Here is a 138,720-nt window from a genome sequence, read left to right on the forward strand (position 1 = left end):
TCTCTTCGCGGCTCCTTCCGCTCCTTCAGTGGGGAAGGGGCGGGGGGCGGGGAGGGTGGTGGTGAGGGGCTCCAGACCCGGGCTGCCAAGCTGGCCCAGCTGCGGGGGGCGGGGGGGCGGCCAGAGGCGGCCTCCCGCCGGTACCCCGGTCTGTGGGTGAATGTAGCTGTGTGTTGCGGGACTGCATCACAACACTGTGAGTCATCCGGGCCCCCACCCCCCTCACCTCCCACGTCAGAGCGGGGCTGGGAGACACAGGAGGCGGGCTGGGAGGCAGGCAGCGGGCAGGCGTCGAGGGCTGGGGCTGGGGCAGCGATGCCCGGGGCGGGGGCAGGCAGGGAGGGGAGCCGGGGTGCTGGCGAGGAGGGCCCCGTGGCCAAGGAGACCGCCAGAGGCTGAGGTGGGGGGAGGACAGGGCTGGGCGAGGATGGAGTCCGCGGTACGGGTGGCGGGGCTGGACCAAAGGCGGAGAGGCTGAGAGCCGGGTGCAGAGTCAGGACCCACCGAGCGCACGGTCAAGATGCCACATTTCCCATTTCAGCTCTGATACTGACGCAGGGGAAAGCAAGCCATGTTAATGGTCACGGATAGCATGGAACGCCCCCAAGCTTGTACCAGGCGCTTCCAAGCCTCAAAGCCTCCGGTTCAATACCCCCGGAGTCACAGACCAAAAATGACCTCTGACAGGCAGGAACCTCTTATCAACTACTTCCAAATGAACTGTGCATCACGCACGGAGACACCCATGTTACGTAAGATTCTCTGCTTGGTTCTAAACTTTGAGGCAGGTCCTCTGGGAAACTCCTCTCTGCATCCCAGGACTGCAACGCCAAGCACAGAGCTTTGCCTACAGAAGATGCTCAAAAAACAGCAATTGAGTTGCATCTTCAGAGGTTGTCCAAGTGTGTCTGGCTTTGGTCTCGGAAGAGACCTGAGTTGGAATCCCAGCTCTGCCAATACACTTATCAGGAACCACTGGGCCAGTTACTGATAGCCTGTGTGCCCCTGTTTTCTCCTTCTGCTAAATGAAGCTAATGTTTACCACAGGGACATGTGAAGTAAAGTGAGATAATATGTAAACATCTTAAAAAAAAAAAAACCTGGCACGTGATAGGCAGCTAGTAAACAGAAGTTACTGGCATTTCAAAACAGTGTTCTCAACTTGAATACCCAGAGTGAATTTACTCTTAAATTCTGAGGCTCAAGAGGCACATGCCAAATTTGTGTCTTATGAAGAACTTAACATCTTTCATGCTATTTTTCTATCAGTTTCCAGTTATACTTCATGTGAGTCAAAATATTTCTCATAAAGTTTTGCCCTCTGCAAGTTGCTAAAGTGTGTGGACACAGAACATACCCTCTAAGGTAAAAGCTTAGATTTCTAACCGAGGTGAACGTTCGGAAAAAGTAGTTTTTCACAAGTAAAGGGGGGAGTGAAAAGTTAAGGTAGGGAAATGAGGTTAATGGGAGGCAACGCTAACTGGGTGTGACAAAGTGAAAGGAATTCTGAATATTTCATCAGGATACCTGGTAGTTCACTGGAGAACTAGTGAATGAATAACACACACCGTGAATGAATTAAAGAATTAAAGCAAACCATCCGAGAATATCCTTCAGTTTAAGGTAGATTCTGAAAACAAAGTCGGTATCTTGAGTGATGTTACCAGAGGTTTGGAATTGACAGGCAGCACTGAGTAGAGAAAGATGAGGGAAACATTCTCATCTGGACAGCAGATGAGGAAGGAAATGTAAGTGGAAGAGGAATTTGTTGAGGAAAATAGAAGGAAGTGTGAAAAAGGAAGGTGAGTAGTTTTTTAGGGCAAGCTTTGAACGTGTTTGAGCTGGTGGCTCAGAGGTTAAAGCATCTGCCTACAATACAGGAGACTGGGTTCGATCCCTCCGTTGGGAAGATCCCCTGGAGAAGGAAATGGCAACCCACTCCAGTACTCTTGCCTGGAGAATCCCATGGACAGAGGAGCCTGGTGGGCTGCAGTTCATGGGGTCGCAAAGTTGGACACGACTGAGCGACTTCACTTCACTTGAAAGTGTAGAAGCAAAAAATTAAATGAACTCAGGAAGAAAATGATCACGGATTTAGCTGGAGAGGAGAATGAAAAAGGCACGTGAGGGCAGTGTTACCTGAGGGTGGGGTGGAGAAGGGAGGAGTGCTTGGTGACAAAGACTGAAATGAAAGTGAGGAAAGAGTCTGCACAAGCACAGATGCTTTCAGTGTTGCACCCTGACCCTTTCTGTGTTTAAGAAGCAAAACGGAGAGCAGGCTCTAAAGGAGGGGGAGGGGTTTCTTCTCCCTAAATTCAGCTTGAGACTGGGACTTAGCTGGCGGTCCAGTGGTTAAAACGCCACATTCCCAAGGCAGGGAGAATGTGTTCTATCCCTGGTTGGGGAACTGTGTGGCATGGCCAAGGAAAATGAAAGAAATAGAAAAAACAATGATGACTTTAGATAATTGGGAGGAACGGCCTCAAGGGAGAGAATGTGGAGGCAAAGAAACAGATCTGGGAAGTGAACTGCATGTAAACAGGAGAGGATGAGCTCATAGAGAATTTTGCAAATGGAAGACTAGAACTGGATTCTTTTTGTGTGTGTGTGAAAGTCGCTCAGTCATGTCCAACTCATTGCAATCCATGGACTGTATAGTCCATGGAATTTTCTAGGCCAGAATACTGGAGTGGGTAGCCGTTCCCTTCTCCAGGGGATCTTCTCAACCCAGAGATTGAACCCGGGTCTCCCGCATTGCAGACGAATTCTTTACTAGCTGAGCCACAAGGGAAGCCCTAGAGCTGGGTTTTTGCAGAATGGTGAGCAATTAGAGGATGCCTGGTGGCTCACTGGAGAACTAATACCCGCAGGCTGAGTAAATTAAATAATTAAAACAAACCATCCGAGACAGACGGGCTTCCCAGGTGGTGCTTGTGGTAAACAACCACGATGTGGGTTCGATCCCTGGGTTGGGAAGATCCCTGAAGGAGGGCAAGGCGACCTACTGCAGTATTCTTGCCTGGAGAATTCCATGGACAGAGGGGCCTGGCGGGCTACCGTCCATAGAGTTGTAAAGAGTCAGACAGGACTTAAGCAGCTCCAAGAAAGAAACGTGAGAAGTGAGGATGGCACTCTTAGAAAGTGAAGGCTAAGGTGGGGCCAGCTGGTAAAAGGCAACCCAGAAAATCTTCCTAGGCTTTTCCACCCAGATTAACCATGTGAGCTGGACCAAAGAAACTATTCATCTTTAATGAACGGATGACAGTTACAGCGTGTCCTTCACAAGATTCTTGTGAGGATTAAACGGATTTATACCCTTAAAGCCCACAGAACACGATGTGGCATCTAGTACTCTGCATTCACTGTTACAATAACTGAACTCAAACTCCAAAATCTTGAGTTTGAATACTAGTTTGGGCAAATCCCTCCACCTGTCTTAGTCTCCTCTCTCACCTGAAATTTAATAAAGCTGACCTTACAGGTGGCTGTGAAAGAGGACACCTGAAAGGGCTTTGAAGAATGTAAAGGCCTCACTATAGTGTCCATCCTCAATCTACAATAAAGCCTTAGGAGCTCACATCCGATGCTTTCTACGTTACAGGCTTTGGGTTTAGTGCTTTATATGCATTATCCTATTCATGCTTCAAAACAACTTGAAGGTAAATTGTTATCCCTGTTATCCAGTTAAAAGCAAACAACAACTGGGTCTAAGCCTGTGATTTACCCAAAGTCACACAGCAAGCAAGTGGCAAAGAATATTCCCAAGTCCAAACGCATCAGAAGTGTATAAAGTGAAATTGAAGTCGCTCAGTCATGTCCAACTCTTGTGACCCCATGGACTGTAGCTCTCCAGGCTCCTCCGTCCATGGAATTCTCCAGGCCAGAATACAGGAGTGGGTAGCCTTCCCCTTCTCCAGGGGATCTTCCCGACCCGGGGATCGAACCCGGGTCTCCCACCTTGCAGAGATGCTTTACCGTCTGAACGTATAGATGCGGCCCAATCTGTTGCTTGCAGGGTGAATGACTGCCCTTGTATAACCATCATAGACTTGGGGAGGGAAAGAGTCCCCAGCAAAGCTCCCCGCCTAACAGGAGAGGGGTTGTTGAGTAATGACTACCTTGCAGAGTAACTGGAAGAAATCTATGTCTCATTCTCTCCCTTAAGTAAAATGCTCTGAAATGCTCTCCGGGGGTCAAACGCTGTGTCGGGACGGGGATGGCAGTCCAGTTAGCCTCTGATGAGCTGCTCGGCTCCCCTCTCGCTACCCCTAGGTCCCCTCGTATCCACGCAGGGCTCCGCGCCCGGCTTCCAGGCGACTGTGGGGCCCTTCCCGGGCCGCAGGTGAGCGGGAGCGACGGGGAGAGAGGCCGCAGCTGCGGCGCCTCCGCGGCCGTGTCCCCTCCGCGGCTGGTCCTCACCGCGCACGGAGGCGTAACCACCACGCCCCCTGCTTCCCTCCCCAGCTGCTTGACGAACAATGACGGCAGCCGCCCCGCCCGCCTTGGACGTCACGGTCAAACCCCACCCCCGGCCCTTGACTACAAGTCCCAGAGGGCCAAGCGGCGGCGAGAGCGCGACCGCTCGCGACAGCTCGGGTACAACTACATCTCCCAGGGGGCCTCGCGCGGCCGCGCCTTCCCCACTGCGCAAGTGCGGAAACGTTTGTTTCCGGCGTGGTCTCGGTGAGCGCGTCTGGCTTCTGGGCTTAGGTCCTGTGTTCTTGGTTTACAGGTTTGAGCTCGTGGCTGTACAGGTGAGGTAGTAAGTTCAGGATCGCAACCGCCGCCTCCTTAGAGCCTGCGCAGATTTCTGTGCCTGGGGAGGCTGGGACGAATGCTAGACCTGGATCTGCGATCTGCATCGGAGATAATTCTTTGCTGTTCCTCGGCGCTTTCTAATTTTTTCCTTTCCCTCCGACCATCCCGGTTAACCCCCAGAACAGCACTTTAGGGGAACTGTAAGCGCCTCCAGTTGACAGTGGAGGAAAAGGTTTAGACGAGCTAAGTGATTTGTTTAAAGACACTGCTAGTGGTTGCTGAACGGTTTCCTTGATGCTGTTTGCTTCTGAGTCCCAACTCGGTATTCTCTGCTCTGCCTCCAGATTGCTGACTCCCTTTTTTGTTGACCCAAGGGTTAGGGACTGGGCATCTGTAGCTTTTTCAAGTCTGGAGTACCCGAAAGCGTGGTAGTGATGAAGGGAGCAACAAAGGCGCTGTAACCAAGTCTGCGGGTATGTAGGTATCTTGTTTTCCGCCGACGTCTGAGTCAGTTACTCACTCGGTGTTTTTACAGAAGGTGCCTTTTGGTGTCAGGCTCTATTTTAGGTACTGGAGTTACGGGCAGCAAACAAAAATGCCCAACCCTTACCTTCTAGTGAGGGTGGATAGACAATAATCAGATATATAGTGGGTCAGGTGGTGATGAGAGATAAGGGGGGAGAATAAAGCAAAGTAAGGAGAAACATCCTCTGGAGGATTTTGAACCGAGTCCTAACTTCTGTTTAGATCTGATTTTGGCGTTCCAGACAAAAGCAGCCACACAGGAAAGATGGGAGAGGAGGCCAATGATGACAAGAAGCCAACAACTAAATTTGAACTGGAGCGGGAGACAGAGCTTCGCTTTGAGGTGGAGGCGTCGCAGTCAGTTCAGTTGGAGCTGCTGGCTGGCATGGCAGAAATCTTTGGCACAGAGCTGACCCGAAACAAGAAGTTCACCTTTGATGCTGGCGCCAAGGTGGCTGTCTTCACTTGGCACGGCTGTTCGCTGCAGCTCAGTGGGCGCACCGAAGTGGCTTACGTCTCCAAGGACACCCCAATGTTGCTTTATCTCAACACACATACGGCCCTGGAGCAGATGCGGAGGCAGGCCGAGAAGGAGGAGGAGCGGGGCCCCCGGGTGATGGTCGTGGGCCCCACGGACGTGGGCAAGTCCACCGTGTGCCGTCTGCTGCTCAACTACGCGGTGCGTCTGGGCCGCCGTCCCACGTACGTGGAGCTGGATGTGGGCCAGGGCTCTGTGTCCATCCCCGGCACGATGGGGGCCCTCTACATCGAGCGGCCGGCGGACGTTGAGGAGGGGTTCTCCATCCAGGCCCCGCTGGTGTACCACTTCGGCTCCACCACGCCCGGCACCAACATCAAGCTTTATAATAAGGTCGGAGCCCGGGGCAAGGCGGGGTGGAGGGAGGGGGCCTGCGTTTGCTGCTTGAAACTCTCTGTCCCCTCTCAGTGGCTGTCACTTCCACGGTGATGGGTTTTGGAAAAGACCGTTTCAAAAATAGTTCAATCTCAGATGGTTAAACGTCTCTAGGGACCTATTCTTAAGTAAGTCCTATTCTTCCCTGGTGGCTCAGACGGTAAAGCGTCTGCCTACAATGCGGGAGACCCGGGTTCAGTCCCTGGATTGGGAAGATGGGAAGATTCCCCTGGTGGAGGGCATGGCAACCCACTCCAGTACTCTCGCCTGGAGAATCCCATGCACGGAGGAAGCTGGCAGGCTACAGCCCATGGGGTCGCAAAATGTCGGACACGACTGAGCGACTTCACTTCACTTCACTCTTAAGTAATTTATTACATTTCAACTTGGGACATGAAACACCACTGCTATTAAGAATGTCCTTTTCCCTGAACCTGATACCACTAAGGCTCAGGAAGGATCGTGTGGCCGAGGGTTGGTTTTGTGCCTTTTCTGTCTCACCTGGGCCCTTTCTTCTGCAGATTACATCTCGTTTAGCCGATGTGTTCAACCAAAGGTGTGAAGTGAACCGCAGGGCCTCGGTGAGCGGCTGTGTCATTAACACCTGTGGCTGGGTCAAGGGCTCTGGTTACCAGGCCCTGGTCCACGCAGCCTCAGCCTTTGAGGTGGATGTCGTCGTGGTTCTGGATCAAGAACGGCTGTACAACGAGCTGAAGCGGGACCTGCCTCACTTCGTCCGCACGGTGCTGCTCCCCAAGTCGGGGGGTGTGGTGGAGCGCTCCAAGGACTTCCGGCGGGAATGCCGAGATGAGCGCATCCGTGAGTATTTCTATGGGTTCCGGGGCTGTTTTTATCCCCATGCCTTCAACGTCAAATTTTCAGATGTGAAAATCTACAAAGTCGGGGCACCCACCATCCCAGACTCCTGCCTGCCTCTGGGCATGTCTCAGGAGGACAATCAGCTCAAGCTGGTGCCTGTCACCCCCGGCCGAGATATGGTACACCACCTGCTGAGCGTCAGCACCGCCGAGGGCGCGGAGGAGAGCCTCTCGGAGACCAGCGTGGCAGGCTTCATTGTGGTGACCAGCGTGGACCTGGAGCACCAGGTGTTCACCGTCCTCTCCCCCGCCCCCCGCCCGCTGCCCAAGAACTTCCTGCTCATCATGGATATCCGGTTCATGGATCTTAAGTAGCGATCCGCAGGCAGCCTTGCTGCCTGGGGCCTGGAGGCCTTCTGGCCATCACCAAGGGCAGACGGGCTGAGGGAGGAGCACCTCCTGCGGCCAGGCTGCTCGGTAAATGGTGGACTACTGGAAAGCATATGTTCTACCTCTTAAAAACAGGTGGTGGCCACCTAACTCTTCCAGTTGTGAGCCAGAGGTTTCTTGGGTCCCCTAAGGCTCCACCAGAGAAGCCCCCTTTCTTTCACTGTACCACCATGTGGGCTCATTTGTCACCATTTTAGATTCTGCATATACTGCTTATCTCGTTTGTCTGGGATGAAAGAGTGAATTCAAAGGACTCCTCCCAATTAAGTTCATACTTGGAAAAAAAGAAAAAACTATTTTAATAAATATTTTTGCCATAGCACAGGAGTTGGTATAATTTTTTAAAGCTTGGGTTTTTTGCCCCCTCAGCATTATAGAAACATTATTGGAATGATTTATTACTGAATGCCTAGAGAAGAAGAAAGCCAAGAGCCCACCTGTGAGCTAAGCAGGTAAATGTTTATGATGGTTTCCTTTTCCTCTGCACTTGGGTAAATAGATCCTAAATCTGTCGTCAGTGATGGGTTTACTATGAGGAACTAAACAGGTGGTGGTAAACTTGGGGTGGGGTTTCAGATTTGATATTATCCAGAGGTAGCTCATTTTCTCTCAGCTACCGCTCTCTGCTCTCTTTCCTGTTGTCTGTTTAATTGCAATCAGATCCCAAGTCAAAAAGTAAATCTGAGCTTTCAGGTGATCAGCTGGAACAGCCCATTCTCTTTGATCTCTTGCAAATAATTGGTTTCTCTAGTTTGGACTTGTATTATTGAGTAAGTATCATGATGACCTTATCCATTGATTCTTTCCACAAATTTTTATCATGCACCTACTATGTGACAAGGACCTTTCTAGACGGGGACGAGCTGGACAGTCTTACAGAGCTTATAGTAAACATAAAAAGTGAGGTGCTGTGCAGAGAGGCTTAAGATCGGGCCATAGGAGGTGGAATGGCCAGGAGGCTTTTTAAATCAGGTGGTCAGGAAAGGCCTCTTTTGAATGGCTGTGTGCAATTGGGACAGAATCTTCCTGGTGGAGGAAGCAGTGCAAAACCCTAAGAAAGGAGCAAGATGAGTGTGTTGGATGAAGGGAAAGGCCAGCATGGTGGGAGTGATATAGCAAATCAAGGGGAGAGGGAAAAACTCAGGCCGAGGTGGGAGGCAGCAAAGACCAGATAGTGTAGGGCTTCTGTAATCCAAGAAGAGTGGGAAATGATGGAGAGGCATAAGAAGCTCCAATACTCTGGCCATCTGACGCGAAGAGCTGACTCACTGGAAAGACCTGATGCTGGGAAAGACTGAAGGAAAAGGAAGAAGAGGGTGGCAGAGGATGAGATGGCCAGATACCATCACCTACCCACTCACTCAATGGACATGAAATTGAGCGTACTCTTGGGAGATAGTCAAGGACAGAGGAGCCTGGTGTGCTGCAGTCCATGGGATTGTGAGACTCAGACACGACTTAGGGACTGAACAACAACAAGAACACGGACTGGGTAACTTAGAAACATCTGAAAATGGCCAGGTTTCCTAAGGCTGGACAGGCCAAATTCAAGGCACCCAGCATAGTCATGCTCTGCCAAGGGCTCTCTTTCTTCCAAGTTGCAGATGGCCTGCTTCAACTGTGTCCTCACAGAGTGAGAGGGGCGGGGAACTCTCTGGAGCCTTGTTTATAAAAGCACTAATCCCATTCATGAAGGTCTACATTCATGATCTAAGCATCTTTCAAAGGTTTCATCTAATATTGGGGATTTCGGCATAAGAACTGCGGGGGTGGGGGCCCCAAAATTCATACCATTGCAGGTGGTTGAACACAGGAATGGCATATTTTAATTTACATTGAAAAGATTACTGCTGGGCAGAAAATGGATTATAGAGGCAAGGAAAGAAGCAAGAACACAAGTTGGACTTTTGAGGTAGGGTCAGTGTGAGAATTAATGATTCAGAAGAGGGCAGCAGAGAGAGTTGAGTAGATTGCCTCGGGAGATTTTGGAGGTAAAATTGATAGGACTTGCTGATGGGAGTGGTAAGGAAAGGCACCTTTGGAATCAAAGGTGATACCCACATTTTTTACTTGAGCATCTAGATTGGATCTGAGATTGAGGAAACTTTGGGAGAGAGGATAAAAAAGTACAGATACTTTGAAAAAGTACTGATAAACTACACCAGGAAAAACTCTGAGGTATTACTTGACATACATAGCAAAGTAATTTATTTGAAGTTTGGTGGTCTGGATATCTCATTGTCTTCGTCTAGATTTTACTTCGCAATACTTTTCAGAAGTGGCTATCAATTTAAATCTTGTGTTCTATTAAACATCCTTTCCAGGAAATATCTTGCACAATTCTAAGGAAAATTGGAAAAGAAAATGGAATCTCTCTCTAAGCCTGGGATAGTGATTATGCCACTGTCAGTACTCATCCAGCTAAGAGCTTGGCATTCAGTAATCCGGTGTCCTAGGGGAGTTTAGTATATGTGATTGGTCAGTGGAATGTCCAATGCTTATTTCCATTTAGCACTGTCTAGCCAAGAGACAAAACAATTTATAGGTTCTTAGACTGTTGAAAGTGGGAAAAGGAAAATGCCTAATTTGTGAACTTGGAGAAATGAAGTCTTAAAAGTCCAAGAAAAAGGACTTCCCTGACAGTTCAGTGGTCAAGACTCCATTCTTCCAGTGCAGGGGGCACAGGCCCGATCCCTGACTGGGGAACCAGAATTCTGCAGGGTGTGCCAGGTAGCCAAAAAATAATAACAACAAACCCAAGAAAAATACAGATAAATGAACTTTTATCTTTCCCTAAGGAAACAAATTAAGCTGGTTTACAAATAGGAAAGCCTCTACAAATATTTTATCTCCAGTTATACCTTAACTTTACGTACCATAAGGTAGAAAGTTTAAAAAATTTTCATTTTTAAAAAGTACACACTCATTAAGAGAACTCTCCACTGTGCTGCAAGAAATGGTAGATGAAGCCTTTAGCCGGAATGAACGACAGCCTGTTAACGCATGCCATGCCAGAAAAGGAACTAGGCTAGACCTCAGAAGACAGAAGGCAGACCTTCTCCTCTCCCTTGCTGCTCAGCTTCTAAACATCAGAGCAGTTAAAGCGGCAACATGTGACACCAAAGCCGAGGACGGGCAGCAGGATTTAGAATCACACTTCACAGGTGAGAAACCTTGGCTTCGGAGAACTGGCTGGTGGAACCCTGTTTTTGAAAGACTATTATGTAACAGCCAGAGCAGAAATGGCCTTGAGCTAAATCGGGAGAGAACACGGGGCCTTGCTCTTGGGTTCACAGCTGTGTAGGACTAATTAGGGCAAACCCTGGCCATGAGATCTAGGCGGAAATGGCCAGCAGCTTGCCATGGACAGCGCCTTCTGGAGAACCTTTTCCTTCCTTTGGCCTGTATTTCCGGACTGCCCAAGGTTAGGCATGAGGTCGTCCAACCCCTGTGCTACAGAGAAACACTAAGGGAATTAAGCGAGGCCCAACCAGTCCATCCTAAAGATCAGTCCTGGGTGTTCTTTGGAAGGACTGATGCTGAAGCTGAAACTCCAATACTTTGGCCACCTGATGTGAAGAACTGACTCATTGGAAAAGACCCTGATGCTGGGAAAGATTGAGGGCAGGAGGAGAAGGGGACAACAGAGGATGAGATGGTTGGATGGCATCACCAACTCAATGGACACAGGTTTGGGTGGACTCTGGGAGTTGGTGATGGACAGGGAGGCCTGGAGTGCTGCTGTCCATGGGGTCACAGTGTCCCACGAGACTGAGAGACTGAACTGAACTGAGTTTCAGGTGTACAGCAAAGTAATTGAGTTATACATATACACATATCTCTGGTGGCTCAGATGGTAAAGAATGTGCCTGCAATGCGGGAGACCTGGGTTTGATTCTTGGGTCAGGAATATCCCCTGGAGAAGGAAAGGGCTTACTCACTCCAGTATTCTTGCCTGGAGAATTCCATGGACAGAGCAGCCTGGTGGGCTACAGTCCATGGGGTCGCAAAGAGTTGGACACGACTGAGTGAACGAACTGAACTGAAACTCTTACTCCAGGGGCCGAGGCTGCCTCCACGCGCACTTCCGGCGCCCCCTCCCACGGGTGGCCCTGGGGCCCCAAGGCTGTTGCCCGCTCTCCTCTCTCTTCTTCCCGGGTCTTTGGCTGGAACTTCGCCCTTCTTAATAGCTCAGCTGGTGAAGAATCCGCCTGCGATGCACGAGACCCCGGTTCGATTCCTGGGTCTGAAGAGCCGTTGGAGAAGGGATAGGCTACCCACTCCAGTATTCTTGGGTTTCTCTGGTGGCTTAGCTGGTAAAGAATCCCTGGGAGTCCTGGGTTCGATCCCTGGGAGGGGAAGATCCCCCGGGGAAGGGAACGGCTGCCCACTCCAGTATTCTGGCCTGGAGAATCCCATGGACAGGGGAGCCTGGAGGGTCCATGGGGGTCACAAAGAGTCAGACACGACTGAGTGACTAACACTCACTCACTCGTCCTCTAAACTGACTCTTCCAGTCGGGGCAGACCCTCCAGGCAGAAGCGACAGCCCCGGCCTTGCCATCATCCTGCACCTCTGCTGGTACCGGGGATCTCGCGGACTGGCTACGGCGACATCAAGATTGTTTTAAATAAAGTTTTCTCCATCAAAAAGGGGCGGGGTGGCCGGGTTGGCCAATGCACAGAGGGGCTGAAAGAGGAAGACGCCGGGGCCCGAGGGTGATTGGTTACCTCAGAAGCCTGTCTGGCTGGTACCACAGTTATGTGGGGGGGGGGGGGGGTTGGCGACTTCGGGAAGGTAGCGGCTTGTTCTTGAGAACTTTCAGCAGACACATATAACTATATTTTGCTTCTGAGGCTTTCTGCGTCTATACAGGAGGGGCGGAAAGTGGGACGCAGGAAAGCGGGAACTACTCGCCCGGCCACTCCCCCATTCCTGACTCCCGCGCAGTACGCCCACCCTCCACGGGCGGTCGCCGGCGGAGCCCGACGGCCCTGCGCGCGCGCGCGCTCGTGTGTTCTCGCGTGGCGCGGCGCTCCGCTCCCGCAGCCAATCAGGCCGCGAGGTCGCCGCGGTCGCCGGGGTGAGCGCGCACGCCCTAGGGCGGCGTGGGGGGTGGGGGCCGCACGGTGAATGGGGGCGCGCGCGGCGGCGTGAGCCGCATGAATGAGAGAAACGCGCCCCGCGCGAGACGCAACGCGCGCCCCCGGCGCCAGGAGCCAATGGGAGCGCAGGGAGGGCGGGCCACCCGGCCCTGAGGGCAACGGCCGCGCGCCGGCTGGAAGGCGAGCGTCGCGGGGCGGGCGCGCGCGTCGCGGGGCGGGCGCGGAGCGTGCGGGGGCCGCGCGCTGCCTCTCAGAGGCCGGACGGCACTGCCGGGAGGCGGCGGCGGCGGCGGCGACGCGGGGCCGGCCGCGGGTGAGTGCCGGGGCCGCTGGCCCCTGCGGAAGCGGAAGTGCGGGGTCCGGGGGTGGGAGGGGAGCGTGACCTCTGGGGAAGGGGTGCCGAGGAGGGGCGGCGGTGGGAGTCCCGGCTCCGTGTCCGGGCCGGGTCCTCCGGCCGCGGCTGGACCTTCGGGCCCCGGAGAAGGGCGACCGGCCGAGGCCGGGGCTCCGCTCAGGGCCGGGTCGGGAGGGGACCCCGGCCCCCGCGGGCCCCCTCAGCCCCGGGGGCCCCTGCGGCCGCCGACCCGGCCCTCTCGGTGTGGGCCGGCCCTGCCCCGGACGGCGACCCTCGGCGCCCCGGCCCCGGGATGGGGACTGGGCGCCGCGCTCTCCCTGCGGCTCGAGTCCGTCGCCCCGCTCTGCCGACCCTTGTTCTGGCCCAAGCCTCATCCTGTTACCTGTCCCCTCGCATCCGCCCGCTTCCATCCCTACCCCCACCAGCCTGGAGCTCCCTGCTTCCAGTACTTTGCACTTTTCACAAGTGGGAGCTCCACTGCGCTGGCCATTATTTTGCCTATAGGAATCCCGTGGGGCAGGAAGGTTGAAAGTGTTTCACCTTCCTGGCCAAATGGAGACGTCGAAATGAGAAGTAAAAGTTCTGGAAGGAGGTGTGGGATCAGATATAAGTTATTCTCTAGACAGCGTCTCCGCCTTGGCGTTTTCGCTTCTTGGTTAATGCCATCTTGTCTAGGTTGACCTTATATTCGCCTCCCTTATTATTATTATTTTTTAATCCCAGGATCCCTTTGTACAATATTAAGTCTCTTCAGAGTAGTCATTATAACCTAGTCGTTAAAACCCACCTAATACTTGCAAGATTTGTATTGCCACGTACCTTGCTACCTCGGTTTATAACGATCACACCCATATTAAACCGCTGACTGTTCAGCGGGTGTCTTGACATGTGGATTATTCCACATGTACTGATAACTTTGTCTTCGGATTTACAGTGTTACACTATTATGCCGCTTCATCTTCACAAGCAGGACCTGGCGCTGTCAGTCTTGCGTCCTGTCCATCCTCCCCTTTAAGGAGGTGCTTGTGTGAAAGCTCCCCTGAAGCCTTGAAGCAGCAGTGTGCGTGGTCGCCTTCCGTAGCGCACTCCGCGCCTGGCGGTGTCCCACACGCGCTTGTCCGCCTTGGTTGTACTGGTGCGGGTCCAGACTGCTGGTTCTGCTGAACCACACGCGCCCTGCAGCCTCATCTCGTTACTCGCAGAACGTCCTTCTGCTCTGGCCTGGTGCGTCTATAGTAGCCCCAGTGCCTCCTCAGGTTTTGTCTTGTCGCTTCTAATATATATCCTCTAAATATCTCAGGCTGATCATTTTTGTTTCCCAGTACTGTCCTCCCCAAATGGCCTGGCCTTTTATGACTCTGAATTACTTTGGCAATATTAGCCCATGTGACTTTTTTCCTGTCAGAAAAATATAATCTGAAATAACATATGGTATCTAAATGATATCCTACCCTAGATAAAATACAAGCAGTGCAGTTTTCCATCTTCCCTAATCTTGGAGGCTTTGAGGGAGAAGTTTAATAGTACTGTCTGCAAACTAAGAATTTGCTCCTCACTGTTAACAAAGTTACCGAGGCCTAAATTCAGAAAGTTTGGCTTTGATTCCTGCAGTAATCAGTCTATTCTGATAATGCTGTGTGGCCCTCTAAAACTACATTTTGTGTGTGAGAGAGAGAGAGCACGAGCGCATCTTGAAGGAAGATTTGTCTCCCATGCCATGGAAAGGAGGAAGTGATCGATTCCAGGGTGCATTCATATTTCACTATTCAAAACTTCTGATATTTTCATCTCTGTCTTTGGTATTAGGGAGATACCACACCTCTTGGATGGGAAGAAAAAAAACAAACCTTAAGTAAAATGTTTGGTCTGCAGATTCCAAGTTGTCTTTAGCGGAGAGGTAGTGTAGTAGATGAGAAAGGTAGGAAGGGTTTGCTTTGGCAGAGGGGCCCTGAGAACTGTGAGTTCTGAACCTGACTAGTTAGTAGATGGCTGCAGGTGTTCTCTAACCTTCAGTTTTATGGAGTGGGATAAGGAACTGTGTCATCAGATAATGTGAGTTAAGTGCTTTGACATCACTGGATGAAAAGCATCCCATACAATGCAAAGTGTTATTTTGCTGCTACCATCAACAGAAATAATTGCTATTCTTAACCGTATCAGGGAAGGTGGAGTCCCTTAACTTCCTATTAGGCCAGTACAGTAGCAGCAAACTGTTGACTTGGGAAGAGAAAGACCAGCCCCTCTGGTTGACTCAGTTTCTCTTAGAGGGCATCTCACCTTTCAGTGCAGGGACATTTCTTATCCAGGTCTTTTCATGAGTTATTTCAGAAGACCAGAAGTTCAGCTTTCGCCTCTTAGGGTTGGAACTAGAAAGCGTGGAATGATAAGAGCGAGAGAGATGTGTGCAGAAAGGAAATGGGACTTACCTGTCCTGATTTAGTCCTACTTTTTTCATTGTAGCAATAAGTGTTCTCTTTGTTCAAAGGGAAATCTCTTTTCTAGGACTGCCCTTCTCTGCTGTGCCTCTGTTTGTTTTCAGATTTTGATATTCTTGGTATTTGTTACTGGCCATCGGTATCAGGCGGAGAAGGCAATGGCACCCCACTTCAGTACTCTTGCCTGGAAAATCCCATGGACGGAGGAGCCTGGTAGGGTGCAGTCCATGGGGTCGCTAAGAGTTGGACACTACCGAGTGACTTCACTTTCACTTTTCACTGTCATGCATTGGAGAAGGAAATGGCAACCCACTCCAGTGTTCTTGCCTGGAGAATCCCAGGGACGGGGGCCCTGGTGGGGTCGCACAGAGTCGGGCGCGACTGAAGCGCCTTGGCAGCAGCAGTGGTGTCAGGTGGGACGGGCCCCATCTGTATTGAGAGCTCGTTCTCTGATGATCTTAGGCCAGGTGAAGCCATGTTTTTCTTCAAAATGAAGAGCACTTGAAGAGGGAAGAATTCTGAGCCCACTGCCCTCCCAGTTCAGAGTCCTTCCCACATACACATAGTGAAGTAGAAAATCATCTTTCAGAGGGCACATTTTAATAGAATACCTTATGGGGTGTTAGCCTCAGTGTTCCTAAGAAATGCCGTGAAAAAATTTCTCTTATCAAGGTATGTCTTTTTCTCCAGGTGAGGCACCGTAACCCCGTTGAACTCTGTATCGAGAAAGCCCAAGGTTAAAGAAGATCAGAGACACTGACCAACCTGGAGACAGGGGCCTCTTGGGGATTTTGCTGTCATCCACAGTGACCTTTCAAAAGTATCATCAAGTGGAATTGATTTTCTTCATTTTATTTTGCTTATTGGAAAGAACATGGCTTCGGGAATTTTGTGTCTCCGTTCAGTTTTGCATGAGCTCTAGCAGGAAGCGGAGCCCTTGAAGGGTTTGGGAGTAACAAGGAGAGACTGAAGACGGACAAGCTTGCGCTCGTTCACACTCTCGGCTCTGTTTTCCCTCCCCCCTTCAAAAAAAAGGATTTACAACTCAACCTTGTAACAGCTGCTGCCCAGCTTTAGCCATCAAGAGAAAGTAAATAAAATTAAACCGCGACTGCCGGACGACAAGCCCTGAAGTCAAGGTGTGGGAGTGGTGGCGTTGAGAAAACTGCCTGAGAGGGACAGGACTGCAGTGACGTCGGTTTCTCTTTAAAGCCGGGAGGGGCCCCAGGTCCCTTCTTGGATTAAAAGAGAAACACAGGGCACCCCTCTCTCGGGTGCCGCTCACCCTCCAGTGGGAGTGAGGTGGTCGTGGTGTCTCCTCCGAAGACATTTTCCTCGAGAGGTGTTCTGTGCTCCCCGCCTCCTCCCCTCTCCCCTTCAGAGGACCTGCCTCCCTCCGTGCGCTGCGCCCGGCTTGTCCAGCTGCCCGGGTTCTCTCCCTGCAGCCGTCTGCATGCGTGCGGCCTCCTGTGTGTCTGCGGTTTTTAAACTGTGCCGCTTGTGTTTCTTAATCGCTCCTTCTGCCTTGTTCTGGGGAGGTGGTTATTCATCATCTGGAGTCACCTTTCCCCCTCCCATGTGCTTTCCTTCCTTGGAGATCTCTTGACCTTTGGTTTTATTTGGGAGGGGGAAGGGTGGTGATTCTAAGTTTTCTGTGTCCCTGGTTTCCTTCGGTCCTCTGCTCTCTGTGGCCACCCTCGTCCCGTTTTCTGGTCTGTTCTGCCGCTGTGTGGGCCTGTGCTATGCGGCAGGGCAGATCTCCCAGCAGAGCTCCAACATGCCCGCAGAGTCTGCAAAGAGATTCAAACCCAGCAAGTATGTTCCCGTCTCAGCAGCCGCCATCTTCTTAGTGGGAGCCACAACCCTCTTCTTTGCCTTTACGTGAGTTTCCTCCCAGCAGTGGTGTGGGGAGGGGCGGGGAGGGGGTATGTTTCCTCTTGAGTTGGGCTCCTTACTGGCAATGCCCAGTGACTGAGAGAGTCCGAGGTCTGATACAGGTAAAGGAAACCCAGAGGGGTGGTAAGAAGTGGTGAGGCCAGGCCCACCTCCCTGCTCGGTCCTCTGCCTTCCCCGCCTCCCTTCCTCTGGAATCACAGATGTCTTCCTCTTTCCCTACCCATATTCATCGTTAGACGATTCTGAACTAGAAAGAGGTGGGAGGGAGTGACCGGAGAGGATGAAGCAGCCTCGGCAGTCAGTTCTGTGAGGGAACTGGACTCGACGGAAGGTTCGTCAAGTAGTCTTGGCTTTTCCCCAGGTTCACTGAGGCTCAGGTTTGCCATTGTGGGGACTCAGAGTCCTGGAGAATCTCAGGCCTGATTTAGAAGGTCTGCCACTGAGATGGTTTTGGCCTTTAGTGTTGCTCAGGTGGTTTCCGTGGTGGTGGTGGTGGTGTGGGTGTGGTTTTAACTGCTGTGTGACGTGCAAGATGGTTCCCTGGCCAGGGATCGAACCCAGGCCCCACGGTGCAGGCACTGAGTCCTCGGCCCTCAGCCCCCGGGGAAGCCCTGGCTTTCCTTGTGTTCTTAAGGGCCGAAGCTGGAGAAGTGAAGGCCGCTGGGAAAGAGCAGGTCTCGTTTAAGAAGAGAGGCCTAGGAGGCTTCCTTTACTTGGGCTCCTGCTGAAGGGGATGGCAGGCGGGTTTCCCCTTCCATGGTCCTTTAGGAAAGCAGTTGGCGTTGAAAGACTTTGCACTTGGGTATTCAGCCTTTGTTCATCTGCTTGTTCCTGGAGGGCATCTGAATGGTGTGTCTTCGTTCTTTCCCTGTTACTTCAGCTGTCGACTACCTGGCAGGCATCTCTGCTTCACCTGTTCATGGTCTAACGTGCACCAGGCTTCTGAGCCTTAAACTGTTGAGTCATTGAGTTAGTGTTCTAGTTGTAGCTCTTGGAGCAATCAGAGCATGCTAGGTTTTCTGAAGGGTTGACTCTGCTGTGATTCAGGCTCAAACCTAATTGTGGGGTGCTGGTTAGAGCCAGTGTGAGGTGGCTGGCAAGAAGAAGATGCATTGGAGTGATCTGGAATAAAAGCAGTTTGGACTCACTGAAGGGTGACTGAAGCGGGCAGTTACTGTTATGGGGAGAAAGTAGAACAGAAATTAAGTCTGTGATAAGAGGGAAGGAACCACCTCCTTCCAAATAGAGCTTCTGACGCCGAAAGGAATTCTCCAAAGGGGGTTGTTTGGCCGAAAGAGTAATAATGCAGGAGTAGGGTAAATGCAGTGGTTTTCTCTTCGGTCTTTAAACCAGGGAAGGGTGAACCTGTTACTAAGGTATGAGCATCATCCCGCCTCCCACCTCACCCTCGGAGGAGCAGACAGGTCACAGATTCTCTGGGCCCGGCTCTTCGGCCTGAGCACACCTGTGGAGTCCCTCAGGGGTTCGACCCCGCCTTCCAAAAAGGAGGACTGAGTCTCCGGTGTCAGGCTTGTTTTGGTCTCTGCTGTTAGGACCACCGCGTGGAGTCGGCGTTTTAACCGAGGGACGAGATCTTAGTATCTTGGTTGGAATTGTGGTGCTGTCAGGAGGGACAGGTTCAAGACTAATCTGACACCTTTCGACCCGCCTCATGGGAGAGGGAGTGTTTTCCTTTAAGAGGCAAAGCCTTTGGGAAGTGAAGAAACTGGGGACTGGCTCTGTGGTTTCTCTTTCAACCTATCCATTCCTGAGTTGGGGCGAGCAGAATCCTCGAATCCTCGGTCTTAATTTGCTCCTCTGGAGCCATTGAAGTGTTTGGCTGGTTCTACCAGTTTTGCCACTAAGAGTTGTCCTGACATAGGCATTTTCTCAACTGATAGTTGAAGCTGTTTAACCTACTTTCCTGTTGCCTGGTGCCAGAAAAGTCAGGGCCCCTCCTTACTACCTGCACTCTCAGCTCTAGGAGAAAGAGTTTTGGAGGACAGGCTTGACTCTTACTTGCGTTGTCGCCTCTAACCCGAAGTGAGAAGCGCGTTAGGACTTCACTCGAGTTCCCCCGGCAGGCTCCGGGACGCGGGTCTGGCTGGCCTTTGCGCTCCGGGTTCGCCCCGCCCGCTTCGTGAATGGGATGGACGCCCCGTGTGTCTCATGCCCCTGGCGCTTGCGGCCTCTGCAGTGCTCTTCACCTCTGCATCTGACCGTCGCAGCACCTGTGCAAGCAGGTGCCTGGCTCGAGGTAGCACTCCTCTCCTGAACCTCCCTGTCCCTTCTGAGGTTCAGTGCTCCTTTTAAAACCATATGCGGCCTCGAAAAGACTGCTATTAGATAGGCTGGAGGAAGGCCCTTCTGGAACCAGCCCCTGCTGCACCTCGAGTCGGCCCCTGCTGCCACCCCGCTCCCCTCCCCAGGCTGCCGCTGTCTGTCCTCACGTCAGGGCAGGCCCCAGGTGAGAGCTCCTCTGGGGCCTACAGGCCTGGGAGGAGGAGGACGGGCCCTCTCGATTGGCAGGTGTAGTTCGTGGAGAACTAGGCGCGGTTCACCCTCCGTGTTTCTTTGTCAAGCAGGGAAAGCTGAGCAGAAATTAGCAGTTGGGTGTGGTCAGCAAGACGTGATGTTCTGCTCCAGAGGAGCTCGCCTGGAACTGCTGAGGTCTCCCCTGTGACCTCTCATTTACAGCCTTTGTCCAGCACTGAAGCCAAGCAGGGGCTGTCGGGGACCCTGTGGCTCTTCACTCTTTCCACTGTTTGGGAAGTCAGGGGCCTGCTAAAGGAACCTCCCGGGCCCGGTTAGGTGATAGACCTTGCATTTAAGGTCACGGGCCTGGACCCCACCTGGCTTCGCTGAGTCTCCTTTTGTGATGGGCAGCGGGCAATTCCAGGGGAGAGGAATTAGCCCTGTGTGGGGAAGCTGGCTCTGGTAAAGTCGGTTAGCTGTTGCGGGCCTCTGTCTTCTCTGTATAATGAGGAAGTTGACCTAGAGAGTTTATTTAAGCAACATGCCCTTGTTTTTTTTTCCCCCCACTGAGCTCTTCTGTGGAACCCAGTATATAAAGTGTAAGGGTAGGACTGCTCTGGATCAAGAGAGGCTGGCGCATAGAGGCCCAGACCCTGGGTATCTCCTCTTTGCCTTCCTGGGGACCCCGAGACCTCCTTGGGGCTCCTAGCAATACCATTAGAAATAAGTCCCTGAATCGTATCCTCTGAAGTCTCCTTGAGCTGTGGTGTTATGTCAGCTGGTGTCCGAGGTGTCTGTTTCTAAAACCGGTGGGGCGGGCATGGGGGTAAAGTCTGGGCTGCAAGTCATCCTCTGCAGGAAGGGAAGTCAGGGTTGTCCAGAAACCCGTGCTGGTCCTACCAAGGCCCCAGCTGAGGAGGAGCTTCCGCCTTTCCCGTCTCTGCGTCTCGCCCCTCCAGCGTCTCACCCACTGAGCTGGGCAACCTCGGTGACTCTCCCTCTGGGTTTCTTTTTCATGACTGCAGAGGTGCTGGCACCTGATTTGAGTGGGAGCAGCCACGTGATCTAGGGCATTAATTGAGCAGTGGCGGTTCTTTTCCTTCCCACGTTGTTTTCTCATCCAGGAATACGTGCCCAAGTCCTGCACCTTGTACTGGGCTGCTTGGCAGTCTGCAGAAGACAGGACAAACCCAGTTTCATGAGAACTTTACCCTCCTAGAAGGGAAGGGGTCTTGAGGATCCCCCGGGGCAAGAAGTGGGCTGTTCTTTCTAGGCTTGCCTCATCACCAAGGAACACTCCACTTACGCTTGGAGTAGGTGCTAGGCATGGCAGGAATGCGTAGACCTGTGCTTTAGGAGCAAATACCTCTGTTGTGTTCTTGAGTTTGATACCTCAGACCGAGGAAGTGCAGTTAGGGAGGGAGGCGGGGCTGGAATGATAATTGATGATGATGGAGACGGTTAATAATGTTTTTTTTGTTTGCTGCTTCTATCTTGTGAATGCTCATATTAAGCCAGCTAGTTTAGGGAATTGTAAGCTCTTCTCAGACACTGCCTCTTTCATTCTCAGGTCTGTGTGATGTAGCTGACGCAACAAGCTTGCAGTTTCCTGTCAATCACCTAAGGCTACACTAGCAAAGCATGGGTGAAGACAGGACTGAAATCCAAAGCCCCTTGCCTCCTACTCTAGCGTTCTCACCAGGAATTTAGTTACGTATATAGACTAGGAAGAGTCAGGGCTGGGGAGCAGGTCTTCAGTGCTGTGAGTATTGAAACCCACTCTCCCAGTTTTGGAGAAGGAAATGGCAACCCACTCTAGTATTCTTGGCTGGAGAATCCCAGGGACGGAGGAGCCTGGTGGGCTGCTGTCTATGGGGTCGCACAGAGTTGGATACGACTGAAGTGACTTAGCAGCAGCAGCAGCAGCAGCTTCCAGCTTTATTTGGCCTTGGAAACAGGAGTGCTGCAGCGGCGGGCAGAAGAACCTGTTCTCCCCGGGGTGGTGTAGGTCTGGGAGACTCACCCGTGAGTCAGCCAGCCTTCTGAGCGACGCCACTCCCTGCGCTCGGAGCTCTGTGATTACCGCCGTCGGCGGAGGACGAGCCCCAACAGCTCCTCAGCTCAGGTCTCACCTCCTCCCATCAAAGGCAGCAGATTGAGACAGGCCACTTGAGGAGGTCACCTAGGAATCTAGCAAAGTACTGTAGCAACGGCAAGCCCCTCCTGGAGCCAGGCAGAATATGGGGTATGGCAGGAGCAGGCCCTGCTCTCAAGGCCTCTCCTTGGTGGGAGGATCCTGACTTGGAGTGCTCAGGTTGGAAGCAGTAGTCTTTGATTTGAATCTAGGAGCAAGGCTCCCCCATGCCGTGGAGTTATTTGCATCCTTTCTAGATACTTGCCACAGTGGGGATCGGCTTTATTTTGGAACTTTTATTTTTTATTTTGGAACAGACATGGGAACTTGATTCTAGAGTCATACACTTCAGCTGGGAGGGGTTGATATGCAGACGGTTGTAAGGGGTGAAGTCCTTTACCTAGGGGCTGGTGGTTGGCAGGCTGTCCTCGGAAAGCAGCGACTCGCCCCGTTCGCGTCTGTGTGCACCAGTCGTTTCGCTCAGATGAGGGACCCTTACTGTTCCCAAAGCTCCAGAGGCCACAGAAGCCAGTTCTAGGAATGAGACTTCTAAATCACAGAGACCTCGGTGTTCTAAGGAGTTAATTCCTTTTTCCCTTCTAATTATCTTCCCAGGCTGTAGGAGTCAAGTGAGTCACCCTTTCTCCTCTTCCCTGGGCGGAAATTGAAGTGACAGCTCAGAAGCAGGGAGGGGCTCTGACCTGGATGACTGGTTTTCAGTTTCTCTACCCCCCTCCGAGGAGCCTAGGAGGTCATGCTTTGGGTGGGGCTGTGTGAAGACTCTGCCTTCTTGCTTGTGTTCCACCCCAAACCCTGCCAAGGTGTGGGGTCAACTTTTTTGAATCAGCCCCCAGAGGAAGAGGCTTCCTAGGAGACTTTGGCAGAATAAAAGGAGAGCTGTGGCTGGGGGTCTGTTTTCCTTGACGTCACTGCCCTCGCTGTAGCTTCATGGCTTTGTGTCCCAAGTAGGTACTGGCCCAGCAAGAGGCAGAGTTAACTGATGGTTGCTATCTAAGCAAGCCTGGCCATCGTGAATGTTCACTTCAGCCTTTTTCTGATGGCTGGCTAAATGGGATTTGGATCGATAGACGGTGGTGGTAGAGGCCTGTGAGGCACTCTGTGGCATCGGCTTGCCCTCTTGCCATCGGTTTGCTGTTGTGTTGTTGAGTTGCTCTTAATAGCTGGCTAAATGGACTTGGGACCAGTAGACGGTGGTGGCAGAGGCTCGTGAGGCGCTCTGTGGCATCAGCTTGGCCTCTCATCATCGGTTTGCTGTCGTGTTGTTGAGTTGCTCAGTTGCATCCGAGTCTTTTGCAGCCTTGTGGGCTGCGGCCCGCCAGGCCCCTCTGTCCATGGGATTTCCCCAGGCAAGCATCCTGGAGTGGTTTGCCGTGTCCTTCTCCAGCGGATGTTGCCAGCCAGGGATCGAGCCCGCGTCTCCTGTGTTCGCAGGTGGACTCTCTATTGCTGAGCCACCAGGGAAGACCTGTTGTCGGCTTACTCCTCACTGAGGAGCTCTGCTCGTTTGAGCTCAGGGCTGTGCTGCTGTTCGGATGGAGGCAGCTCCGCTCTCAGCAGGATCCAGGCCTGCCGTGGACCAAGTCTCCGGAGTCATTTGCTGTCTTGCTCTGCTCGCGCCTCTTTCTTTCCTTCAGCGAGCTCTCCCTCTCCTTCCGGCTGCGATGGGTGAAGGGAGACGGGGACAGATGCTGGCCTAATTCTGGAGATTAAGTTCTCAGCCACAGAGCAGATCAGGGTGTTCAGCCACTGTCTTGTAGTGGGAAGTTCTGAGCTGAGCCGGAAGAGAGGGTGTTGGATACCAGGGACCCCGCAGGCAGCTCATCAGCTGTTCTCCTGACACTTGCAGGAACCACCCTCGGGGAAAGGGAGAGCGGGCTGCATTCCTGAGGCTTCTGTCCTGACGGAGGGCCCGGCTCGCTCTTAGTGTCAAGGAGAAGTTCCCTAGAGCCCCTCGTGGTTTGAACCTGGACTACTCGATAACGTGTGGCCCGTTTCTTTTCCCTGCAGGATTTAGGGCCACTTTGGTCTGGTACCTTCTCTCTCTCTCTCTTTTCGCCTCCACTCTCTGCTTCATTTATTGATCTCAGGGTCTTGGTATCCTTCTTTATCTATGAGTGGTTTCCTTTTGTTTACCCTGAGAACTAGCCTCTAGTTGAATAAAATTCTAGAAAGTTTCTGATACATATTTGTGTCTATAATGGATCTGAAGGAACTCCGAGCAGTGGCAGTGATTTGGAGCCAGAGAGGCAGGTGGTGCTGCCTGCTCTGGGCCAGCGTGCGGGTCGGTGGGGCGTGGCTGGGGCCCAGGGGCCGCGGGCTGCCGAGGAGCAGGGCTGCAGCTGCTGGCGGGGACATTCTTAGTCCCTGCTCCTGGGCCTGGTTAAGAGGAGGTCAGGACAGAGGCCGTGACACGTGGGCGGCCCACAGGGTAGGGATGAATTTGAAGAACACAGACCTCAGTGCAGGGGCGTGCGAGTCTTGTACCTCGATCTAAAATGAGCATTTCCCTGGGGAACTGGACCCACTTGCTGGGGAGGACGAAGGTGATTTGGGACAGTGAGGGTGAGCCACACGAGATGTGCGTAGAGGTGTGGGGTGCGCACAGCTACGTCCTTTATGCGGCTGCTGCCCCGAGTGCCGAGGCAGCCCCTCACTCTGCTTGTTGTCTGTGCAGCTGCCCGGGGCTGAGCCTGTCCGTATCGCCTGCAGTGCCCGTCTACAATGCCGTGGTGTTTCTCTTTGTGCTGGCCAACTTCAGCATGGCCACCTTCATGGACCCAGGGGTCTTCCCTCGAGGTAAGAACTCCCTCTTCTCTCTCGGAACTACCTTTGAGAAAAATGAGTTTCCGCGTGCACGATTGTTCTGGGGCCTTCGGGGTCTTGCATTTTGGGATGCTCCTGTAGTTTAATGGTGAAAAGCACGTCAGGGTTTTATAACTTCTAGGCCTGTGATCCACTTTGGGTCAACTCTGGTGTTCAGTTACTCATTCAGCAGAAATTTATTTCAGGCGTATGGATTGGGCATTATTGCTAGCTTTGATAACATCTAAGGTACATCAGAGAGTAACACTGTGATACAACCTGTAACGGAAGCATGAACAAGGTTCTGTGGGACCTTGGAAAGGGTGCACTTACCCTGCCCAGGCAGATGGGGGAAATGCTGCTGGAGGTGGGGAGGGAAGACCTTACCAAGTGGAGGATGGGAGGGGAGGACACTCGGGCAGAGGAGGTAGCGGATGCTGAACTGTGGCCGGGAAACAGAAGCGGCGGGCGGAAGACAGCGCAGAGTCGGGCCAGGGCCCAGAGGCAAACTGGAGCCAAGGCTGGGTGGGAGGCTGCATGCTCCGCAGATCCCAGCGCTTCCTGTGGACAGCAAGAGGTCTCGAACTAGAGGAACCACAGGGTCAGACTTCCTTTCACAAAAGTAACTCTTATAAGAGCAAATAGATACCTTTCGGGAGCCTACTGCAGTAATGCAAACCAGGTGAGCTTGAATTCAAAGCTGGATTTACAGATAAGACCCAGGAGAATTCTTCACGACTAATCACTTACCAGGTGAGAGGGAGACGGTAAAGGAATTGTCTAGGGCGGTTCCACTGTCCCTAACTTGAAAGACAGGCTGGATGCTGATTTTTATGAACTAAGACCCAAGTTACGGGAACGTCGAGCAGTTTTGGAGGGAAGACAGAGCATCTTAGACACGTTGAATTTGGGATACTTAATGGATCGTTCTGGCTTCCCTCATAGCTCAGTTGGTAAAGAATCCACCTGCAGGGCAGGAGACCCCAGTTCGATTGCTGGGTCGGGAAGATCCCCTGGAGAAGGGAAAGGCTACCCACTACAGTATTCTGGCCTGGAGAATTCATGGACTGTATAGTCCATGGTATTGCAAAGAGTCAGACACGACTGAGCGACCTTCAGTTCCGTCCACTTCACTTCAGTGGAGCGCTCAGGTGCAGTTTACCCAGTGGCAACCGAGTAGTGAGGCTCGTGGCGGAGTCCTCAGCCACGCAGTTTGTCAGCAGCGGGAGTGAGGTTGTCTAGAGAAGGTAGGAGGAGGTTAGGAAAGAACGCGTGTCAGCCTGACCAGCCTTGATTGATAACGGGCAGAGCAGGAGAAGGAGCCACTGAGGAGGCTGAGCAAGAGAAGCAGGAGGAGAAGCCGCGCAAAGTGGGGCCAGGGCAGCTCAGGAGACAGCCGGCGGTGGGCGTTACCAGAGATGAAGCTCAGCAGCGCGGACACTCCGCGTTGCCCGCTGTCTCAGTAACTAAGAAATTAGTGGTCTTAATAAGAGTTGTTCGAGACGTGCCTGTTGTTCAGTAGTTAAGACTCTGCGTGTCCGCTGCAGGGGCACGGGGTCGGGCCCTGGTTGGGAAACCAAGATCGCAGAGCTTCCATGGCGTGGCCAAGAAGAACCCAGCGCACACCCAGGAATCTTTAGTTTTTGGTCCTTCTGTGCAGCTTGTGGGATCTTAGTTCCCTGACCAGGGATTGAACCCAAGCCCCAGCAGCAAAAGCGCCGAGCCCTGACCACTGAACCACCAGGGAATTCCCAACAAGAACCGTTTTAATCATGTGTTTACGTATGTGGGAGAGAGACAGTGAAGTTACCGAGACTGCAGTGGTCCGGAAGGCAGGGAATGGGACGTGAGGGAGCGGCGTCCGTGAGGATTAAGGCTTTTCTTTCAAGGAGTTGAGCAGAGAAGGCAGAAGGCGGGGTGTCCTGGGTGAGAAGGGAGAGCCTCGTTTGTTCGCGCTGCAGAAGGCGTTAGCGTGGTGGTAGCAGGAGGAGGTGGAGCCAGAGGAGAGAGAGGCTGAAGTTGAGGGAAGCGGGTAATTGAAGAGTGACCAGGAGGAGGAGCGGCTTCCCTCTCCTGGGGGAAGGGTGCTGCTCACAGAGCCGGGCTGCTTCTGGCACAGGAGGCGAGAGTGAGGCCCAGCATCGCTGGAGTAAGGTAGAAAGAGAAGTGGCTGCTGATGGCTGCTGCTACTGGCGTCTGACTTTCTCTCGCGTGTGCGGTTGCCTCGTGGAAGAGGCTGGGGCTGGGCAGCTGCAGCGCGGGGAGGTGTCTGAGACTCGCCACTCTCAAAGCCCATGTTGCCGTGCTCTGCGGCTGCTGTGTCAAAGGCGACCGTAGTAGGAGGCGCGTTGAGATCCTAGCGCCAAAGAAGGCTGCTGTACCAACGTTTAATGGCCATCTATCAAATACTTACTGACGATTATGGTCATTTGGGATTTTTTTTTTTAAGGTCCTTGCTTTCAAATAGCTCAGTCTAGAAGGGAAGATAGGGAAGACATTTACATAGACATATACGCCGGTGACTTTTAAGAGTAATCAAAAAACTGTAGAACTGTAAGAAGAGAAAGAGCTCACTTCTGATAGACGATGGTGTGGAAGAATCAGTTATTTCAAAATAAGTACTGTTTGAATTTTTTCCTTAAAAAACATAGAATTTTCATAATGTAGAAAGTGTAAAATAGATAGTGAAAGTCGCTCAGTCGTGTCCGACTCCGTGGAATTCTCCAGGCCAGAATACTGGAGTGGGTAGCCTTTCCCTTCTCCAGGGGAACTTCCTGACCCAGGGATCGAACCCAGGTCTCCTGCATTGCAGGCAGATTCTTTACCAGCTGAATCACCAGGGAAGCGCATAAAGTGGATAAATGGCACCTGTAATTTCACAGCTCAGGGATAACTACTGTTATATTGTCATATATTTTCTTTCAGTCAATATTTTGAAGACTTAACACATGTAATGTTTATACATACCATACACCTGTAGCACATATATGCCTATCTATTTTTGTTTTCCAAATGGGATCTTTTAGATTGTACAGTTCTTTACCTTGTCCTTTTTCACTCAGTTACATTGTTAGCATTTCCCTTAGTCAGTAAATTCGGAATGTTAATAATTACTACACCATCACTTACTTAAGTTTTCCTTCCGACAGGTTTTTTTTTAGATTAATAATTTAAAGTAATGGAAATTGCTTACTATAGATGAAGGCAAATAATGTTTCAGTTTTGAAGTGGGGTGGTGAGTTTTTTATTTTAATAGTTGATTTACAGTGTTGCATTGCTTTGTGCTGTGTGAGTTTCTGATAGCTGAAAATTGAAAGGGTGTTCAGGGAAAGAGAGTGTCTGGAACCAAGAACAGTACTGACATGTATAGGGAATCAGGGGAAGACCTCTGACAAGGGGCTTTGTGCATGGAGAGAAGGTTCACACTAGTTCGTTTCACCCCCTTTGGATTTCTGTAGTTCAGTCGTGTACTTGTAAATATTGAACTGTTATGCAGACTCATTATATATGTACTTTGATATGTGAATCATCTATTTCTTTTGAAATATATTCATAATATGTAAACCAAGAATCCCAGCCTATCCATATCAGAGCTGCCTCAGTCATCCTCTTCCCCGCTTTTCCCAGCGTGGAATAAATTACTTCCTCATTTCCATGGTGGTGTGTATAGAGCTGATCACCACATTCCTTGAAGGCAGCGTCCCTGCGCCCGTCCCCAGGGCCTAGTACAGTTGCGGCACCGCCGTGTTTTCAGGAACGTTTCCTCTCTACAGCTGAAGAGGATGAAGACAAAGAAGACGACTTCCGGGCGCCGCTGTACAAAACCGTGGAGATCAAGGGCATCCAGGTGCGCATGAAATGGTGCGCCACCTGCCGCTTCTACCGGCCGCCCCGCTGTTCCCACTGCAGCGTCTGCGACAACTGCGTGGAGGTGAGCGCCGCGCGACGCCTCCCCCAGGCCATCGGCGGCCCGCCCGCGGCATCGGGGCGAGTCCTGCGGGCTCTGGGCCGAGGCCGGCTCCTGGGGCTGTTCTCGCTCTGCCAGAGTGCTGGCAGCCGTGTACGTGGAGAGGCGGCCTGTGCGTGTCCTGCTGCGGGCGGGACCCTGGGTGGGCAGGCGCAGGCCCTCCCACACCCAGCCAGGGCTCCGGCTCCGGCCCCGGCCCCGGCCCACCTCCTTGGCTACTGGCCCTGGCCCCGTGCTCTCTGTCTCCCACGTCATGCTGCTGCACTCAGGTTCTACAGCAGGGAGCTGCTGCGGGCCCACCATCCGGCACAGGGAGCTCTGCTCAGGGCCCTGTGTGCCCTCGGCGGGCAGGGCCCACACAAGGCGGCCCATGGCTATAGACGGCTGCTGCGCTCGCTGTACAGCAGGATGGTAAAGCGCCTATACTCAGATAAAAATTAAAAAATAAATGTGCAATTCTCAAATTAAAAACACACAAAACAAACTGTATAATTTCTCTTTCTGTCCTGCATTCCCTGTCTTTTATTTTTAACCCCTTTCCCAGTCCATTTTTACTTGGCTATAAGCAGTTGCCTACTAGATGTTTTTTCCAAAGGAAAATCTTAATGTATCCTCAAGCCTCTGACGTTTGTGCCTGTCAGAGCTCCTTGGTCACATAGGATAAACTGTGGGAGATGGCCTTGGCCTTTGATCAACCTCTGGAAGGTCTTTGTGACAGACTGCTGTGCTAAGTCACTTCAGTCCTTCCAATTCTGTGTGGCCCTTTGGACTGGAGCCTCCCAGGCTCCTCTGTCCGTGGGATGCTCCGGGCCAGAGCCCCGGCGCGGGCTGCTGTTTCTCCCTGCAGGGGGCCTTCCCCACCCAGGGGTGGAGCCCGTGTCTCTCGTGCCTGCTGCCTTGGCCGGCGGGCTCTGTGCTGTTCTCTCCCACCTGGGAGCCCTCCCGCGGCGATAGATAAGCCGCAGGAGCCTGTTGTTACGTCTTGCAACTAAGTGGTGAACGTGATCACACGTTGCTAACGCAGCAGCGTCGGGTTCTGTCTGCCGTGGCCCCAGCCTGCCCTGTCCGCCCGCAGGAGTTCGACCACCACTGCCCCTGGGTGAACAACTGCATCGGCCGCCGGAACTACCGCTACTTCTTCCTCTTCCTCCTCTCCCTGACGGCCCACATCACGGGTGTGTTTGGCTTCGGCCTGCTTTACGTGCTCTACCACATGGAGGAGCTCTCTGGGGTCCGCACGGCCGTCACGTATCCTTCAAGGCCTGTGGGTCGCCGGACTACTGGGGGTGGGGGGCGGCGGCAGGGAGAAGGCGGAGGCCCATGGCAGTGGGGGCGGGGCCGGGGGGTGGTCACAGGGACGGCGGCCTCGGTAGGGGCCGGGCAGGCCAGGCCCTGGGGCTCTGCTCTCCTTGACCGCTGGCTTCAGGATGGCCGTGATGTGTGTGGCTGGCTTGTTCTTCATCCCGGTCGCTGGCCTCACGGGGTTCCACGTGGTGCTGGTGGCCAGGGGACGCACCACCAATGAACAGGTAGGAGACGTGATGGGAAGGCGGGCTTGCGTCTCGGCCTTGGGATTAGCATATGCTTTTTGTGATGTGTCCACGTTCCTCATGTAAGCATGAGAACAGGCCACATCTGTTAATGAGCATTTACAGAATGTGTCCTCGGTACTGGACGATTTGGGCTCGGAGCCAGTAGAGACAGCGGCGACCTGGGCCAGCCCTCAGGAAGCTTGTGCTTATCTTCCTGCATGTGGTGATAGCTGATGTTGCTTGCTTGCTCTCAGTAGAGATCCCCACTTTACATGAAGCAGCTGATGTTCAGGGTCAGGTAGCTGCTGTGAGGTAGACCTAGAAATTGAACCGGTGGCCCTGACTAGAGTCCCATTCGCAGTCACCGCAAAGACGTGCTTCTCTGCGGCAGGGTTGCACGTTGCCCTTCTCATGTCTCCCAGTAGTGGGCGCGCAGTAGGCTGTCACTGGTGGTGTGTTGGCTTCTGGAGGTCACGGTCCCCTTGTCTGGCTGACCTGGTCCTTTTTCCTCTGTCCAGGTCACGGGTAAGTTCCGGGGAGGTGTGAACCCCTTCACCAATGGCTGCTGTAACAACGTCAGCCGTGTTCTCTGCAGCTCCCCAGCGCCCAGGTACAGCTGCCCCGTGCTCTGGTGCTCACCCTCAGTCACACACGTCCATCGTCTTTGGGTTGGCTTCGGTGTGGGGGGCTGCCTCTTAGGGCAGGCTCTCCTAGGATGGGAAGTGCTGAAGGGCCGACCTTCAGACCCTGAGAGTTCAGTGCGTTCTTCAGATGTACTCCCTTTGCGGAGGCAAGAATGAGGTTTACTCCAGAGCGCCTTGAGCTGGTTGTGTCTGCCCAGAGGCCTGGTCTTGCTGTTGGTCTTGTACTTCATAGAATTGGAGAAATCAGTTCAGTTCTGGTTTTTCCCCTGGCCTGCCAGGACTGTTTATGTATCTGTAAAAGTGCTTTCCACAGGGTAGGCAGCCAATAGATATTTTTAAATGACTGAATAAAAGCCCTCTTGCTCTTGACACTCAGGTATTTGGGGAGGCCAAAGAAAGAGAAGACAATTGTCATCAGACCGCCCTTCCTTCGGCCCGAAGTGTCAGATGGTCAGATAACCGTGAAGATCATGGACAACGGCATCCAGGGGGAGCTGAGGAGAACTAAGGTAGGGGTGCAGGGGGTAACGCCGGGCACCTCGGGGAGCGGGCACCTCGGGGAGCCGCCCCCACGGCAGAGGTGAAAGCTTGCTTTGTTTGAATCTCTTACCGTATTTATCACTTTCCGGTTTGTCTTGGAGTTACTTAAATACATACCTACTGTTCCCATTGCGTTTTCAGTTCATTAACAGTAGAAATTGAGTCCATTCCTTTGCAAGCCTTCCTAGGACTTAACCTAGAGCTTATGGATGGTGGGAGCTCAACAAGCAGCTGTTGGTGGAAATAAGGACAGAATGAAGCCCTTGTTGAGCAAAACGTCTCTCTCCAGCACCATCCCCAGAGTGCCTGGTTTCTCCTTTCCTAGTTGAGAAGCATGTGATGACGCCCCCCGCCCCTCTTCCCCCAGTTTCGTACTTCGAGTCGCCCTGACGCTCCCTTCTGCCTCATTTCTCCAGTCTAAAGGCAGCCTGGAGGTAACAGAAAGCCAGTCAGCAGATGCGGAACCGCCCCCACCTCCTAAGCCGGACCTGAGCCGTTACACGGGGCTACGGACACACCTCAGCTTGGCCACTAACGAGGGTGAGTGTGGCCGCAGGAGTGAGATCACTGCAGAGATGGCGCGGGCAAGGGCAGGGGTAGGCCGCTGCGTTGTGACTGAGAAAACCCAGCAAGCGGTGCTTGAACCACTTCTGCGGACAGCGGGAGAGGGGTCCCACTGAGCTTCGGCCGTGAGGGGCCGCCGCGCACGTGTGCCGTCAGCCTCTGGGCAGACCAGGGCACAAGCCAGGCGCGCTCTGTGCGCTCACTCAGTCTGAGTTCTGGGCTGGCTGAGTCTGTAGGCTTGGTTTCAGCAGACTCGTGGTTGTCCCTGGGCCTTCCCTTTTGCTCAGTGTATCTGACTACCTTGTCTCCGCTGTACTTTAAGCAGCTGCGGTCAAGTTAAGGGAGTGGCTTAGAAGGTGGTGCCCATGGGCCTCTTTTCCTGCAGAGAGCAGCCTCTTGGGCAAGGACAGCCCCCCCACACCCACCATGTACAAGTACCGGCCGGGCTACAGCAGCAGCAGCGCGTCAGCCGCCATGCCTCATTCGTCCAGCGCCAAGGTACTGAGCGCTCACTAGGAAGTAGGGCTGGAATGTAGGCCACCCGTTGTGGGAAAATGGGGACGGGTGTAGGGGAGGAAGCACCGAAAGGGAGAGAAGAGAAGCAAAGGCGGCTTGCTCCTTGTCGGCACTGGTGGTGCCGAGTCTCCTTGCTGCATGTCCTTCACCCCAGAGGGGTCCTTGTGGCCCCATCGATGAGGCCCTGAGGACAGCCTCAGCTGAGCTCAAAGCCCAGCTCTGCCGCTGCAGACGCTCCTTAGCCTGTCTGCGCCTCACTCCCTGCTGTTCCTAATCAGAGATGAGCCTCGGGGGTTAAAAATGGGAACGCAGGTGAACACTAAGCGTGTTGCTGGCGTGTGACACCCACCGATGTTGATGACTCCTTGGGCTCCGGGGCCTCGCGTCTGGCAGGAGGGGCAGCCACAGCCAGCTCTGCTTTCTCCCTCAGCTGAGTCGCGGGGACAGCCTGAAGGAACCGCCCTCCATCGCAGAGAGCAGCCGCCAGCCCAGCTACCGCTCGGAGCCGAGCCTGGAGCCCGAGAGCTTCCGTTCGCCCACCTTGGGCAAAGGCTTCCCCTTTGACCCGCTGTCCAGCGGCTCGCGCTCCTCCAGCCTCAAGTCTGCCCAGGGCACAGGCTTCGAGCTGGGCCCGCTGCAGTCCATCCGCTCCGAGGGCACGACTTCCACCTCCTACAAGAGCCTAGCCAACCAGACGCGAAACGGGAGCCTGTCCTACGACAGCCTGCTCACGCCCTCCGACAGCCCCGATTTCGAGTCTGTGCAGGCAGGTCCGGAGCCAGAGCCGCCTCTGGGCTACACGTCTCCCTTCCTGTCGGCCCGGCTGGCCCAGCAGCGGGAGGCCGAGCGGCACCCCCGCCTGGCGCCCAGCGGCCCGGTGCCCCGCGAGCCCTCGCCCGTACGCTACGACAACCTGTCGCGCCACATTGTGGCCTCCCTGCAGGAACGCGAGAAGCTGCTGCGCCCGCCGCCGCCGCCCGGCCGTGAGGAGGAGCCGGGCCTAGGGGACTCGGGTGTCCAGTGCACGCCCGGCTCGGGCCACGCGCCGCGCACCAGCTCCTCCTCTGACGACTCCAAGCGCTCGCCCCTGGGCAAGATGCCGCTGGCACGCCCAGCGGCCCCCCGGTTCGGCAAGCCGGATGGGCTGAGGGGCCGGGGACTCGCGTCCCCTGAACCAGGCCCACCTGCCCCCTACCTGGGCCGATCCGTGTCGTACAGCAGCCAGAAAGCCCCCCCTGGTGTCCCCGAGACGGAGGAAGTGGCCCTGCAGCCATTACTGACGCCCAAGTAAGTGTCCGTGGCCTGGCCTCCATACACTGCCTCCAGGCGGCCTCGGGGTTCCCGGGTGCCTTCTAGCGCGTGGACCCGGCTCAGCCTGCCCCGGGGAGAGCCCTGCCTTCCTGTTCCTCTTGCTGCCTCCCTGGGCCTCGCCTCTCAAAAGGCTGAGGAGAGGATGTTTCCCCTGGCCTCGTCTCCCTAAAAAGCAGTTTGCCGGAGAGGAAGTGAGCTGTGTAGCTGCTCCTGGAGAAGGAATAAACGGGAGGGAGGGAAGCAGGCTGCTTGTCAACAGGGCCATAAGATGGAAGGGGGTGTTTGGGTCAGTGGGGTGCATGTGGAGGGCACAGCATCCTCTCTCAGCCTGTTTCAAAGGGCGTCCCTTTGCTGTGTCGTGTCCCACGCTGACCCCGCTCTCCTTTCCTTCCCAGAGATGAAGTGCAGTTCAAGGCCGCCTACAGCAAATCCAACGGACAGCCCAAGAGCATAGGCTCAGCCGCCCCCAGCCCCGGCCAGCCGCCTCTCAGCAGCCCCACAAGGGGAGGCGTCAAGAAGGTGTCAGGGGTGGGGGGCACCACCTACGAGATCTCAGTGTGAGCCGGCCCCCTGCCTCTGCGCCTGCACCAAAGGGCCCCCGGGGCCACCTCCCTCCGCAGCGGCCCCTCCCCTGCACGGACACGTGAAAACCAGGGACTCCCAGAGGAAGAGGGGTGTTTCCTAAGATGCAGGGGGGCTGGGGGTCGGAGCGTGGGGGCCCCGAGACTGGGGTAGCAACCCCCCTTCACCTTTCAAGACCCTCCCTCCCTCACCCCCTGGACCAGACTCAGTGGACATTTGTGCAATTGCTCACCCTGGAGGGAACCAGATCATTTTTAAACCAGAAATAATTTTTTTTATTATTGTTACGGATTCTATTTTTTTCCTCTTCTGCGTTACCAGGTGTGTGTGTACATATATATATATATATATATTATAAATATCAAAGAAATTATATATCTATCCTGGGACGGGAGGATGAGGGAGGGAGATGTGTGCGGGGGCCCCTACTCTTTCTGTTCCTCAGACTAGCGGGAAGAGGGGAGATGTCACTGAGGTCTTCCTCTTCCCCACGGCTCCCGCTCTTGGTCCCAGCTCCCATCTAAGGACCCAGCACCCCGCGCTGGTGGTGCTGCCGCCGCGCTGCTGCTGCTGCTGCGTGGTCAGGAAGGACACCCAGGGGGAGGAGGGGCGGGGCAGGGTCGGACGAGGAGGGCGCCTCAGCCCTGTGACTGGTGGTGGTGGGGTGGTCAGAAGGGCTCGGTGGAGCTCCAGCAACAATACTGGGGTAGCGCCCCCTTCTTGGGGGGGAGGGGGCAGAGCGGGCTTCTTCAGCGGGCCCCTCAAAGCCCTCCTCCCCCGCTCACACGGTTAGCGTTATTTTTAAACTCACGCCGGGAAAAAGAACCCAAAAAGCAATATTTCTCATCACATGCCAAAAATGGGGTGGAGAGAAGGAGCGGCAGGCCTAGGCCCCTCCAGCTGTCCCTTGGGGGTGCCCCCTGCCCACCTCAGTATGGTGCTGGGTAGAGGGGATACCTGGGTTCTCACCTTCAAAAATAGGGGTGACCCCAGCCTCTAGACAGAGGCCCTTTTATTTTTTATTGATTAGCCATTTTAAACCAACAAGGAATAAAAAGAAATCCTGATCTAACCAGCCCCCCCGACTTGCGTTGTTTTGTGCGCGTAAGGCAGGGAGACTGATCTGACGGGAAGTTACAAGGACGACCTCCTAAGCGTTTCTGGTCCGGGCCCATCCTTAAGCAGGACTATGGTGAAGAGAACCACTTAAGACAAAAGAGATCCTGTTTTTACTTCAGTGATTTAATTGGATGTTTCAGAAAAGTCTTTTAACGACCAAAACTTGGCATTTCAGAGTTGAGAGCGCTCTTGACTTTTGCCTACAATCCCTTAACAGAATCTTCTCTGGATGGTAAAGCTCCTTTTGGATGCAGCCAGAGGCAAGCCCGTGAATGACGACGGAGCGAAAGGCAGACCACGGGGATGGACAGGGGCAGTGGGACCTCGCATGCCGCCCCCTGTCAAGCAGAAGGCAGTGTCCTCGTTTAAACAGGCACCTTGGACACTCATCTCAGAAAGCTGGCCTTTGCCTCCCCGTCGGTAACTGAGGTCTGTAAGCCCTCGCTCTGAAACCCTAGGCTAACTCGAGCGGAAGGAGGGGTTTCCGTCTGCTGCTCTGGGACCAACCCTGGCTCGTCCCAGCCGGCTCAGCCACGTCACGCTGGGCTGAGGGCAAGACGCCGTCGGCTGGGGCGCCCCTGTGGCGGCCTCTGCGTACCCGGCCTGCCGCAGACACTGCAGGGGTTTGCTTGGCCTCGTCACTCGGTCGCATCTGACGCTGCGGCCCCGTGACCTGCAGCATGCACACGTCCCATCCTCCACTGTCTCCCCGAGTTCACTCGAAGTCACGTCCGTGAGTCAGCGACGCCGTCCAACCCTCCCGTCCTCTGCCGGCTCCTTCCCTTGCCTCAATCTTTCCTAGCATCAGCATCTTCTCCACCGAGTTGGCTCTTGGCATCAGGTGGCTGAAGATTTGGGAGACTTCTTTTTTTGCTGTCTTAGAAGCTTAGGCATTCACATCAGCCAAGTAATTTCACTGTCTTAGGGAGTGGCGAATATCAAAAGTAGGTCTTATTGTAAAGAATCATTTACCTTCGCTTGCCAGAAATTTATTAAAAAAAACACCACAGGGTTGGCCGAGAGGCAACCTTGCTGGAATTCACTCCTGACTGTGGGTGCTTTCTCCATCGGCTACCGAGCTTCCCCACGAACCTGACCTAGGACACAGCCGGCCTTCAGCAGGAAGGCCACCCAGGCACCAGCTGGCAGCCTTGGGGGCAGCGTGGTGACAAGCCTGGGGCAGGGAGGCGCGGGCGCGCTCCGCTCCTGGACCCTGCTCCCTGGTCTGCGGCGGCCGCCCCGCCTGCTGAGGGAGCCATGCCACGCGAGGCCCGAGCCCCCTCAGGCCTCCGCAGCCCCGGCGTACAGCTTGACCCCCACGGAAAGGCACTTACCTCCTGACAGGCAGCCACGCTTCAGCCAGTTTGATAAATGCAATTTTAAGAGAATAAAAATCCTAACAAATCAGACCAAATCCTACATCAGACAAACTGCACAGGTGGACAGAAAGCTTCCGGGGAGGGGAAGAGGTGTCCGCGAGCGCGAGGCGGGCGGGGGCCGCCGGGAGCCCCGCCCATCTCCCCACCGGCTCCTCCGGCTCCTCCGGCTGCGCGGCGGCCGCCCCTGCACCGGCGCTGACCGCGGCCGCCGCGGGCCCGGCAGGGAGTCCTCCCGGCAGGGTCCCCGGCCCCTCAGCGGAGGCTGCTGCTGCTGCTGGCCTGAGAGCTGCCCATCCCGGGGTGCTCCGGGCTGTGCCGGTTCTGGAAGGAGAGGAGGGCAGAGGGAGAGGGGCGCTACCGAGGGCCGGGCGCGGCGGGGACGCACGGGCCGCGGGCTCCTACCGCACCTTCTTCTTCTTCTTCTCCTTCTTCTTCCTCTTGCGCTCAGGGTCCTCTTCTTTCTTCTTCTTCTTCTTCTTGTGATCTGAGTCAGACGGCGTCTCTGGTGGGGACACGAGGTGCCCGTCACGGGTCGGGCCCCGACTCCTGCGCCGCCAGGGCTCCGGGGCGCGAGGAAAAGCCCTCGGCCAGGGCACCGCGGCTCTCCGCGCAGCCAGGATGCGCTCAGGGGCTCCGCCGAAGCCCCGGCCCGAGGTCCCGCCCGCCCGGGCGGCTGCCTTACGTCAGCTTCTTCTCCAAGGAGCAGCGGGGAGCCCAGGGCTCTCGTGAGGGACTCAACTGAGCTTTTCACTGAGGAAGGTCAAACTAGATTCAGAGCGCCCGGCTTTGCAGCTCGGAAGACAACCGCTTCTTACCTGGGGGGACGGGGTCCTGCGTGCGGCTCTGCTTGTGCTTCTGCTTATTCTTCTTCTTCGGCGGCTGGATGTGCATCAGGCGGCACTGCTCCGGCAGCTGCAGGGGCCGAAGGCAGGGCTGGTGAGCAGCGGGCGCGGCCCCTCCCGCCGGCTGCACTGCTCGCGGCACCTGCTCTGCGCAGTACTCGACGGGGGTCAAGACGCGGGGGCGGCGATCACCGCCAAGCCCTCGGGCCTCCCGCCCCACCTCACCCGGGGGCACGCGCCGGGCCTCCCCCTGCCCCACCTCCCCAGGAGGGCACGCGCTGGGCCTCCCCACTACTCCCCACCTCCCCAGGAGGGCACGCGCTGGGCCTCCCCACTACTCCCCACCTCCCCAGGAGGGCACGCACCGGGCCTCCCCCTGCCCCACCTCCCCAGGAGGGCACGCGCTGGGGCTCCCCACCGTCCCACCTCCCCAGGAGGGCACGCACTGGGCCAGTGTGCAGGCGGAAGCCAGCCAGCATGGTCCCTGTGATGGGATTGAAAGAGCCCCCAAGGATAGGGGGCTTCTCGATGAGGGAGCGCAGGCTGCTGTTGTCATGGGAACCAGGCAGATCAATCATCCCGGGCAGGTCGGGCAGGAAGTTACTCAGCTTCTCCTTCACTTTCTTCCCACAGAATTTATTATAGGCATGCTCCAGGTTGTAGTGTGTGATCAGGTTAGTGCTGCCTGTCAGCTCGGTGCTGCCTAGAGCACACGGGGAGAAGAGAAAGGGGAAGAATCAGCTCCAAGAGCTGTTGTGTAGCTCAGCTGCATCTGACTCTGCGACCCCCGTCCTTCACCGTCTCCCAGGGCTTGCTCAAACTCATGTCCACTCAGGCGGTGATGCCGTCCAACCATCTCACCCTCTCTCGCCCTCTTCTCCTGCCCTCAAGCTTCCCCAGCATCAGGGTCTTTTCCGAGAATAGAGAGTTTTTTTTAATTCACTGACCTAGAAGGGAAAGTAAAAGACTATATTCTAACCTAAGTAAGGGGTCTTTTAAGTTAGAACTACCAATACAAAAAAGTTATTTTCGAGTAAGAAACAGCAAGAATAAATAACAACACACAACAAACACTAAAAATACTGTACTACAGAATGGTAGGTTGCAAGGAGGGGAATAGGCAAAAGTCTAAACAGGGCAGCGGTGGAAACCACTTTAACCCAATAAAGGAGACAGTCAGTGTAACCAGAGCACAAGGGACACAGTGCTTATAGCCTGGGCTACACATCGCGCTGTGTTTCATCAATGTCCTAATGAGCAGTTAATACTGCTGGCTGTGACTAGAATAAGATAACCTCACAGCTCAGCTACAACCATGCTTAAGGCCGACTATAACCCAGTGGTGTGAGTGTCTTGCTTCCTTTTTTTTAAAAAAAAACTAGCAAGAAACTCCAGTCACCTTTACAGAGAAAAACAGACTTTTCTAGCTACTGCTGGTAACTTTGGTACCACCATCTTCACTCTTCCTATAATACCAAATATGATAGCTCTGCCTAGAAAAAAAGAAATGTTTAATTAGAAGTTGGGCAACTAAAATTGTAATCCTTTGTATGCCTGTTTCTGCTTACCTATGGAATGCAGTCAAAGCTATCACAATTACACTTAACGTTTTTCAAGGTTCAATTGAAAACATATTGGAAAGTATAAAGTCTGTAAGTGGGAGGCATCATCGGTCTCAACATTTCACGGCTGACTTTTTCCAAAGAATCGCGGTTGCTGCTGTTCAGTCACAAAGTCGTGTCCCACTCTTTGAGACCCCGTGGGCCACAGCACACCAGGCTCCCCTGTGCTGCACTGCCTCCTGGAGCTTGCTCAGACTCGTGTCTGTCGAGTCAGTGATGACGCCCAACCATCTCACCCTCTGCCGCCCTCTTCTCTTGTACCTTCAATCTTTCCCACCATCAGGGGCTTTTCCAATGGGTTGGCTCTTTGTATCAGGTGGCCAAAATATTGGAGCTTCAGCTTTAGCGTCACTCCTTCCAATGAATATTCAGGACTGATTTCCTTTAGGATTGACTGGTTTGATCTCCTTGCAGTCCAAGGGACTCTCAAGAGTCTTCTCCAACACCACAGTTCAAAAGCATCAACTCTTCGGTGCTCAGCCTTCTTTACGTCCAACTCACATCCATATATGACTACTGGAAAAACCACAGCTTTGTCTAGACAGACCTTTGTCAGCAAAGTGATGTCTCTGCTTTTTGGTACATTGCCTAGGTTTGCCATAGCTGTCCTTCCAAGGAGCAAGCGCCTTTTAATTTCATGGCTGCAGTCACCATCTGCAGTGATTTTGGAGCTCAGGAAAATAAAATTTGTCACTGCTTCCACTTTTTCCCCTTCTATTTCCCATGAAGTGATGGAACTGGATGCCACAGTCTTCGTTTTTTTGAATGCTGCATTTCAACTCAGCTTTTTCACTCTCCTCTTAGTAATTTAACTAGGGTCCAGTGGTGAGAGTAGAAATATCTAACCTACAATTTCATAGTCTAGTTATGATGAACATTTGGGGTACAAACGACAAAAGTGACTTGTTGATAATCATTCACTTGAGAAAACTCAGCTCTGAGCTATCAGGCCACTGAGGGCTGAGAAAAATGCCTTGTTCATTCACATCTCACTGGTGCTCAATAACCATTAAATAAGTAAGGTGTTTTTCCTCCCTATTGACACGCCACCCTATTCTGCTGCGTGGTCTTCCGCGCCAGCTGTCGCTGAGAGTGGGCTGCGTGACGGCAGGAGGCTCGGGGACCCAGTGCTTCTCAAGTCAGCACTGCCTCCTTCCATTTTCCCCACTCTGTGCTTTTGCTAAATTCTTTACCTGAAAGAGTCCATCCGATGTTCTGTTTTGCCCATCAGTTCTACGAAGATGATTTATAAATCTCTCTCCTCAGTCCTGATTCCACTCCTGAAAACTAATCTTCCATTTCCAACGTTCTCTTAATTAATTCACTGCAGATTCAGTTTTCTTTTTTTTTGGCTGCACCAGGAGGCTTATGGGATTGTAGTTCCCTGACCAGGGATCAAACCCCTTGCAGAAGTATGGCGCCCTAACCACTGGACTGTCAGGGAATTCCCTTGACATTTTTTTTTTTTTTTAAACTCCAAATCTTCCCTACCTCACTCATGGTTCCTTTATTTTAGTACACGGCACCCATGCTCTCTAGATATCTTTAGAAGCTGTACTCAGTTCAAAAATCTTAATGGTTTCCCATTCCCTCAGGAAAAAGCTCAAATTCCTTCAACCTGCATTTGTGGTTGAAGGTATAAACGTCTTACTGAAACATCACTAGCTGGAATCAAGATTGCTGGGATAAAGAGCAACAACCTCAGATAGATGACACCATTCTAATAGCAGAAAGTGAAGAGGAACTTCGGAGCCTCTTGATGAGGGTGAAAGAGAGTGAAAAAGTTGGCTTAAAACTCAACACTCAGAAAACTAAGATCATGGCATCAGGTCCCATCACTTCATGGCAAATGAAAGGCGAAAAAGTGGTGGCAGTGACAGACTCTATTTTCTTGGACTCCAAAATCACTGCAGACAGTGACTGCAGCCATGGGATTAAAAGATGCTTACTTCTTGAATGGAAAGCTATGATAAACCTAGACAGCATTTTAAAAAAGCAGAGACATCATTTTGCCGATAAAGGTCCGTACAGTCAAAGCTATGGACGTGGGATGAACTGAAAGATGTCCCTGAGACTAACATGTATGTCTAAAATGACTCTTGATTTCCACCTCCTCAAACTTTTTCTTGCCTGACCTCAGCACTACCATCAATCCTGTTATTCAAGCCAAAAATTCGAAATCACCCTCAATTCCTCTCTCCTCCACTTCTATATTCAATCCTTCATTCCTGTCAGTTCTACCTCTAACATTTATCCTGCATCCATTTACTTCTTTCCTCCATTGCTATCGCCTAGTCTAAACCACCTCTTTCCTGGACCACTAAGCAGTAACATTATTGAAAGGGGGATTTTTGTAGAAACTAACGCAATAATTAATTCAGCTATTTCACTACCACTTTGCATTATTACATTCAACAGTTACAGCTGACACACCTGTAAAGTCTTCTCCAGCACCATGAGTTTCATTTTCACTTTCCGTATCAGAAAACAATCACTAAGGTTTTTTGTCTCTTTGTTGGTCTAATAGTCACATCATCTGAATCAGAACTACATTCGGAACAACTATCATCTTCTACTGCTGCTGCTAAGTCGTTTCAGTCGTGTCCCACTCTGTGCGACCCCATAGACAGCAGCCCACCAGGCTCCCCCGTCTCTGGGATTCTCCAGGCAAGAACACTGGAGTGGGGTGCCATCTCCTTCTCCAATGCATGAAAGTGAAAGTGAAGTCACTCGGTAGTGTCCGACTCTTAGCGACCCCATGGACTGCAGCACTAGTTGCTGCTCGGATAATAAGAGAAAGTATCTGCATAAAATTCACTGAAAAAATTTTCTTCACTCAAAATTGCATGATGTGTCACTTTTTAAAATTTAATGAAAATAAACTTGTGTTTATAAGGTTGGAATAAAAACCTAACAGAGCAAAATGCGAATGATAATGTCAATGATAAGCTGTATGATGAATCCTTGGTCAATTTTAAGCTTTAACAACTTCCCACCGTGATGTTAATGGTTTCACTCTCTAAAAAAGGTATTGACATATTTCTGGTCAATAATATGTTAAAATCTAAATGTCTAACACAGGCCTCTGCCTACACTCTCACTTTATCTATCACTCCTCTGTTCACTTCACTGGAGTCCAGCTGATCTTCTGTTCCTCAAACATGGCAAGATTTTTCTCACATTGGGGCTGTTGATTTCATTTCTTTTTTGTATCCAGTTATTCCTTCTCCCACTCATAAATGGCTAGCTCTTTCTCGGCGCTTACATTTTAACTCTAAAGTAACCTACTCAGAAAGAGCTTCTCTGATCACTCTAGCTAAAGCAGTTCAGCTCCCTTAAATCTTATCACATTTTTTTTTTCCTACAGCCGTAACTGCTATGTGATTTCACCCTGTTACCTTCTGCCTCCTCCATGGGCACGTAAATTCCCAAACAGGCAAGGATCTTGCCAGCCTTATTCACAGTTCTATCTTCAGTGTACAATACCCCCTGGTACATAAAATAGGTGCTCAACGAAATAAGTTTTTGAATGAAAGAGTCTGGTCCAATTCTATTCACTTGTTCCAACAGATGAGGAAAGGCCCAGGCCCAGAGAAAAAAGAAAGGCAACAAACCAACAGGAAGTCGGAAGCAGATTTGGAACTAGGTCCGCAAGGATGTTAAATAAGGACTCTCAAATTCCAAACTTGAACCCTGGGTGCTTTTTCAGTTAGCCACTCAGTCGTGTCCGACTCTGCGACCCCATCGACTGTAGCCCTCCAGGCTCTTTCGTCCACGGAATTTTCCAAGCAGGGATACTGCCTTTCCCTTCTCCAGGGTTCTTCCCACCTGAGGGCTCAAACCCAGGTCTGCCGCATTGCAGGCGGATTCTTTACCGTCTGAACCTCCAGGGAGTAACTTTTAGGGAATCATAAAACCACCATCAGCGTCAGAGGCAGGGCGGAGCGTGAAAGGCGGCCACAGAGACCCATTCTTCTCATTCCCAGTCCATCCTGAGGATTCCTGTCGTGCCTTTGGCCTTGAATTCGCAGTCCTTTCCGACACGGAGCTCCGAAATCCCCGCACGCGGCGCCCGGGCTTCCCCTCACCTCCCTCGGCGTCTAGGAGCCACGCCCAGCCCCACCTCGCGGCGATCTGATTGGCCGGCTTCGGCCGGGCCTCGGACTCACCTGGCAGCTCCCTCATTAGGTAGAAGGGGCCGCAGCCTGCCGCCGACTTGTCGCTCCCGGGAGGGGCCGAAGCGGCGGTCGGGGGCGGGGCGGGGCCCGGCCCCCCGCCCGGAGGCGGTGGCGGCGGGGGGGGCGGCTTTCCGGGTCCGAAGCCGAGCGCTGCTGGGGGAGGTGGCGGGTCAGCCTGGGCCCCGAACAGCGCCGTGAAATTCTCCATCGTCCCCTCTGCCCCGGCGCCGTCCCGGTGTCTGGCGTTAATGATTCTCATTGGTTAATCTTTTCACGGGGTACCGCCCTTTTCCTCCAGGAGTCGTTTACCATTGGACTGCCTCTGGCCCTGCCTACCTTCTTCCGGCAACGACTTCCGTCGCCTTCTGAGAACGTTCAGGAACTACTCCTTAACATTATTAAATTTTCCGAGGCCCCCGCTCGCAGCAATCGCTTAACCAATGAAATGACTTAGGTAGTAAAAGCGACAGCTAGGTTAGCCAATAACATATCAAATCCCTTTCTCACCTTCCTTACCTGCAGTAGAGGGCCAATCAGAGATCTAGTTCCGGGTCTAGAGGCGGGGCATCTGACACTTGGCCCAATGGAAACCTTCAATAGTGAGAGAGGCGGGACCAGACCTACGGAAGCCGAAGAGAGCGGCCGGTGCCTCAGGGGGCCGAAAAGATGGCGGTCCTAGCGCCTTTGATTGCTCTCGTGTATTCAATCCCGCGACTTTCACGATGGCTGGCCCGACCTTACTACTTTTTGTCAGCCCTGCTCTCTGCTGCCTTCCTACTCGTGAGGAAGCTGCCCCCTGTCTGCGAAAGTCTCCCCACGCAACGCGAAGACGGCAACCCGTGTGACTTTGACTGGGTGAGCGACCCTCCTCGGGACCCCACGACCTTGACTGTCCCCGCCCTGGTGGTCGCAGCCGGGAGCCCCGAGGCTGACCGTTTTGAGAACGCCTCAGGTTCCGGGCCTCTTAGCGGACTTGACAGACTGCTAAGAGTGTAGGGCGTGGATTGTTACCGAGCCTAAGCCTCCTCTTGTGTAGGGTGAGAAAGCAGCCGGTTAGCTCGCCCAGCAGTCTCAGCCCTTTGCTTTTTGAGGCCAAGCTCCTTCCCACCTCCCAGTCCATGCTCGACCAGAGTCCTCCCCAGACTGGGCCCTCGCACTCTCTTCCAGTGTTGCTCGTTAATAAAGCCTGTTGAGGAACCAGTGAGTTGTACAAGGCGAGTAGTATTTGTAGTATTCTCGTTTTATTGATGAAGAAACGGATCTTGGCGTAGTTAGGAGACTCGTCCAAGGTCACACAACTAGTGAGCGACGAGGATTTGCAGCCACTCTGTAGCCACGGTAACAGCACACAGCCATCTCTTAAAATTAAGTTAACAGTCTCTCAGGGCGGACTGTGTGCTGGGCTGTGTGCCGCATACTGGGGATGTAAAAATAAATAAAATTGTTAGGCCTATGGAAATGGAATTGTAAAAAAAAAAGAAGAAAACGCTGTAAAGAAATCTGTCTCAAGCCTCTTGGAGTTCTCCCCGAACTGGAATGGAGGGACCACTCAGAAAAATAACTTGAGGGGCTTCCCTGGTGGTCCAGGGGTTAAGACTGCACTTCCCTTGTAGGGGGCCTGGGTTCCATCCGTGGTCAGGGAACTAAGATTCTGCATGCTTTAAGGGGAAAAAAAAAAAATGTAAAATAAGTTGAAGCTCTCGCCCTCTACTGAATAGCCACATACATGTTCTGAGGAAAGACAGTCACCTGAGTTTTTGTCTTTTTTTTCCAAAGCCCCAAATGAGTCTTAATCTTTAACAGAACCTGCTTCCTTACTTTTTATTCTTCACTCCACACTTTTTCATACTCTATCCTTTCCCAGTGTTATTAATTAGCTCAGATGTAGCCATTTTCTTCAAAAGATCCTATTTTTATCTATCCAACTTTAAACAAAATAAGACTTAAACATATAAGTGGATGAAAATAAAGGTTTTTATAAAAGGGACTTTTTATGCAATTAATTTCTCTGAATACTCTTCCCTAATTATATGCAAAATACTGGAAGGTGTTATGTTTTCTTTTTACTTTTTTTTTTTTTTAACTATATGGTACTCATAACTGTTTGTCTTCCTGGGAAATCTGTGTTTTACTCATTTACCCTGGTGATTTGGAAGTTATAATATTAAGGTAGATGGTGTTAGCAAGGCTGTGACTTCCCTGGTGGCTCAACAGTAAAGAATCTACTTGCCAGTGCGGAGATTTGGGTTCGATCCCTGGGTTGGGAAGATCCCCTGCAGAAGAAAATGGCAGTCCATTCCAGTATTCTTGTCTGGGAAATCCCATGGACAGAGGAGCCTGGCAGGCTTCAGTATATGGGGTTGCAAAGAGTCAGACAGGAGTCAGACAGGACTGAGTGAGTAAGCGCATACACCCACAACCTTTGAATTTGAATAAGGGCCAAGTATTAGGTAACAACAAGGAAGTAGTATTAGTTTTGTTAGATATGATAATGGTATTTTAGTTTAAGAAAGAAGTTCTTATCTGTCAACAGTGTGTATTGAAATCTTTACAGCCGAAATGATACAGTTGCAATTTGCTTGTAAGTTTCTCCAGCAAAAGAAATGGGTAGCGTAGATGAAATATTTTGCCAAATATTACTATTGAAACTGAGTATTAGGGGTTTACTAAGGTATTGTAGGAGGCGGGAAATAATTTTCCCTTTGCCCTTCTGAGGTCTTGCCTGCAACTACTGTAATAAAAGACAGATTGAAGTCAATTAAAATACAAACACATTTATGAACATGTGTAACTTGTGTACAAGGGAGATACCCAGGGAAAAATAAGTGACAAAAAGGCTTAGAATTCCAGCTTATATGGCATCTTCAACAAAGAACAATAAATTTGTGGAGAACTGACAGGATGAAGAAGGAGAGTTTTAGGTTTGCAGGAGCTGAAAATAAGAAAGGTAAACTAATGGTAGATGAAGGTGAGTTTGTTACGGTAGATCCCTCTGGCGTTATCTCCAGGCTGATAGCGTCTGAAGTTATCTCCCCTGATTAGTTTTGTCCTTGGTAGAGAAGGTAAATTTTTGTCCTACTCTTAGACACGTAAGGGAAGGGCATGGAGCTTTTCTTTATTTTACTTCTCATCAGTTGCCTTTAGACTCAAAATAATCCTTATGCCAAAATGGTGTACTTGGGAGTGGCATATTCTGCCACCCTTCAGTATCCTCTCTGATTTGGTGTGTGTTTGAGAATTTCCTTAATAAAAAGTTTGAAACAGGGCTACGCTGGTTACTCAGTGGTAAAGAATCCACCTGTCAATGCAAGAGACACAGGTTCGATCCCGGTCAGGAAGGAGTCCACTTGCTGTGGAGCAGCTCAGCCGGTGCACCCAGCTACTGAGCCTGTGCTCTGGAGCCCGGGAGCTGCACCCACTGCGCCTGCCTGCGGCATTTACTGAAAGCCCACGTGCCCTAGAACCCGTGCTCTGCAACGAGGGGGCCGCCGCAGTGAGAAGCCTGCTCACCCCCATGAGGGAAAAGCCCGCCTGGCAACAAAGGCCTGGCACAGCCAAAACCAAGTAAAGATAAAATTAGCTTTAAAAAAAGTTTGAAATGGTGAATAAACAAGCAAACAACCAAGGGAGCTCTTGTTTATGCAGTTATTCTGGAACCCAGTCTCGTCCTGTCTTCTACTGATGTCCTTAAGATCATCCCAGCATCATGCCAGCAGGTGGAGAAAGAAAGCTGTCCCGCAAGGACGTGCATCCCCTTTCTTAACTGCCTGGGCACAGAAGTGGCACGTCACTTCTGCTCACAGTGCGTTTAGGAGTGCTGGTCACACAGTTCTCCCTAGATGCGGTATGTCCTGGAGAAAAAGGAAGTAAGGTCTGGAATATACATGGCTAGTCTTTACCACAGACCCATTCTGTCTTTCAGTTCAGTTCAGTTCAGTTCAGTCGCTCAGTCATGTCCAGCTGTTTACAACCCTATGAATCGTAGCACGCCAGGCCTCCCTGTCCATCACCAACTCTGGAGTTCACTCAGACTCATGTCCATCAAGTTGGTGATGCCATCCAGCCATCTCATCCTCGGTCGTCCCCTTTTCCTCCTGCCCACAATCCCTCCCAGCATCAGAGTCTTTTCCAATGAGTCGACTCTTTGCATGAGGTGGCCAAAGTACTGGAGCTTCAGCTTCAGCATCATTCCCTCCAAAGAAATCCCAGGACTGCTCTCCTTCAGAATGGACTGGTTGGATCTCCTTGCAGTCCAAGGGACTCTCAAGAGTCTTCTCCAACACCACAGTTCAAAAGCATCAATTCTTCGGCACTCAGCTTTCTTCACAGTCCAACTCTCACATCCATACATGACTACTGGAAAAACCATAGGCTTGACTAGACAGACGGACCTTTGTTGGCAAAGTAATGTCTCTGCTTTTGAATATGCTGTCTAGGTTGGTCATAACTTTTCTTCCAAGGAGTAAGCGTCTTTTAATTTCATGGCTGCAATCACCATCCGCAGTGATTTTGGAGCCCAAAAAAAATAAAGTCTGACACTGTTTCCACTGTTTCTCCATCTATTTGCCATGAAGTGATGGGACCAGATGCCTTGATCTTCGTTTTCTGAATGTTGAGCTTGAAGCCAACTTTTTCACTCTCCTCTTTCACTTTCATCAAGAGGCTTTTTAGTTCCTTTTCACTTTCTGTCATAAGGGTGGTGTCATCTGCATATCTGAGGTTGTTGATATTTCTTCCAGCAATCTTAATTCCAGCTTGTGCTTCTTCCAGCCCAGCATTTCTCATGATGTACTCTGCATACAAGTTAAATAAGCAGGGTGACAATATACAGCCTTGACGTACTCTTTTTCCTATTTGGAATCAGTCTGTTGTTCCATGTTCTGTTCTAACTTGCTTCCTGACCTGCATACATGTTTCTCAAGAGGCAGGTCAGGTGGTCTGGTATTCCCATCTCTTGAAGAATTTTCCACAGTTTATTGTGATCTATACAGTCAGAGACTTTGGCATATCAATAAAACAGAAATAGATGTTTTTCTGGAACTCTCTTGCTTTTTCCATGATCCAGCAGATGTTGGCAATTTGATCTCTGGTTCGTCTGCCTTTTCTAAAACCAGCTTGAAAACACCAATACAGTATACTAACACATATATACGGAATTTAGAAAGATGGCAATGACGACCCTGGATGCAAGACAGGAAAAAGACGCAGCTGTCTATAACGGACTTTTGGACTCAGAGGGAGAGGGAGAGGGTGGGATGATATGGGAGAATGGCATTCTATCATGTATACTATCATGTAAGAATTGAATCGCTAGTCTATGTCTGACGCAGGATACAGCATGCTTGGGGCTGGTGCATGGGGATGACCCACAGAGATGTTATGGGGAGGGAGGTGGGAGGGGGGTTCATGTTTGGGAACACATGTAAGAATTAAAGATTTTAAAATTAAAAAAAAAAAATAATAATAAAAAAAAAAAAAATAAAAAAAATAAAACCAGCTTGAACATCTGTCTTTAGAGTATATTCCTTTTAGCCTTGTCTTTGGTCTCCTGATTGGGCATAATTCTCTTTTAAATCATCTTTCCATAATTATAAAAGCCACTTTAAAGCCAGTTTCATTCTTGAAAACTCTTCGTAATTTCTATTCAGATGGAATATATAGTAAGGTCTGTCATATTCCCTACCCCACCCCCCGGCCCCACTTTCGATGTCCATTTCTAAATCCAGTCAGTTGCTTTTGTTGGAGATTGAGGCTGAAAACCTAGGTCCCTGATTGCTGGCTGTAAATCGCAGTTAATTGGTTTTGTCTGAAATAATGATTTGGATCCTGTATGACTAACAGAAAGGTGTGGAATGCCTCAAACCCTCCAGTCTACAGAAGGCCCTCCCCGTGTGCAACCGCTCACCAAGTCTTTGTCACTCTTCACTGCAGTCTTTACTATTTGAAGTTACCTTGCTTGTGTCTTTGTCGTTTTTATTGTCTGTCTCACTTAACTCACATGGAACTTACCTTCTAGAAGGTGAGAAAGAACAGTAAACTCGTGGTACTGAAAAGTACCTTTGAGAGGTTTGAAAGGCCTCCTTCAGCTCTCAAATTATATTCAAAGTGCATGGGTTATCACTATGAATATTAGGTGGAGAGGAATGTTTTAACTTACAACCAAACAAATAGAATAACCATCTGTTGTATTGATGGGAATGATTGAGAAAGTTTACCTGGAAAAGGTTTATTTTACCAGGGTCACGCTGAGCTGATTATAGTGTCTTACAGTTTTACACCATATACTTTATGTCACTGTTTCATACTTCTTATCTTCTTTAATCCTCAGTCAGGGAAGCCAGTGTTCCCTGGTTAAGTGCCTTGCTGAAAGGCAGCAGGCATTTTGTGGTAGGGGTAGAACTGGAACCTGGATCTTCTGACTGGTGTTTTCCCCACTACCCCTTGTGCTTGCTAAGTCACTTCAGTTGTGTCTGACTCTTTGCGACCCCATGGACTGTAGCCCTCTAGGCTCCTCTGTTCATGGGATTCTCCAGGCAAGAATACCGGAGTGGGTTGCCGTGCCCTCCTCCAGGGGATCGTCCCGTCCCAGGGATTAAACCTGCCTCTCTTGTGTCTCCTGCACTGGCAGGTAAGTTCTTTACCACTAGCACCACCTGGGAAGCCAGTGCTGCTCCTTAGCTGACTCCAGTTATTTCTCTACTGTCACCGTTCCCAGTCTCAATCTTCGTTCGTTTTTTCTCTGTTGGTTTGTATCACATATCTGGCTCCCTTGGTCACCCAAATCGCTTCCGTTCGTGGCCTTTCTGACGCTCTGATTCTGTTCCAGAGAGAAGTGGAGATCCTGATGTTTCTCAGCGCCATCGTGATGATGAAGAATCGCAGGTCCAGTAAGTGTGGTTTCCCGTGGTTCGGACCGACAACCTCCGGAGTCTTCCTCTCATGTTGTGAGAGGGGCATAACTTGGTGAACTTGTCCCTCATTCTGTGCCAAGGCTGAATTTGACCTTAGACTTGATCCTCTCCCCCTCTCCCATTTCAAAGTATTCCAAGGAGAGGGACAAATAATAGGACACGGGAGCACGCGGCCCAGCCTGACCTCTGACACCTTTGTGTTTCAGTCACCGTGGAACAGCATATAGGCAACATCTTCATGTTCAGTAAGGTGGCCAATGCGATTCTTTTCTTCCGCCTGGATATTCGTATGGGCCTGCTTTACATCACACTCTGCATAGGTAAGGAGACTGTAAGACTTGGTTGTGGGAACCAAATTCCAACACCACGCCAGTTCCTCCATTCCTGTCTTCCATAGCTTATACGTAATTAATTGTGTGAGGCTCAGGTGATGAGAACCTACAGAGATTGTATTTTAAGAGGAAGGGAATGTGTTTATATATGTCTACAAAATGTACTCTTTGGTAGTTGAAATCTTTGGGTTGGTTTGAAAGTAAATCCCCTACTCAAGCCCTTACATGTTTCCTGTGTTGACTTAAAATGCGCAACATGAGAGCTGCAAGTTAAGTTTTAACTGGGGCGAAACGAGGGCTGCAGGCTGGGAGACAGCACCTCAGTTAGTTCTGAGAAACTGTTCCAAAGAGGCGGGGGGAAAGGACAGCATATGTGTGATTCTGGCGAGGGGGCGCACATGCAGTCGGCGTGTTATTTTTTACAGAAAGTGTGTGCTAGAGTCATGAAGCTTTCTGCCAGTCACGAGAAACCGTTGTCACCATGAAGGATCTTAGTGCTTTTCTAGATGTGAGGAGATACACGAATTGGGCTCATAAAATCGGCTCCTGAGAATATATAACTATAGGAAGACCTGTCCTGCCAGTTTTTCCCTGAGCACAGGGCGCCTCGTTTCTGCTCTGCACCCTGAGCTCCTTCAGGGGGTGTTGAAGGTCGGCAGATGCGGGCGCACGTGACTTAATCCTTACAGAGGTAGATGGCAAGTGCCCCTTGGCAGTTAACACCTGTGACATCCTTTTTCTGTGTTCAGTGTTCCTGATGACGTGCAAACCCCCCCTGTATATGGGCCCTGAGTACATCAAGTACTTCAGTGACAAAACCATTGATGTAAGTGCTCTTCTTCCCTGTTCCTTGGGTGCCTTGGGGGTGCTTTTGTCGTGCTCACTGCTCAGGAACAGCCATACTTCAGAACTGAAGTCAAGGGCATTGGTTCATTGTGGGCTCCAGAGGAGAATCAAGGGCACCATGGTCCATTGTGGGGTCTACAGAGGTATGGGAAGCTGAGATGAGGAATTAGGTACTAAAGTCTGTATCTTCCAGGAGCCTGTGTAATCCAGTTCACCGTTTTCTCTCTGTGTGTGGCAGGAGGAGCTGGAGCGGGACAAGAGGGTCACTTGGATCGTGGAGTTCTTTGCCAACTGGTCTAGTGACTGCCAGTCATTTGCCCCTATCTACGCTGACCTCTCGCTCAAGTGAGTGGGACAGGGGTGGTAGAAGCTGTCCCCTCCCTCTCGTTGGTTTGTCCTTGGTTTTTGCACACTGCAACCCAAGGCACTCCCGCCCCGCCCTGAGGCATCTGTGCCTCTGCTTCACTGACTCCTTCTCTCTCGTCTTGTGAACCAATACATTCCTCCCAGGTACAACTGTACGGGGCTGAATTTTGGGAAGGTGGACGTTGGACGCTACACTGACGTTAGTACACGGTATGTGAGGGCCTGGCAGGGGGGTCCCTTGTGGGGATACACGAAGATGCACTTACAGAGAACCTCTGGATCCTGCAGGTACAAAGTGAGCACGTCACCCCTCACCAAGCAGCTGCCTACCCTGATCCTGTTCCAAGGTGGGAAGGAGGTCATGCGGCGGCCGCAGATCGACAAGAAGGGCCGGGCTGTCTCTTGGACGTTCTCGGAGGTGTGTGAGTGGGCAGGTGGTTTGCAGGAGGCTGTAGAACAGGAGGTCAATTTGGAGCCCACCCTGGGTTTGATTCCTAGTTCTGCTACTTGCCCACAAGCTTTGAGAGTGTGGACTATTTATTAGGTCTCATTCATGGATTCACTCAACGAATTATTCTACCATGTGCCAGACATCCGAATAGTAGGGAACGATTATTAGTTAAGATTCAGTCTCGGTGGCTCTTGTCCTTATAGTCTCCTTGGCAGTAAATTGGAGAGGGTAACATTTTCTTACAGGTTTTGTTTTGCAGATTACATTAAATAATGTAGCTGTAATTCTTGGCACAGTGACTGGCACATAATAGGTGAATATTAATTGACTTTTTCAGGTACCCCAAAAGAAGAGATCTGGGTTAGATTCCTGTCCTTTTCTTCCTCCCTTCCTAGACTGTGTAAATACAATTGGCCCTTGCACAAACGAGTCAGAACTGTGTCGGTCCGCTCGTGTGGCTAGTGTTCAATAGTAAAAACTACAGTGCTGCGTACCCCACGTGGTTGGCTGGAGCTGCACACAGGGAGCCACAGATTGGGGGGGACTGTGGTTTCGGAAGGCTGACGATAAGTTATAGGTGGATTTTTGACTGCAAAAGGGTTGGTGCCCCAACCACACCCCTGTTCAACGGTCAACTGTACTTCTTCCCAGACACCACTCTCCCTTCCAACTTGAACCTGATACGTGCGTCCCTTTTGCACAGGAGAATGTGATCCGAGAATTCAACTTGAATGAGCTCTATCAGAGGGCCAAGAAGCTGTCAAAGGCTGGAGATAAGATCCCCGAGGAGCAGCCTGTGGCCACGGTGCCCACTGCCGTGCCAGATGAGGAGAGCAAGAAGGACAAATAGGATCCCTGCTTCAGAGCTTCCTCTCCGGTCAGTCCCAGGCACCTCGGAGGCCCTGCTCTTTCTGTAACCACAAGCCTTGCCTGAGGCCCGGGTCTTCTATTTATGTTTCCCCTGTTTGGCTATGCCTAGATGGGGAGGGTATTGTTTCTGATTTTTAAGAGGCATCCAGGGCAATGACAGGTACCCTCTAGGAAGGCCCCCACTGTTGCGGCCTGCTGTTTCACTGGAGGGAGGAAAAGATCTTGTCTGGCGGAGGGAGAAGGCTTGCCCTCCACGCTGGGCCAGCACACACCACCGTGTGCTGTCCGACGTCTCCATCAGGCTCTGGTCTCATCATTCCTCACGGTGGTGCCATGCAGCCTACTTAGACTAGATTAAAAACCCTAGCGTAAACAGGCCAAGGTGCAGAGTTAGTGCTGAGATTTTCCCCTCATGGAATCTTACTCCTTTAGGCCCTTCTGGCTTAGTCTGTGGTCTGTATTTAAAAAAGTATAAGCCTGTGACCGGTCCCAAGGAAAAACCTTTAACCACAGACTTCTCTTTGAAGATTACAGAATAATCTACCTATTTTATGAGATTGGGAGGGAGGGGAATAGAAGTTTGAGACTTCCTTTGTGTGGTGGGCCCTGGACGGTGGCTCACTTAACCCTCCTGCATCCTCCCCACACCCAGTTGATGGTTTTGCACAATAAACAGACTGAGAATCACTTTTGATTGTGCCTTTGTGTGTGACTCATGCATCACAAGTGGAAGTGTTGGTCACTCCTGCGTTAGAAAAGCCAGGCAATTGTGGAGGACTCCTCCATAGTCTTCATTTCAAAGGCCACCTGCTTAGTTCATCAGGCGCTGCACACAGGTCCCTGGGGTTGTGGACAGCTGCGGAAGGTTGGGTCTTCCCTGTGTTGGTGCTTAGTCGCTCGTCATCCTGTGGACTAGTCTGCCAGGCTCCTCCGTCCGTGGCATGTCCTTGGCAAGAATACTGGAGTGGGTTGCCATTTCCTTTCTCCAGGGGATCTTCCCGACCCAGGAGCACACCCATGTTTCCTGCATTGGCAAGTGGATTCTTTACCACTTGGCCACCCGGGAAGCCCTTTTGAAGAGTAGGTATCCAACAGAACTGAAGAATCTAGATTATTATGATATGACAGTACAGACCTTAATGAAAGAGAAGGGGGAGGAAATGGGGGATGAGTAGGACTTAAGAAATCCCTGGGCATCTTTTTCAAAATAGACATTAGGTAGGCTCGTTAAAATCTCAGGACCTTTGCATGCATTTAAAAATGTTCCTCAAATGGTCTTGATATTTCTAACACCCTACTATCCCACTTGAAAGTCAATGATGTAAACAATATAGTGAATTTACTTAGTATTTATTCATATTAGTTAACGAAGGATCCTGAATGATTACCGACGTTAGAAAGCAATTAACTTGGAAGAAGCTCAAAATGAACTGGAGATATAATACTGGCTTGGCTTTAAAGACTAGGAAACAATCCAAGCTTCAAATCAAAACCCTGCACCCGTAACAAAGTTTACTTAATCCCAGAGGTTAAGCTGTACACTTGGTCTGGGACTGATCCGTGGGTCCCAGGAGCGAAGTTGTGGGTAGCAGTCCTGATGGCCACCGTTCAAGCCGGCGCCGCGGTTACCGGAAAGCCTGCGCGAAGACTCGTTTTCGCAGCGACCCGGCCCCCCAGCCAGGTGGTTGGGCGCGGCGCCCCGCACCTCCCCGCCTCTGCGCACAGCGCGCCTTCGCCCGAGGCCCCGCCTCCAGACCACGTGTGCGCCCTGCGCCACGCTTGCCGCAGCTTGAGAGCTTTCGCGTCGGGAGCTGAGTTCCTGGGCTGCGATTCGGCGCTCGGAGCCCGGCTGGCCTGTGCCCGGTGGCCGCGCCTGTGCCCTGTCCCCAGCCGGGCCCCAGGCGCCATGGCGTCCCGCGGGAGGAAGCGGAAGGCCGAGGCGGCGCTGGCCGCTGCGGCCGAGAAGCGGGAGAAGCCGGCCGGCGGCCAGGAGGGGGAAGTGGAGGGGCCGAGCGTCGTCATCGAGCACTGGTGAGCGGCCCGGGGCGCGGCGGGGCGCGAGGGCGCGGGCGCCGCAGGCCGGGGCCCGGCTCTGACCTCGCTCCTCTTCCCGCAGCACGAGCTGACGAGTCTACGGGCGCAACGCCGCGGCCCTGAGCCAGGCGCTGCGCCTGCAGGCCCCCGAGCTGGCGGTGAAGGTGAACCCTGCCAGGCCGCGGAGGGGCAGCTTCGAGGTGACGCTGCTGCGCGCCGACGGCAGCAGTGAGTGCGGGCCGGGCGCGGGGGCCGGACAGCGCGGGCCTCCAGACCGCCGCCTCCCGGTGGCTTCAGGGAACGGCTGCCGGGTTCCAGAGCCGTTGCGCTTCACGTGGCCTTTCTTCCCAGGCGCGGAGCTCTGGACGGGTCTTAAGAAGGGGCCCCCACGCAAACTCAAGTTTCCGGAGCCTCCCGTGGTGCTGGAGGAGCTGAAGAAGTACCTTTCGTAGGGAGGTGGGGCAGAAGGCGTCTCGCTGAGGTTCGAGATGGCAAATGGGGGGCGTGGGCTGATCTTGGTGCGGCTGCTGGCGAAGCAGCCCTTCCTGTTAAAGCCCTGATTTCACTCAGGACCTACATCTCCATAACTCGCTTCTGCTCTCGAGATTTCCTCTAGTGGGAATATCTCGTCCTCTTTTTCCTCGTGGAAAAACTGAAGTCGCCCCACCCCCCCTAAAATTTCCTGTTCACTGCCCTTTGCTACAACCTTCCTGTTTCACTCGCGTCTCTGAGCTAAGTCGTGGAATGCCGTTGGTAAATGACTATGCAAATTGTGTCCTTAGAGGATGCAGAGAACTGTGTCCCTTGGAGTGTGGGCTGATGTTCTGTTTTAAAAACCGCTCACTTTCCTGTAAATCCCATCGACGCCCTCACTTATGTGTGTGTACGTTGCTTCTCCCTGGCCACATCTCTGTGTAGTTTCAGGTATGCCTGCTGCCCTCCGTGTTACCAGTATGTGCTGCCAGCCCTGCACGGTGGTGCTGGCACTCCTGGTCGCAGAATCCGACTCTGTCCGAGTGCTGCACACAGGGCTTTTGCATGTTGTCAGGCACTTGATGTTGAGTGAGATGGGGGCAGTGTGTGTGTACACCCCTTGAGCTCGCTATGTTCAGTGGTGGAGGGCTGGCTAGGATTACCTGGATCCCTTCTCTAACTCTTTTCCTTTCTCCTTTTCACAGCCTCTGTTCCTGGTGATATTGGAACGTTTATGACGGGACGTGGCCAAACTTCAGTCATGTCCCTGAAGCTGTGGTTTCCTCCCCTCCAGAAACGATGGTTCAGTTGTGAGGCAGTCCTCTAGTAAGACATTGAAAAGTTCTTGGATTTGGTTTAATAAAAATTAAAGGATCTGAGTTGACATAAAGCCTGAGTCATGAAGTGAATTTATTAATATGGGAAGGGGACCCTCTGCCAGCCTTCTGGGATTGGTCCTCATGTTCTTCATAGCCTGAGGTCACCAATTAACTTGGGTCTCCTATGGTCCCTTATTAGAGCATGAGAAATACTTCTAAAAACTATGGGGGAAAAGGAAATAAAAGGAACTATTTTTCTCACCTCACTTCTCAGAAGTGATGGTGCAGGACACCTTCCCAGCCCCATGGAGCTTTTGGCTACACGTCCCATGCCGGCAGTGACTAAGCCATACACACCGGGTACTAGTGATTAGAGGCCTGCTGCTCGCGGAGACTGGCTTTGCTGTCACCTGTGACCCACGAGAGTTGGTGACCACACAGTTTATTGCTTCACTTGTCACTAACTGGAAAACAAGATTATAAAAGAAGTAAGGGGATTCAAGTTCATAATTTTCTACCTATTGAATGACTTCTGCCTGGCTCCAAAAGCCTGCAGAGGGAAGGAGAGCTACGGGTATGCCTGCCTCTGGTGCTAAGAGGACGGGCATGTGCGGGCCTGGCGGTGACCTTCTCTCAGACAGCATGTCCCACCCTCCCAGTCCCTGCGGCCCGCCCTCCCCGCTCTGCTACGTTAGTATGTCTACCTCCGTTTCTGACTCTGAGGAAGGGTCAGGCCACACGCAGAGAACATTCGTGGGTAGAATCCCCTCTGACAGTGAGCCTACATCAATCTCCTCTTCAGGGCTGGCAGGAAGTGGACCCGCCCACTCAGAGCTGCCAGTTCCCTCCTTGCCTGCCTCTGGAGCTGGGTATAACACCTCATCCATTGATAGGGACACTTCCAGGCCAGCGTCCACCCAGTTTGAACAGGGAGGCGAGAGGTCTCCATAGGACCTTTGGGGAGGGTCAAGGGAGTCCATGTGGAGAAGTCTGTCTCTCTCACCTTCCAGTGGCTGGGAGCTGCTAATTTCCAGGTCTGGAGTCCAAGAGCCTCCCACTGAAAACACCTCCCCCTCACTTACCTCGGAGGGCATGACAAGGGGGCTGAAGGGCTCAGCTGGCTCTTTGTTCTCAGAGGGCAGGTCTAGGGGGCTGAAGGGCTCAGCTGGCCCTTTGTTCTCACCAAGAGGTTCCTTTTCCAGTCCCGTGAACTCCCTGGGCCAGAGCTCCACGTCCGGCAAACACCATTCTTCCCCTTCAATCCAGGTCTTGCCTGTTTCTGTCAGGTGGTAACTCGGGGTCCTGCAGCCCTCAGCCCGGGGACTCTCCAGAGACTCCATGGGCGGCTCAATGTCGGAGCCGCAGAGCATGAAATCCAGGATCTCCTCCAGCTCACTGGTGGCGGCAGCACTGGTGATGCGGTACTCCTCAGCTTCGCAGGGCTGCCCGAGCAGGGCGGGGTTGAACGTGTAGGACTCTCTGCAGTCCATGTCCAGTCCAGGTTCCTTCCCTACCAGCTCTGGGCTGGACCCAAACTCGGACTTCTCCACTGGGTGGTCTGGGCAGCGGCCCGCAGAGAGCAAAATGTCTTGTAGCCTGGAGCACACGGGTGAGTCCTCACACAAGTTTGTTCTCGCGGATGACAGGTCCAGCTCCTTACCTGGGGATGGCTGTGTCCCCAGAAGCTCTCCTGAGTCTTTGAGTTCTGGGATTTGAGGGCTATCTTGAGAGATTCTGAGGGGAGGCTCCTGAACGACCTCCCAGCAGGTCCCGTTGACAATCTTGCGAAGCTTCACTCTCCCAACCTGCCCCTCCTCTGCAGAGTCCGGGTGCGGGGCCCTGGCTTCGGGGCTCCTCTTCTTGTTCCCACCCGTCTTCCCAAGACCCGATGCGCTTGGGCTGCTCCCGAGGGGACTGGCTCGCCCTGTTTTCTGCTTGTCCTCGGGTGCTTCTTTATTTGTACTCTTCTGCCGCCACAGACGCCGGCCAGGGGCTGTGGGCACTGAGCTGGCTCCACTGAGGAGGCTGGCAGGCTTGGATGTACAGACATCGGGAGATGGCTTTGAGCGGCTCAGCTTGATCTTCCTGGGTAGGAGTCGCTCGTTGACGGACGGGTACAAGCTGGGTGGGGAGAGTGCGACAGGACCGAGGGTGCGGTCACTCCTGTTCTCTTTAGGTCCCTGACCGTGGCTCGATGGTGAAGCGATTGTTTCCTGTGGAGCTGGGCAGGCCCTGGCCTTCCTCTTGAGTAGGAGAGTGCCAGATGAGTTCTCCAGGTTCTGTCGGTGGTTCTTCTCCGGGGGCCCCTCCTCCTTCCCCGAGGACTTCAGTCTCGCTGCCCCGAGAGGACAGGGCGCCTGGGTGACAGGCAGGGGGGCTCGAGGTCGGCGGCTGGAAGCCACCACCCTGGCAGAGATTGGCGCAGGGCTGGGAGGTTGCAGGCACTCCCTGTTCAGCCTTCGACCCTGAGGGGCCTTCACCAGCTTCCCACCCTCTAGCTGGAGGGATTCGAGCTCAGACACACGGAGCTGGCGGGCTGCGGAAAGCACATCCTGGGCTTCTTCCCCAGATAATTCCATCTCAGAGGTGTAGAGGAAGTCCACCAGCTTCCGCAGGGTCCTGATCTTCAGGCCCCCCAGCTCAAGCACCACCTTCCGACCCTGGGCTGGCTTCTCCCGCTCCAGGCGCTCTGTGAAGAAGGGGCTGCAGGCTGACAGGATGCAGCAATGGGCTGGGACTGCCTCACCTGGAGGGAAACCCAAGTATTTATCTCAGGCCGACTGGCACGCTCGTGGGTTAAACAGACACTGTACCTGAATGTACCGTCCCTTCTGTTTCCCTCATGGAGGTTCAAGTAGAAGAAATCTGTTTCTTCTGCCTACCTGGAACATTCTGCCATTACCCAGCTAACTCAGTTTTTATCCTTACAGGCTTATTTTAGACTTTCAGAAAGCCTTCCGCACCCCTCCTCTGCCATCCCGTCTGGGTTAGCTGCGCTGTAGCTATCACAGCATCCAGCTATCTGCATTGGAATTGTCCATCTCCTTCACTAAACTTCTAAGTTCCAAGGACAGGGACTGTCTGTCTGACTCACTGAAGAATACCCAGTACTTGACACAAAGTAGGGGATCAAATACTTGCTGAATAAATGTTTTTGACTCACCCAAGAGTTTAAAAATTTGTACAGAAGCTGCTTGTGATCTAATCAAAAGATCATGAGCTTTGGATATGGATAATCAGGATAATCAGGGAAGCTTGCTTCCCTGGTGGCTCAGACCAGTAAGAAATCTGCCTGCAATGCAGGAGACCCAGGTTCCAACCCTGGGTAGGGAACATCCCCTGGAGGAGGGCATGGCTACCCACTCCAGGATTCTTGCTTGGAGAATTCCATGAACAGAGGAGCCTGTTGGGCTACAGTCCATGGGGTTGCAGAGAGTCAGACACGACTGAGCGACTTTTCACTTTTCAGTCAGGGCTCAGTTCTCCTGAAATCTCTTCACTGCCTGGTATCCACTGTCCTGAGCCACCTTCTCATTTTATGGGCACTTCTGGAGAAATTTTTCCCTCTCCCATGGCTTCCATTAGCAAAAGCTTGCTGATGATTCTCAGATCCAACCCTGCCCAGATAGCTCTTCTGAAATACTAAGCATGCCACAGCCTGCAAAACAACATGGATGTCCCACAAGTACCTCCAATGCAACCTTTCTAGAAAGTAAACTCACCACTCCCCACACTTCAAAACTTCCCGATTTTTACTTCAAAATAAGATAACACATTCACCCAATGGCCCAGGCCTGAACACTAGAAGTCATATTTGATTCTTCCTTTTCTCTTACCCACTGCATCCAATCAAATATTAAGTTTTCTTTAAAAAAAAACACTAATAACTCTTGAGTCCTTATTATGTGCCAGGCACCTAAGGCTCTTACCAGAATTAGTTTTAATCTTCACTGCAACCTTGTGAGGTAGTTGTTATTACAGATGAGTAAGCTGTGGCACAATGTGCAAAATTACAGTTAGACGCTTACTCCTTGGAAGCAAAGTTATGACCAAACTAGACAGCATATTAAAAAGCAGAGATACTATTTTATCAACAAAGGTCCATCTAGTCAAGGCTATGGTTTTTCCAGTAGTCATGTATAGATGTGAGAGTTGGACTGCAAAGAAAGCTGAGTCGAAGAATTGATGGTTTTGGTGGTGTTTTGGTGGTGTTGGAGAAGACTCTTGAGAGTCCCTTGGACTGCAAGGAGATCCAACCAGTCCATCTTAAAGGAGATCAGTCCTGAGTGTTCATTGGAAGGACTGACGTTGAAGCTGAGACTCCAATACTTTGGCCACCTGATGTGAAGAGCTGACTCATCTGAAGAGACCCTGATGCTGGGAAAAATTGAGGGCAGGAGGAGAAGGGGACGATAGAGGATAAGATGGTTGGATGGCATCACCGACTCAATGGACATGAGTTTGGGTGGACTCCGGGAGTTGGTAGACAGGGAGGCCTGGCATGCTGCGGTTCATGGGGTCGCAGAGTCGGATATGACTGAGTGACTGAAGGAGCAGGGACAAGATTTGAACCCAAGGCTGCCTTAGTCCATGTTCTTAACTGCAGCAAGTTTTGTAAATTCTTTTTGTTGCTGTTGTTCAGTCGCTAATTTGTGTCTGACTCTCTTCGATCCCACGGACTGCAGCACACCAGGCTTCCCTGTCCTTCACTACCTCCTGGAGCTTGCGCAAACTCATGTCCATTGAGTCAGTGATGCTATCCAGCCATCTCATCCTCTGTGGTCCCCTTCTCCTCCTGCCCTCAATCTTTCCCAGCATCAGGGTCTTTTTCAGTGAGTCAGCTCTTCGCATCAGGTGGCCAAAGTATTGGAGTTTCAGCTTCAGCATCAATTCTTCCAATGAATTCAGGGTTGATCTCCTTTAGCACTCACTGGTTTGGTCTCCCTGATGTCCAAGGGACTCTTAAGAGTCTTCTCCAGCACCACAATTTGAAAGCATCAATTCTTCGGTACTCTGCCTTCTTTATGGTCCAACTTTCACATCCATATACCTCTTAAATACTTCTCTTTAATAGCTCATAAACCACGTATTTCTTTCTATTCTCAATGCCTTAGTTCAGGCCACAGTTCCCTTTCTCCTGGATCCCAAAACAGCCCCTACCTGGACTCAGTAACAATCTAATAATTCCCCTCATTGCAGCCTGAGTGCTATTTCTAAACCAGTTATGACCTTCTTCTTTAAAATCTACAAGTATAATTCCAGTGTTCTGAGGACAAGACCAACTTCCTTGGTATAACACTTCAGACCTGCTAATTTCTCTAGCAACAGCTCTGATCAATACACTTCTTATAGTCTGTGCTCTAGCCATAATGAACCACTTGCAAACCTCTGGTCCATACCTCTAAATCTCAGTACATGCTGTTTTCTCTGCCTGGGAAAATCCTTCCCCACTTCTTCCTACGTCTATTTGTCCTTCACAACTCATCTAAGAGGTTATTTCCTCCAAGAAAATCTCCCTAACCCCCATCTCCCAACCTCCTCAGGTCTGTGAAGTAGGTGCCTCTTTTGTGCTCCTGTGTCAGCCTGTATCTACCCCAATGTTATTTATTATACAGCCCAGTTATGTGAATGCACTGGTTACTGGAATATCTCCCCTATATGGCTCCCTTGCAAGGACGGGCTTTATCTTCACATACTATGTGCCCATGCTAGTACAGCATACTTTTTTGGTTTACTTTGAATAAAGGAATGAAACGCCACTCTTACTAAGAGAACCAACAGACAAGTCACTTAAATCACTGTCTCAATTCGCACATCTGTAGAACTGGAACCATACAACAACATTCTTTATCTCACAAGGCTGTAGTAAAAATCAAGATGAGAAACTAAACTATACTATATGTACTTGGTAAACTGGAGAGTGTTACACAATGTTGGTAATGAAGAAAGTGAACTGCCAAGAGACGAAGTAACTTGCTTGGCAAGACGATAGGAAAAAGGGGCTTCCCTGGTGGCTCAGTGGTAAAGAATTTGCCAGCGAATGCAGGAGACACAGGTTCAGTCCCTGGTCTGGGAGGATCCCACATGCCGAGAAGCAAGTAAGCCATACTATTAAGCCTGTGCTCTAGAGCCCAGGGACCCATCTACTGAAGCTCGTGCACTCTAGAGCCCATGCGCCGCAACGAGAAGCCACTGCAACGAGCAGCCTGCGCACTGTGATGAACAGTCCCCACTCGGCGCAGCTAGAGAAAAGCCGGCGCCGCAGTAAAGACCCATCGCAGCCCAAAATAATACATGAAAAAGGAAGCAGAAAAGTACGTAATAGGACCATCTGATACTTACATTCTGCTTAGTACAACATTAAAAGTACCTTTCTAAGTGTCTTACGTATGTTAAACTCAACCTTCACAATCACCCCACTACCATATTATCCACATTTTATAGAATTTCTACACTTACGGAGCTTTATAATTAGTTCATTTTTTTAAAGAGGAGTATAATCTCACTTTCACTTTTGAGAAATGTACCCGTCCTAGAAAAAGCTCTTTACCAAATAGGACTCAAAGGCAATCATTACACACTTTCCTGGTTTTGTCCTTCACTGCCTGGCCCTAAAATCATTTTCTCTTAGTCTATGGTGAGTTTTCAATTGAGTCCCTACTAGTCTCTTACCTTCTGCCTGCAGAAGGACATCACAGAACACACCACTCTGTTGCTGGTGATAAAGCTGCAGAAAAGCTAACCGGAGGAACCGGGGATTCCTGTACAGGATTTTGGGACTGGCAGGAGAGCACATGTTGGTCTCTTAACAACCTTTCTGGGTTTTCATGGATCAGATTCCTGTGGGTGAGATAACACCTTTCAGAGGCATGGTTATACCTAATTTTTTTCTTTTATGTTTAAGATGACAGGGGAATTTTGAAAGTAAGAGACAAAAGCATGAATTGAGGAACCATAAATCCAGGGATTGTGCCCCCAAGTGTACCTTAAGAATATCCTAGTGGTTACAGGTGGGAGCTCATTGATAGTCTTAGATTTGAATCTCAGCTCTGTTATTTATTAGCTGAGCTATATAATTTCAGGCAAATGATCTAACTTCTCTGACTCTTACTTTTCTGATCTAGCTAGGAAATGGGAAGTATAACAGTCCTGTACTAACCTCATAAGGCTGTTTGAGAGATTTAATGAGTCAATTTCTACCAAGCTGCTTAGCACTGTGAGTGCCTGGCACAGAACTAGCACTACAAAAATGGAATTTTTGTTATCCTTAAACCTTCGTCATTCATATTAGCAGGGACTCAACTCCTATGGTGCCGACTACTCATATTCTTCCTGAGCATCATATTTCTGAGTTTCATGGGTGTACTTCCCACATTTAACACATTTTAACAAAACACTTCTTGGGTATTAAATGATTTCTAAGAAGTCATACACGCCTTATTTTCTCCAAGCTCACTCTATCACACTAACCAGCAGAGGGTGCACGGCAAAGAAGAGAAGCTGCTGGGCTTGGTGAGAAGGTCTCCAACCGAAATAAGAAGACTGCCACCCTTGGTTCAGATGTTCTTGTCCAAAGGAAGCCTGTTTCCGCCTGGAAATTGGCACAGAATTTAGTCTTTAGGTTTGTCAATCCGGTTAACTATCTGGCTAACAGTGAAGCAAAGATGATTATGCTAGATTTTACCCCTTCCCAACACAAGCTGGGTATTCGGACTTCCGGCTTACCACGTTTCCAGTTTTCTGCACCGAGATCCCCACACGCTGCACAGGTGGCGTTCCTTTCCTGGCATGCAGGTTCACGTCAAACTATCGGTAAAGAAAAGAGTGGAAAAGGTAAATTAAGAAACCGTAGGTTCCATTCCATCCCAGTCAGAGAGCGGTTGCAAGGGCCCAAACGTAGGCCCTGGGGGAGACTTCCCGACCCACCAGCACTGGGCCTCGCCCCCAGACCCAACCTGGAATAGCTCTGCGGGAGGAGATGCTCCTGCGGTCGTCTCGGTGCTTGGGTCCTCGATCCAGCCTGCCTTGCTTCCTCCCACACTCCAGCCTGGCGCGCGGAGGCTTAGCAAAGCTGCACAACGTCCCGAGGTCTTCTTCCCTGTCTAACACCAAAGGAATCGGGGTTGGCGGAGCGGGGAACGCAGGGCTTCAGGGAAGGCCCTGCAAAGCGGGGCGCTCCACAAGCTCCGGGCGCCCGGGGCCCAACTCCTTTGAGGAGAGACCTCTCGGCGCGAAGGTTTCTGGGAATGGAGCGTGGGGGTCCCTGAGGCCCGAACCCAAGGCTCGCCTTCACTGTCGCCTCCGGGCGCAAGGGCTTTGCAGCCGCCCCCCGAGTGCCCTCGTCCTGCCGCGGGCCCCGGCACCCGCGTGCACCAGGATGGGGGGGGGTGACAGCGAAAGCCTGAGGCCACGCAGCCAGCACCACACACCTCGCGCCACCGTCCTCGCGCACCACACGCACGCACGTCGCGGACCCGACGTGCTTCCTCCTCCCCCAGCCTCGCAGGTTGACGCCGGGCGAATACGTCATCCCGCATTGGCCGAGGCCCCTCAGACAGCCAATCGCAGGGCGAGGGGCGCTTTGGGCGGGAAGCTAAGTCTCGAGGGACTTGGGGGCTGGGGGCAAGAGGGGTCCCACGAGGAGAGACAGGGCGGCGGGCCCGCCGGGGAGGGATTCTGTAGGAGCAGGCCTCATCCTTGGCACCCGACGAAAACAAATGGAAAAGAGGCTCCAAGGAGGTGGGAGGACATCTCTGGCTTCCCGTGGAGGAGGCTGCTAATAGCCTCGGTGCTGCTAAGAGCGCCCCAGGCGTGATGGAGGCGAAGGCTTACGGGTGGCGCCGGTCGCACCAGGTCGCACATGTCTCACACTAGGTGGCTCCTGAGGCCAGGAATGTTCTGGAACAAGATTCCTGGGCTAACTCCTGATTTCAGGTTTGTCATAGACTCCACCCCAGACCCACATCTGGGAGACCTGATAACCCGAGGCGGGGGGCAGAACTCTCCATCCGGAGGGATCTCGAGTGTTGAGGTCTTTAGTGCACTTCCTGGTCGGAAACACGCTGTTTTCAGGGATGAGATCAAAAATTAAATGAACTTGAGATCACACATTCTGAGAGCGCGCCAAGCCGCGTCGGAACCGCACAGCAGTTCTCTGCCCGGTGCGTGTTGGGACCTGGGTCCTGGCTTCAGGTAGCTGTCCGGTGGCGTCCTGCGCTGGACGGAGCCTGCCAAATCCAACGCCGCTGGGGACGAAGTGTGGTGCGGTCACGCGGCCGGAGGCAGGAAGGACGGTACCTGAGAGACGGGGAACCTGTCCAGGGACAAAGCGGAGAAGGGTGAATAGGACTGGGCACTCAAGTGTATCTTGATTGCTATTTTACATCTTTTCAAAAGGATCTGAGGTGGTTGATTGAAATATGGGGCGGGGCATGGATTGCCAAGTCAGGTAATATTTTCCCTAGTTTGAGCTCCCTGCCCTTGAGATGACGGAAGAAACAAGGAACAGAACGACATTTGGGGTTGCTGTCAGACTTTGAAGAGGTAGCAGTTCGTCAAAGGACATAAACCTTAGCAGAAGGAGGACAGATTTTTAGATGCTGCCAGCGCGTCACACACGCACGCACGGGCACACACACACATGCATACACACACACGAAAGCAAGCAAGGGGAAAGGACGGAACAATACTTGTTTGCAGCATCTGTTACTGTGGAAATGGAGCCTTGACTCGGCAGGTGCGGTGCCACCGTAGGTGATTCTATGGCGTTTGTCAAGAAAATAGAAATATTGCATTCTCTCAGAAATATATTGTTATCAGGATTAGACTAATTTTCAAGAGGTAGAGAGGACTCACTTCTTTTGTTTGTTTGTTTGTTTTAAATGCAACAACAGTTTAGTTAAATCTTGTGTTAGTCAGTGTTATAAAGGGAATGAAAAATGGCCATCCTACCCAAGGCTTCAAAAATGGCAAACTTAGGATGGTAATGTGTTGCCATCAGAGCAGAGAAAGAAGTAAAAAATGTTTTGTTTTCCTTTGTATGGGTAGCCAGTGTGGTTTTTTTTTTTTTTTGGAGTTGGATTTTTAAAAATTTCTTCTCCTTGGCATTTATAGTTTTAGGCTGTTTTAGAAGTAAAGTCATCACAGCACAATGCTCTGCCCTATATAATAATTTTAACATTTCTTTTTAAAGTACAGTTTTATTTCGTAGTTCAGTTTATGATATCTTTTCTTTGTGTGTATGTGATGATGGTTGTGGGTGGAGAAGTTAAACTCAGAGTTGTAAAAATGAGTACTGAATGTAGTCTTCCATGCGGTAACACCAAATGAAAAACAAAGAAAAAAGGAAGGGGGGAAAAAGCCTCCAAGAAAAACAACCCTTTTTCTCTGAACACATCCATTGATTTCTCTCCATTTTTACTGCTACGACTGTAGTCAGCTCCATATCACTGCAACTTGACTTTCAAACTAATTTCCTTGCTTTCACTCTTCCCTCTAGTTTAATCCATTTGTCACATAAGCAGCCAGACCTTTTCAAAATGTTGATTGGATTGTGTCATTCGGCAGTTTGAAATTTCCACAGGCTTTCTTTCACCTAGAATAAAATCAAAACTCCTTTCTCTAACCTATAGATGCCTTTATACTCTGATTCCCACCTCCACCTCCCTCATTTCCAACATGTTCTGCTGGATCCAGTATATTTCAGGCTCACACTTTAGGGCTTTGGCATTAGTAGTTACCATTGTTCATATTTTCTCAAGGTTGGCTGCTTCTTACCATTCAGATTTCTCCTTAAATGTCACTTGTCCAGAGAGTTTGTCCCTGACATCCAATCTAGAGCAAGCCACAGGTCCTTCTCATCAGTCTCTCATCTCTGCATAGTGTTCCAGCTGGCATCTTATTTGCTAACCTTCTGCAATTTCCCCTGACCCAGGTAGAATGCAGACTTATTGAGAGCAGGGTACTTGTCTGTCTCCTTATCCTTGACCTCTAGAAGAGTGCATGAACAGTAGGTGTCCAGAATAACCCGAAAGGAACAAGTCTTTTTCTTTTCTTTTCTATTCACTGAGTATAAACAGTTTTTCCCTCAGTGAGTGTTAATCCTTATGATTCTTTATTTGAAGATGGCTGTTTCAGATAAATTTAACAACTTTTCATCACTGAGTTAAGTGTTTAAATTTGTATATGATTTTTTAAAATTTATTTTTTATTGAAGGATAATTGCTTTGCAGAATTTTGCTGTTTTCTGTCAAACATCAAAAATTTGTATATAATTTTATTTTGAATGTTATCTACAAATTCATTAATGTTAAATGACTTGTCCAGGATTATTTAACTAGTAAAACAGCAGACTTCATTATTCGTGTGTTGCTAAATATGATATACAAGGCTGAGCTCTGGGGATACACTAGAAAGATAATTTTTATGCCTTCATGGAGCTTATCTTCTGGTGGGGGAGACAGGAAAACACACAGACACATACGCATGAAGGAAGGAAGGAAGTCAAAATATTTGCAATCTGTTAGTGATGGTTTGAAAGAAACAAGACTAATCCATCTCTAGAAAATCATAGCTTATTCTAGATAATAGCTCTCATCTAGGAACCAGTGAATCAACAAACTGGTTGATTTCTGGTGTTGTTTTCCTTTGACAATCATCTTTGGCTTTTAAACTTGCTGTACAGGACTAGGAACAGATGGAAAGTAGAGGTAAAAGAGGGAGAAGGCAATGGCACCCCACTCCAGTGCTCTTGCCTGGAAAATCCCATGGACGGAGGAGCCTGGTAGGCTGCAGTCCATGGGATCGAGAAGAGTCGGCACGACTGAGCAGCTTCACTTTCACTTTTCCCTTTCATGCTTTGGAGAAGAAAATGGCAACCCACTCTAGTGTTCTTGCCTGGAGAATCCCAGGGACGGGGGAGCCGGGTGGGCTGCCGTCTATGAGGTCGCACAGAGTCAGACACGACTGAAGCGACTTAGCAGCAGCAGCAGCAGCAGCAGCAGAGGTGAAAGATGTGATAAGGTAATTGGAAAAGATTCTTAGGCAATGAGAGTTAAAGGCTGTTTGTTTCTTTGTCAAATGTATTCATTTCCCATTCTAGTTTGTTTAAAGCCCATCAGATAGGTGCTGTGATGTCTGCTTGGTCTTCCAGCACTTCGGAGAGAAGTTCTTTTTGGCCACATTAGACCAAATGAGAGGGTCTATGAGACTGTAGAGCAAATATGAGGGCGTGGATAATGATCAGCTAAACCTGATTAGAAGGGCACTTTCATGCTGAGGAGTGGAATTCCAGTTTAGATAGATAAGGAGGGTCAGATTATGGTTAGTAAATGTTACTTTAATGTATTGGATGAATAAATATGGATCTTGAAAACAGATGAGGAGCTTGGCCTTTATCCTGACCACAGCGGAAGGTAATGGAAATAGCATGGGTTTGGAGTTAGACTGATAAGGGTTTACTCCTTAGCTGGATGAGCTCAGGCAAGTTTCTTAACCTTGCTGAGCCTTGATTTTCTCATCTGTAAAATGGTGGTAATACTATCTCCATGGTGGTATTTTAGAAGTTAGGGATAATGAGTGCAAAGTCCCTTACATGATGGATGGGTCATCACTGGTTGCTATTTGGGGGCAATGGTGAGCTATTGAAAATTTTTTGCCAGGGTAGATATTGATAATCATAACTTACTGAGTTTACACTGTATGCCATGTATTCTTTTAAGAACTTTATGTGGATTTTAATTCTTTTAACAGTCCTATGAGAGAGATATAGTTACTGTCTCCACTTACAGGTAAGAGACTGAGTCACAGAGAAGCTCTGTAACTTTTCCAGGGTGCAGTGTGTAGCGTGTGTGTGCTGCTCGCTCAGTCGTGTCCGACTCTTTGCGACCCCGTGGACTGTGGCCCGCCCCAGGCTCCTCCGTCCGTGGGATTCTCCAGGCAAGAATACTGGAGCGGGCTGCCATTCCCTTCTCCAGGGGATTTTCCTCAGCCCAGGGATCGAACCCGTTCTCCGGAGTCTCTTGCATTGGCAGGCAGATTCTTCCCCACTGCGCCCCCTGGAGGGCCACGCAGTATGCCCATTTACTTGATTAGGTATACGTAGCAGAAACGGGTGCAGCCAGTCAGCCCTACTGCAGAACCTATGCTCTTAACCACTATTTTAAATTATGAAACCTTTATGAAGATTCATTTGGTAGCAGTCTTCAGATTTTTAGATTTTTCAGTAAGAAAGAAAGAGGAAGTTTTCAGTTTATCATTATCATTTTCATATAGTTAATGACCATAATATAATAGTCTTTGTAAGCATAAAAAAATTTTCAATCGCTGCCCTTCATGGCCTAATAGTCTAAGAACATATTAAAGATAACTCTTAAGAGAAAAAGAATACCTGTTATAATCCTTTATTTAGGTCAAGCATAAAGAGAATGCATGAACTAGACCTTCTTAAGCCCGAACTTCACAGATGAATTGAACTTTCTTGATGTGAGAGTTTCTTTTCCTTACATGTGCTGTTGTCTCCAAATATATCACCTGTTTATGGGATATCATTTACGAGGCCCCTCAAGCCCACGTTATTTTGATTTGGGGCAAATGAGAAGACTGATTTTCTTCAACAGCCTAGTGGATTCAGCTTCCTTCTAGTTGAAAGTATGTATGTGTGTGAAAGTAGCTGAGCTGTGTCCAGCTCTTTGAGACCCCATGGATACACAGTCCATGGAATTCTCCAGGCCAGAATACTGGAGTGGGTAGCCGTTCCCTTCTTCGGGGGATCTTCCCAACCCAGGGATCAAACCCGGGTCTCCCGGATTCCTTACCAGCTGAGCCACAGGGGAAGCCCAGCTGAAAGTATAGATGCTAAAAATGTTAAGTCGAAGTATTTGTTTTTCTAATTAGCTCAAATGCATTTAAACGAAGATAAAATTGAGGATTTACCTCAGATATCCCCTACCATCCCAGCCAACACACTGTAGCCCTGTTTCTACTGTGGCTTGCTCCTTCCCTTCTTATCTTCCTGTGGGAAAATGGTTTGGGGTAGAAAGCAACAAACCAAATAACAGCAGGCGAATAAAATCAGCTTTTTTTCTTCCCTACCCGGAAAGGAAGGAGGGAGCAAGAACTCCACCATCAAAGAGAACCGTGGTTCTTAGGCATGCCGTTCTAGAAGGCCCTTGTTCCTTCAGCCCCCTTCCCCAACCCCTCCCAGCCCTGCAGTAATCCTTTAGAGATTATATAGTCTCCACTTTAAATATAAATATATATATAAAACTTCCCCCTGTCTCTTTTTCTCCTCCTCTTGCTTTTTTCCCCTGTTTCCTATAATAAAGTTTCCTATTGGATAAAATCAGCTCCCTGATTTATGCCTAGCTCCTATTGGAAGTTCTCAGGGGCTGACATCACTTAGGAAAGCGAGGGGGTAGGGCTGCCAGATCAGTTTGTCACCACCCAGGCTCCCTAGCCTTTGGCTGGGTGCAACTTCCATTTTAGGTGTTGGATCTGAGAGAAAAAAAAGGGGGAGAGAGAGAAAGAAGAGCAGGAAAGATCCTGAAAGGAGGAAGAGGTGGCGAAAAAGCAACTACCTTGCTGGATTTGTCTTTCTCAGCACGTTGACGGAGCCTTGGTTTTCTCTCTTAAAGAAGTGGTTTTCAGAAGTCCACATTTGAGGTGTGTTTCTTTTTAAAAAATATGTGTATAGACGGGTAAAGCAGGATAAGCCAAGTTGAATTTTTGTCTTATGGTAACCGAGGGAATTTGAAGACGAGAGGGTCTGTTATGCTGACGGGTAACTTTTAAACAATTATTAATTTTTCTTTCTACTTATTTGGGGGAATTTTGGTATTTTATCGTATTTAAAGCAAAGGAAGATATTCAAGACCCAGAAACAAACTTCTAGGTCTAATATAGGGAGATGAATAGATTCAGAGGGGTGAGAGCTGTTGCATAAATTTACATTTTGGTGTGGTCTTTGATTGTATGTGTTTTTTTTCTAGGCTAGGCTAACAAACTTCTGTTTTCAGAGCCCAAACCAAAAGTTGTTTTTTTTTGGCATTTTGTGTGTGGGTTGGGAAAGGAATTTGTCCGGGTCGGAAGCATACAGATGGTTCTTCATATGTTTCAAAACTTTTTTTTTCTCCCTTTTATCATTAAATTTGTGAAAGTGGAAAGTTGCAGGGAGCTTTGCAGCTTAAATAGTGATATTTTTCCCCTGGAGAGTTTGAACGGCCCAGATCGGTTTCAGCCCTGCTGTTCCTGGGTGGATCCCTCTTTTACTTTTTCAGGTGTGGTGGGTGGGAGCCTCTTTCGCCTTCTAGACTTAGCCTCCCTGCTTTGCCTTGTAAAAGAAAACAAGTAGACCCTTGGTAACTGGATTGCCACCCCCTTTCTTCTAAAACTACCTTTCATGGCAAAGATTTGTGGAGGTGTTGTATGTTCAGTGTGCATATACAATAATGTCTGGTTTGCGTGCTTAAAGGGATAAGGAACCTCTAGCCATGCGCTTTAGCTCACCTGAGTAAAGTCGCACAGAAGAGACATTTCCAGCTTTGTGCTCTCTGAAAGAGGCTGGGATTTAAAAAAGGTCAGGCTAAAACACTTAATACAGACCCTAGTGTTTAGGGTGTGTTTGCGAAAGAACAGGGGGAATTCTTATTTTTAAACCAATCTGAAAGTTGTTTTTTGGAGGTGCATTTTTGATTTGGTTAACTTGCTGTGAAACCAGAAATCCTTTAAGATCCGAAGGCCCATGGCTGTGCTTTCATATCTTATGTTTAATCTTAAGATTTGTTTTTGTTTTGCACATACATTCCTGCAAAAATACTAGATAAGCATATAGCCGGCTCCTCGGTAGCTGAAAACTGGATGTTCCCTTCCTTCTCCCTTTGAAAATGCGAATCATCTGCAAAATTATAACTGCAATAGACACTGCTCTCATTGTAGCAGGATGGTCCTTAATATGTAAGCTGTTATTAGATTTAAACTGGCATGTATCTATAATAATCCTCTGATTCTGAACCCCCCACCCCACCCCACCCCGCCCCTTAATTCTTTTCAGACTAGAACAGTTCCTTGAATTTCTTTTCCAGGACAAGCCTATTTCTTGAAAGATGATTTCATTCTTGTGAGGTTGTAGCTTCAGAGGAAACTGAACTTTGTCCCTTCTTTTAATCTAATTTATGCAAGGGCTACAGTAAGATTTTAATGTCTGGATCATCTAATTTTAGCAAGTGCAGTTAAAAAGAAAGAGAAAGGACAGTGTGTATATTTTGTGGGCTGTACTTACATCGTTTCCAAATTTTCGAATGCTCCCTTCAGCCTTGACTGCAGCCTAGGGGGGTTTCTTGGTGGATCTTTGGAGGATTGGTCATGTTGCTGCCAGAGTGTCAGTTTCCCACTCAGCCTTTAGGGGGAGGGATGAGGGAGTCTGAGCGAGTACAAAGGCAGTTTGAAAATGGGTTCTGGGTGACTGAGTGGTGGTGGTTTGGGTCCAGCTTTACACACTGGGCTTTGTATGGCTGCAGTGAGCATCCTCGTTGCAAAGCGTCCAGGACTGTCTCCAGGAACTGCGGCATTGTTGTGACTGGTGTGTGCTATTGGCCTTTTGAATGATAAGATGGAAGACCCATCTTTTACCTCACCTCTGCTGGTTCTTCCAGGACACACAGGAAGAGTGTGAATAAGCAAATCTGTTACTTGTTTCGCTCCTCACTTTGGTTTGGGGGTAGAAAATGACGAGTGAGCATGAGTTCTGCGGATTTTCCTGTCCTTGTTTGACTCCTCTGTGCTGTTGGTTTCTTTGTTATAAGACTAAGGTACGGTCTGTGTTCCAGGTGGGGGCCTCCTTTGGGTGTTTAGAGTCTTAATTCCTTTCTTAGGGTTCCCTTTTGGAGAGCCAAAGGGGTTAGAACGCGTTCTTTCAGCTAGGATAAAAATGGGGACTGTTGGAAATCTCAAAAAGAAGCTCTGAGTAATTGCAATTTCAGCCTTGGGTTTATGAGGTAGATGATCTCTAGAGATGAGTGAGAGAGGATGGATGCAAATAAATTAAGCATAGATCATTCTTCAGTTGGAGTAACAACATGATTGGCTCGGCATAACCCCTCGCCTCCTGTTTCGGCACTTGGTGCCCCTGCCACTGAGAGCCAGCCCTGCCTCTCCCACCCCCGACCTTGTTTTCTCAGTGAGTGCTAACCATTTTGCATGAACTATTAATTTCCTACAGTAACTTTCTGTCTGTTTTCTGGTTTATGTTTTGTTTTTTAAGGAATTTGAGCCTCAGAGAAGCTGAGGTTTGCTAAAAATTTCAGTGCTTGTAAGTGACCAAGGATTAAACCCTGTTCTGACTATATAAAGTTAGTGGATTTAACCGCTAAAACACTGTTCTCCAGAGAGGACAGAAACAAGAGCCAGAACTAAACTGAGCCCTTGCAAGAGGCAGGAGTGCTTCATCCGAGGAAGGTCAGTGCTCACTTAGAGTTCCTGCATGCTCCGAGGGAGAGTGGCAGTACACGTAAAAAATCAATTTTCCAGAAAGCTGTAAGGAGCTAGATACGTTAGAATGGATATTATCTCAACCTTTATTATAGGGATCTTTCCATGTGCACATCATTACTGCCCTGTAATTCTTAAACCTACTGGAAATGCCTCAAACTTTATTTGATTGTCAGTGAAATTCCTTCCAGAGAATTTTCTGACTTGGGTTTGGAATGAGTTGCCAATTTGCAGGGAGAGGTTTGTAGCAGGTAGTTCAAGTGCTGTCTGTCACACTGTGTTACAATTGTGTGTCTGTTTTTTGTCTTTTCCCCTATACTGACCTGCTTGAGTGTAGATGCTGTCTTATCTTCGTGTCCCCTTAGCACTTGGCTTGGTGTCTAGGATACACTGAGGGAAGTGAAGTGAAGTCGCTCAGTCGTGTCCGACTCTGCGACTGCCTGGACTGTAGCCCATCAGGCTCCTCCCTCCATGGGATTCTCCAGGCAAGAGCACTGGGGTGGGTTGTGCAGTGGGTTGCCATTTCCTTCTCCAGGGGATCTTCCTGACCCAGGGATCGAACCTGCGTCTCCCACATTGGAGGCGGACGCTTTAACCTCTGAGCCGCCAGGGAAGCCCTGTTGATACGTGGAGGTGCGCAGTGAATCTTGGTTAAATAAGGTTCTATGGGAATCAGTAAGAGACTTTTGTGGGGAACGCCGAAAGGAAGTTGAGATGGGAAGAAGTTCAACAAAGATTAATAAAACTGCAATGTAATTTTGAAATTTAGTCTGTAGTTTTAACTTTTTATACATTGCCTACCTTCCATTTTTAAATACAGTTTTTAGAAAGAATTGAAGGTTTAAAATTTGAATTTTTCTTTAATCCTGTTTCTTTTCTGGGCAAGTAGTACAAATAATAGTGTAGATAGTAAGGATCCTAGTCAGTGCATTTCAAATTATAGGCAGCTGTTAACTTCAGCCACTGAAACCTTATATGTAACCATTTTCTAGAGGGGAGGAACTGGTTACCCAGAACATATTAGGGCAGCAGCGGGGAAGTATTGCTTTCAGCTGTGTTGGAAGTAAATGGTTTTTATACTTGTTAATAAAAACATAAAAAGCTTGAAATGATAGTTTGAACATTAGTGCTTCAAAGAAAGTATGTTTGGACATCATTGTATTTTTTTTTTGGTCACTGCTTTCGCTATGAAACTAGGAGATTTTGTTCACAAAGTGTATAAGTTTATGAGTGTAAGAACCCAAATTAATTTTCTGGGAAATTAGGAATAACAGCGAGAAATTTGCCTAAAGGAATGAGCCATAGGTTATTACTATTTGATTTCATGTTCTCTTTCCTTGCAAAAGGGGTTAAAAGCTGTGCGACTCTGAAGTAGGGATTGCTCTGCCTAAACGCAGCTGCCTCCAAGGCTTGTAATAGAGGGCGTTGATATCGCCCGGCGGGGAGATTGCAAAGGCGGGAAGAACGACTATTCAGTTAGAACTATCCAGTGGGATATGAGGGTATGGATTGATTTGTATTTAGTTTTACTGTATAATGTATTTTTGGAAGTAAAATCCACCCCCCCCCCCATTCTACTTGGAATTGCATGTTATTGATTGTTAAATGTGGACCCTGTTCTCAATACTTAATGTTTATTATTCTGGTTCAGGGACAGTATTTCCTATTTTAAGGCCATTTTCCTCTCCAGTGAGTCCTTACACCTGATTGGAATGGTGTGGGCAGTTAGGTTAGGCATGTAGTGGGGACATTGTAAAGATCCAGAGTTTTCTTTTCTCAAAGTCTTCTCTGATGGCCAACAGGTAATTTGGTCACAAAACATGTCCTATTTTGGATGATAAAACTTCTTTTGAAAATATTTCAGACTTTCAGAAAAATTGGAAGAGAAATACAATAACTCCTGTATATCCTTCATTCACCTTAACACCAGTCGTTAAAATTTTGCCACAAATGCTTTATTATTCTGTATTTTTTGATCAATATGCTGACCAAACAGGGAATTTCCAATCTAAATGTGCCACAAATACAAAAGCAGGGCAGGTCTGCATGGTAAGAGCGAGGATGCTGGAGCTGGACTGCCTGTGTTCAAATCTTCTGCCACGTAACTAGCGAAATAGCCCTGGGAAGACTCTTTAATTGCTCTATGCCTCCATTGCCTTGTATGTGAAATGAAGACAATGGTATTAACTATCGCATAGGATTGTTGTGATGATGAAGTGCCTTAATACATGCGAAATTCATAGGCTGTTGTCTGGCTCATGGGAACACCTCGTTTTTTGCTATCAGAATGGATAACTTTGAAAGAATTCAAACATCATTTGTCTGACTAAGTTTCCTTTAAGGTGTCTTATATGACCTGAGACTCTGTGGTGGATATAGATGCTTTTATTACAGAATAAATGGGTATCCTGGATGAATAGGCTTTTCTTTCTTTCTCTTTTTAAAATAGACAAAAAGTGCCTTTAGTGATAGGCGAGTTTAAGTTGTGGAGGCAGGTGGTCCAAAATACGGGTGCTGTGGGAATGGATGCCTCTGAATAAATCGAGGCGTGGGTGAGGGAAGAGAAGCTGGTGGCAGCCAAAGCTGTGGCAGTATGCTGCGGGTTTCTTACGAGATTTGGGTGCTTTAGGGGGAAAAACAGCAATACAAGTTTCTCCCATCTTTTTGTATCTATAGGAGACAGAACTCTAGCATCCAAGGGTGAACTTCCTTTAATTTTGGTAGAGAGCGGATTGAAAAAGCTTTGTTTGGGTTTTATTCTTCGGACCAGATTCTTTCCCTTGATGTCTCACTTGTCCAACCAGGCTTTTGTAGGGTAACGTTAGTTTTGAATGTACAGGAAGCAATTGCGCAGCGATGAAGGTGTTTTTTTTTTACTGTCTTCTCTTGAAATAAACCTCACTTTTTAATGTTCAGGAAACATCATTTTCTGTTTTCAACCCTTATTTATGGGACATTTGCAAAACGGAGACACGTAGAGATTTTGAGTTCTTCAGTGCTTCCTGTGAGGAGTGTGCTCCTGTGACAGCGGTCTGTCTGCTCTTATATGTGGAAAAGCTAAACTGTGGCCTGTGGGAAATACATATGTGTTAACTGCAGCCTTGTCTGGAAGATTTTGGTTTCTTCCAGCCGAAGTTTTTCCTTCCCTCATACTAAATAACCCATGAAACTAGTGTTCTGGAAAGTCTTTACACTTAATTTCTGTTGGCTCTCTATAGCTTCCTATCATGACTTCTCCACCCAGCTCTCCACAGTTGTTTATTTTTGACTGTACTGGGTCTTTGTTGCAGTGTGTGGGCTTTCTCTGGTTGCAACAAAGCAAGTTGGGGCTATTCTCTAGGTGCCGCGCGTAGACTTCTCAATGCTGCGGCTTCTCTTGCTGGGCCTATGGAGCCCTGGGCTCAGTGGCTGTGGCTTGGTCGCCCCTCGGCCTGTGGGCTCTTCTCAGACTAGGGCTCAGACAGACCTGCGTGCCCCGCGTTGGCAGGTAGATTCTTACTCACTGCGCACCAGACCCACGTTTCCCTCCACTGATTCTCCTACGGTTTCTCCTTTTCGTTCGCGTTCCTCTTTTATTTGGTGTCTCCTTTACCTTTTTGCCTCCCCTATCTTTTTCCCCTTAGGTTGGTGGTCTTGGTCTTCATGGGCATCACTTTGCCTCACTAACACTTAATATGAAAGAAACTTCTAATTCTTAAAATAGAATAAATTGTACTCATGTGGTGAAGGTTCGAGTATTAGGACTGAATTTGGTTATTTCAGTTAGGTCTAGATTAGGATTAATTGTTATGATTCAAGAAGACTGAATTCTAATTCAGATTAGGGTTTGTTTTTTTCCTCCATTTTCAAATATCACCCGCATTTACTAACTAATTACTCATTTTTTATTCAGTAGAGCAGAAGAGTAAAAGTCAGTCACTTCTGGGCTATTTATCAGTCCCGTGTGGGTTTCCCATGTTGTTCAGTATTGAATACGGTCGTGCATTGAGAGGTCTCTTTGTGGAGTAAAGATATTTGTTTTAGGGAGCTTATATTTGAAAAACCAAAATATATTCTGGTGGTTGAGGATATAAGGCATTGTTATAGGAACTAGGTCAACTTTTCAGTACTTTTATCAAAGCACCTACAGTTTCCATTTCATTGCAAGTGAAGTAAATCTCATTGAAATAAAGTAGCTGGTGTATATTCAGTACACTTTTAAAATAGAGTGATCTGTTTTAAAGGAGAAACTGGTGCCAATCTGATTTCTTTTCCCTGTTTCTTTGTTGGGAGGGGGGAAGCTCTGTAGCCTCTTCTCTGTTTAGTTCTCTGCTGACTGCTCTGTAAACCAGGGGAGAATTGGCCACTGAATGTCTACCCTGCTGAAGGTCAGCCAAATCTGCAGGTAAGACTACTTGAGACCCCCACTGATGGGCCTAAAGTCACAATTAGAAAAACATTTGTAGAAAGAAAAATGAAATAATGTTGATTTACTTTTCTGAAGTTTAATTTTTTGCGTTCGCTGAAAAAGTGAAACATCTTCATTTGAAAGAGATCCGAGAGCCTGCTGTGCACCGACTGGGACTCACAGAGCTCACATTCCAGTTGGAGGAGATAGGCATTAAAAGAGCAAGTAAAGACGCAGTAAGTCAGAGTATGATAACACTATTGAGGGAGAAAATAAAGCCGAACATGTAGAGCGGTGCATAACAGGAGCAAGGGCAGGAGTGAGGTGGCTCTAATAGGGAGCAGTTAGGGAGGGCCTCACTTCCAAGCCATGTTTGAAAGAGACTTAAAAGAACTCAGAATGAAGTCACACAGATAAGGGTGCAAAGTGCAAAGGCCCTGACAGACGGGTTGGTACTAGCAGGCAAGAGAGATGGGGCCGCAAACCCCTGGAGGGAGGCCCGTGAGTGGGTGCTGCATGTAGGGAGGCCGTAGAGGACTCCTGCACGCACGGCACAAAGAAGTGTTCCCCGCTGCAGACCCCAGAGACGACAGCTGACAGCGGTGTTTTGTGTATGCTTCATAAGGAGCTGAGGCGACGCCTGGCCCAGCCTCCATCTTTGTCCCGTTGCAGAATAGTCAGCACAGAAATTGCGAAGTAGCGGAACTCGCATAGGTGGATGACCCTTGTCTTGGAGAGTGATAAAAGAAATGCAGCTATTTAGAATAAGCTTGTGTGTGTGTGGAAACTGAAATCAAAATTTTCTTCCCTAGAGAAATCTGTTTCTCCACCAACTGATCTACAGAGTCAAATTTCTATGAACAGTAGAAGTGACAGCCTTCTTTTTGAGTACATTTGAGTACATTGAGTTTTTGGTGTTTTTTTTTTTTTTTTAGTACATTTGTTGATTTGGCTTATGACCAAATATCATGCCTACCCCGCTTATCTGCTGCTTTTTGTTTTGCTCATTGGACCAAAAGTTCCTGCTTCCTCACAGCCCTAATCATTGAGATTAAATTGCTTCAGGGTCCATTTTATAGGCCACTGTATCCATATTACTGTCTTGCACATCAGAGGATGTGATCAGTCCTGATAACTAACTGTATGTCTGTTTTCCCTTTTCGTGTATTGACGTGTTTAAGCAGTAATGGTGGTAAAACACAGGCTGCACCCCTTGGCCTGGGCGGCTGCGGTGGGACTGAAGGGGCACCAGCTGTGTGGTGGTCGGCGTTCTGTGGCATCCCATGACGGAAAGGAAAAGGGTGGTAGTTCCCAGAGGAGTCTCGAATCCCATTCTTTCTGTCCCTTGCAAGACTTCTTGTGTTGCTAGTCTGTCCTCCAGTGAAAGAGTGTCCCTGTCTCTCTCCGGGTTTCTCTCTGTTTGGGGTTTAACCCTAGAGCTTGACCTGGTTACTCTCTGTTCTTCCCTTTATTTATACCTATCTAGTTGTCATTCTGTTACCTAATACCATCCTTGGGAGATGCCCTCAATCAGGAAACTTTTTTCCCTCTCCTATCCCCTTCTCCTTTGGTCAGATAACTGTGTATCATCTTGCAGGAAATACTCTCGGCAATCAGATTCCCCACATTTTGGAGTTGCTTTAAATCGCTGCTTTGCAGATGTTTATAGTTGTCTTGAAAGCAAGTCTTTTGATGCCATTCTTCTTTCCTAAGTCTCTGGTGACATGCTTCCTTGTGGAAATATTTCTCTTTATGCTCCTTCTAAAAACATCTTACTATTCATTTGCTATTCAAAGCAGAAGTTAAAGTGACTTACTTGGATAACTGTCAGAGGTAACACGTGAATCCAGAGTTTATTATATTGTCAGCTGGGCTAAAATTATGTAGGGTCTTGAATGTTAGATTTAGGACTTCGGACTTCTTTTGGGATGGAATGTGGAACCAATCTTAGGAAATGTGGCATAGCTCTTTGTTCCTTGGAGGAAAGTTAAACTGAGTCATTTGAAACAATAATTGGGTTTTCCAATCTGCAGTATAAATAGGGATATCCTTCACTGTAGCAACTCAGGATTCCAAAGAAGTGAGATAGTTCTTCCTTTTAGGTTCTGAGCCTGGAATATAGCATTTAGTATTGTATCATTCTGGCCATTTATATATTTAATTCCATACTTTCAAAGAAACTTTAATCCAAACTGAATAATCAGCTGTCTGATGAACAGTAAAGCGGGTCCAAATAATGTATTTTATAATCAGTGTCCTTTTTGGGAGAGGAATGTGGTGGGCAGAGGGTTGTCAGGGATAGGCCAGGATGGGGGTTCCAGCAGCTGTCAGAACTGCTTTGAGAGCTTTTTACAAAGATGAATTCTGAGGCACCTAGATAGTAAGGTGTGAGGACTGGGGATGTAGATTTGGGAGATGGTTCTAAAAACAGCTTCCCAGGCGATTCCTATCACTCAGGTTTGAGGACCACAAAATCGGAACTTTTGAGTTAAGCTACAGAGCCGCATGATTTCTCAGATGGGCGGTTACTTAGTGTGAGAGGCGGAGGAGGCTAGTTCGTGGTGTCGGCGGAGAGTTGGAAGCTCTCTGCCTCTGCGTCCCGTGCTGTCTTGAAATGGCTGATTGTCACTGTTGGATTTGGGGAATCTGCCAGCGCTTAGTAGGGGATGGAGGACTTGCCTCTGGGGGGGAAGGGAAGCTTAGACCACATCTCCATTCCCCTTCTCCATTTTGAAATTGTGGACCGACTTCAGGAGAGGATGTTAACACTGAAACTCAGCTGGACCATTTGTTTAGAACTCAGCAGGAAGGGCCAATGTTACTTCCTGTCTGAAAAGGAAGTGCCGGCTTCCTTCCCTTCCTCCTTGGCTAATGCTGGCCCACTCAGAATATGGCTGGGGGAGGGGCTGGTCACAGTAGTGCTTTAACTGGCTATGGTGCCTGGGAGGTCAAGTTAAATCAGTGTGGAAGAGCAGAAGCATTTGTTCCCTTCTTAACACACGGAGAGGGATGCTGTGTGGACTGCTTTCTACTTGACCTTATGTAATAGCTTTGTGCTGCGTTTGCTGTTGCAGTCCAGGAAGCCTTCCAGTCTCCAAGACATTATTTTACATTAAACCTTATACCTCCCCTGTATTCCCTGACATTTGAAAATAGATCAAGGAGGGAAGAAACTGAAGTCCATTTCATGCTGAGGGGTAGGTTGTGGAAAGGAGAGCATAAATGGGCAGAGGGGAGTGGATGACAAGTTTCGTATTTTTAAATTGAGCCAAGAAAGCATTCCTTCTGAGTGGGGCCAGTTGGCACTCTTCCTGCTATTTTAGTTCTGGCTTCTCCTTCCTACTGGCCAGTCAATTGTATTAAGTGTTTGATGTGAGTTTGAACTGTGGTCTCTGGGGCCCGGGGGAGGGCGGGGGAAACAGCTGGTGCCTTCATCAGGCTATCTCCATTACGCTTCTTTTCAGGGTCTTAGGGGGAGGGTGGTAGAGGAATTGGGTGTGTGTTAGCAGCCTCCTAGTGACTCTCAGTAGTGGGGTTGGATTGTTGGGCACTTTTAATGCTATGTGGGATGTTGGCTAGTTGGAATGTAGCAAAACCTTTTCCCAATCACATTCTTTCCTCTGCCTCCCCTCCTTCTAATTCTTTCCTCTTTGGGCTGACTGGGAGAGAAAGGGGTATATGTGAAGTTACATAGCAAAACAGAGTCATACTTTCCCAGCCATTCAATATTCAGCTTAAGTCTCGGTCCCTTCCACTGACTTTCTCCTTCTTTGTTATTTCTTTGGTGGGTTTTCTGACTGTCTGCAAACAGCCAGAGAGAGGAGAGGAGTAGGAGCGGGGCCTTCGGTGAAGTCGTGCTGAATTGCGATCAGTTGGCTTCACAGGTCTGCTTCCCTCCCTCACATTGTGGGGTGACTGTATTTCTGAGTCAGCATGCATTTTCTGTCTCACCTGCTCAATTTGAGGCAGAGAACTTGCTGAGTATCCCTTTAGAGTAACAGAAACATTGATACTGGTGTGTCTGGTTCTCTGTCTGGGGTGTGTGTTTTTTTAAGTATCTTAAAAAAAAAATATCTTAAACTCTCCTACTGTGCGGTTTTATCTGCTTTTGGTATAATCATCTCCCACGAATTTATTTGGCTTGGAGTATGAATGAAGGAGAATTGGGTAAGAATACTAACTTTTAAATTAATACGAATGTTTAAAGTTATTCCTGAATTTGATTCAGCGCTGTGTAAGAGATTATAAACTGTGTGTGCCTCAGTGATACAGCGTGCAGTGGCAAGGCTCTGGTCTGAAATACAGGGTGAATATGGCTAAATATTCTTTTTTCTGTCCAGTCCTAGAATGACTTGATTATTGTGTCTATGCTTGCCCCATCTCCTTGTATCTGGTTATATCATAGCCAGATACGGACTAATTCATTCTAATTGTGCTGTTTTCGACATCTCTTTTTGCATCAACATGTACCATCCAAATCAGGTTTCCGCACAGGGAGCTTCTAGCAGCCAAGGAGAAAGGAAGGGGAAAAGATGAGAAATAATAGTGTATTACTTATTCGTTAGTTGCCTGGAATGTCCCCCTGGTTTGTGAGCTCTGTGCTGTAGACCTTTATGCAAGGGGAATTGAGCCCTGGGGGCAAAGGGTGTTACTTTGGATTTCAAGAATCTGGTCAATAGGGCTTGACTTCTTTATGCATCTTTGCTTTCGGAGTTTAAGGCTAACACCCAGTGGGCTTGTATGAGACAATAGGAAAATGTATCATTTATTCCATTCTTGGTTTGAGCTGAGGGCTTTTATAAAGGGAGGGAGGCTTTCCTTCCTGATGAGGTGCCAAACCTGCAGCCCCGACCGGCTCAGGGGGCAGCAGTGAGCAGGAAACGCTGAGTTTGTAGTGCTGACCTTTCTTGCTGCAAGAGCTACTGTGCAACCCCTAGGAGGCCTCGCTTCACTCCCTGGGGAAATAGAGAACGTCGCTCCCGGCATCTGCGGGTGCCTGTTCCGCCTCTCCACAGGGTGGAGTTTGCTGTCTTTTGTTTGTTCTCTGTGGGGCCTTTTAGAAAGCAGCTTTATGCGCTGGTGGCGAAGAGGCTGAAAGACTTTGAAAACGGCAGAAATGGGTGATAGAGAGCAGGACAGAGGATGTGTTCTGAAGTAGTTTTCCCAGGGGCGAGTATTCTCTTGACTGAATTCAGATTGGTGATCAGGTTGCCATGATGGAGCTTTCTGTGAGATGTATCACACACAGCTGAGCTGAGTATAACACCAGCAGCAGCTTTAAAATCCCCAGTCCCCCAAGTGAAAAAACTAGCCAAGAAGGAATCTTGAAAATCGCCCCAGCTCCTCTGAGCCCTTAGGTCCTCACACAGGATCTTTCCGCTGATTCGTAAAGGCCCGAGCTTTGTCCCCTGTAGCTTGGGGCAGGGAGGAGGGTTGTTTTCCCTGAACATGATAAGGAGCTGCACGGGGCAGAGTGGGAGCCCGGGCTGGCGATTGGTAGACAGGATGCCCTGGAATGCGGCTGGCGTGCAGCCCAGAATCCAGCACTTTGTATTTGTTTGTTTCTGGGAGACTGTGGTCTGGTGCTACTGTGACAGGAAGTGAGAAAGCTGGGAGTGGGGGAGCCGAGAGGGGTGATGTCTTTGTGGTTCTCCTGTGAAATCTCTTTGTCCCTGGAGAGCCGCTCTGCTGCCGGGCTCCACCGAGAAGAGAGCAGCCTTTGTGTGTCTAGTGGGTCTCAGGGCAGTGAGCTTCTCCGAGGGCTAGGGAGTGTGAGCTGTGACTGTGCCTTTTGCATTTAGCGCTCGAGTTAAATAAATGGCGACCGTCTCTTAATATTGGGGTTTCCCTGGCTTTATGTGTGCTGATACTATTTATAGATCTCTAGGATTTAATTAAGGAAGGACTAATAGAAGGAGGTAGATGTTTATTTTATGTCATTCACGGTATATATTGCAGATATGTTGTTGCGTCTGAAAAGGATAGAAACAGGCAATTCCTTTTTTTAAATATAAGTTTATTTATCTTAATTGGAGGCTAATTACAATATTGTAGTGGTTTTGCCATACATTGACATGAGTCAGCCATGGGTGTACATGTGTCCCCATCCTGAACCCCCCTCCTACCTCCCTCCCCATCCCATCCCTCTCTGTCATCCCAGTGCACCAGCCCCAAGCGCCCTGTCTCATGCGTCGTAGAAACAGGCAATTCCAATTGATGCCTTAGTCCGTACGGAGCTGGAGAAACCTACTTATTAAAAAGAATGGTCTCTGTATTTACTCACTTCACTGTGCCAGCGACGGGGGACCCATTGCCCCTGGCCAGGGCCCGGACCTGAGCTGCCTACATCGGGAGCATGGCGCCTTCAGCTCTGGGCCACCAAGGGGAGCGCCCGCCCGCGCCCCCGCTTTTCAGTACTGAGAGGCGCTGGCAGTTCTCTGCAGTCCAGTGGGCCATGGTTGGCCGTTTTCAGGGATTTCCACCCTCCCTCGTCTAGACTGAAACAGCACCTGTAGCGCCCCGCCCCTCCCCACCCCCAGCTCCCCTTGGTTTGTGTTTTCCCTGCCCTCCATTCCAGCTGTGAAACAGGCATCTCTTCTCAATTTGTGGATTGGGTGGCTGAGTCTTCAGCTTCTCACGGAGCTGGCTCGTCCCTGAAAATGCACACAAGCGGCCTTTGACGACGCTGGAGGACAGCTGCCCTGGAGGCAGATTGCTGACATCCCGCTAGAACAATCCCTCCCCTCTGTTCTGATGCTGGCCAGCACAGTCTTCCCCGCTTCTAGTTCCTTCTGCCTTCCATCCCACCTCCGATCTCTGCTATTGGTTTAGAGAGGTGTCACATTAAAAATGGTAGTAGGGATATTTGTGATTAGATTTTCTTTCTTGAGCTGTGCTTAGAGAATGTGGCAAGTAGCCAGATTTCAATAGCAGGCCTTTCAGGGGAAAAGGAGGTGATTTGTACAAAGTAATACTTCTTTTGTTTCTCTTAGCTTTTCTCCTGAGTTCTTGTTCCTTTTAAAATGAGAAATCTAAGGTATTTCAATTCTGGCTATTCTCCTCCAGAACTGAGTAAGGTCTTGCTCTTTAAAATGAAGGCAATGCCCAAGGTCTAGGTGCTTCCACCTCACCCTTGGTCACCGCCCCTCCATCCCCCTACCCAAAATTTGCCTTTGGTCACCTTCGGTATTTGAATTAGAATGACTTTTAACCGCAAGGAACAGGAAAGTTCATGCTCACCCTAGCCTTCCTAGGGGAAGGAGCATGGACTTGGAGCAGGAAAGATGCGCTGCTGCCACTCACTGGCTGTGTTGGCCTTGGGCAGGAAACGGAATCCTTCTGATGTGCAGGTTTACTCGTCTACAACAGGGGCCAATGCTACCTCAGAGGTTGTTGGGAAGAGTGTGTGTGTTTATTTATAGGCAGAGGTCAGTAATTAATAACTCACAGATAGTCTCCCCCTGTAAGGTCAGATTTTCTTCTTTTAGAGCGAAGCATTTCCTTCAGCCATCTGCCCTGCGGCTGAAACAGGGCCTTCGCACCTCGTGATTTCCTCACAGACTCACACTTGTCTCTCTTGCTTGTATCAAAAGAGGCACAGCCTAAACCTGATGGAACGGGTGTCTTGTTGCTCATTTTAGGGCTCAGGGCTTTCTGAGGAAGCTGGACTGTAGATATGATTCAGTTGCATGCTTTCAGCTTTTCCAGGTCATGTTCAAATAATGGGCAAAAGAGTCGGTGGGAATACCAGAGATAGAAAGTTAGGCGGTTCGGTGAGAAGCTGCCACTTTAAAAAAGGAATGTGAGCTCAAACAGTTGGGTGACCTCTAGTAAACCTTAAGGTTAAGCTTTTTTCCCGTGGATTTTTTTTTTTTTTTCTAGCCTGTGGTAGTGAAGAGTGTAAGGTATCCTAGTTAATTTTAGCATTTCTCTTTCATGAGACAGAAGTGAAGTTCCGTTTTGACTAGACTTTTCCTAATTTCCTTTTGTATGCTGACCTCCCTCTCTTTCTCCCACTTTTTGTAGAATGGAGAAAGGCATTTGGCCTCTCCCCTTCCTCCAGTCTGACACCTCCCTCTGGTTTTCTTTTTTTTTTTTTGGCCCCTCCTTCTTATCTTTGTTTTCTTATCGGCCTCTCCCTAAAGCTCTGCTTTCTCCTTATAAGGCTGGCTGAGGTGCCTCTGTCAGGGTTGCAACAGGGATACAGGTAAGTAACTCGACGTGTCTCAGACTCAGGATTGAGAGAAAATTCAGTGCTATCTGTCCCAGCGGAAGGCCTTGGAGAGGCACGTGGTTAGTGGGGGAGGAGGAGGAGGCAGCCTGGCCCGAGAGATCAGAAGGACTTGTTAGACCAGTCCTGCCTGTGTGTCATACGCCCTCCAGAGAAGCAGGTTTTGTTTCTTTCCATACTCTTTCAGTCCTGGGCCCCCTCAGTAGACGAGAGCCACACCCTTACTTTGTTTCAAAGCCAGCCTAGCATTTAGCCATTTTAGTATGTTACGGTTTGGGGGGTTCCAGAGCAATAAGAATGTTCCATCTGGTTTCTGAATTTAGGGTCAAGATGGTGGAGGTGATTTTTTTTTTTTTTCTTATAAAGTCACAGTAAAAAACATTTAAATCCTGGAACAGGTAACTAGAATATTTAAGGTGTCCTAGTGACCTATAGAGATTGCTAGCTCAGCTGCCTTTTAATGAGGAGTATTTCTTTAAAACAAAACAAAACCCAAACACGTTTCATGTATTTGTTTTCCTTTTTTTTTCCTCAGAAACTCCAGTGAGATAGCATGGTCACTCTTTCCTAAGAGGAGGGTGATTTACCAGACTCCCTTAATTCATGAGATTTAGGTGGTGCTGGTGGTAACAAACCCCCGCCTGCCAAGGCTCATCCCTGGGCAGGAAGACACCCTGGAGGAGGGCATGGCAGCCCACTCCAGTGTTCTTGCCTGGAGAATCCCGTGGGCAGAGGAGCCTGGCGGGCCACAGTCCACGGGGTCACAAAGAGTTAGGTATGACTGAAGGGACTTCGCATGCATGCAGTGGTGGAGGCGGTGAGACCTAGTTCTTCCTTTTAGAGACTCCTCGGTCAGCCTTTTGGGTGCTCTTAAGTGGAGAAGCTGGGCCTGTCACAGGGAGCAAGGAAACTGCTAAATACTTGAGGCAAGTCAGGTTCTGGAATATCAGTCCTGTAATTCTGAGAAGTGCGCAGTTGGCAGGAGGTTGTGAAGTGAACATAGTCCTCTCTCCGTCTTACTGCAGATCCTGTCCAGGGTCTGAGTTGGTGTGGGAGCGAGTCTTTCCAGCAGGGAGAAACACTAGTATTGTTCTGACTGAGCTTTGAATTGTTCTCAGTTCAGATGGTGGAACTTCAAGTGGTGGGTGGGGTGCTTAGACTTTGGACTTTGGTGTAAGCACTCTGTGATTAAGAAGCCCTGGAAAACTATCGACAAAATATATTCCTTTTGATTTAACAATTAAGTGTGGGTTTTCTCTCTGTGTGGTTGAACCGGACTATTTTGGTGTGAACTTGGCAAATGCCAGTCGAGGCCAATAGATGCCCTTGCATGTCTAGAACACCTGCGCGTTTTGGCTTGATTCTGTTCTGTGGTGTCACGGGCGCTGTGCTTCACTGATGTGTGTCCCTCAGTAGGTGGCTCTGTCTGTACCTTTTAAACAAGCTGTCTGGAATCCCTAGGATGATGCAGTTTTTGCTTATCATTGCGTTTAGAGGGAAGACATAACTTCATCTTTGATTCTGTAATGAAGAAATAGAAGGGAAGAGCGCTGCCTATGAACCTGGCTACAGAAGATAAAATTTCTTTTTTCTTGGTTTCTTCCAGAGCCCAAAGACTGTTTTTTGGGGTTTAGAGTTTTCCATCTGAAGACAAATAATCTTCCTCTTCCCACCGAGATTTATATGCCTAATTTTGGTCATCACTTTGGTTATACTTAGCTGAATTGTGTGGAGGTGGGAGAGAGGTTCAGAGTCACCCTGTCTATAGTTTTACATATCTTATAAAGCTAAACTCTGAAAAGTTAACAAAAAGTAAAACTTACATGGGGTTATTTATAATTTCTCCAAGGTCTCACAGTCTGTTTCTGGCAAAGCCAGGTCTTGAACTCCAGGTCCTTTGACCTCTGGAGAAGGAAATGGCAACCCACTCCAGTACTCTTGCCTAGAAAATTCCGTGGATGGAGGAGCCTGGTGGGCTACAGTCCATGGGGTCACGAAGAGTCGGACACAACTGAGCGACTTCACAACCCTTAAGAGTGTGAAGAATTCCCATAGCCTGTAGTTTACGGAACTACAGTTATTGGCGAAGGGCTGCCTGCGGGGATGAGTGGTTTCTTCAAATACCCCAGCAACACCTCCGGAACCAACACCTCCAAACCAACACCTCCCAAACCTTAGTCCTTTATGTTAGCTGTTGGTAGTAGTAGTAGTTGCTCAGTTGTGTCCGACTCTTTGCGACCCCATGGACTGCAGCACGCCAGGCCTCCCTGTCCATCACCAACTCCCGGGGTTCACTCAAACTCATGTCCGTCGAGTCGGTGATGCCATCCAGCCATCTCATCCTCCGTTATCCCCTTCTCCTCCTGCCCTCAATCCCTCCCAGCATCAGGGTCTTTTCAGATGAGTCAGCTCTTCACATCAGGTGGCCAAAGTACTGGAGCTTCCGCTTCAGCGTCAGTCCTTGCAGTGAATCCTCAGGACTGGTCTTCTCTGGGGGGACTGGCGGGGCCTCCTTGCAGCGGTGTGGTAGCAGTAGCTTTCTGTGCTCGGGGCGTGTGCAGAGTGCTTGCCGTGGAGCGCCTCATTTCATCCTCGCAGCCGTCCTGTGTGTCTTGTTTCTCCATTTTACAGAAAAGAAACCTGAGGATTAGAGAGATTTGCCCAAAGTCATATAGCTAAGAAGTGACATAGCTGAGATTTGAACACAGCCAGTGTGATTCTGAAGTTGATAGTCTTAACCTCTAAGAATCCTCATTCCAAACTGTTTCTGCAGCCTGTTTACAGTAGAACATCATCGTGGGGACTGTGCTGTAGGCACGTGACTTTTTGCCCTGATGCCTGGTTGACATTGTTGAACTGTTTGGTCTTTCTGGGTATCTAATTTAATTCAACTTTGTTTTTTTGGTTTAGAGTTCTTATAGAAGAGACTGGATATTTGCCATCGTCCATGCTTGAATATAGGAACCCTATAAATTCAGGGTCTATAGGTCTTGGCTTGTTAAGAATAAAGAAAGGTATGCTCAGAAAATCTAGTGATAGGTGAATTGCAAGTTGCCCCTGTTCACTTTGCTTCCCTCCCCCACCTTGGGAATTCCTCAGTGAGCTTTTCTTCGCGGGGGAGGGGGGGCGGGTGGTGGCTTCACTGCGTATCTTGCAGGATCTTAGTTCCCTGACCGAGGATTGAACCTGGGACTGTGACAATGACAAGCCCCAGGGCCTCGTCACTGGGCCGCCAGGGAATTCCCAACGATCTTTTTTTAGGGAGGACAAGTGTAATCCATTGAAAATAAAAGTAGCAAACCGGTAAAGGTGTTGGCCTGTAGTCTTGAGGCTTTCCTGACTCGTAACTGCCAAAATTAGTTAATGGTTTGCAGATTCTGGTCTCTAGGATAATTTGTTTCTTATGCTGTGTATGTTTGGCATGAGACTCAAGTCTCAGAGTCCTGAGGTGATGTCCTGTATAGCTTACCCTAACCGCTTCATTCTCTTCCCCCACATAGGCTTTCCTTCCATTTATTTATTTTTTTAATCCCACTTATTTCTTATATGGAGACATTATGGGTAACCCGTTAACCTAAAGCTAAGTAGAAACTTTTTCTTTTCCCTTTTTCCTTTGATATTTGGGAATAAACCTTTTAAGAGTTGTAGGAGAGAGGTGTTGGACTATCATTTTATATTCGACTTAAGTTCAAAATTTGCTATTAACTGAGACCTTGGGTAATTTCTTCACCTGTAGCTCGTTTTCTCATTTGCAGTAAAACTTCCTTAGAGCCCTTGGAAGGGTTGCCAGGATAATAAATCGAAAACACTCAGTGATTGCTAGCTCTTTCACCTTCCCTTTCTCCTTGTTAAGAAACTGCTGAAGCCTCGAGTAGGGCATCGAGAGTCGATTATAGCAGATGTGTGATTCTGTGACGGCTGCCAGGCGCTGGAGAGAAGCCCCCTGCGTCCCAGAAACACTGGTCTAGGTAGGACCTCCTAGTAAATAGTGCTGGAGTAGGGAAACCAGCTTATGCACTCCTTAGAACCCAGCTATGCCCTTGACCCAGTTAATTTCATCTACTAGTTCACAAAATAGTTTTAGGCTGAGGCATTATCATTAAGTAATGTAATTGGGAGATAAAAACTAAATCTTGAAACAGCTTAATACCCCACATTTATATAATGTACGTTGTCTTGGCTGCTCCTCGCTGTGGCTCTGGGCTAGGCTGGGCTGGCGGTGTTGGCACCTTAGAGACGAGAACGTGGCAGGCCTTGCTGCCGTCGTTGGCTAGTGCCGGAGCTGGGACGGGGTGTGTCTTCTGAGTCCAGTTCTGTCCTGCAAAGCTCTGCTTCTGCCCTGTTCCGGGCAGATAAGCCTCCCCCATGCTTTTAGTCCTAGGAATCTGATCTTCTTTCTTCATGTTTCCACTTTCTCCAAATTAGGGCCGGGAGGTCCGCTTTAAAAACCATGGAGATGGGAGAAGCTAATGTCTCCAGATCCTGCTTCCCAAGCTGGAGCCCTGGGTAGAGCCCCCTTACCCTTCCTAAAGTCATGGGGTCAAATGGCGGTGATTTTATGGCAGACTGACAGTTTCTCTTTGCAACAGGGAATGTTGTCACTGTATGCTCGATAGTAGTGGTAGTTTGGTCTTTTATTAGCAAAGAAAATTACAGGGTGGAGACTGCCCGAGTAGTAACTGCAGTTCAGACTGACCTGGGAGAAGCTCTTGAGCTCAGAGTCCTCTTAGTATGGAAGGTTCGTAGGTCACTAATATAGTGGGTAAGCACACTGCTTAAAATTCAGTAATAAAAATGAAAGGGAGGAATATTTTTTAAAAATAAGACTTTTGAGTAGCCTGTTGCTATGTAGGGGATTGAGAAAGCGACAGCGGCCTTTGAACTTAGAGGAAGAACAGGGGTTAGTAAGTGGCTGTGGGAGCCCAGAGCGCAGGCTGAAGGACCTCGTTCCTGGACTTAGGGCCTGGACCCACTGGGAGGAGTCTGGGGGATGGAGAATTAATTAAGGAGTTTGAAAAGTGAAAGTTCCTCCGCCTGTCCGACCCTTCGTGACCCCATGGATATGCAGTCCATGGACTTCTCCAGTCCAGAGTACTGGAGTGGGGAGCCGCTCCCTTCTCCAGGGCACCTTCCCAAGCCAGGGATGGAACCCAGGTCTCCCGCACTGCAGGCAGACTCTTTACCAGCTGAGCCACCGGGAAGCCCAGGGGGTTTGTTGGGCGCCTGTCTGTTAGTCCCTCTGGACACTTGTGCTTGCTGAATGCTGCGTGTGCGCTGGAGCAGATAGGCCTGAGCATCCGTGCTCGGCCGGGGCCTGGGGAGCGTGGGAAAGGGAACTGAAGCACAAGGCTGAGCCTGACTAGTCCCCACATGCCTTCCCCAGCACGACTATTGCACTGGTTTCCCAACGTCTTTGTGGGCATGCTGGGACTGGGCTCTTGACGTTTCTGCCTCAGGGGTGGGGAGGAGGTGGAAGGGCGTTCCTAAAGCAGTTTTCCCAATTTGGTTGCTGGGAACAGGGGGTAAATGAATTTTCTATCCATATTATAACCTGCTCCTAGTGCTCTGCAGAAGTAGCGGTAGAGAAACTCTGACATGACTGCAGAATCCAGGTTTTATTGAAAGCTACATTCAGGGTCCGCGTATTTGAAGACAGCAAAGTCCAAAGGGGATCTGTCACATTAAGCAATTCCAGGTCAGGTTTTAAATTACCCCCGTTCCTAGATGTTTTTTCCCCCATATCTGCCCTTGCTCCTTTTTTTTTTTTTTTTAATACATTAGATATATTTTATTTTCCTCTCACTCCTGTTTTTCCTCCACGTATTCCTACAGCTCTCTCCTTCCTGCTTCCTCCTTGCTGTGGTGGCTGGGATGCTTCTCCCATGATACTTTGGATCTAGCCTGGGCTGTTTTCTGTTAAACCAATCAGTTTCGACCTTCTCTTAACAGGTGTGTATATAAATATGTTTATTAACAATAAAAAATTGTTAAGTGCTTTTTTTCTGGAGGGGTTGATGAGCGGGTGGGAAATAGAGGAGAGGGTTTATTCTGAAACCCACCTTTCAACGCAGTGCATCTGGGACTCCCCAGAAGGCCTCCCACTGCCAACTCGTAAGAGAGAGAAGCGCGACTGGACCCAACAGTGCAACTGCGGTGCCCCTCCACTCGCTAGCCAGTCGGTAGTTCACGGCACAGGGTGTGGGGCGCCCTTCAGTTCTGAACAGCGTATGGTGGTAGTTACACACAAATCCCCTATAGGTGCTTGGGTGTTTACCTTTAGTTGGAATAAGTACAGAGGCAAAAATGGAGCCTATTTAGAGCTTTCTTCAGGATGGCAGGGGTGTAGGAAGTCCCAGCTATCAACTAAAGGTTAGTCTATGAACTGCTAGAAGGGATAACTTCATTATAGCTTCATATGATGGCTCCTTTTCCTACTCCACAGCAGGATGTGGAGGTCACTGAAAATGGTTCCTTTCTGCGCAGTCTTTTTCATTCTGCTGCTTTCTTGTCCGTTAGCCAAGGCACACATTCGGCCTTCAATATTGTATAGTTTTGAAAAGTAGAAAAGCCCCTTTATATATGTATTCAGTTTGAGGGCCTTAGTTTTATTTCCTGCCTTTGATGGTGAGAGCATTTTTTTGTTTTTGCTTCTTCCATTTCTTGTTGGTAGTCTACCTTAGCACGTTCGTTCAGTGTGTTTTGTCACCACTGCCGCAGTTTCAGTGTTCGGACCTGGGGGACGGGAACTTAGGTCTGCCCTGCCCCTCTGTCTCCAGAGGCGGCTAGCCCCGCAGGACCCTGAATGCTTGTCTGTGGTGCGGAGGTGCAGCTTCACTGAGAAAAAGAGCTGACTTTAATCTCGTGTATGAGCGGTCCTGAGCCCCATCCTCTCTTACTGACAGTGCAGGGCATGGGTCTGGTTGCACCTTTGCTTTCAACGGCTGTTCCGGGCGCGCTGTTAGAGGGTAGTGGGCAGAGGACCCTGCTGCTGCAGGCGCCGGTGGCGGGCCCAAGGCTTGGTGGCGGCTCTCTGCAGGCAGACGGCGAGGGGCATCTCTGGCTCTGGGGTGAACCGTGCGCCTGTCCTCTCTGACCTGTGCCCTTCTCTCCCCTCTCTCGCCTCCCCGGTAGTGTGCAGTGAGGGGCCTCCTCCCTCCCCCCCTCCCTCAGTGGGCCACCTTCTCTTGCCCTGCCCTCACCTCCATGGACGACTCGGAGGTGGAGTCGCCCGCCAGCATCCTGGCCTCCGTGAAGGAGCAGGAGGCGCAGTTTGAGAAGCTGACCCGGGCGCTGGAGGAGGAGCGGCGCCACGTCTCGGCGCAGCTGGAGCGCGTCCGCGTCTCCCCGCAGGACGCCAGCCCGCTCCTGGCCAACGGCACGCTCACCCGGCGGCACCAGGTAACCCTCCGTCCGTCCGCCAGGCCTGCCCGCGGACACGGACCCCTCGGGGAGGCTGCTGTCCACACGGCGGGCGTCCCGTGCCCCTGCCTCGTGATCGCCTTCGCAGGGCGCTCGGGACTGGTTAAGACAGAGGACATTGCCGCTCTGCCGAGTTGCGTGGACGTCTCTCTGGAAGCATCCATCTGACTTCCTGTCGGCTGCAGTGGGGTTTCTGGGTCGGGATGCCGTTCTGGTAGTGGCAGATCATATAATTTGAAGCTGTACTTAAGTTACTTTTTTTTTTCCTGGTTTCCCTCTTCCTCCATATCAAAAATTCAGGATATTAAATGCCTGCTTCGTGGTTGGGGAAATTGGACATCTTGCATCCTCATTCTCCCTCAGAGAACAGTTTGCTCAGAGGCGTGGCAGTGTCGGTAAATTGTGTATTCCGGCTCCACACTCTTTTTGTTGGCTGTGCAAGTCATTTTTTGGAGAAGGGGGTCATTGTTAATTCTTTTGGTTAGAGTTGGAGAGGGAGCATCATGCTGCTATTTAAGCCGGATGACCGCAGGAGCCAGTGGTCTCTGGGTTGGCTGACTCGGCTGTGACTCTGAAGTGAGTTGGTGTTCGAAACGAGAAGTATCTTGTGTTTCCTATGGTTTCTGTAGTCTGACTTTGCTGTGATGTAATCTGTCTGAGGTTTTGTGTGTGTGTGTGCGTGTGTGTGCGTGTGTGTGCTCGTGTGTATGTGTGTGTGTAGTAGGCACTGCCTGATAGACTTCGTCTTAAGAGATCCTGATGGGAGTCGAGAGCAATGCTCATGCTTGCTTATTAATGTTTGAAATGGAGCAGGTCCCTCAGGCTAAGGAGCTTGTTGAGTGAGAGGATATAATCTCCATTGGGGACGATCAGGAATTTGGAACCGTGTGTTTGCAGTGCTTCCAGGCTTTTTACAGGAACAAGAATAGAGGCTTAGGGTTGGAGGGGTATATATTGCAAAGGAGAGCAGGACCGCTCAGCCTTGGAGGTGGTGGGGAATTCCAGGATTTAGTACATGGAGTCTCTCTCTCTCTTTTATTTTTAACTTCTGCTCAGCAGTGAAACCACACCCTTCCTTCTTCCTGAAAATAATGTTTAACTTCCTTTGCCCACAGCATTACACGTCCTACGTAATGGGAGTAGGGTAGGAAGAGTCTCTCAAGGTGGCTGAATCTCAGTGCATGCTTTCTGAAGGGGAGTGGTCAAATCTGTTTTACATAGTATAAGGCCATGAGATTATTCCCTGTTGCTTCGGATGGAGCAACTTAACAACATTTTTGAATGTGTTCTGTGGATCTTATAATTGGTGATGAAGATATTGAGACATTTGTTTGCTTAAAGGGGGTTGAGATGCTTATTTTCTTCCTGCTTGGAAAGAGGAACTCATATCTCTTGCTTCTTTCTTTATAAAGCTGCCTGGTGTGGGAGTTTCCCAAGGTTATAGAGTGTGAAGATGCATGAAACACTAAAGGCTTTTGGAAACCCCACACCCTAGCTTTTCCAACTTTCCTATGTTCTGATGGCTTTCCAAACAGATTTCATGGGGAACTTACCTTATTCAGAAAAGAGTTTTGTGTGCCTCAGATGTGCAGGCACTATTGAGGGCGCTAGGGAGGCGCTGAACAGAGCTGGCCAGAGCACGCAAGCACCTCTGCCCTCAGAGCCCTCGCAGTCTCATGCTTCAGGGACGGGCCGCCTGAGCTCCAGGCCCAGTTGCGGGTCTGAGGTGCTGAGTCTAAGGCATGATGTGGTTCTTTTATCCGTACTGACTCCAGGCCACACATGCCTTCTTGAAAGCCCTTTTCCTGTTTGGAAAAAGGTCATTTGTGTTTGATAGAGCAGAAGAAGGCCGCGAATCGAACTGTCTTCCTGTGGGCTCTGTTTCAGAACGGCCGCTTTGTGGGCGATGCTGACCTTGAGCGACAGAAATTTTCAGATCTAAACCTCAACGGACCCCAGGTACCTCTTTTGGTTCAAGGTCTGGGTTGCTTGTTCACATCTTTTTTACTTTCCCAGCTTGAGAGCATATTGGTGTCTTCTAAATTACCTGGCACGTTGTAAACTATCATTAATTAGTTTCATTTAGTGGAAAAAAATGGAAAAAAGGGGAGCTTCAAAGTATATATATGGTTTTATTTTGGCCTTAATTATACTGGCCATTGATTTAGTATTTGATCCCTCAGTTACTGCATCCCTTTTCTAGAGTGGGCATGGTTCTACTTTGCAGAAATCCCTCCCTAAAATCTAGCTGGTCTTGAGCCTTAGGCATATCTGAAAAATAACATTGAGCCATTCAGAAGATAGCTCTTACTGAGGTTTTCTGGTTCATCTTAAAGGCTCTTATTGGGTAAACGTTGTTTTATTTGCAGGAGTGCTCAGACACAGGTATGGCTGTTTTCACACAGTTCATGCTCACCTAGATGGCTAGAACTGGGGCGTTGCATCTGCCTCTCCACTGGGGTGGTGCTGATGTAGCTGTAGTGGACTCAGTTCCTGCTTGTTCAGTGAATGGGACTGGGAACTTGTATCTTCTGCCCTTTTGTACAAGTTGGGAAAGTGGGAACAGTCACTCCTAAAAATTCAGAAGATGCGTTGTCCTCAGGGAGACTGTGCTGCTAGTTGGGATGGATCGTTAGTGTATATGGCTTAGGAGTGGCTCTTTCCTTTTTCTCTCTTCCGTGTAGGATCACAGCCACCTTCTGTACAGCACTATCCCCAGGATGCAGGAGCCGGGGCAGATTGTGGAGAGCTACACGGAAGAGGACCCCGAGGGCGCCATGTCTGTGGTCTCTGTGGAGACCTCGGACGATGGAACCACTCGGCGCACAGAGACCACAGTAAGCTGAGACTTGCGTAAGGTCTGGGGTGACGGTGGACGTCCTCCTGTGGCCTTTATTGAGGGGAAGGGCTGGGCAGTTCACTAGGGTGGCGGAAGGGCCCGTGATCTGTAGTGAAGAAAGGGCGCGCTGGCTGGACAGGGAAGCTAGAAGAGATGTGAGAAAGCCTGATGGAATGAGGAAGAGTCTCGGCAGCTTTCCTTGAGGCACTGTGACTGCCAGTGCGGGTTTGTTCCCTGCAGACTTCCCGGAAGATCGAAGGGGAGATGGTGAGATTGCTCGGCATTTCCAGGGAAAGCAAGCTGGGAGCAGAGGGTTATTTCTTAGAGGGGTCTAGAGTTTAAGCTTAATTTGTTCGTGTCATTAACGTTCCTTTTTTCTTTCCTTACTCGAAGGTCAAGAAAGTGGTGAAGACTGTGACGACTCGGACGGTGCAGCCAGTCCCTATGGGGCCCGACGGGCTGCCTGTAGACGCCTCATCGGTGTCAAACAGCTACATCCAGACTCTGGGCCGTGACTTCCGCAAGAACGGCAACGGGGGCCCTGGTCCCTACGTGGGGCAAGCAGGCACGGCCACCCTCCCCAGGAACTTCCACTACCCGCCCGACGGATACAGCCGCCACTATGAGGACGGGTATCCCGGGAGCGGCGACAACTACGGCAGCCTGTCGCGGGTGACCCGCATCGAGGAGCGGTACAGGCCCAGCATGGAAGGCTACCGGGCGCCCAGCCGGCAGGACGTCTACGGGCCGCAGCCCCAGGTCCGGGTGGGCGGGAGCAGCGTGGATCTGCACCGCTTTCATCCGGAGCCCTACGGGCTGGAGGACGACCAGCGAAGCATGGGCTATGATGACGTGGATTACGGCATGATGTCCGATTACGGCACGGGCCGGCGGACGGGGACCCCCTCCGACCCGCGGCGGCGCCTCAGGTGGGCAGGGAGGAGGGCGGCGCAGCGCCTGGCGGGCGGGCAGCTCCTCCCCGCGGGGGGCAGCGGCAGCGGGCCCCTCCCCCGCCCGCGTCTGTAGGACACCGGCCTCATCGTCCCTCTTCTGATCTTGCTAAATCCTCACCTGTTTTTTTTGGTCTCCTTTTTTCATTATAAATATCATGTATTCTAATTATAGAAAGCAACCTGTGACAGTTAATTGGTCTGTGTCCTGAGGAGAGGCCTTTGGTTCTGTGTCAAGAGTTTCTTTATTTTCTGCCTAAGATTTGACGCCCCATTTGGAACCTGATATCTGAAGCTATAGAATACTTGTTCTTGTGAATTTCTTCCACTTGTTTGGTGTTAAGAACAAGGTTAAGGATTTTAGGCTTTCAGGAGCCGACTAGACAGTTGAAAGTGCAAGTGTTAGTTGCTCAGTCGTGTCTGCCCACTCCGTGGACTGTAGCCCGCCAGGCTCCTCTGTCCATGGAATTCTCCAGGCGAGAATGCTGGAGTGGGTTGCCATTTCCTTCTCCAGGGGAATCTTCCCAACTCAGAGCTCGAAACAGGTCTCCTGCCCTGTAGGCAGATTCTTTACGGTCTGAACCACCTAAAGGTATATGTAAGAACCCTCCCTGCCGGTGGCTTGAATCTTAAGTTAAAAACCTTGATCTCACAAAAACCCTAATCCTTGTGCTTGGCTTCTTTCCTCTTACGTTGGATTTGTGATGTGAGATGGACTGGCTTTCTTAGAGGGTGGTACTTTACTGACACCCTGAAAGGCTCACTAGTCCTGACTGTACTGCTGACGTGCAAAAGGCCGTAACTGATGTGTGGACGGGTAGATGGTTTACACCGAGAAAACGCTTTAGATTGGAAGCTGCCAGACCTTTTCTGGAAAAGGGAAAGTTAGTTGCTCAGTTGTGTCCTACTCTTTGTGATCCCATGGACTGTAGCCCGCCAGGCTCCTCTGTCCATGGGGATTCTCCAGGCAAGGATACTGCAGTGGGTTGCCATTTGCTTCTCCAGGGGATCTTCCTGACCTAGGGATTGAACCCAGGTCTTCTGCATTGTAGGCAGAATCTTTACCATTTGAGCTATCAGGGAAGCCCTAACCCTTTTCTATAAAGGACCGTGGAACTAACTTAGGCTTTACAAATAATATATTGTTTTTGTTGTGTGTCATTGTTCATTATACAACCTTTTAAAATATGAAATTATATGGTTAGATAGCATGGCCGACTCAATGGGCATGAATTTGAGCAAACTCTGGGAAATAGTGGAGGACAGGGGAGGCTGGCATGCTGCAGTCCATGGGGTCAACAAGAGTCGATCATGACTTAAGTGACTGAGCAAAACCCTCAAAAAATATGAAAACTGTTCTTAGTTTTGGGGCTGATGTGGCCCATGGGCTGCCAACCTTGTTTTAGACTAAATCAGAGACAGTGTTTTCTGAGCAAAGAAACTAAGAAGAATTATAGGAGAAGATTTACGGATGTCTTGATGGTAAGAATGTCCTCCCAGCTGTTGGTGAACTCCTGTGTGAGGTCATGACTTTCTAGAGCAGATGCCTGCGTGCTTGTTTTACTCATATTAGGCAGCTTTGGTTAACAGCAGACAGGGCTGGGCCTGGGCCAGAGGCCTGAGTCACTCACCTTTCAGGTATCCAGCCCCCACGTGACTCATGTTTTATCCCGGGGTGGGGTTGGGGGCGCACCAGGTACAGCCATCACCAGAGGAGGCGGCCTTGGGTGGCGGCGCCTTCTCCTGGTGACAGGCGTGCTTTTCCCAACTTCCTCATTAGTGGACTGAGTGGGTTGAGTGAGTGCTGGTGGCCAGGTCATTCTCTTGTCCCTGGTTGGAGCAGTTGACATAAAGAAGGAGGGTTTGGGCTTGGTTCTTGGGTTTATTCCAGGGTGGTACTGGACTTAGAAACCTGCTTGACTAGCCAAGAACATTTGCTGCTTCCTGTTCTCGGCCTCGGAGAGCACTCCAAGGTCAAGTGAAAACCGGGAGGCAGGAAGATGAGTGAGGAGCACTGACCCTGAGGCCTGGGTTCTGGCTGTGCCTCTGCCAGAAGCTGTGTAGCCGGAGGCAAGTCATCTAATCCTCTGGGCACAGCTTTGTTATTTGTAAGACAAAGGAAAGAATGTTGTGACCCACTTGTAAAAGAGACCAAAATCATTATGGTGATTGTTTTACAATTGCTTTATATTAAAATAATAATAAAAGTAAAAACATCTTCACCGCGAAACCAGCCATTGATAAAGAACGTCCCTGAAATTCTTGTGCTTTTCTTTTGTGCTCTTTCCCTTACACATGTAAACACACTCTGACCTTATTTTCCTCCTGAAGTGGAATCTTACTTGGCCTGCTGCTCAGTAGCCTACTCTTGGAGAAGGCGACGGCACCCCCTCCAGTGCTCTTGCCTGGAGAATCCCATGGACGGAGGAGCCTGGAGGGCTGCCGTCCACGGAGTCGCTGAGGGTTGGACATGACTGAGCAACTTCACTTCACTTTTCACTTTCATGCTATGGAGAAGGAAATGGCAACCCACTCCAGTGCTCTTGCCTGGAGAATCCCAGGGACGGGGGAGCCTGGGGGGGCTGCCGTCTATGGGGTCGCACAGAGTCAGACACGACTGAAGCGACTTAGCAGCAGCAGCCTGCTCTTAACAGTTAGCTATATAACCTGTGTATTTTGTTTCAGTGATATTAAACAATAGTGAATTTTTTTTTTTGACTGACTGCTTTGTCCATTTGAATTGTGTTTGAGCGTAATGTTGGCAGCTCTGAGGCAGGCCCTCTGCTCAGGCTAACCTCAAGGGTTTGCTGACAGTGGCAGTGGTTTCGTGGAGTAAACGAGAGGCTTCTTTGGAGTGTTCCACACAATGGATGCTCCCCTCTCCTGCGGGAGCCGCCGAGTGAGATGAGCTCGCAGGTCCTGGGTCTCTTCCTTCCTGGCTGTTAGGAATAAATGACAGTGGCAGCCTCACCCTCTAGTGGTGGTCGGCAGCACGAGCAGGAGGCCTGTCTCGGGTTAGATTCCTCGTCAGCTGCGGCGGCTCTGGCTCTCTCTCTTCTCGGTGCTTGGGTTCCCCAAGTGTGACGGTGGCCAGTAGAGGGCATTTCGACAGAACGGGAAGTGTTGCCTTTAGAAACTGGAGACGAGAAATCCTGTCTCAAACCCATTTGTTGGGTAGCAGAGATGGCCTTGGGATGAACTGTGCAAACTCATGTTCAAGCTTATAAGCTAGCTCGTCAGTACCAAAGCTAAGTCCTACGTGAGGTAGCACGGTGTCCTCTGCTGCTGCTAAGTCGCTTCAGTTGTGTCCGACTCTGTGCGCCCCCACAGACGGTGGCCCACCAGGCTCCGCCATCCCTGGGATTCTCCAGGCAAGAACACTGGAGTGGGTTGCCATTTCCTTCCCCAATGCATGAAAGTGAAAAGTGAAAGTGAAGTCGCTCAGTCGTGTCCGACCCTCAGCCACCCCATGGGCTGCAGCCTACCAGGCTCCGCCGTCCCTGGGATCCTCCAGGCAAGAGCACTGACGTGGGGTGCCATTGCCTTCTCTAGTCCTGTACTGCTGTTACGCTCAAAGAAAGAGAGACTCTGTAAGAATCTCACTTTCTCTCTTTAAAAAATAATTTCCAAAATCGGGTGAGGAGGGGCCTGGGGGCCAATAAAGCCTTCTGGGGGCAATTGTCGGCAGGTCCCGAAAAAAAAAAAAAAAATCGGGTGAGGAGAGGCTTACAGGTGAAGCGTGTTTGAGAGTCTTATCCCGTCAGCTGCTTCCTGTGTGTAAATGCCTCACGAGAGCTGGTGTCAAACGTCGCTCCCTGGTTTCTCTGCTGCCAAGTTCACTGGTTTGATTAACTCTGCTGTCTGAAGGTTTACTTCAGTCTCTCTCTGGAGAACTTACTAGGGATCAGGTGCCATTCCAGCACCGAGCAGTCAGGATTCGGTTCTTTTTTTGTGATCAACCGTCCAGATGTTTGCTGCTCCTCCAAGCTAGTAAACGTCACAGAAAAAATGAAACCTTTAATCTCATTGCAGATGCCTTTAAAATTACTGTCTTATCTCATTAAGAAGAATCGATCAGTATATTCTTTATGCAAAGGAGAGATGAGATCTAGTATGCTAGAGCTGGGGTTCTTCCTTTCTTGAAGATGAGGGGTAATGGGAGCTCTCCAAAGAACCATGCATGACAGCTTGGTGTATTCTTTTTTCTCTCTTGGTCCTTCCAACACCGCAGGAGCTATGAAGACATGATTGGTGAGGAGGTGCCATCAGACCAGTACTACTGGGCGCCTCTGGCCCAGCACGAACGAGGGAGTCTGGCGAGCTTGGACAGCCTGCGCAAGGGCGGGCCCCCGCCCCCCAACTGGAGACAGCCAGAGCTGCCCGAGGTGATCGCCATGCTGGGCTTCCGCCTGGATGCCGTCAAGTCCAACGCGGCTGCGTACCTGCAACACCTCTGCTACCGCAACGACAAGGTGAAGACCGATGTCCGGAAGCTCAAGGGCATCCCAGTGCTGGTGGGACTGCTAGACCACCCCAAAAAGGAAGTGCACCTCGGAGCCTGTGGTGCTCTCAAGAATATCTCTTTTGGGCGTGACCAGGATAACAAGATCGCTATAAAAAACTGTGACGGTGTTCCTGCTCTCGTGCGGTTGCTCCGAAAGGCTCGTGACATGGACCTCACTGAAGTAATTACTGGTGAGTCCCAGGCCTGGGGGTGGGACCTCTAGGGTTAGGGTCAGAGATCGTGCAAGGTTTTCCAGATTTTAAACGCCAGAGTGGGTTGCCATTCGTTTCTCCAGGTGAGCTTGAACTTGGGTCTTCTGTACTGCAGGCAGATTCTTCATTGTCTGAGCCACCAGGGAAGTCTGATTTTAAAGCATTGTTTGCTAACGTGTTAAACGCAGATGACTTCCCTTAAAATTCCAGATCCTTGGCTCCCGTTTTAAACTCACAGGAGCTGGTGGCAGCGGGCCTGTCTCACTGCCCAGTAGTCGGTCTGAGGGGACCGGGGCGTATTCCACTAGCATGTGTGGGTCACAGTCAGCAGAAAGGAAAGGAGATGGCAGAGACCGTTAGCTCTCAGTCGGGGGTGATCTTGCCCCCAGGGGACATTTGCAGTGTGCAGGTATTCGGTTGTCATAACTTGGGGAGGTTGGGAGTTGGGAGGGAGTGCTTTTGGTATCTAATGAGTGAAGGCCTGACATTTACTCATTTAATGATGGGCGGGATAGCTCTCCACAACGAAAATTATCTGGCCCAGAATGTCAGGGGTGGTCAGATGAACAAACGGGTACAGAGGCCCCGAAAGTATCGCTTACAGTAATTATCGTGTTAGAAACGCTACTTCATGATGTGTATGTTTGTACTGAGCCGTAATGTGAAACACGTCGTCGTGAGTGACAGGCTAAAGCTTGAACATCGTTACAAGGCATTTGGTCGTGGGGAAGACTGAGGAATGCTGGGAAAGGGGCTTCTCTTTGGCATTCTTCAGACATACTGTCTTGGTGCTGGAGAACTGTCTGATGAGTGGTCTCTGCCAGGAACCCTGTGGAATCTCTCATCCCATGACTCCATAAAAATGGAGATCGTGGACCACGCGCTGCACGCCTTGACGGATGAAGTGATCATTCCCCATTCGGGCTGGGAGCGGGAACCTAGCGAAGACTGTAAGCCGCGCCACATCGAGTGGGAGTCCGTGCTCACCAACACAGCTGGCTGCCTCAGGTAACAGGGCTGGGAGCGCGGGAAGCCTGAGTTTCTAAAGGCTGAAATTGCTTTCAAAGCACTTTAAATCCCGTAGTCTGCCGTTCAGCCTCCCTTCCTGTTCACGTTGCGTCCATGGCCCCGTCCTGTGTCTCTGCCTGTCGCCACCCCCTGGCATACCGTATGGTTCACTGGCGGTTCCCACACATCTTCCTCACTTTGTGCCTCTTTGACTTTGTTAATATACTTTGTTCAAAACCAACGATGTAAGGCCGTTGTCTAGTCCTGGGCTTGTGTGTGTCTCTGCCTTTAGTTACTTGTATTTCAAGTCAGACTGCGATAAATGCAGCGAATGGGTACAGCATACTGGAAGGACAGAGTGGGGAAGAGTCCTTCCCTGTCCGGAGGGCAGATCTGCTTGTTTCTGTTTTGAGGCCAGACTCTGGTGTTTTGACTCCGTGCATGTTCTCCTGAGCCCTTGGTCTTGTCTCCTGTAAATATGCAGCATGCTCTTTCTGTCTCTGGAAGATGCGCCTGTGTGCTCTGTTCCCAGTCTTCGTTTGCGCTTCCCCGTGAGCAGTGTCTGCCTGGCATTGTTGCTGTTGGTCTGCTCTGTCTGTGTGCCCCATCCCTGGCCTGGTTATGAGTCCTGAGAGCAGGAACTTCAGCTTCCTGTCAGCTCTAGTGCCGCCCCGAACAGGCACTCTTCATTTGTGACGGTGGAAAGGCATTAAGGAGGCTTGCACAGACTAGGGGTAGTAAGAGAGGCTTCCTGGAGTTCAGGTGTCTCGAAGTTTCCCCTTTCCCCCCCAGGAATGTCAGCTCGGAGAGGAGTGAAGCGCGCCGGAAACTTCGGGAGTGTGATGGGTTGGTGGATGCTCTCATTTTCATTGTCCAGGCTGAGATTGGACAGAAAGACTCGGATAGCAAGGTAGGTTCGTGAGTCAGGTGCCCGTAAGACAGACCTATCATAGCAGGTTTTCAAATAACGTTAGATACCTGTACCGGTCCCTCCTTAAAGTGGGTGTTCATCTTAGAGGAAAACTGTTCCTTTGGAATTTCCTCTGCCTACATATTTTAAAGCTGTTTAGCCATACTTCCATTTGTTTCTAATTAGGAAAAAGTCAGCGTGACGTTGAGTTTTATGTTGCACACCAAATGGTAGCAGAAACTTTTATTAGCCTGAGGCTGAAAGAATTCTGAGAAGCTTGGGGGCATTTAAGAAGCATTATGAGAGATAATGAACTGGGCGATGCTTTTGAGGATCACTGGTTTAATACCTGAGTCATGGGAACCTGCACGTGCCAGAAGGTCACCTGTCGTCCTGTCCTCTCACTGGACCTTTTACTTTGTGACCCCAAGCTTGTGGAGAACTGTGTCTGCCTCCTTCGGAACCTGTCCTATCAAGTTCACCGGGAGATCCCGCAAGCAGAGCGCTACCAGGAGGCGCCTCCCAATGTCGCCAACAATACCGGGCCGCACGCTGCCAGCTGCTTTGGGGCCAAAAAAGGCAAAGGTGAGGCTTGCTTCCCGCTTCTCCGCTCGTTAGTGCAGGACGGGGAGAGGAAGGTGTTTCTGGCTGTACGTGTGGAACGCTTGCTGAGGAGTGCTGGAGTCTGCCTGGTCGGGGATGTCCCCTGTGCCGTGTGCTTCACGCTGGTGGTGCTGGCGGTGGTGGTGGTGCTGGTGCTGGTGCTGCTGGTGCTGGTGGTGTCAGCGTCAGCAGCTGGGCAGTGAAGGCTGAGAGCCCAGCTGATCTGGGGCCTTCTCCCCCTCCTCCTCTGTTTCCTGTGTTTGTCTTTTCCTCTGTGCTTCCCTGCTTGTTTTCCCGTGATCCTGTTGACATCTCTCTCCTGCGTTTTTCTTCCTTCATTTCTCTCCTCTCCTTTCCATCTTGGGTGACGCACTGGAAGATGAGTGGTTCTCCAGAGGTGAGTGGAATCTTTTAAGCTGCTTACCTACCTCTAATTTGCATGTTTGGGTTTTAGCGTCCCTGGCATTTCCTTGCCTAACCCTTCCCTGTGGATGCATGTAGGAAAATGCACTGGAGGAAGGCCGCTGAGCCCGGTCACGCTCCGCTGAGCGAGCGGTTCAGGTGCGCTGTTCCTGGGCAGCAGCCCCTGTCCCCGGGACTGAGGACGTAGCGGCAGCGGCCATCCTTAGCTCACCCGGCTGCTGCGCGTGTTCTGCTCTTGCTTCCGGAACCAGCTGGGGATCCGGTCTTGTTTTCTTTTTTGTTGTTTTGTCTTATGCCCCTCTCGATGCATCTCTGATGGAAACATTCTGGCTGAAGAATCAAGAATGTACTGAGTGGACTCTTCCTTTCTTAAACTTTTTATCCCTTCTCCCCCCACTTTCTTTTTTAAATTTCCAAAGGGAAAAAACCCACAGAGGATCCAACAAATGATACAGTGGATTTCCCTAAAAGAACTAGTCCTGCTCGAGGTAAGTTATCTTTTTCTTCCCAGGCTCCATGGTTCTCATAAACATCGTCCACAGATAAGTGTTTGGCAGCCTACCACTAGGTCATACAGTGTGTTCACTGTTCTGTCCCCCTGACTTAAGGAATTTGAAGTGATGATTAAAGTATTTGGAAATTTTAAATATTATAACGGTGACTTTCAAAGGACTTCTTGTTATGGCAGTTATTCAGATTACTTGAGGGTAAGGACTTGATGGTAGTCTAATCCAGGAACTTTTTATGTTCATCAATACGGTGAGTCCAAAATTCACAGCACTCCATGGATATTAAAATTTAGATGTTGTTAAATCTATGAGAGACCCTCTGACTTAATCATAGTTAAGGTGAGCAGGATGACTCACTTAAGGTAGAAATAATTCATCTGAGATGAGGAATCTTTAACTCTTCAGTGCTGTCGATGAGTAAATGCATCCCTTGAGTGCTGGGCAAGACCAGAGTAAACTGCGGCTAGAAAATAGACTAGGAAGGAGAGAGGGGAATTGCATAGGAGTTGATACGTGTCCTGCTTTTGCCATGGACGAATTATTCTTGAGAAGGCACGTAGTAAAATCTGAGTTTGCGTTTGGGTCGGGGAGTGGGGGTGTTTAGAGAGCCTGCTTGTATAGGAGCATAAACCCATCAACCCAGAATCAATCCTAACGCTGGACTGTAGTCAGCCAGAGCCTGCTTTGAGGGCACCGCTAAGCACCCTCTGCTTTCTTGCCCTTTCTTGTGCAGGCTATGAGCTTTTATTTCAGCCGGAGGTGGTTCGGATATACATCTCACTCCTCAAAGAAAGCAAGAATCCCGCCATCCTAGAAGCGTCAGCCGGGGCCATCCAGAACTTGTGTGCTGGGCGCTGGACGGTGAGACCCTTGTACAGGATGCGTTTGGGGATGGAAGGCCTTAGCTTACTCGTTTGCTATCGTTTGTAATCTGTTCTGCTTCTTTCCACGTGCTGCTTGTAGTATGGTCGATATATCCGCTCAGCTCTGCGTCAAGAGAAAGCTCTTTCCGCCATTGCTGACCTCCTGACCAGTGAGCACGAGCGGGTTGTGAAAGCGGCATCCGGGGCCCTGAGGAACCTGGCTGTGGACGCGCGCAACAAGGAGCTGATTGGTAAGGAGCGCGCGGGCAGCCGCGGCCCAGCGCCCGCTGCCGCCCCTTTACTCGGCAGGCACTGAGCTGTCAGCCGCGGCCCAGCGCCCGCTGCCGCCCCTTTACTTAGCAGGCACTGAACTGATCGGTAAGGAGTGGGCTGGCAGCCGCAGCCCCAGCATCCGCTACCGCCCCTTTATTCAGCAGGCACTGAATTTACTTGTTGAAACAGCTGAGGAAGAATCCTAGTCCTGCATAGTTTGTGACTCTGGGGCATTAGAGTTATATTCTAATGGTTCTTGGAAAGAGAAGAGGTGATGACTCTTCAAAAGTTGAAAAATCAAATCTTATTTGTTGAGCATGTACTTTGTAACTTGGGATTGTTAAGTATATCTGTATGTTCTTATTTAAATGTCACCGTTTTACAAACATACTTTTTCTTTTTTTAAATAGAACAAGAAAACTGAGGGTTGGTTCGTTAAGTAATTTCTCCAGAGTTAATAAAGCAGAGCCCACTTTTTTTTTTTCAAATTTACAGTGACTGTTGTATTAAACCACTGTAGTATTCAGTATGGCATTTTCACTAAGAGGTCTGACTGGACTGTGTGGCATATTTGACATAAAGTTTCCAGATTGTCCTAACGCGGCTGACGGGGAGAGCAAGTGGACAGACAGGAAGGACGGTGCATCCGTGGCTGTTCCCGGTCCTTTGCCCTTCTGAAGTGGTAGTCGTCCAGGAGCATGAAGTGGACTCGCATGGGTGCTCCCTGTACTCGATACGATCAGTGCCGTGCGCGCCGGGCTCCTCAGGCTCCCCCTGTGTACACGCCCCCGTCTTTCCGCTGTAGGTAAACATGCCATTCCTCACTTGGTCAAGAATCTGCCAGGAGGGCAGCAGAGCTCTTCCCAGAATTTCTCTGAGGACACCGTGGTCTCTGTTCTGAACACCATCAACGAAGTTATCGCTGAGAACTTGGAGGCTGCCAAAAAGCTCCGGGAGACCCAGGGTATTGAGAAGCTGGTTTTGATCAACAAATCAGGGTGAGAGTAACACTGAGCCGTCAAAGCTGGAGCATGCGAGCGCGGGAGAGGGCGCTGGGGAGGGGCTTTACCCTGTTGATTTTGCAGGCTGTTTTCCCTTTTTTACATGTAAAGAATGAAGGAGAAATTGCTCTCTTTTCTGTCTTGATGTTGATCCATAAATGGATAAGACTCTTCCATCAGACATTTTTTTGTTACTGTTTGAGTTAAAATACTGGACTTGGTGAATACCTGCTTTTACCCATTTGGGGACTTATATTCTTATGTTACATTGTATTAGAGAGGACAGGTTCTCAGCTTCTTTCCTGGTCTTACATCCACATTCCATCTGGTTTTATTTCCCTAAAAGGAACCGCTCAGAAAAAGAAGTTCGAGCAGCCGCGCTTGTATTACAGACGATTTGGGGATATAAGGAACTGCGGAAGCCCCTGGAAAAAGAAGGGTGGAAGAAGTCCGACTTTCAGGTAGAGCAACTCTTGGGACTGAGCTTTCACCCTTCTTCCCCTTGGTTTCAGGTGGTGCTTCTTTCTTTGCTTCTTCTGTTTCGCTGTCACACCGAGTCTCCTTTTGACCCACATCTCTGTGTGTACAGAGATCATTTATGGTGCCTGAAATAGTCCTGGTCTTGCACTGTGTCCAGTGTGCGTGCTGGTGGCAGTGTTGGCCGGTGGCCCTTTGGCCTCTTCTCCAAATCTGTCCCAGCCCTTTGAAGGAGTTTGCCGTTTTCTGAGGCTGTGTTTCCTTTTGATAGTGTGAGTGTTTGGTACCTTTGTAATTGGTTCAGAAATGCAAATCAAAGCCATCACATCCTGTTTGTTTCACTATATAGGTGTTTGTTTGACCCTCGTGAGTCACCTTTTGGTAAGAATTGTGTTTGCGAAGAAGGCCCTAAAAGCCTGAGCCCATGAAGGAGCAGGGCATGGGTGAATTCGGTACTTACTCTGTGACTGCAGTTTCCATTTGCCTCCAGGTGAATCTGAACAGCGCTTCTCGGAGCCAGAGCAGCCACGCCTATGACGACAGCACGCTGCCCCTCATTGACCGGAACCAGAGATCAGGTACAGAGCCGCGCACCTCTGTCTCTGCTCCGCCTCCGCTGTTCTCTAGGGGGCCTGCTGTCTAGCTAAGTCAGACGTGCGTTTCGTTCTGAACAAGCTTGTCCTGTGGTGGAGGAGAGGTATACTTCACCTCAGGATGATAGCTCAGAGCTTTAGAGAATAAGGGCGCATCAGAAGATAAGACAGGCAGGTAGCCTGGGTGTGGCGCCCGACTCTGCCTGTGGACTCAAATGGCGGGATAGTGAGCCCTGCTCTGCTTCCTCTGCTTAAGTTATGAATTTAAGACGTGCAGCGTAATGACTTGACCTGTGTATATAGAGAGTCCCTGATTTAATGATGGTTTGAGCTGTGATTTTTCGACTCTGTGGTGGTGCAGAAGTGATGTGTGTTGAGTAGAAACCACATTTGAGCTTGAATTCTGACCTTCCGCTGGCTGGTGAGACAGCGTGGCCCACGCCCATCCCAGAGCCCTGTCCACCGTGCGAGGGTGTGCAGCCGACACGCCAAGAACGGCTCTGCGCCCAGCCAGCTGTTCCGCCTTTCACTCTAAGTGCAGTTTTCAATGTGTTACATTGTGTTACATTATGAGATTCCCGCACTTCATTGTTGGGTAGACTCTGTGTCAGGTGGTCTGCCCACCTGTAGGCTGATGCAAGGGTTGTGAACACGTGTAGGCTGGGCTAAGCTGTGACCTTCTGTTTGATGGGTTAGGTGTGTAAAATGCATTTTCAGCTTAACAACAGGTTTCTCAGGATGTAACCCTATCATCAGTCTAAGGGAGATCTGAATATTGCAAAAGGATTTTCCTTCCCTTTTAAATTTTCATATAACACCAAGTAGTGTATGCTTACTGTTGAAAAATTAGAAAATACAGCCAAACCAGGAAAGGGACAACAAAAAACACTACTTATTTCTGTTGTCCAGAGACAACTCTGTTACTCTGGATTCTATCTTTTAAATACTGCCATGTGAGCAAACACATTTTCTTCAGAAGACAGATGATATGTTTTGTGAAGTGATTGTCATGTGTGTCTTTTATAATCCTTATTGTCTTAATGACACTGGGGTTTTGCCTGAAATGGGGTCTGAGGATCATCAAATCTGTTGACGTTTGTGCTGACGATACAGAAGCACGGATGGTGCTCGCTTTATTGCTGGGGGCTGAGCACAAACCAGGGCAGTGACCCAAGACCCAACCAGCTGTTGTAGCCTTTTTGCCATTTACTTGCTATTACAATAAGAGCCAGTCTGGGGAGGGTGGGGGAAAAAAAGCCAGTCTCACTTAAGAATGTACTTGATGAAGCTGTAACAGTTACTAATTTTATTGGCTCTACTCATGGGGATTCCTTAATATTCTGGGTCCGTGATGTAGGGAGCACTCACGTGGCACCGCAGCACACCAAAGCCTAATGGTTATCTTGAGGGGGAGCACTTACTGCTGTTTGTTTGAGTTACTCGGTGAACTAAGCCACCTTTTTTTTTTTTTGGAAACACCATTTTTACTTAAAAACGACAGACGCTTTCTTGAAAATGAATGCAGAAAGCTTGTCAGTTTGGGAAAAAGTAACTGACAACTACTTGCTGCTGAATTTTCAAGTGAAAAGTTTAATTTTGAAAGACTTGTATCTGCCACTGTGAGCCTGGTAAAATCCCAGTGTTTAATGTACTTTTTGATGAAATCATTGATTTTAGTGAGTGTGATTTTTTTTTGATATATTATGTCATGAAATGTGTTAACTTTAGAAGACCTGCATAACTCTGTGAACCAGTATATTTTCCAGGTGACCAATGCGTGATTTTCAAAATCATACAGGGGTACTTGATCCATTCAAAATGCAAAACAGACCAATGGGTTTTAATTTCAGAGAAGATGGAGAGCATTGGTTTGGATACAGATTCTACATTGTGCTGACCTTAAAGAAAACTACCTGTTGAGTATTAGTATACTATCAAAGAATAGTCACCGTCATCTGAAAAGACTGTTAAAATTCTCCTCCCTTTTCCAACTTCTTATCTGTGTGAGGCTGGATTTTCTTCATTCAGTTCATCCAAAATAACATCCCAACAGATTGAATCACAGAGGCAAATATGGGAATCTAGCTACCTTCTCTTAAGCCAACTCCAAAGATGTGCAAAAATGTAAAACAATGCTTTTTTTAAAAATTAAAAGTATGATTTATGTTAATATGGAATAGGTTTATTGTTATTTTTCAATGAAATGAATATTTAAAATTTCTTAGTGCCATAACTATTAATACAAGTAACCTGCAGCAACGAACGCTCTTTGGATCCTCGTAATTTCTAAGAACATAAAGGGGCTTTGAGACCAAATAATTTGAAGCCCGCTGGCTTACAGTGAGTGGTTTCTTATATTAGAGTCTGTAGGAGAGGGATCTCTTTTTATCTAGAGCTTGGCACTTGTGGGTGGCGCTCAGTAAAAACTTGATGAGAGGGAGGGGGAAGAAAAGACAGACTGAGAGCGATTTTTATGATGAGTGTAAAGTTTGAAGAATTGTTTTTTGACCTGGATAACTTTCTGACTCCCTGTAGATAAGAAACCTGATCGGGAAGAAATTCAGATGAGCAGTATGGGATCAAATACGAAATCGTTAGGTAGGTGATTAACTCGTGCCTAAGCTTATGGAGGAGCAGGTCGCTGGGACGAGGAGGACTGTCCAGCGTGCACCTCTCTCCAGCAGCCTCGCTGTTTGCCGTCCTCAAGAGTGCTGGCTGCACATTTCACTGGAGGGGTTCAAAGAGATTTAGTAAAACCTGATCTGTCTATCTTTCGCCACATTTCCACATGTTCAGAGGTTAAAAAGAAACCACCCTGTGCCGCTGCCATTACCGCAGACTCTCATTTGTGTCCCTGAACTGCGCTCACTGCCTTTCACAGCCTGCGGCCGCGTTTGTGCTGTCCCGCTCGCCATGTGGCAGCCCACCTGGTCTGCTTGCTAGCCTGTCTCTTCACTCCATACTCTTTTTATTCTGGTCTTGTGATATCTCCTGTTGGAATGCCCTTGCCAACTGCTCTCTAAATTGTCTTCGTCCCCAAAGGCTTGGCTGAAGTCCCGTCTACTTCGTTAGGTCTTGCCTTGCTATTGCAGCTCGCCTCACCTCTGTCTTCTCCTAATTCCAGTACTCTGCATAGACAGATCTCTTCAGTTTAGCTTTATCGTTACATGTGGCATGCATTGCCCTCCCAGTGAGATGTAAGTTTTTCATGTCCGGGCCTGCCAGACCGTAATGCCCTTCTGGAGCGTTTGGTGCAGTCCAGTGTCGAGCAGCGGCGCCTGACTCACATTTGTCTGCTTCGTACGCGGTTTACACTGGAGGGGATACCGTGCCTCTGTGTACAGTTTTCCTTTTCTTTTTTGTAAACTAGATAACAACTATTCTACACTGAATGAAAGAGGGGACCACAACAGAACGCTGGATCGATCCGGAGATCTAGCTGAAATGGAGCCACTGAAGGGAGCGCCCCTGATGGTAAATCCTCTCTCTGTCCTGTTGTCCCTCTAAGGCCAGTTCTGTTTTAAAGCCTGCATGTTCTATGAATTAGGAAAAAAGGGTATAGTGAAAGATGGCATCCTTTTCTTGAGGTTTTTTTTTTTTTTTTTAGGGAAAAAGTAGGACTTTTGGTTCATGTTGAGATTTCTTGGGCCGTTAATTCTGTGATGGTCGAGATGGGAGAAGCAGGTTGTGAATGTATTGCATATATGACTCACGCCAGCTGATCTATCCTCACAGTACTCGGCTTTCTGTTCCTGCCTTTTCTGGAATATCTTGCCGTTCCCTCACTACTGTTGCCTCGTTCTGTTTGAGCTTACAGATGTGGGGTTTTTCCCTGGGTCTGGCACTCATTCGTGAGGCTCCTGTTTGCTTACTTTCCTACTAACACATCGCATGTGTTCACAGCAGGACGAGGGGCAGGAATCTCTGGAGGAAGAGTTGGATGTGTTGTTTTTGGATGATGAGGGGGACCCCATGTCTTACCCTACCATGGTATGTCCTCTAGCCGCCCCCAGGATGGTCCTCGAGGAACGCGGCCTCTGTGTGCCAGCAGTTTGCCAATCATGCTGATCCGACCGCTCTTGGCCACGTGGGGTTTAGGGGCGCTGCTTCTGTGATTGTCGCCTCTTAAGAGGCCGCTGGTGATCAGATTTTCCATTTATGCCACTTCTTCCCTCCAGATTGTTCTGCTGTTGTTTGGTTCTCCTTATGCCCAGCCGCACTGACATGTCTCTCTCTTTTCCCCTACAGCAGAAGATATAGCGCCGCTCTCTCCGCTGCATCCGGGCTTATAATATATGTGCTTTCATTTTTTGGTGGTGAAATGGACTGGTGATTTTCCCTTTCTTCGCTGGACTGTTGTGCCACCTGCCAGGCTGCCTCCTGCCTTGATGGCCCTAAGTGGCTGCCTTCTTTCCATCAACTCCCTAACTGCTTCCGGTGAAGCTTAATTGTCCCTCTTCCCCCCTCCAGACCCCTCCAGTCACTCCCAAGAAGCCTGACTCAGTTATAGACATATCTTGAGAAACTGCTGCAGATTAGCTCTTTTTGCCAGCTCTCCCTGGAACTCTTGGCCTTGGTGGAGGGAGGGAGAGAGTGGGAACCTTCACTGGAAACCTTGGAAAGAACCGGAAGTTACATGCTATACATGCCATGTCCAGCAGTCTGATAAACTGATGATTCTTAATCAAGATTTTTCTTTTCCTGGTGGGGAAGGGACTTTTTTTTTTTTTTGAGAATGGAAAGTGTGAGCTCTTCTTTTATTCCTAATGACTATTTTTGAAGCAAAGAAGGCCGGCAGCGTTGGCACATCCCACTTGGCAAGGGCCCTTGAGTAAGTGAAGGTTTCCTAGAGTGGGGAGTGAGAGGCCTTGCCCTGATCCTCTGCGGGGCAGGACCACCCAAGGACCTGCACCCCCCATCTCTTCCCCAAGCCTCCTGCCAACCCCGGCTGCCCCCGCTGAGGCTGTCCCGAACCCTCCTCCCCCAGTTCGTGGTAATGTCTGCTGATTGGCCTGGCCGTTTGCAAGAGGCTGTAGAGAGAGGAGAACGTGTCAAGGAAGACTTTTTTTGGGTGCAAAGAAGCAGAAAGATGTCTTCGGGGAGGAGAAGCGCCTCTGGGAGGAGCTCGTAGGAATGTACATGATCCGTTTAGTCCGAAACTGGCAGGAAGCGTCCCAGCTGGCTCCCCCTGCCCTGCTCTCCCCTGTCCTCACCCCTGCAGCCCCGTCCTGCCCCCGCCTCCCCCCTGGACTGGCTGGCTGGCTAAAGGACTTGATGTACATACTCCTGCCCCCTCGACCCTGAAAAGGTGGGGTTCGCCCCTGGCTCTGCCTCGTCTTTGTGCCTTTGGCCTGGGGTGCATCTCCTCCTTCCCTTCCATGTGCCTTTCTTTGCCTCTGCAGTCTCATTTCTCATGATTTTGCAAATTATACTTTGTTGCTTTCTGACCTACTCTTGGCCCCAAATAGCAGAAAGAAGAGACGGGACCTAGAGATCCTCCGTCTCTCCACCGGGAATTGGAACAGCCTCTAACTTTAGCCATAGAAGGTTTTTGCTCAACTGTATATGTTGGGGTTTTGCAAAAGTCCTGTTCTGATGAGTCTCCAGATGAGGTTGGTTGTCCAGGATCACCGTCATCTCTGAAGGGGTGACAGGGACGGCGTGTCCATCCCCGCCTCCCGCGCTGCCCCATCCCGCCCCTTCCCTCCTCCTGTTAGTGCATATTTGCAGGTTGGGCTAGAGGAATCAGCCGCTATGTGGTTGATTCTTTTTTTTTTTTTAACCCTGTCCCTTATTTACTTTTTACTCCTCCCCTCAATCTAAAAGCGCTGTTCAAATGCAACTGGAAATCTTTATTCTCCTCCCTCCCCCTCCCCTAATATATTGAGGCTTTGGGGTAGGAGAAAAGTGCACAACCCACCACCCCCCTTCCCCTATGCATTAAAGTTCCTTATTTACCCCTTTGCCTCCTCACATTACTTCCCACTCCTTTTCTGGCAAAAAGGAGCCTCTTCCTCTCTGTGATTAAGCGTCCTGCGCAGGGGAGACTGCCCCGTCCAGCCCTGGCTCCACTCTTGGTTTCTCTTGCCGTCTTCTGCTCTTTTCCTGGTGCTCTTCTTGTCGGTGGGGTGTGGGTAATAGAACAGCCATAGGCTTTTGGGGACCTTTAACTGTTTTTTCCTTTTCATTTATAAAAACACTAAACATTCAATTTCAGAGAACCAAAAATCCCACCTTCCCACCGAACACTAAGGGGCGTGTCTTCTGCGCCAGACCTTTTCTGTTTTTCTTTCTCTCTTGTTAATGCTTTTAAAAACAAATGAGTTTTTTATATAAATAAAGTTTTTAAAGTGTGTATGTGGGGGGTCTGTGTCATTTCTTCACTTTTAGCTTGTATCTCTTCTCTCCTTTTCATCTTCAATACTTCATTATATATCAGTGTCTCTTTTCTCTCCAGAGCACCCAGAAGGGGATTGTACCAGGATGGACTTATTTTGAGCCCAATCCCAGCTCTTAACAAGGAAGATCCTTTTAATTATATATGAAACACTTTTCCTCTGAAGATTCTTAAAAATTAAATGTAGAGCATGGGAAGCTTATTGCTTAACTTACAGATAGGAAACTGAAGTATAAAGAATAAATTTCTTAGTCACTGGGATTCTTTTGCGACATCTGTCAAAATTAACGTTGAATAAAGCTCTGCAATACATGACCCTCGAACATACTTACGAGTAGAAGATTAGAAGCTACCAACTCCAGCTGTCATCCCAATAAGTATGGAAATGTAGAGTTAAAAGGCTCCCTGGGCCATGAGGTTGCTTCTCAGGCTGTCTGCCATCCTTTAGTAAGAGGGTAAGGGGCAGGCCCATTGCTTCCTCTGTGTCCTATCAAGTAGCATGGGTGGGTAGCAAATACTCAGATTACCAGGGGTTGTCTACACTGTGGAGGCCAAGGATTAAGACCTCTGGAAAGGGGCCTTGTTACCTTGTTAAGACGAGAACTGATGTAAAATGCTTCTTGTATGCCCAGTCTTTAGATTAAAGATGTATAGCTATTTCTGGTGATGCTCACGTCTCAGTTTTGTTGAACTAGGTCTCAGGTATGATAACTTTCTTGGACTAGTAAGATCAGGACATCTTAGCATTGTAGTTGATACCTTTTAAAGCTTGATTTGTGTCCAGCAGTTGTAGTTTTAGAAAGGTGAAGCACAGAGCTGGAAGGCTTTTAGAGTTTGCTTTATAGAGAGATTTGGTAGCCCTGTTTGAGTGTCTTTTTCAAATGTAGAAAATGCTGGCTATTGGTGAATAGCCTTCATTTCTGTTCTATTATCCGCTGGCATTGAGCTAGACACAAACGTTACTCTCCTTTCCCTGGATTGGTCCATTGTTTCATCTCATGCAGTAAATATTTCCTCAGCATCTTCCAGGTGTCGGGCATTGTTGTGTACATCAAGTTTAGATGAGAGAATGAAACGGATGGACACTTTCTCATATTGATAGCAATCCATGAAAATCTGCTCTTTTTAAAAAAAGATTCCTCCACCCTTAACTAAAACAAGGTGTTAAAAAGAAGGATCTATAGAGTCCCTATATCTTGTTTGTTACTGATTTAGTAACGCTTTTGAAGCCTCTTGTCTCTCAACACCAGCTTTAGGAATCCTGTGTATTTTGTCAAGATTTGCCTACTTATTCCCTGATCTTTACAGCCTGAGTTTTTATTCCCCACTCCCAGCGGAGGTGGTAATAGGTTATGCCCAGCCACTCTTCTGCCTCAGTGATGCTTTCTTTGTGAGCATGTTTGTGAAGTAGCTACAGTGAGTCTCACTGTGACATACTTTGTGACAGAGCTCAGAGCTGTGACCTCACTTGGCCGCTGGTTTCTTCCTGAACTAATAAGCTTTGTTACAAATTAGAAATAGCTCACCCAGGAAGAGCTGCTGCTGCTAAGTTGCTTCAGTCGTGTCCAACTCTGCGACCCCATAGACGGCAGCCCACCAGGCTCCCCTCTCCCTGGGATTCTCCAGGCAGGAACACGAGTGGGTTGCCATTTCCTCCAATGCATGAAAATGAAAAATGAAAGTGAAGTAGCTCAGTCGTGTCCGACTCTTCGTGACCCCCTGGACTGCAGCCTACCAGGCGCCTCGTCCATAGGATTTTCCAGGCAAGAGAACTGGAGTGGGGTGCCATTGCCTTCCCTGCCAGGAAGAGCTAAGAACCAGTTATTCTAGACCATTATTTTTCCGTTTATTTCTGAAGTACTGGATATTAAAGATTCATCTTGGTATTTTCATAGGTAGTTGTAGACCACCTACACCTAGTCTTACAGATTGGAGCAAGTACACAGGAATTACCTGGGAAGCTTGTTACAAATGCAGTTTTCTATGCTGCACTCCCAAGAATTGCTTCCATAGGTGGGACTCAGGAATCCTGAAATCCTAAGTAACCTAGGTTATTCAAATACCTGTGGTGAGTTAATTGCGACTTGAGACACTGATCTGAAGCCTTGCTTAAGATTTCAGCCTCAGACAGACCAGAACCCAGGATGACTGGCCTCAGCTCCCCTGGCAGTAATCCTAGCTTCATGGTGGGTGTGGTGACAGCCACAGAAGAGTTCACTGAGGAAACAATTTGTCTCAAAGGTGTGACCTGACTGTAGAATTTGAGATGCTAGCGACAGGCTGGTCTGCTTCATGTAGGTAGGAGAAACTTCTTTTGCAAAATCATGCCATCTGATGAACTTCTCCCTTGATATGGGGCCCTCCAGAGCAGTAGAGAATTCCCTAACAAATTTTAACAAAAGTGTCACTTCTGGCTACAAATAGAGTATCCCAACTGGGGAGCAAGTGGCCCCATTGACCGTCACTCCCAAGGACGACCTATCTAAAGAAAACAGAAAATACGTAGGAGCGAAGTTTTTTTGGCTGCACCATGTGACTCGTGGAATCTTAGTTCCACAGAGAATTTAACCCAGGCAATGGCAGTGAAATACTGGACTCCTAACCAATGAAACGATCAGGGCCTACTGCCCACGAATGGGCTGAGTCAAGAGCTTTACACCTGTCCGTGTAATCGCAGGAGCCGTTAATGTAAGCATGTGGCAACTAGCTACTTAGCTGAGGCAAAATGCCATGCTTCTCACCGTATATGTTTCTATCTTAATTGTTTGAAAAGACAGCTTCTTCCAGTTTTATTTAGGCTACAGAAGGGATTCCTATCTTGCTATCCCTCCCCAGGTGTTTGTAGTGTTAATGGACAGTAGTGTGAATGCTGTAGGCATTTGTGCCCGAGAAAGAGAAATCCAAGGCATCTGTGGCAATGTGCTGGCACCTCGCTGCTCTAGTCTTCATTACAGTCCTTTGCTCCGTCTTGAAGGCAACGTTAGCACCGTCCTTTTGCAGACTTGGCACTCTGGGCCTTTCTACAGCCCACTCTTGTCAGATTCAAGGGCCAGGAGAATGTAGTGTGTATAGCTGGAACTAATTCAGGCTTCCGTTTTTTGGCATTGTGGATTGGATACTCCGGAAAGGACTTCCAGCAAAAACGAGATGCTGGGTAAAATGTATTTGTTAAAAAAAATACTAAACATTGCTGAATAAGCACAAAAGTAAGAAATTCATAGATTTTAGGCGACTAGAGCCAGCTTCTGCCGAGCGCAGCTGGCTTTTAGCAACCATTTTAGTTACTGTGGAGAAAATGTGCTGTGCTCAGCCAGCCATGTCTGACTCTGTGACCCTGTGGACTGTAGACCACCCGACTCAGTCCATGGAATTTTCCAGGCGAGAATACTGGAGTGGGTTGCCATTTCCTACTCCAGGGGACCTTCCCGACCCAGGGGTCAGACCCGTGTCTCTTGCATCTCCTGCGACTCCTGCATCGGCAGACAGGCTCTTTACCACCGGCACCACCTGGGAACAATAACAGTGGGGGGTATGGGAAACAGGAGACGAATCTAGAAGGTGACTCCAGGTAAAACTGGGAGACCCTCAGTGCAAAGGTGAACAAGATGTAGAAGGCCGCAGGGAACTTTTTTTTGTCTCAACCTTGATGGTGTTACCCTAAAACTGGACTTGCCTCTTGGTGGGAGCCCAGCCAAAAGGCACAGCCAAGTCAAGACCAGACGGAAACATCCTTCCAGTAAGGGGGGAGAACACCAGAGAACTTTCCCAAAGCAGTGTCTCTCTGAACAGCAAAATTGGGGAAGTTTTAAGCTAAGGGTACATAACATCATCACGAAGGGGTTTGGGCGTGAGGATTCCTCCTAGAATTGGGGCTAGGATTGACAGAGTCCAAGCTTTAGTTGATGGAAGCCAGTTAAAGTCAACTTCATCATCCCCTGGGTCCCAGTTGCTCTGGTAGTTGAGTGCCCTGAAAGGGGAGGGGGATTAAATTCTGAAAAACAGCTCAAGAAAGAGCTTCAGACTACTACAACTCGGAACTCTCCAGCTGATGTGTTGCTTTTGTTATTGTTACTTCTCTTGCAGGATAAGTTTGTTCCGTTCCCTTTAGATCATTATTACTGTGGCCTGTTTAAGGGTAAGCAAGTGGCCAGGCATGGGTCACCAAATGGCTTAGGCCTGAAATGGCTTCTTTTATGTCCGAAAGCTATATCTGGTTCTTTTCTGGACCCCCCACTCTATCTTACAGTTGCTTGTGCCTTCCGCTGATTTCCGGAAGCAGATGCAATCCCTTGAAGGCCTCAAATCCTGTATATAAACTCCCAAAACACACGAACGGCCCTGCTTAAAAACTATAAGATGCATAAGAAATAAGACACCATGAGTGGACAAGAGGCCAAAGAAAACTTTTTGATTAATGGACTGAAGTCTGCCGGTAAGAAATGACAAAAGACAACCCAGCAGATTTTTGGGGGGGAAAAAAAGCTTTTTTGCATGAGAAGTGACAAACACAAATTTGAAATAAAAATGAAGATTAAGTTGATTGGAGCAATTGAGGGGGTTCTACTGAATTGGAAAATCTCAAGAAACTACAGAATGCTGTCCAAAGAGCCGGAAAGGAAGCACAGAAAACGGTGACGAAGCTGAGAAGCAGACAAGAATAAGATCTAGTGCGGGATCTGGAGCCCAGGAGGAGACGCGGCGACACCCGAGGAGGTGACCGCTGGTACATTTCCACTGAACGAATCCCAGCGGATGCCAAGCAAGCTATAAAGCAACTCATATCTAGAGACTGAGGTGAAGTTCTCGCTTGAGCAGCTAAACATAAAATGCAGATAGACATTAGAAACCAGCCCCGCTGGGTGACTTGTTACCAAGCCAGAAAACACTGGAGTTCTTACGCTGCATCCTGTTAACAAAAGAATGGTTATCATGGAAGCTGACACTTATTCAAACTTTTTTTTTAAGAGGGCTAATTAGAAAGGTTTTCAGACAAAAGCAGGGTTTGCACAGGTGGTAATAATACAGGATTCAGGAGGCAGAAGGAAAACGATCTTATACGGAAAATCAGAGGCAAGAAGGAACATGGAACAACGTGGTGAATAACGTTGGTAAGTTACCATTAACTGTAAAAAAAATATATAGTTTGTGGAAGGGAAATATGGACGACAATTAAGGTGCTGGACAATAGCACATAACCTGGGGTGACCAGAACACTAATGTCCATGTTTTCATATTCAGAAGGAAAATGAGGGTATTGAGTAACTATGACTTTTGTGAAATATGTATTAGCTAGGATAACCACTAAAAAAATAGAGCTTATCACCTTAAAACAAGTAGAGAAGGAAGAAGGCAAGAAGCAGATGGGGTCTCAGACCCGGCCCTTCCTCTGATAGAACAATCTCAGCTTCCAGGGAAGGGGTTACAGGGAGGGGCGAAGAGCCTTCCCTTACAGTACAGTTCAGGGGCACTGAGGCGCCTTCCTCTAGGACAGTTCAGGGGCGCTGAGGATCCTTCCCCTATAATACAGTTCAGGGGCGCTGAGGGGCCTTCCTCTATAATACAGTTCAGGGGCGCTGAGGGGCCTTCCTCTATAGGACGGTTCAGGGGTGCTGAGGGGCCTTCCTCTAGGATGACAGTTCAGGGGCGCTGAGGATCCTTCCCCTATAATACAGTTCAGGGGCGCTGAGGATCCTTCCCCTATAATACAGTTCAGGGGCGCTGAGGGGCCTTCCTCTAGGACAGTTCAGGGGCGCTGAGGAGCCTTCCTCTATAAAACAGTTCAGGGGCGCTGAGGGGCCTTCCTCTATAATACAGTTCAGGGGCGCTGAGGGGCCTTCCTCTATAGGACGGTTCAGGGGCACTGAGGGGCCTTCCTCTATAGGACAGTTCAGGGGTGCTGAGGATCCCCTATAATACAGTTCAGGGGTGCTGAGGGGCCTTCCTCTAGGACAGTTCAGGGGCGCTGAGGGGCCTTCCCCTATAATACAGTTCAGGGGTGCTGAGGGGCCTTCCTCTAGGACAGTTCAGGGGCGCTGAGGATCCTTCCTCTATAGGACAGTTCAGGGGTGCTGAGGGGCCTTCCCCTATAATACAGTTCAGGGGTGCTGAGGAGCCTTCCTCTATAAAACAGTTCAGGGGCGCTGAGGGGCCTTCCTCTATAATACAGTTCAGGGGCGCTGAGGGGCCTTCCTCTATAGGACGGTTCAGGGGCACTGAGGGGCCTTCCTCTATAGGACAGTTCAGGGGTGCTGAGGATCCCCTATAATACAGTTCAGGGGTGCTGAGGGGCCTTCCTCTAGGACAGTTCAGGGGCGCTGAGGGGCCTTCCTCTATAGGACAGTTCAGGGGTGCTGAGGGGCCTTCCCCTATAATACAGTTCAGGGGTGCTGAGGGGCCTTCCTCTAGGACAGTTCAGGGGCGCTGAGGGGCCTTCCTCTAGGACGGTTCAGGGGCGCTGAGGGGCCTTCCACTGGGACAGGTCAGGGACAGAGTGTTTTCAGAACAAGAACAGCCAGTGAAGTGTAAGAAGTGGCAGAGAGCAGGTCCAAGATAATCTCCATCAAAGCAACGTTAATATTTAAATAAAAATTATTTGCTGGCTTGTGTGTGGATGGGTCAACCTGATATAAAGACAAGAAGTTCAGGACAGAATATTTTTATACCTTGCTGATGGAACTGCTGGCTCCTGGAGTCCTTCAGGATTTGGAACCTTAGTTTTACATCAGAGGAAGAACAGTTAAAATGAAATGGAATAAAAAAATAAAGGATATTGTGTCTCTACCCTCCATGTTTCCAAACCCCAGAGCAAGACCGAAATAAATAGCATAGAAGATCAGAAGGAAAAAATAAATCCAAAAATGAAACATCAAGGCAAATCCTACTCTCTGAGGCTCGTTATTTCTCTTTGCCTTAGGAAACCATGCAGCTTCTTTTTAAAGGAAAAAAAAAAAAAAAAATTTGCTCCCCAGCTAGAGAGTTCTCCAGTTTCATCACCGGCATTCTAGGAAATGAATTCTCTAGTTCTTCTCGTCCTCTTTCAGGACCTACTTTCCCTTTTTAAATACTGATGTACCACCAGGGTTCAGATTTAGCTTGCTTCTGACTTGTTGCTGATGGAATTCCCAGTTAGAAACCTGGTTCAACCTGATTCTCGCCTTATCTTCTTTGTGATGGTGGACACCTGGTGACTCAGCTCTACTCCACCTTTTCTTGTAAAGTGTCTTGAATTCTGCTTTTATTCTAGTGATGGGTATCTCATGGTGTGTTGCTTTGTAACTTGTTTACAATGTCACCTATATAATGACTTTTCATATATGGATGTGAGAGTTGGACTGTGAAGAAAGCTGAGCGCCAAAGAATTGATGCTTTTGAACTGTGGTGTTGGAGAAGACTCTTGAGAGTCCCTTGGACTGCAAGGAGACCCAACCAGTCCATCCTAAAGGAGATCAGTCCTGGGTGTTCATTGGAAAGACTGATGTTGAAGCTGAAACTCCAATACTTTGGCCACCTGATGTGAAGAGCTGACTCATTGGGAAAGACCCTGATGCTGGGAAAGATTGAGGGCAGGAGGGAGGAAAAGGGGACGGCAGAGGATGAGATGGCTGGATGGCATCACCAACTCGATGGACATGGGTTTGAGTGAATTCCGGGAGTTGGTGATGGACAGGAAGACCTGGCATGCTGCGGTTCATGGGGTCGCAAAGAGTCGGACACGACTGAGCGACTGAACTGAACTGAAAGTGAAACCCTGCACATATTTGTTCAGTAAATACCCAGATGCTAGGGTCAAAGCCTGTTTCTGTTTTGAGTCCCAGGGATAGAGGCATTAAATTTGTGAATCAGTGAGATAAGTGTTATTATAATGATATGTTCCTAACACTAGAAGAAGGGTGAAAGCTGGCAGGCAGGGCAAGCTTCACTGAGGTGATGTCTAGGTTGGTCTGAAAGGATAGCTAGCGTACGTCAGCTGGAGGAGACATGCCAGGCTGGGCTGACAGCGCAACACGCAAAAGTGTTGCGGTGTGGGCATCCTCGAAGGTGAGGGGAAGCTTCTTTTATGAAAACAGTTCACTGAACAGACGGAGTGATTGAGATGCTGCCATTTTGCAATCCTGAATAAACAGGTCTGGAGCACTGAGGATCAGCCGTTGCTAACATCACAAAAGGAGAATCAGATAGCATTACAAAGCGGTTTTTCAAAACCAAAGTCAAATCAAACCTCTTTATCTGATTACTATTTTATGGGAAATACAGAGGATGTGGGGAATGTTAGAACTACACCACGGAAATGCAGTTAGCAAAATGGGGTAAGAATTACGAAACAGCCTAATTTTTAAAATAAGTTAATTGAAAGAAGGGAAAAGATGGAAGCATGCATACCTGAACACTGAAAGAGAACAATCTCTAGATTAAAACACGTCGACCACAATGCATGAAACTTTCTTGGATCATGATATGAAAGCATTTTATGAGAAAACTGGAACACTAGCTCAAATCTAGTGTTATCTGAACTCTAGATACTTGATTTTTACCAAGGGATTATTTTTCAGATGTGACCCTGGTATTGTTGGTTATAATTAATTCCTTGTCAAACCAAGCAATGTCATGAAGTTCTAGTGAAGGGAATGTTAGGAGGAAATTTACTTCCAAGTCGTGTGGAAGTCGATGTTGTTTAATTGCTATGATAGGGAGGTAGAAACGAAACAAGATGGGCTGTGAGCTGATAACCATTAAAACTGGGTTATGGGTAGATGGAGGTTTATTACAATGTTTCATTGGGTTTTTATGTATGTTTGAAACTCCTTGTAATCAGAGGTTTTGACAAATAGTGAAAAGCCATTTGGGAACTAATTGTTCTAGGTATTTGCGGCACAGGGGTGCAGAGAGAGTGTCAGGAAATGGTACTAGGAAGGGGGGTGGAGGTGCAGCTGTAATGCTTGGGTTATAAGGACTTTTGCTGCTGGAAGCGGGCCGGTGGGTTTCACACCACCCGGGACACCTAGGGCTCTGTGGTGTCGCCTCCAGAGCAGCTATAGGGATGGCACAGTGGTGCCCAGCAGAGGGGACATCAGCTCACTGATGCATTTTAATACGAACATTTTGCTTCTAACTTTTATTAAATGGGGCTTCCAATTTAATAAATTTCATTTAAAAACAGGATTCTAAAGCTTAAAAAAATCTCTATTAGGGGAACAATTAAAGACTATCCCTTGAGCTCTAGTGCGAAAGACTGGAAGTAGGGAAATAAGCTATGAAACTGCTGTGATATCACAAACGGAAAGAGAAGTTTGTTTTCAGGGGAATTTGGTTAATGAGAATTTGATCCAGGAGGTAAACTTTTTTTTAAACGTTTTTTTCTATATTGGAGTATAACCGATTAACCACACTGAGATAGTTTCAGTGGACAGCAAAAGGACTCAGCCACACATCTACGTGTTTCCCTTCTCCCCCAGATTCCCCGGAGGTAAACGTTTTATGATAATAATTTGTGATAGTCATTTCCCAGGCCGCCAAGGACCACCAAGAGGGTGTAGAAACGATGCTTCCTCTTCTAACCGAGCCGGTGTCTCTGAGCATCTTCTAGAGTGTGGGTTGGAACCCCAGCCCCCTCTGCGACCCCACTCTCAGCAGGGCTCCAGGAGGCCTCCTTGCGGAGGTCCGGGGTCTCCCCTCACAGCCTCTGGTCTGGCCCTGCTGTGCGCCGTGACTGATGGTGTCGGGGAGTCGGGGACAGCAGCCTCTTCCATCATCGCTGCCCCTTCCCGGCTGAGCTGCCTCGGGTGTGCCCCTGACACCTGCTGCTGCAGAATTCTAGCTTCTTGGAGCAGCTGAACTGCAGACTGTAAAACCCAGCAGGTAACCACCTTTCCCCGACCCTCTCCACAACCTTGCGGTCTCTGCTGAGGCAAACGCACTGACCTTCCCTCCGGTTACTGTCCCCAGTAGCTGATGTCTCCCTGACCCCCCCACGCCACACATCCACCCACCACAGTCCTGGGGCAAATAAACGCAGGCTGCTCACTGTCCAGACTCACAGGTGAAAGTGACTTCGGTTCATCCTCGGTCTCCTCCACCTCACTGACTTTGACTTCGCTCGACCTTGGTTTTGCTGGGTTTCTAAGAGTTTGTTGGTTTGGTTCTTTTTTTTTTTTTTTTTTTAATGTCCTTGCTCCTCTGACTTAACACCTGAGTGAAGCTTCCCTCATTCTTCTTATGCTCCTCAAGACAGGTCTTAGCCATCTTGAATTGCATGACTCCATGAGAATCTGATGATAGCGATGAACTTTCTCCAGAAAAGTGCGCGCGCACACACACACAAACACACACACACAGTGTTTTGCCTATAATTTCAGAGTTTCTAGATTTTTAAAGCTGTGCTCATCACATCGGATGTGCTCACCACACCCTTTTGGGGGTGGTGGTGATGGGATTGCTTGATAAAAATGGAGTGTTCTTTGGCTCAACCCCAAATCAGGCTCTACCCTATTAAATCTGAGTTTTTGGTGGTAGAGCTTGGGAATCAAGAATTTAAGCAGGGTCCCTGGTTAATTCTTAAGTGCGGTAAAGTTTGAGGAAATGTGCTCTAGAAACTCATTTTATCTTGACCGTCTATCTCATCTTCCCCTCTCAGTCACTTACCTGTGGCTCAGTTCAGTCCAGTCGCTCAGTCGTGTCTGATGTTTGCAACCCCATGAATCGCAGCACACCAGGCCTCCCTGTCCATCACCAACTCCCAGGGTTCACTCAAACTCATGTCTATCGAGTCGGTGATGCCATCCAGCCATCTCATCCTCTGTCGTCCCCTTCTCCTGCCCTCAATCCCTCCCAGCATCAGAGTCTTTTCCAATAAGTCAGCTCTTCACACAAGGTGGCCAAAGTATTGGAGTTTCAGCTTCAGCATCAGTCCTTCCAATGAACACCCAGGACTGATTTCATTTAGGATGGACTGGTTGGATCTCCTTGCAGTCCAAGGGACTCTCAAGAGTCTTCTCCAGCACCACAGTTCAAAAGCATCAATTCTTTGGCCCTCAGCTTTCTTCACAGTCCAACTCTCACATCCATACATGACTACTGGAAAAACCATAGCCTTGACTAGACGGACCTTTGTTGGCAAAGTAATGTCTCTGCTTTTGAATATGCCATCTAGGTTGGTCATAACTTTCCTTCCAAGGAGTAAGCGTCTTTTAATCTCACGGCTGCAATCACCATCTGCAGTGATTTTGGAGCTCAAAAGAATAAAGTCTGACACTGTTTCCATTGTTTCCCCGTCTATTTCCCATGAAGTGATGGGACCGGATGCCATGGTCTTAGTTTTCTGAATGTTGAGCTTTAAGCCAACTTTTTCACTCTCCTCTTTCACTTTCATCAAGAGGCTTTTTTAGTTCCTCTTCACTTTCTGCCATAAGGGTGGTGTCATCTGCATATCTGAGGTTATTGATATTTCTCCCGGCAATCTTGATTCCAGCTTGTGCTTCTTCCAGCCCAGCGTTTCTCATGATGTACTCTGCATATAAGGTAAATAAGCAGGGTGACAGTATACAGCCTTGAGGTACTCCTTTCCCTATTTGGAACCAGTCTGTTGTTCCATGTCCAGTTCTAACTGTTGCTTCCTGACCTGCATACAGATTTCTCAAGAGGCAGGTCAGGTGGTCTGGTATTCTCATCTCTTTCAGAATTTTCCACAGTTTATTGCAATCCATATAGTCGAAGGCTTTGGCATGGTCAATAAAGCAGAAATAGATGTTTTTCTGGAACTCTCTCACTTTTTCGATGATCCAGCAGATGTTGGCAATTGATCTCTGGTTCCTCTGCTTTTCCTAAAACCAGCTTGAACATCTGGAAGTTCACGGTTCACGTACTGCTGAAGCCTGGCTTGGAGAATTCTGAGCATTACTTTACTAGCGTGTGAGATGAGTGCAATTGTGCTTTGGCATTGCCATTCTTTGGGATTGGAATGAAAGCTCACCTTTTCCAGTCCTGTGGCCACTGCTGAGTTTTCCAAATTTGCTGGCCTATTGAGTGCAGCACTTTCACAGCATCATCTTTCAGGATTTGAAATAGCTCAGCTGGAATTCCTGTGGCTACAGCGGTTCAAACTCTGGATCCTGGTCCTCTAGGGCTATAGTGAAGCCGTCCCCCGCCCCCACCATTGTTGGAGAAGCTCTGGAGTCTGATAGTGCAGTTAGGTCTCATTTCCAGGAAAGTCCTAAACTTAGACAGCCAAGTCCTGTCCAAGGAAGCCACTTTGCTCCCTTTTCTTTGGTCTGAGACCCATGCTCTGTGTATTCGCTTTTCCCAGTCTTGAATGGAAACGCCCCTGAGTCTGGAGATGCAGATCCCCACCCAAAGCAAGATGTCCTGGGCCTATGAATGCTTGCCTCATCTCAGACGCGTGATTCCGGTGCGTAGCCAGTGGTTCTGAGTTAGACGGCCTTGTAAATGGGGTAGAAGGGTACAGTAAACAGGTTTGCGAGATTACTTCTAAAATGCTGGCAAGTCCAGGTGCATTCTTGAGGTTTAAAACTGGTGGCAGAGTAGAGAAGGTCACTGAGTCACTTGGTTTTAATTGATTGTTTTTACTGGCTTTAAGCATTTGAAAAAATATCACAGTTGAAAACAATTTAGAAAGCACAGAAAGTTTTCATTTTTTTTGAGCAGAAGCTATATAAGTCAGCTATAATGCTGGGTCCTGTCACCTGGAGGCATGCTTGCATCTAGTATTTTCCTATTAAAAAAAGACACAGTAGAGCTTATACAGTGCCAACAGCGCAGTTGCCTGCTTCTCTTGTCTGACATTGTTTCATAGTATTTCCCTGCTAATTCTTCAAGACCATATTTTGTTTTTGTTTTTCATGGCTGCATGGTATTTAATCAAATGGATGTACCATTATTTATTTAACTTTTGCCCAGTTGTTGGATACTTAGGTATGCTACTTATGTAGAGTATTTTAAATATGCTGTAATAAACACCTTTGTGCCAAAATCTTTGTCATCTGGACTATTTCCTCAGAAGAGGAATTTCTGGGTCAAAAGCTAAGGGCATTTTCCAGGCTCTGGATACTGGAACCGAACTATTTTCAAGAAAGGCTATTTCGACGGGAAGGTCTTCCCACATATAAAAGTTGCGCTCCCTAATGAAAATCCTTCAGAGGGTTTGCATACAAGCAGGGTACTACAGGGAAGTGTGGGTAAACAGGATCAATGGAAGCAACCCTTGTTCTGTCCCGAGGAGGAGAAGGAGGCCTGTTTTGTGAATATTAGAACAAAATCCTGCACCACGTCCTCTCAGAGCCTCCAGGCGTGAGTGAACGTTTCCTCCGCGTTCGGGACTGTGCGCCCCCGCCCGGGCTGCCGTCGGTGTGCTGAGCCCTCGGGAGAATCGCCTCCTCTGGGCTTGCTCTTTCTGCCGTGGCTGCAGCGGTTTCCCCTTTGGCATCTCTGCTCAGACCACTGCTGTCTTTTTCCTGTGCTGTTCCTGCCTTGAAATTGCAATAAAATTTCTTCCTTTGGTAAGTAGAAGTCCTCGTTGCCCAACTCTGGATGTTCGGCTCTAGTGATGACCCTCCATCCACCTAGCCCTGCTCAAGAGTGGCTTTACCCATCTGCTTTCCCGTGTCTTACAGTTCCCTCCATTCTAGAGCTCAGAGACTAGGCTAAGGGATAGGCGCAAATGGGTCTCCAGTGTTCTGTCTGCTCCGAGATTTCCTGAGGTTCACTTGCACATTGGGCCCCCCTGTTTTGGCCTGCTGCAGCCCAATTAATCAAGAACACGTCTCTGAAATTTTCTAATGGTAAACCATTTGAAACATGGGAAGATTTAGATTACCTTTGACACAGTGGGTAAACACTTAGGTACTACTGCTTCCTCTAACCTGTTGCATGCCTCTACTTCAGTCTCTGTACTCGAGGCCCTCAGTTTCCTCATCGAGAAAGTGAGTCATTCGGATATCGTCATTCAGGTTCCTATCAGCTCTGATCGTCTATGATCTGAAAGGAAATAGAGTTGTTTCTAAAGTTCACTGCAGCAACTAGGGACACAGAAGGCTAAGAATAAACAAACTTACTGGGGGATGAGTAGATCATTTTGAATTTGTAATTCGAAACATTAAATGAGTTAGCACAGAAATAGGTCTTTCTGTACATAAGACTATTATAAAGCATCACAAAGCAGAGGGAAGAAAAGTCAGTAGATGGTGTTGAGATGATGGAGTTAACAACTAGGAAAAAAAAATTTTGAAGATTTTTTCCTCTCACACCACATACTTCATTTACTTAGATTTTTAAATGTATTGTTTTGACTGTGCTGAGTCTTTGTTGCTGCGTGTAAGCTTAGTTGCCCTGTGGCATGTGGGATCTTGGTTCCCCAACCAGGGACTGAACCTTCGTCCCCTGCATTGGAAAGTGGGTTATTCACCAGTGGACCACCAGGGAAGTCCCCATTTTCTTAGCTTTTAAAGTTATATCTAAATATATTTATATTTTTTAGGTTATATTTAAAAACAGATGAATATTGGATTTGGGGGAGAAGAGCTTGCAAACTCTTTGGCAAAAAGTAATGATCTGTGTTTCAGAGCAGTTACAAAAAATCTGGAAAGTACAGACAGCTTCCAGATACCCCGTCACTTACTGTCTCCCTACTTACCCCCAGCCCTCCACCCTCAAGTCAGTTTCCTCTATTATTAATATCGTGTATTCATGAGCCAACATTGGTTGATACACTGTTATTAACTAAAGTCCATCGTTTACGTAAGGGATCCCTCTCTGGGTGAGTTTCTCTTTCTGTGGGTTTGACAAATGGATGGTGTTTCCACCGTCACATTATCCCACAGAAAGGTTTCACTACTTTAAAACTCCTGAGCTCCTCTAAGGCCTTCCTGCCTAATCCTTGGCTCCTTGGCAGTGACTTTTCTGTTGTGATTTTGTGATTTTTGTTGTTTGTTTTTCACTGCCTCCATAGTTCTGCCTCTTTCAAAATGTCTATAGTTAGACTCGTGTACGTTTTTCAGATTGTCTTATTTCATTTAGCAGTATGCGTTTGTTTCCTTCATGTCTTTTAATGACTTGATAGCTCTTTTTTTTTTAATTGCTGAATAACGCCCCCCCCCCCCCCCACCGCCGCCTCCCCCGCCCCATTTACCCTCTGTAACGGCCCACACTCTGTTTGTGGAGCGTGCTTCTCTCTGAATCTGAATAAATCCACGTCTTCCCTAAAAAAACAAACAAAAAATTACTGAAAAAGATTCCATTGTATGAGTATACCATGGTTTGTTTATCCATTCACCTGTTAAAGGACATTTTTGCTTTTCTAATCAATCCTAACCTCTTGGGAAGCTTGTTTGAAATGTCAAATTAGTCAGTGTCTGCCTAGACCTCAATTCCTATAATATTTATTTCAACCAAGCAGTTTAGGCTTCTATATAGAGCTAATCCTTGAACAAGGTGGGGCTAGGTGCTCCGATGCTACACGCAGTAAAAAAGTAACCGTATAACTTTACAGTCGTCTTTCTGCATCTGAGTTTCCACATCTGCAGATGCAACCAACCATGGACTGTGTTATACTGTGGCACATGTTTATTGGAGAAAATCCGCATGGAAGTGGACCCATGCACCATTAAAACCCATGTTGTCTGAGGGGCAACTGTATCTTCACATTAGTCTCTAATTATACATGATTAACAAGTGTCAATAGATTATGAACGTTTAAATAAAATTGAAATATGGTTGACAGACCGTGTTTTAGGTGTCCTCCATAGTGATCTGACATTTGCATGTGCTGTGAAATGGCCAGTGTGGTAAGTCTGGTAGCCATCTATCCCCATAACAAGTTACTAAAATATTATTGACCATATGCTTATGCTGGAAGTCGTTCCTGTGGCTTATTTATTTTATAACTGGAAGTTCATATCTCTTAGTCCCCTTCACCTATTTATCCCTCCCTATCCCCTTCCCCTCTGGCAACTAATACCCATTTATTGCTACTATCTGTGAATTTGTTTTTATTTTCTTTTGTTTGTTTTTTAGTTTCCACATATCAGTGATATCATGCACTATTTTTCTTTCCCTGTCTTATTTCACTTAGCATAATGCCTTCTAGATCCATCCATGTTGTTGCAAATGGCAAGATTTTTATTTTTCAACTTAAGGTGCATCTATATCTTGGCTGTTGTAAATAATGCTACAGTGAATATTGGTGCACAAATAAATACCTTTTCAAATTAGTTTTTTGCTTTTCTTGGGAAAGTATTCATAAGTGAAGTTGCTTGATCAGATGGCAGCTCTTTTTTAATTTTTTGAGGAAGCTCCAAATTGTTTTCCATAGCGGCTGTACCAGTTTACGTTCCCATTAGCAGTGCACGGGGGTTTCCTTTTCTCTACATCCTCACCAACGCTAGCTGTCCTTTTGATGATAGCCATTCTGATAGGTGTGAGCTGAGATCTCACTGTAGTTTTGATTTTAGTTTCCCTGATGATTAGTGATGTTGAGTATCTTTTCATGTGTCTTTAGCCATCTGTATGTCTTCTCTGAAAACATTCAGGTCCTCTGCCCATTTTTAAATCAAGTTGTCTTTTTGCTGCCTAGGTTATTTTATTTATTTATTTTTGTGTCCATGCCTTGCAGCTTATGGGATCTTAGTTCATTTACCAGGGATCAAACCAAGGCCCTTGGCAGTGAAAGCACAGTCTTAACCACTGGACCAGCGTAAAGTTTCCTGATGTTGAGTTTTATGACTTCTTTGTATAATTTGGATATTAACCTCTTATTGGATATATCGTTTGCAAATATCTTCTCCCATTTAGTAACCTGCCTTTTTGTTCTGATAGTTTGCTTTGCTGTGAAAAAGCTTTTTAGTTTGATGTAGTTCCATTTATTTTCACTTTTGTTTCCTTTCCTGAGAAGACAGATCCTACCCCACTCCCCACCCCTGCCAATTGCTAAGACTGTCGTCAAAGAGTGTACTTCCTACATTTTCTTCTAGAAGGTTTATAGTTTCAGGACTTAAACATTTAAGTCCTTAGTCCGTTTTGAGTTTATTTTTGTATATGGTTTATTTCTGGCCTCTCTTCTGATCCATTGATTTTTGTGTTTCTTTTTGTGTCAGTACCTAGCTCTTTTGATTGCTGTAGCTTTGTAGTATAGTTGAAACCAGTAAACGGGATACTTCCAGATTTGTTCTTTATCAAGGTTGACCTGGCTATTTGGGATCTTTTGTGTTGCCATGCAAATTACAGAATTATTTGTTCTGGTTACTTCCAAATTTTAAAAGTTTTGAATAAAGCAGCTGTAAACATTCATTCATGCAAGTATTGTGTAGACATACATTTTCAAAGTCATTTGGGGAAATACCAAATGGTAAGAGTATGGTTAGTTTTGTAAAAAGCTGCCAAACTGCCTTGCAAAGTGTCTGTGTCATTTGCATTCCTATTAGTAATGAGTGAGAGAGTTCCTGCTGCCTTACGTCCTCATCAACATTGGTATTGTTGGTGTTTTGGATTTTACTCATTCTAGGAGCTGTGTAGGGGTGTTTCATTGTGTTAAGTTGTAATTCCTTAAGTGCTTATCTCATATCTTTATGTGTCACTTGTATATCTTCTTCTGTGAGGTGTCTGATCAGGTCTTTGGTCCATTTTTAAATTGCATTGTTTGTTTTCTTTCTGTTGAGGTTTAAGATTTCTTCATGTATTTTGGATAATAATCCTTCTTCAGGTAACTATCTTGCAAATATTTTCTTTAGGTCTGTGGCCTGTCTTTAGTCTTTTTTTTCTTTAACTTACAAACTTTTAAGTCATAAAAATAAATTTAAAAAAGAAAAGACACACTAGATTACACCAACATTTAAAATTTCTTCATGCAAGTAACCAAGATAAAACGAGACACACAAAGTGGCAAAATTACAGCAAAGATGACAAATGGTTAAACCATTTATTATACGAAAAGTTCATGTAATGTATGCTCAGAAGACTTTATTACCATAAATTGATGATAGAAGTTATACAACTAATAAATTTATGTAAAACTGTTTACTCTTGCCAGTAATAAAAAAAAGCAAATGCAAATGACAATAAAGTACCCTCACTCTAGGAGCTTATCAAAGTAGCCAAAAGTTTCCAATGCTGATAACTAATAGTGTGCTGAAAGATGCTCATACACTGCTGAGAGATGTCTAAATTGGTGAGTTCAGTTCAGTCCCTCAGTTGTGTCCAACTCTTTCGACCCCATGGACTGCAGCATGCCACGCCTCCCTGTCCATCACCAACTTTTGGAGCTTACTCAAACTCATGTCCTTTGATTCAGTGATGCCATCCAGCCATCTCATTCTCGGTCGTCCCCTTCTCCTCCCAGCTTCAATCTTTCCCAGCATCAGGGTCTTTTCTAGTGAGTCAATTCTTCACATCAGGTGGCCAAAATATTGGAGTTTCAGCTTCAGCATCAGTCCTTCCAATGAACACTCAGGACTGATTTCATTTAGGATGGACTGGTTGGATCTCCTTGCAGTCCAAGGAACTCTCAAGAGTTTTTTTCCGACATCACAGTTCAAAAGCATCAAGTCTTCGGTGCTCAGCTTTCTTTATAGTCCACTCTCACATCCATACATGACTACTGGGAAAACCATAGCTTTGACTAGATGGACCTTTGTTGACAAAGGTCCTGCTTTTGAATATACTGTCTAGGTTGGTCATAACTTTTCTTCCAAGGAGTAAGCGTCTTTTAATTTCATGGCTGCAGTCACCATCTGCAGTGATTTTGGAGCCCCAAAATAAAGTCTCTCACTGTTTCCATTGTTTCCCCATCTATTTGCCATGAAGTGATGGGACCGGATGCCATGATCTTCGTTTTCTGAATGTTGAGCTTTAAGCCAACTTTTTCGCTCTCCTCTTTCACTTTCATCAAGAGGCTTTTTAGTTCTTCTTCACTTTCTGCCATAAGGGTGGTGTCATCTGCATATCGGAGATTATTGTTATTTCTCCTGGCAATCTTGATTCCAGCTTGTGCTTCTTCCAGCCCAGCGTTTCTCATGATGTACTCTGCATAGAAGTTAAATAAGCAGGGTGACAATATACAGCCTTGACATACTCCTCTCCCTATCTGGAACCAGTCTGTTGTTCCATGTCCAGTTCTAATTGTTGCTTCTTGACCTGCATACAGATTTCTCAAGAGGCAGGTCAGGTGGTCTGGTATTTCCATCTCTTGAAGAATTTTCCACAATTTGTTGTGACACACACAGTCAAAGGCTTTGACATAGTCGATAAAGCAGAAGTAGATGTTTTTCTGGAACTCTCTTGCCTTTTCCATGATCCAGTGGATGTTGGCAATTTGATCTCTGGTTCCTCTGCCTTTTCTAAATCTAGCTTGAATTGGTAAAGCAATTTACTAATATATCAAAGTCTTTAAAAATGTCAATGAGCAAAGCATAATTGTTAAGAATGATAACTTTGGAGTCTTGGAAACTTGGTCTTTGAGAATTCCCTGCGGGTCCAGTGGTTAGGACTCCAGGCTCTCAGTTCTGGGCCTGGGTTCCACCCCTGGTTGGGTCACTAAGATCCCATGGCCAAAAGAAAAAAAAAAACTTGGTGATAAGTTGTGTCTCTGCCCTTATCCTTAATATTGGGATAATAATGCTGTCTATCTCATAGGGGTCTAAATGAGAGGATACCTACAAAACCCATGGGAGAGTAACACCTGATGGGAGCTCAGTAAATACTAGGTTTTGTTCTCATTAGTAGTAGCACTTGTGTTTTAGTGTCAGTGATATGAGAAGCTGCTCTTAAAAGTTCAGCACACAGACAGTGATCTAGCCAGAAGGGAAAATATTTTTTGAGTGCCAACTTTTCCCACAGACTATGATAGAAGCCTTTTCATACCTTATCTCATTTATTGACACAGCATCCCAGAAGGCCGCTGCGTTGTCTTTACTGTAACAATGATAAAACTGAATTGGAAAGGCCACTTACCCCAGATCACGCACTTACCCCAGGTCACAGAGTAAACGGTGCAGTGAGTTTCGAACTCAGTTCTGTGTGATACCAGTGTTTTTTCTTTCCTATTTAGGTGCTTTTTTTGTTTGTTTGTTTTAAGTATTTTATTTATTTGACTGCACTGGGTCTTAGCTGGCACGTGGGATCTTCGGTAGTTGCATGTAGGATCTAGCTCCCTGACCAGGAATTGAACTCTGGCCCTCTGCATTGGGAGCATTGAGTGCTAGCTTCTGGACCACCACGGAAGTCTGACAATACTTGTTGTTCAGTTGTTAAATTGCGTCTGACTTTTTGTGACCCCGTGGACTACAGCATGCCAGGCTTCCCTGTTTTTTACTATCTCCCGGAGTTTGCTCAGACTCATGTCCATCGAGTCAGTGATGCCATCCAACCATCTCCTCCTCTGTTGCCCCCTTCTTCTCCTGCCTTCAATCTTTCTCAGCATCGGGGTCTTTTCCAGTGAGTCAGCTCTTCGCATCAGGTGGCTAAAGTATTGGAGTTTCAGCTTTAGCATCAGTCCGTCCAGTGACGGACTAAAACCATCAAAAAGAGAAAGAAATGCAAGAAGACGAAGTGGTTGTCTGAGGAGACCTTACAAATAGCTGAGGAAGGAAGAGAAGTGAAAGGTAAAGGAGAAAGGGAGCGGCAGACTCAACTGAATGCAGAGATCCAGAGAATAGCAGGGAGAGATACGAGAGCCTCCTTAAGTGAGCAGTGCAAAGAAACCGAGGAAAACGACAGAATGAGAAAGACTAGAGGTCTCTTCAAGTAAACTGGAGACACCAAGGGAACATTTCATCCAAAGATGGGCTCAGTAAAGGGAAGGTGGCACTTAGGTTCACTTAGTGCCTCCAATGCATGCTAATAATTGAGGCCAATCATAGAGGATAAAAGCAGAACCAAAGATGGGCACTCAGTTACTTTTCAATGAGCAGAAAATTCAAACAACACAGAAGCGAATAGAATACCAAAATCTTCCCTTCTTCCTCTCTACCCTCAAACCCATTTTAATTTTTCCCAGGATAAGAAAATCCGCTGTTAAGTATTTCATCCAGAAACTTTCCTATGTGTTGAAGCAACCTAAAGTAAGGCACCTCTGAATACAGCTTTCTTCCTTATTCCCCCTTCCCTTCCTCTTTTCTGCTTCCTTTTCTTTTCTTCTCCCTTCCTCCCTTTGTCCTTCCTTCACCTCTTTCTTCTGTGTGTCTTGTTCTGAAGCTTAACAGTATGATTTACAATATATCTGCCCATATCAATCCCCACGCACAGGATTTTATTATATGGTGCCCTGTGGCTCAGACAGCAAAGTGTCTGCCTACAATGTGGAAGATCCAGGTTCAGTCCCTGGGTTGGGAAGATCTCCTGGAGAAGGAAATGGTAACCCATTCCAGTATTCTTGCCTGGAAAATCCCATGGACAGAGGAGCCTAGTAGGCTACAGTCCGTGGGGTCACAAAGAGTCAGACACAACTGAGCGACGTCACTTTCACTTCAAATTTCTTCAATCTTTTTTGTATTGATGTACATTTTTCTCCTACCGATGGACAAATATTTCCCTTTGAGATAACACTTCGCTGAATGCCTTTCTGCCTCTCTTTGCATACATGCATTACATGCTCAGTGATATAGGTTTCCAAAATTGGAGTTAATTGATCAGGCAAATCTCTTCACGTTATATCGTGTTGGATTTTGATTCTGCTTGGATCACTTGCAGTGATGTAAAGGGAACACGGTTAACATTCGTAATTTTCATCAGAAGAAATCTCATGACAGCCCTGGGCGTATTCTCTCCAGCTCGCGTCCTCATTCTGCTCTATTCTGGCTAACCTGGGCCTACTCCAGAGGCAGGGGAAACGGAGGGGCTCTTCCATGAATCAGGGAGCAACAGGGAGGTATTACTACCTGTTCATCTCCATTGACCTCTTAGAATGAAAGCCATTCAGAGTTGTCCTTCTAAGCTTCCTACTTACATCTTGTCAAGGAAATGGCAAGGAGTTGTGATGAGTTTCATGGGGTCATGGTTCAGCTTTTATCCTCTGTGATTGACGTGGATTATTAGCATGCATTGGAGAATGCAAAGCTAGCTTAGGTGTATATCCTGGAGTCTCAAAGCAGGATTATTCCATATGCATTAGTAAGTCTTAGACACTTGCTTCATTTTTATTTACTTGACACACTGTGCTGCTGACCCAAGCACTGACAAGAATCGAGCTGCGTGTCTATGGCTCTTGTAGCTGACAGACAACATGCTGAGAACAAAGGCTGGAGACCTGTGGGGGTGTGTGGGATGAGCTGGGAGACTGGGACTGACGTATAGGTACTGCTGCCTCTCAAACAGCAACTAATAAGAACATGCTGTATAACACAGGGGACTGCTCAGTGCTCTGTAATGACCTGTGTGGGAAAAGAATCTAAACAAGAGTGGGTGTATGTATGTGTATAACTGATTCACTTTGCTGTAGAGCAGAGGCTAACAGAACATTGTAAATCAACATATGCCAATGAACGTTAATAATAACAATAAAAAATAAAACCAAACAGCAGCAATGACAAGCCTTAGAGACGGAGGGAAGAGGGTAGTATCCAGAGTTGCTGCAATATATTATGTGGAGTGGAGTGTCTAATTTCAGCAATTAGGTAACTTTTAAAGAAACGGGAAAGTGTGACTCATACGCAAGATAAAAAATAGGCAACAGAAACTGCCTCTGAGAGGGAGAGATGTCAGACTTAACAAAGACTTCAAAGTAGTCATTGTTTCAGTAGTATATTCAAAGAACCATAGGAAACCATGCGTAAAGAAGTGAAAGAGGATATGATAATAATGTCTTACTATCTACAGGTCTACAGAATTTCAGTAGAAGTTGTAGAAAGAATCTAATGGAATTAGTGAAGTTTTAAGTAAATACCTAGAAAACTCACTGGACAGGATCAAGAGTAGATTTGAACTGGATAAAGAAAGAATTAGTGAACTTGAAAATAGGCCAAAAGAGATTGTGAAATCCAAAGAATAGGACAAAAAAAAAATGAAGAAAATGAACAGCACCTCAAGAGAAATCTGGAGGGGCTATAATAATATCAGA

At 48.7% G+C, this 138,720-nt stretch overlaps 7 protein-coding genes across 13 annotated transcripts; 5 read left to right on the top strand and 2 right to left on the bottom strand.

Moving 5' to 3' along the window:
* The first annotated feature begins 4,657 nt into the window (after positions 1-4,657).
* On the top strand, positions 4,658-7,779 carry CLP1 (cleavage factor polyribonucleotide kinase subunit 1). 5 transcript variants are annotated; one of them, XM_052652753.1, is made up of 4 exons: positions 4,736-4,754; positions 5,103-5,231; positions 5,526-6,154; positions 6,718-7,779. In XM_052652753.1, exons 3-4 carry the CDS (start codon positions 5,549-5,551, stop codon positions 7,387-7,389), a joined length of 1,278 nt encoding a protein of 425 aa, XP_052508713.1. In that variant the 5' UTR covers positions 4,736-4,754; positions 5,103-5,231; positions 5,526-5,548; the 3' UTR covers positions 7,390-7,779. The 5 variants fall into 5 exon arrangements, with proteins under 5 accessions (XP_052508711.1, XP_052508709.1, XP_052508712.1 ...); XM_052652750.1 differs by having other exon boundaries at positions 4,737-4,754; positions 5,506-6,154; XM_052652751.1 differs by lacking the exons at positions 4,736-4,754; positions 5,103-5,231 and adding an exon at positions 4,658-4,683 and having other exon boundaries at positions 5,506-6,154.
* Positions 7,780-12,801: 5,022 nt separating this feature from the next.
* ZDHHC5 (zinc finger DHHC-type palmitoyltransferase 5) lies at positions 12,802-36,511 on the top strand. 2 transcript variants are annotated; one of them, XM_052652263.1, is made up of 13 exons: positions 12,802-12,882; positions 16,050-17,240; positions 24,560-24,681; positions 28,461-28,618; positions 29,730-29,902; positions 30,081-30,183; positions 30,705-30,796; positions 31,207-31,339; positions 31,787-31,910; positions 32,320-32,432; positions 32,881-33,737; positions 34,157-34,664; positions 35,638-36,511. In XM_052652263.1, the coding sequence occupies exons 2-12, from the start codon at positions 17,137-17,139 to the stop codon at positions 34,320-34,322; spliced, it is 2,145 nt and encodes a 714-aa protein (XP_052508223.1). In that variant the 5' UTR covers positions 12,802-12,882; positions 16,050-17,136; the 3' UTR covers positions 34,323-34,664; positions 35,638-36,511. The 2 variants fall into 2 exon arrangements, with proteins under 2 accessions (XP_052508223.1, XP_052508224.1); XM_052652264.1 differs by having other exon boundaries at positions 35,680-36,511.
* Positions 35,569-43,742, bottom strand: MED19 (mediator complex subunit 19). Its single transcript, XM_052652265.1, has 5 exons — positions 43,475-43,742; positions 38,130-38,386; positions 37,657-37,753; positions 37,249-37,343; positions 35,569-37,162 (listed from the first exon to the last, which is right to left on the bottom strand). The coding sequence occupies exons 1-5, from the start codon at positions 43,740-43,742 to the stop codon at positions 37,094-37,096; spliced, it is 786 nt and encodes a 261-aa protein (XP_052508225.1). The 3' UTR covers positions 35,569-37,093.
* A 379-nt stretch (positions 43,743-44,121) lies between these two features.
* Positions 44,122-53,942, top strand: TMX2 (thioredoxin related transmembrane protein 2). Its single transcript, XM_052652649.1, has 8 exons — positions 44,122-44,338; positions 50,310-50,370; positions 50,601-50,714; positions 51,476-51,552; positions 51,811-51,917; positions 52,083-52,148; positions 52,227-52,356; positions 53,093-53,942. The coding sequence occupies exons 1-8, from the start codon at positions 44,150-44,152 to the stop codon at positions 53,237-53,239; spliced, it is 891 nt and encodes a 296-aa protein (XP_052508609.1). The 5' UTR covers positions 44,122-44,149; the 3' UTR covers positions 53,240-53,942.
* A 1,071-nt stretch (positions 53,943-55,013) lies between these two features.
* SELENOH (selenoprotein H) lies at positions 55,014-56,656 on the top strand. 2 transcript variants are annotated; one of them, XM_052653137.1, is made up of 4 exons: positions 55,014-55,290; positions 55,376-55,521; positions 55,645-55,774; positions 56,472-56,656. In XM_052653137.1, the coding sequence occupies exons 1-3, from the start codon at positions 55,166-55,168 to the stop codon at positions 55,743-55,745; spliced, it is 372 nt and encodes a 123-aa protein (XP_052509097.1). In that variant the 5' UTR covers positions 55,014-55,165; the 3' UTR covers positions 55,746-55,774; positions 56,472-56,656. The 2 variants fall into 2 exon arrangements, with proteins under 2 accessions (XP_052509097.1, XP_052509098.1); XM_052653138.1 differs by having other exon boundaries at positions 55,645-55,749.
* Positions 56,657-57,271: 615 nt separating this feature from the next.
* Positions 57,272-63,381, bottom strand: BTBD18 (BTB domain containing 18). Its single transcript, XM_052653392.1, has 2 exons — positions 63,258-63,381; positions 57,272-59,331 (listed from the first exon to the last, which is right to left on the bottom strand). The coding sequence occupies exons 1-2, from the start codon at positions 63,379-63,381 to the stop codon at positions 57,272-57,274; spliced, it is 2,184 nt and encodes a 727-aa protein (XP_052509352.1).
* A 7,696-nt stretch (positions 63,382-71,077) lies between these two features.
* Positions 71,078-115,613, top strand: CTNND1 (catenin delta 1). The gene is made up of 20 exons (XM_052652181.1): positions 71,078-71,246; positions 92,519-92,635; positions 93,818-94,084; positions 95,993-96,064; positions 96,790-96,942; positions 97,338-97,873; positions 102,126-102,589; positions 103,435-103,618; positions 104,411-104,528; positions 104,960-105,113; positions 105,511-105,528; positions 105,974-106,042; positions 106,797-106,924; positions 107,027-107,177; positions 108,005-108,197; positions 108,547-108,661; positions 109,168-109,255; positions 111,806-111,868; positions 112,641-112,744; positions 113,519-115,613. Exons 3-20 carry the CDS (start codon positions 93,890-93,892, stop codon positions 113,528-113,530), a joined length of 2,817 nt encoding a protein of 938 aa, XP_052508141.1. The 5' UTR covers positions 71,078-71,246; positions 92,519-92,635; positions 93,818-93,889; the 3' UTR covers positions 113,531-115,613.
* The last annotated feature ends 23,107 nt before the right edge of the window (positions 115,614-138,720 follow it).

The sequence above is a fragment of the Budorcas taxicolor genome, chromosome 15 (assembly GCF_023091745.1).
Source record: "Budorcas taxicolor isolate Tak-1 chromosome 15, Takin1.1, whole genome shotgun sequence".
Lineage (NCBI taxonomy): Eukaryota > Metazoa > Chordata > Mammalia > Artiodactyla > Bovidae > Budorcas > Budorcas taxicolor.

Coding starts and splice junctions, on each gene's coding strand:
- ZDHHC5 (XM_052652263.1), top strand. CDS start 17,137: ATGCCCGCAGAGTCTGCAAAGAGATTCAAACCCAGCAAGTATGTTCCC. Junction 30,184..30,704: donor GACGCACCACCAATGAACAG/GTAGGAGACGTG, acceptor TCCTCTGTCCAG/GTCACGGGTAAGTTCCGGGG. Junction 31,911..32,319: donor CAGCTTGGCCACTAACGAGG/GTGAGTGTGGCC, acceptor CTTTTCCTGCAG/AGAGCAGCCTCTTGGGCAAG.
- CLP1 (XM_052652751.1), top strand. CDS start 5,549: ATGGGAGAGGAGGCCAATGATGACAAGAAGCCAACAACTAAATTTGAA. Junction 6,155..6,717: donor ACATCAAGCTTTATAATAAG/GTCGGAGCCCGG, acceptor TTTCTTCTGCAG/ATTACATCTCGTTTAGCCGA.
- MED19 (XM_052652265.1), bottom strand. CDS start 43,742: ATGAGAATCATTAACGCCAGACACCGGGACGGCGCCGGGGCAGAGGGG. Junction 38,387..43,474: donor CCTAATGAGGGAGCTGCCAG/GTGAGTCCGAGG, acceptor CGTGTGCTCTAG/GCAGCACCGAGCTGACAGGC. Junction 37,163..37,248: donor AGGAGAAGAAGAAGAAGAAG/GTGCGGTAGGAG, acceptor CTCTCCTTCCAG/AACCGGCACAGCCCGGAGCA.
- TMX2 (XM_052652649.1), top strand. CDS start 44,150: ATGGCGGTCCTAGCGCCTTTGATTGCTCTCGTGTATTCAATCCCGCGA. Junction 51,553..51,810: donor TCAGTGACAAAACCATTGAT/GTAAGTGCTCTT, acceptor TGTGTGTGGCAG/GAGGAGCTGGAGCGGGACAA. Junction 51,918..52,082: donor TACGCTGACCTCTCGCTCAA/GTGAGTGGGACA, acceptor CATTCCTCCCAG/GTACAACTGTACGGGGCTGA.
- CTNND1 (XM_052652181.1), top strand. CDS start 93,890: ATGGACGACTCGGAGGTGGAGTCGCCCGCCAGCATCCTGGCCTCCGTG. Junction 102,590..103,434: donor CCTCACTGAAGTAATTACTG/GTGAGTCCCAGG, acceptor GGTCTCTGCCAG/GAACCCTGTGGAATCTCTCA. Junction 106,043..106,796: donor AAGAACTAGTCCTGCTCGAG/GTAAGTTATCTT, acceptor TTTCTTGTGCAG/GCTATGAGCTTTTATTTCAG.
- BTBD18 (XM_052653392.1), bottom strand. CDS start 63,381: ATGTGCTCTCCTGCCAGTCCCAAAATCCTGTACAGGAATCCCCGGTTC. Junction 59,332..63,257: donor TGTCCTTCTGCAGGCAGAAG/GTAAGAGACTAG, acceptor GTTTCCCTCCAG/GTGAGGCAGTCCCAGCCCAT.